At 53.9% G+C, this 127,052-nt stretch overlaps 2 protein-coding genes and 1 long non-coding RNA gene across 4 annotated transcripts in view; 1 reads left to right on the forward strand and 2 right to left on the reverse strand.

The window, feature by feature from the left end:
• The window catches only part of LOC130522476 (uncharacterized), a 205,570-nt gene extending 184,338 nt beyond the window's left edge, over positions 1-21,232 (reverse strand). The window contains exon 1 of the long non-coding RNA XR_008949633.1: positions 20,951-21,232. This is a non-coding gene — a long non-coding RNA (uncharacterized LOC130522476). The remainder of the gene's footprint in view (positions 1-20,950) is intronic.
• A 32,739-nt stretch (positions 21,233-53,971) lies between these two features.
• arap2 (ArfGAP with RhoGAP domain, ankyrin repeat and PH domain 2) lies at positions 53,972-113,037 on the reverse strand. The gene is given in 33 exon segments (XM_057027436.1): positions 53,972-54,442; positions 54,516-54,644; positions 55,918-55,981; positions 56,523-56,558; positions 57,781-57,863; positions 58,287-58,426; positions 58,649-58,765; positions 60,368-60,485; positions 60,705-60,779; positions 62,546-62,623; positions 63,284-63,431; positions 63,504-63,609; positions 63,691-63,903; positions 63,982-64,145; positions 64,471-64,534; positions 68,526-68,724; positions 69,202-69,304; positions 71,263-71,407; positions 76,674-76,799; positions 80,685-80,859; positions 83,768-83,950; positions 84,064-84,149; positions 86,500-86,699; positions 90,678-90,784; positions 94,664-94,848; positions 100,001-100,118; positions 106,610-106,679; positions 107,033-107,341; positions 108,082-108,143; positions 108,420-108,496; positions 110,200-110,282; positions 110,720-111,550; positions 112,846-113,037. Coding segments are annotated over 32 exon segments (4,884 nt in total). The 5' UTR covers positions 111,493-111,550; positions 112,846-113,037; the 3' UTR covers positions 53,972-54,094.
• A 93-nt stretch (positions 113,038-113,130) lies between these two features.
• Positions 113,131-119,758, forward strand: dthd1 (death domain containing 1). 2 transcript variants are annotated; one of them, XM_057027438.1, is made up of 9 exons: positions 113,131-114,965; positions 115,039-115,390; positions 115,460-115,772; positions 115,868-116,047; positions 116,146-116,381; positions 116,692-116,847; positions 118,477-118,969; positions 119,045-119,102; positions 119,173-119,758. In XM_057027438.1, the coding sequence occupies exons 1-9, from the start codon at positions 114,377-114,379 to the stop codon at positions 119,541-119,543; spliced, it is 2,748 nt and encodes a 915-aa protein (XP_056883418.1). In that variant the 5' UTR covers positions 113,131-114,376; the 3' UTR covers positions 119,544-119,758. The 2 variants fall into 2 exon arrangements, with proteins under 2 accessions (XP_056883418.1, XP_056883419.1); XM_057027439.1 differs by having other exon boundaries at positions 113,131-114,956.
• Positions 119,759-127,052: the final 7,294 nt, after the last annotated feature.

Below are 127,052 nucleotides of genomic sequence, written 5' to 3' on the forward strand. Positions count from 1 at the left end.
AAAACCGCGCTGATCCCGCCACAAAAGGATTCGAGCTTCCCAACTGTTACGCTTACACGGAATTATCGCTGCTTTACAGTTTCCAGATTCTGACAAGGATTCCCCCCCCCCAGAACAAACAGAGCTATCAGGAAGCGCGTTGGAAGCTGCTTTTGTTGGGAAGTTCAGATTGAACTACACGGTCCGAGTCAGAGCCGGAACCCAGAGGGAGCAACAGCGGGAAGGGAGAGGCAGGGCCGAGGGATGGATGCGCCCAGGTGTTCCATCCTCCGAGGCACCGCAATGCTAACACAATCAGTCCCGCCGTTACTCCTGAATTAGCCTGTTGTGCTGCTGCTAACTCACGCGGACGCTAGCGAAGCGGTTGCATCAGCGGCGCCGTCCCGGGCACAACAAGAAGCCGCGTCGCGTCTTGATTCACGTCGAAGACGCCGCCCGGCGTCGGGGGAGCGGCCCCCGCGGGCGCGTTGCCGTCGCGGCAGAGGGAACAAACAGAAGTCCTCGTTAAAATAAAGGAGAGCGGCGAGGAGCGGTGGAGGGGGGGGGGGGGGGGCAGCTGGTGCAGTCTGCTGGGAGCAGGTGGAGTATTTGGGTCAGCACATTGCATCATCAGCGTTTCTCCAAACCTGCCCGAGCAAACCTGCATTATTAAGAGCTTCTGCCTCCCCCGCTCCACGCCGCCGCCGCCGCTCAGGCGGCACGCGGGCCGGCGCCGAGGCGCGGGCGCTCATGCAGCCCCCCCTGATCAATAGGAACGCTCAATGCTTTTCATTAGACCTGATAATGAGTCCGGGCCACCAGCGCCGCCGCTGCCGGTGACTTTTAGATGGATGATGGACGACCGCGTGGCACCGTTAGCCTCGGCGCTAAAGCTTCCCTCAGCGCCTCGTGGAGGTTTAAATCTTTGGGTTTGGCTCCCATCAAACCGCCTCAATGACATGTGACACTGATCCGAGAGATCCAAACAAGCTCCTAGCTTAACGCACAAACGATCTGGAACGTGCCCATGCTAGCGCCACGCTCATTACCGGACTCAGAGTTGCTACGGGGGTCGATTTGAGCGGCCCCGTGTCTCCGACCATCTCTGGTTGGACCCGAGGACTCGGGAGGCCAGAACCACCTCGCTCCCGCGCGGCGCGGTGCTGATTTCGCTGGGCCGTGTGGAACCGGCGCGTTTTAATTGCGTATTTGTGGCAACGGGGAATAAACGCAATTAAGTCAATGTGGGTGGACTTCAATCAGGAAGAGGCGCCGCGGTGAGAAAAAGGTTGTTAGAAGGTAATTATGACTTTGTGATTATTCATTAAAGTGTGTGTGTGTGTGTGTGTATGTGTGTGTGTGTGTGTGTGATGTACAGTAAGCAGTTTTTTTTTTTTTTTTTATTATTATTGGGGAGGAATTCTGCTGAAACCAGCATCTTCGGCCGCTTAAAGTTGTTTAGCATTTGGTTATTTTCTAATTTTACTGATGAATGGACGGAACAACAACATGCTAGCTCCGCGAAACAGGAGTTCATTAGTGGGAATCTGATTCTGGCCTCGGAAATGGGCCGAAAATTAGCGGCTTCTTCCGCGGAGCATCCCTCGGTCGATCCGTTAGCGTCGTTACTCACCGCTACCAAATCTTCCTTCCTCCGAGGAGTCGAACCCGTGACCTCTTTGCTCAGCAGGGAGCTACGTCGGCTCTGCCCTCACCCACCTCTTCCCAAATGAGGGGGGCCTGTTCGGAGCCGATCCATCACCTTCCGGAATGAGGAGCGAGCCACGGCCCTCGGAACGAGCCCGGTTTCCCTCCTCCTCCAACCTTCCTGCCCCGGGCTAAGTGCTAAGTGCTAAGTGCTCGGGGACGCGATCCCCAGCCCCCGACAATCCAGGTCCGGGTTTTTCTTCTTGGACGCCATCCATCACGATCCACCAGGCCGGGTTAGCACATGGCTCATACCGACACTAGCGCTAGCAAGATAGCTGTAGCAGTGGCACTGTTGAGAGTGGCGGCGTCGGGTTGAGCTAACGGCTCCTCACAGCCAAACGTGTCGTCGGTAAAGCAACACGTTTCCTGACGGGAAACACGTTGGGATGATGAAACGGGAAAGGACAGCTCCGATTCATTATTCAGGAAGGAGGAGAAAAGAGGGCCTTTAATAATAAAGCGGCATTTCAGACGGCTTGTCATGCTAGCTCGGAAAATACGAGGATTCTCTCTCAAGTCAAAACACATAAGAGTCCGACTTTTGTTCGTGGGTGGCGGCTCCTGTTGTGCGATGATGTTTCCCGGATGTCAAACAACTTCAGGTATTTTCATTCCTCCCAAGGGAATCGCTGCTGCCGGCATGCTACGCTAATCACTAAATGCGACAGTGGGGGGGGGCAGATGCCGTCAGTCTGCCCACTGACCATGCGGAGGTAGGGACGCCATCTCCATGGCAACATTAGCCCCTCCCATTCTTTGTGGGAGGCGTAGTTACGACTGTCAGGAGGAGGAATAGCATCCACGTTAGCTTCCTTAGCGTCTTTACAGCTGCAGTAATGCTACTAATGAGACAAAGTTAGCAAAAAATAAAAAAAAAACCTGAAAAGATAAATTGTTAAAAATCAGGCAAATCGGAGAAAATTGCAGCGAAAGTTTTCCGGAGTCAGCGAGGTCGTCTGTTCCCTCCGGACAGAAACTATCTGCTGTGAACTCGCGCGGCGGCAGCGCCATCCAGGGAAATTAAAGCTCGCCCGGAAGATTAGATGTCGCTGCGCCGGAAACGTCATTTTTCATCTTAACCCGCCGCCAAAAGACGGGACCCTTCAGAGCCGGGACGACCCGGAGCGGAGGCGGAGCTCCGGTGGGCCGCGACAGCAACCGGAGTCTGACTCTGAAGCCTCGCCGGCGTTCCCGGCGGGAGATAAATCCCGATGATCGGGCCTTCCTGCATAATTGAATCCATCGTTTTTAATCCATCGCTGCCTCACCTGTTGTGGTGCAACGTGCTAACCGCTGCGTTCCGGGGCTATAAATAACTCCGACCTGGACTCCCGATGCATCCGGCGGCATTCCATCAGGATGCCTGATGAATGCCGCCGCACACCAACTTCGACTCCCGTTTAGATTCATTTGTATCCGTCCCGGGAATCACCTGAGGGCGACCTCGGTGTCCGAGCTGCCCGCTTCGATTATCCCATTACGCTAAAAACGCCAGAGCCCGAAAATGTGTTGCACCTGTTCAGGGAAGAGGACGAATGTCCAGACGGGTTTGAGGACTCCGACATGACATCCGTGTGTGTCCGGGGTGCGGCGTTCCCCGTCTGGGACACACCTGTTAACTTATCGATGCCAACATTCAATTTCCCAATATTTCCAAACTGTTTTTCCCGGAAAACGGAGACTCAACATCTGGAAGCAGGTCCTGACCCGCCTGGTGCTTCACCGTCATCGTAACGCGTTCACAGTTTTCCACGTTTCGGAAAAAACGGCGGCGTCGACATCCGCCCGCACGGCATCAGTCAAACAATCGCACCAATTAATTCTCCATTACCGCGTTTCCCCTCCAGGGGAATCCACTCCACGCTCCCGTTAAAGCCGGAATCCAGGAGAATATGAATAATTCCACTTTTCATTTGCAGCTTTGATCCCGGAGCGTGTAAACGCTCCATGACCGAGTGGCTGCGCGCGGCGGCGTGAAACGGCGAATCCCTCACGCCGATGAGGCGACCCCGATTAATGCCGCGTCCTCATACGTGTGGAAGCGGATTAGCCAACACGTGTCCTGTGGAGGGGGGGGGGGGGGGGGGTGTTTTCCGTGTGTTGCTTGAGGTCGTTTCCTCGCCAAGACTCTGGAATGTCGCACCCTTGTACTCTTTGGTGCTGTTTAATTAGGGGACGCTTATCATAGCGAAGGGGTGACGACGCCCCGGTGTTGGAAAATTAATTACATCACTAATGTGGCCCCCGTGTGCGGAATAGCTGAACTCTTCCCAAACAGCTCATTAATCTTCAAACAGACACTCCTGGGCTGGGTGTCGCCGTCTGGAATTCCAATACCCGCCCTCGCCGCCGTAACCTTTCCGAGCGCCGCGCGCTAATCCGGCAGCGTGCTCCGCTTTAACGGCGAGGGAAAGCTTGAAAATGAGGGAAGCTAGCCCGGCCGACAGCAGGTGTCGGAATTACCCACAAACCTTCCAAATTCCATTCGGAAATTCTGCTTCTGAAAACGACGGGACGCGTCGGAGGTGTCAGGGGTCACGAAAAGGTCAAATGAGGAACGCGAAGGCGGGTCTGATGGAGCGCGGCTGATCCAGCCGGTCCCCATCCCGGTTCCCATCCCTGTTCCCAGCAACTTCCCGACTGCTCCGCTCCTCCTCCAGTGATGAAAACTTTAGGTGAGGCTGCCGGAAAAGTGCGTTTTCCCTCATTACCGTCGATTAGGGACGCGTCTTTTTTGCCGAGGGAAATTGAACCGGAGCGATCCCAGAGATGCTCGGAGAGGAGCATTCCCTAATTGGTTCTAAGGGTCGGGAGGACCTGGATGAACCGCGTTTCCTCACCCCATTAGGGAACTCAGATGGCCGATCGGAGCGCTCTTTGAACTGGCCTCAATTACGGAAGTCGGGTGTGACATCATCCAGATGTGCGCATGAATCATTCATGGGTTTACGTCCGCTAACAAAGGGGACGTTAATCTGTTAGCCAGAAATGTGCTAAAAAGCTAAATGTATGTGTACGAGTCATTTTATGTCACATGATTGAAGCTTTCTGCATCAAACAGCATGTTTAGACTGCCCCCTAGTGGCGGAAAGGACCAGACAGCATGAGTGGAGCCAAAGCACTGGAAGCTAGCCTCAGCTAGCAGCTAGCGTCACCACATGACATTTCGAGCAAAATTCCTCTGCTTCGCTGGGATCGAGGGCCTCGTCGCTCCATCTGTTTCACCACATCCACCCTGATGTCTGGTGCCGCCGCGCCGCTATTTTTACCTCCTCGCCATCTTTGACGCCAGCGAGCGAGAAGCGTTGACTCGCCGCGCAGTAAAAACCAGTGCGTGTTGAAGAGCGACCAAGATAAACAGCTACTTCCTGTCGCTGTGGACCTACTTTGTTTTGATTCGATTAGCTGGTAGCTTGTTCACACTAGCTAGCAGCGTTCACGGAACACCGCCCGATGGCTAACAGACCTCGGGGCACCTGCGAGGGCGTCGGTGGGTGTTTTAGCTCAGCGGCGCAGCAGAACGCTCGCCGCCCCCCGACCAGAGTCAATGCTCAACCTTGTCCAAGGTCGATCCGTCGCCCCGCCGAGTGTTAGCATCCGTCCTCATCTGCACCTCGACGCTCGGCCGCCTGTCTGCCGCCGCTAACGCTTAATCGTCTTTGTTACATTATAGATGAGCCTTCAGCGGCGCTCCGGCTCCCGCGGATCAAAACCCCTTTTTCCGTTTTAGGAATCGCCGCGTTTTTACGCCGCCGACCTCACCCCGAGGACGCCAGATTTCCCAAACACGTGAGCGAGTTCGAACACTTCCTGGCGTTGTGCTCCTGCCCAGGCGGCAGCAGCCGCTAACACCCCGACGTGCTCCTCTCGTTAGCTCTCGACACGTCGAGCGCCGCTCCGTTAACAGTCTACCTAATTTGAGTTGACGTCCCTCGGGAATTCCTCCGTGCCGGCGAATCCTCGGAGAGAACTCACGTCGCGCACACAAACAAAGCGAAAAAGCGGCGTTGAAGTTTAACGTTTTACCTTTGGGCGTGTTTGCTTTGTGAACGCCTGTGATTCTGCAGCCGCCGAGGGAATAACAACAACAAACAACAACAACTAAACCAGCCGCGCTCAAGATCCGCGCGGACGGAGCCCCGCCCCCTCCCGCAGACCAGAGTTTGATCTGACGTCTGTGGGGACCCAGGGGTCAGAGGTCGAGGGGATGCCGACGGACTGACTGGTGGGATTCGCCGGGTGACTCCGGCCGCGGCGCCGCCTCCTCGCTTGATCGGACAGACGACATTGATGAGCGGGCGCCATCTCTCCCGCCTCCCTCTCGTCTGGCGATGGCGACACCTTGACAGGTTAAAACTCGCCGTGTTCGACCTCCCGGGCCCGGACAAACGCCCTCTCACTTCAGGGCGCCGCCACATACCGCCAACGCTCGCGGTGAATACAAAGGCATCGGTCCAACAGCGTTAGCTTAGCCGCGCTGCCGCCGACCAGGTCAGAGAGCAACGTGCACATCGTGCATCTTTTGATTGAGCGAGTTCTCAAGTCCCCGGTAGAACCGTGTCGACCACGTTGGCGTTTTTGTCTCTGCTGTAGCTTCGCGGCCTTTGATGATCTCATTGCGGGGCAGGCGCTAGGTTTCAGGAGCTATTTGTAGCTATTTAATGGTTTAAGCTAATGAAAAACAACCCGTTCTGAAGACACGTCGTGCTGGTCGCTTTAATCTCATCTTGAAAAGGCAACTAGCTAATGACGCGTGACGCAAACTCAAGAGCGCGACCTATAAACGCCCATTAGGCGCTGCCCTTGTGGTCGCTAACGGCGGCTGAAGGTTGCGGTTCCAGTTGGGCGCCGACGCCGCTGCGCTAAATTAAACTCTTCCAGGTTCCAGCGGGACACTTTGTCAAGAGATTCTTCGGAAATTTGGCAAATCAGAAAAGCTCAATCCCGTCCCGTTTGCGTCCGCTTCCGTCTCCTTAACGAGACCCGGGACAACAGACGGCTGCGTCTTTATTGATTCTGCGAGCGAGTCGGAATGTGATTAAAGGGAATTAAAGTCCAGCCGCTGATGCAGATCAGGGCCGGAGGCAACGAAACGTCCAGCTGATCCGCCCCAACGGTGGGCGGAGCTCTCCGACCCTGCGCGGGGGCGTCTGAACCCGCCCCCTTCCAGAACGCCATTGAGGATTCAAAGCGGGTAGTTTGAGAAGCTGCCAGGCCGCCGTCAGAGTCGATCCGGAAGACGGCTGGCCGCCCGCCAAGCGCAGAATTATGCTAATGTTTGTTCCAATAATAAAAAGCAGCCCAATCTATTAATATCTCAACAGAGGAAGGCCCCCCCGTCTCAGCCGGAATGCTAATCGCGCGCGTTTGCAAGGAGCGCCGGCATCCTTGACACGATTTCCAGTCGGAATTTCGGACGTAGCGGGCGTGCATTTGTTCGGCGTGTCCGGCTCATTAGCGGGCGCGCAGCTTTAAACGCCGGCGTTTGATGTGGAGAGCGAGCCGAGCGCGCGGAATCATGAATGTTTCATGCGGGTCGGGCCCAAACGATGCGCCAATTCCGATTACATCGTCCTCGCCGAGGCAGGAGGTTATTCCACGGACGTCGGGAGCGGACCGGACCGGACTCGAGCGCTTTCCGAGCGACTCCTGGAGAATGAAGAGGCGAAATCAGCAGCTCAATTTGTCGTTTTAAGCTAGCCGCTCTTTAGCCTGGCGTCGTTAGCGTTGGGCGGCTGTGGTGGAGGCTCCTCTGGAGGTTCTCGGGTCTCAAAGTTCAGGGGGGGGTCGGGTAGATAAACACGTACCCGCCACTTCGCTCTAACGCCCCCCCCACTGGTTCCATCTCGCCGGGTCAGCGCCTGAACGGCTGCAGATTAGCGTCACACCAGGATTCAGAGCACGTGGAGCCCGTGACGCTAATCTGATTCTCCAGGAGGAGACGGGACCTGCGGGGCAGCCTGGGTGGGATTCGCCCTCCTCCCGACATTCTTCCCTGGCTGCAGCTCCACCCTGATTAAGTGCTTTTTAATGAGTTTTAATTACTTTGGCATTAGCGAGCTCATAGAGCGTCGGAAACTGGGTGCACAAGGTTAGCGCAGCGGAATTTCTGGACTAAAAACTGCACGACGGGCAAATCCCAGATTAACACGCCTGAGGTGGGAGGGTTCTTTAGTCAGAGCTGACGACAAATGCTAACACAGCCGTCCTCATGCTAGCATCACGGGCCCCTAATTGAATATCATGTTACTCTTCCTAATTAGCGCTGCATTAGCGTGGATGTTAAGATGCAGCAGAAATAGTCATTAGCTAAAGGTTATTAGCAGCTAAACGCATGCGGAACATGGAGCATGCTGGGCAGCGAAACAACACACTCAGGTTTGTTTATTTTAGCTAACGGATTGTTTTCAGATAGCAGATTAATCCCGCCGTTGCTAACAGGATTAGCATCAGATGGAATCGGCCATTAGGAGCAAAGAGACACATTAGCGCTCAAAGCTATTAGAAAAAATTATGTTTGCATCAATTTGTAAAGCGATACTTTACTACGACGCACCTTTCAGAAAGAGAAGTATCGCGACGTTAAGACGCGGTTGCGTAGCCTCCGGTTAGCAATAGGCTAGCAGCGTTTACATCTGACTACTTTGGCTTGAGCTCTGGGGCTCGATCCACTTTAATCCACTGGTTCTGGCTCTGATCCCAGTCCGCGACGCTCGGCTGGTCGTTGATTTTGAGTCCGATCGTAAAAACTTTACGAGGTTTGGATAATGGCCGCCGAACGCTTTTACACGGAAGCAAACATTTAAATGCCCCGTGTGTGGGATTGAGAGTATCGGCGGGGCCGTCTGGGTCAACCAATCGGAGCCACCGGAACACCGCCGCTCTTGTGGAGAGTCCCCATAAACACTGATGATTCCGCCTGGCGGGCGACTGTAAATCCGAGGTTTTTACGACGTCACCGAGCTCGCGGGTCTGATTTTAACGTGCGTGTATTCGCCGCCGTCCTAATAAAACCGTATATCAAACTTCAGAGAGCCGAACTCGCACTCTCAGCTAATGTGCCCATTTCTGCTCGTCTATGCTAACAGAAACCAAGGAGGACCAATGAGAGGCCGCGAGACGGTTCTGTCGTTACCGCTCGATTTAGCACTAAGAAATAGCGGCACAGTTTCTGAAATATCGACGGGGTCGCGGGAAAAAACCTCTTTTCTCTTGTTTAAAGCCGGTAAATACGTTAGCTCCGAAATGCTAAACGCGGCCCGTTTGCAGCGACAACTTCAACGCGTGGAGTCCGAAATAAAAACGTCCCAGAGGACCTCGGTCCACGATACCCGATCCGGCTAACAGGCGCCGTTTTCCGCTAGAGCCCGATACAGAGCTGCTTCACGATCTTTTATCAGGCGTTAAAAATCCGATTCCGGTGCTAGCTTCCAACGACTTGGACCCCAACCTTTAATTTAGGAGGCTACTTTCTGTTCATACAATCCAGCTTTTTGGCAAATTTTAATCGGAACGCTGGATTTTTCACTGTGTTGCTCCTGTTTTTTTTATCCGGCCAAACAAAAAAACCTGCGTCCTCGCAGCTCTGGAACGATTGTTCAAAGAACAATTGTTTGTCCTTTATTGGAAACTCCAACGTTTCCTCATCAGCCCTGGATCAAAGCCTCATGAATAAAACATGAAAGGGAAAGAAAAACACCTGAAAGTACACGGTTAGCAAACAACCCGGCCCCTCCCCCCAGGGCCACCTCGCTCATCCCCTCTTAAGACTCGAGGACACTCGGTCACATGACCCGGCTACAGGATGAACCCGCAAATGTAGCAGAATTCCAGAATATTCCAGCGGACAGGGTCAGCCCCCCCCAGACACAAGCGTCCGTGGCCCCTGTTAGCGTTTAGCCAACGTCCGCGACATCGTTAGCACTGGCACGAGTGCGGACCGAAATGTCGGACGGCTTCCTGCTCTGAGACGCTCGGCTTGGCTAAGCTACGTAGCGACGTGGCAACACGTTCCGGTTTGCGGCGTTTCGGAATACCACCAGCTTCCGTTTAGCCCGATGCTATTCCTACCAGATTTCCCACAACACTAATGGATTAAAGAAAGTGGGATAGCGCGGCTGAACGGCGGCGTCTTACACTCTAAAAAATTGATGCACTTTCAGGTGCCTTTACCCCCAACACCACCACCCCCCCCAACACCCCCCCCCCCCCCCCCCACCACCACCACCACCAACAGCCCCCCCCCCCGGCAGCATTTCCAGCTCCCGCTCTGGAAAATAAAGCAAAACTTGGACTAAATGGCAGGTTGTTCAGTCACGAGCTATTAGCAGAGCCGCACATTAAAGTTGTTTTTGCAGTTGAGGAATAAATTTCCGGCTTTTTTCCGCGTTATTTTTCTCGCATAAAGTGCAAAGATATTAAAAAGAGACGGGAAGAGGAGGGAGCGCGGGGCCGACACAAAAAGGGTCCCAGGAATCATGCGAACGGGACAAACACTAAATCTCACTTGACGTTCGCCGCTCCGTGTTCTATATAAAGTACATCGGAGCGTCTGCGGGAGGAAAGATGCCGAGATATTCCTGAGAAACGAGTATTTGTGCGAGTTTGGGATCATTTTTAAAAGCGTTTTCCGGAACAACAACGTGGTCCCAGGAGGGTTTCAGGGGCCAGAACAGAAAAAGATCTGAGGGCGGACCGCCTGGAATAACAGACCCGACGCCCGGGTCCATCTCTCATCTGCTTCCACGCGGTCAGACTCCGGTTTTAGCTCGTTATAGCGTTTCCTGCTAAATTTGAAGCTACGGAAATATCACCAAAAACGACGTAAAAGAAGCTTTTCGATCAATTAGGACAAAACTTTTGCTAATTTAAGCATTTTTCTGTCTATTTTTACAGAACGAGGGAAAATCAAAGTGGCTCAACGGATTTAGCTTGTTAGCCGCGTGCTTTCTCAGCACGCTAGCGTCAGGAAATCTAGCATTTCTAGCAGGAAATCGGGATTTTTACCTCATCTGAATTCACCAGGAGAAATATGACGGAAAAAAGCCATAAGTCACCTTTGAAAGCAACCATGGCAACGGCTGGTTAGCATTCATAAATTAGCAGGTTATTAACCTGGACAACCTCGGCCGAGAAGGCAACGCTAACATTTATTATCATAGCTTCACATCTGAGGCGCGATGCACCGGGAAGGTTGCCGGTGAACTCCGGCGTCATTAAACATCTTTTGTTGTTCCCATTTTGTGTCTCGGAACTGGAGGGCAAATAGCGCGCTAGCGTGATTTAGCTCCGTCGGAGGGACGACGGCTGACTGAGGAAAGTGTTCCGACGGCGTTTGTGAGCGAGCGGCGGCGTGTTTTATATAAATCAGCTGCTCCCAACTCACAGCGCTGTAAAAACGGAGGAGTTTAGCATCCGTTTTTACAGCGCTAGCCTCCATTAGCGTCAGCTCTGTTAGCAGCGACCCGCGTTTCCAGATAAACATTATCACCTGTGATCGGAGACGCGTTTTTATTTTAAAGGAAACATCTTCGACCTTCCCGTCGCCACGTCCGATGCTGTAAACGTGTCCAACCGCTCTCGTATTCACGCGTTTATGTGCACTTTTATAACCTCGGAGGTTTTCAGCGCGCGTCGCTAACGCCTCGCACGTCGCTAACACCTCGCCGTGCGTGTCACTAACACCTCGCCGTGTGTGTCGCTAACACCTCGCCGTGCGCGTCTTTAAAGGCTGGAGCGAATTCTGATGACTTGTCATGATGGATGCAGCCAGATTCCTTATTTTCCGTTAGCAAAGAGGCGGTTTTGCTATTTAAGGGGACTGAATGCGTCCGTGACCTCAACTCGGCCTTTGAATCTTTCGCCCGAGCCGAAGTCGTTCCAAAAATTCAGGAAGCAGATTAATGCGGATCAGGAGGTTTTTCCTCCCACGTCGGAAAGACGAGCAGCCGCTTCCAGTAGGGAAATTTCAACCCCCTTTGAATACACGTCGTTAGCGTGTCGCGCCGGGTGATCCGGAGGTAACCTTCGGATGCTCGGGAAAACCAGGGGTCACGTGACTCAACCGCAACGTCGTGGATGCAGCCTTTGGAATACAGGCAAACTTCCTGTTTGTTGATCGGGAAGCGGCGGGAATTCTTAACGTTCAGATGGGGGGACGTCCGCCCACCCCTCCCACCATCTTCCTGGCAGTTTGCCGGGAAGAGACGTCATCAAAGCAAAGATCAAAGCCAGGAGCCATCGTGGCTGCGCGATCATCAGGGGACCAGCGAGGCGGAGACGACACAGGTGAAACACTCAGAGGCTAAAAGGGGGGCGAAGTTTGTTTTTCCTGGCCCACGAGCATCCACGGAGGGGTGAGAATTCCCGTATTTGTGCTGCGTTCAGGTTCAAACCCGTCATCTCCGACACCACGCCGCCGTGTCGTGATGCACCTGTGGGCGACAACGATCAAAGCACCGACTCGGGAAGCGAGAAGCGTCGGGAGCGAAAGCTGCCGCTTCGGAGAGGAGGGGGGTGAAACGCTAACACGCTAGGACTGCCGGCGCCTGGAAGCTAGCTACCCAGCTACAGGCGACGGCCCTCGAGCGCCCAGGCTACCTGTTGCATACGGGATTAAATCCAAGTCCTCCCTATCCGACAGCTTTGCCGGGTCAGGATCCCCATCAGCAGATTTAGTCGCCCTCGCGGTTCAAATATTCCCGATTCTTTATCCGCCCTCAAGCATCTGGATCCACCTGCTTCGTTAGACTTTAGAATGTGGTTAGCCACACTTAGCTAGTCTGGCTAGCGCTGGGACTTAGCCTGCAGCCTTTATACGGATGAATGCGGATTAAAACCACTTCTGCCGCTCGCCGGCGCGCTAGCTGTTTACTGGCGGGGGACGCGATCCGGCCGTTCCGGGGCGCCGGAGGAAAAGCCGTCCCGTTTCATCCGGTACGGATGCGAGACAACATTTTGATAAGGTCAGAACCTGTTGATCCGTCATCAGCCGAGGGTCAGTATATTAGCATCGTCGCCTCTAATTTATGCTCCACGGAGAGATTAGCACAAAATTAGCATCTTAATGCTCATCAACACATGCTGAAGAGCAGGGCCGCATACCTAAGTTAGCTTGCTAATGTATTAGCAGGAAATGAACTCTCAGAACTCCTTTGATACGACACCCAAGCCGACGGCGCGGCTCCCCCTGGTGGTCGGCTGTGGAACAGCTCAAAGGTTCAGACGGCGTCGGGTAAATTGAGGCACAGGCTAACATTAGCATAGCGACAGGGAGCTGGTGTGAAATTGACACCCCAGCTTTAATCCTCGGATGTCTGGAGGGCTGCTGAAGCGCGATACTTCCTCTTTTTTTCCATTTGAATAATTCCGGGAGAGATTGAAAGTACTTGGATTTCCAGACTCTCCGACCCCCTTGTATCATCGTTTGTCTTGGAAGTTTCCATTATTCCGCACTCTGCTATTATCGTAGGTGGGAAAAAGGGGGTTGGAGGACAACTGGAGTAGCGAGTGGCGCTACTGTTAGCATCGCTAGCGAGGAGGAGTTACAGGGCGCCACCACGACCTGCAGAGACAGACACTTAATCAGCGCTACATTACGGGAAGAAATCGGATAAATGGAGTGAAGGAGTGGTTTACATGTCGGATTACAGTAATCGGAATACTTGTGGTCACGTCCACACACACCTGGAATTTCAGGGTCAAAAGCCAAGCACAAACGCTTTTTGGCTTTTTCGTGGGATCGGAAACGCCGCGCCGACCAGAAGCCTCCTCGGAAAACTCTTCCGGGCGGCCGTTCCCGACAGCCCGCTCCGGGCGGGCGGCCCTTCGGAGCAGGTTCCTCTGTGCCTGGAACAGCTGCTCCTCCGGCGTCACGCTGGGCGGAATTTAAAGCGTCTGATTTTATACATGAGGAAACAACAATGCAAATGGTTTCCTGAGCGACGGCGTCCTCGTGTGTGTGTGTGTGTGTGTGTGTGTGTGGTGTGTGTGTGTGTGTGTGTGTGTGTGTGTGTTATTCCTGCTCTCTCCGGTCCCGTGGAGAACACCATGCATGAATACTCCCACCTCACCTTTCACACCCTCATCCATTATTCACAGACGGCGGACGGACCGCCGGATCCACTACAGCCTTTTTACAACCGACGCAGCGTCGCTATGCAGATACCTGACACACACACACACACACACACACACACACACACACACACACACACACACACGGGAAGGTTGAGACGCGTTTAGGGAACGTTAGCGAAACTGAAGGGAGGTTCTTCACGGGAGAGGAGGAAGTTCCGGGATCACGTTCCAGGTTCCAGACGGGCTCCGGGCCAACTCCGAGTTCTCCGCTCCGTCGCCCCTTGAATATTACAGAGTTCTTGTTAGCTAGCATCCTTCACACGGGCGCCGCCTCAGGGAAGGCTAACGCTAAGTGTTAAACACGAGCTTCCACTGCACATTCACACCCAAGAAAGGAACCGCGGGCTCCACGTAGCATCTTAATGTAGCGACAAAGGTGGGAAAAGTCAAGGAAAGCAACCGACGAACAGGAAGCCTGATGTCGCCCCAGAAACGCCGCCGACGCCAGCGTGCGCCAACCACGAGGGAGCGTCGCAGAGCCTTTTGTTTTCTCCGTAAATATGCGTGTCGCGGCTAATTTTCTCCGGGATGCGACATGAATTAATCAGCGCGTCTTTAAAGACCTTTCAAAAATGAGGCAGGAGGGTTTTTTTCTGCCAGGCTGCTGCGTCTGAAAGCTAAACTGTTAGCCGCGCGGGCTCGTCCTGCGCTCTGACGGGACCCAAAATACATCTTAGCAACATCTATTGGCTCGTTATCTTTGGAGTGTCGGCAGCGATTCACAAGCGGCTAAACGAGCCGAGCGGGTCGTCAAATTCCTGCCGGCCGACGCGTCAAACTCGGGATGTTTGTTTTCATTTAAATAGAATTCCTCCTTTCACAGGAAGCCGCTACGTTAGCCTGATGTTTACCGAGAGTTCGTCTCCAGCGTTGGAGCAGAAGCCATTAAGCTAATGTCCAGCGACCGCCGTTTTCCGGGGTCGCGCTCTGATCGCTCAGCGCCGACGGTCGTGAATGTGCGGACGCTTTCCATAATTTTCCCATGAAACAAAAAGGCCGAAGCGGTTGGAATTAGCGCTTCTGGAACGGCCGTTTCCTCCTAATCAGGTTTGTTTTTACAGCGCTAATGGTTCTGTGAAGGGACAGACAGGAAGTTCTGTTCATTCTTCCAGGTTCTTCAGGAAGACGGGTCGTTCGTAGATCCGTGTCGGCCGTTGTTGAGCGTCTGTTTGCATTTATCCCCCCTCGACAATTTCAGCTAATCTGCCGGCGGCCGCTTGCGTCAGGTAGCTTGACGACAACAATGGAGCTCATTATAGCAGCGGCGGCGGCGCTCGGAAGGCGGAAAAACACGAGTTTTCAATCTAAAAAGGGAGGAAACGCAGACGGAGGACAACAAAAGCCGAGATATTGAAAGGTTAGTATCTCCGCTCTGAGGTTAGCGTCGATAAGCCCGACGAGACGAGAGCTAGGCTAATCACAGTTATTTGTCGGGATGACTATGAGCGGGTGTGCACTACCAACGCTAAAACATGCTAAAATGGCTACCACCACCCACGATAGCCAAGATGACCTGGAACAGAAGAGACCTTAAATCCTGCTTCATGTGCTGCAAACACATTAACGCTAACGCCTTAGCGCTAGCTGGCGCTAGCTGAATATGTTTGATTGTGTCATCAAACCTCCTCCAGCCAATGAAACGAGGTCCGTTTCCGAAGACGGTTGTTGTGGAGCAACTCCGTCTGCGGCTTCTCATCGTCCATTTGCGGCGCTCCCGCCCGGTTAAGTGCCTAGCGTGTCACTGCCTGTTAGCGTCTCTCCCACGGGTCCGCGGTCCCGACGCTAACGGGAGCCACTCGCGACAAAACGGAACAACAAATCCACGCGGCAGCGAGATGTGAAGCATCACAACAAACCACTTATGTAAACATGAGGAAGAATCTGGGCGGGCGTTCGTCCCCGTGGTGGAGCCGAACCGCGCCGCGAGATTAGCATGGAAATGTTTGACGGCGCCGGTTCAACAGCTGCTCGCTAGCTGCTCAAGGTGGAAACTCTTGAACTCGTCAGAGGCTCTCGCTAAGATGCTAACGAAAGGCATCCCGACCGCGTCACGCAAAGCGAACCATGCTAACGAGGGCGTTCAGGTTGTCAAAACAACGATATTCAAGTTCGGCGGCGTAATTGTGTGTTTTTTGTAAATGTCCATTTTAGCGCGACGATTACAGCCTCGACGATCTCGCGGATCGCTTCCTGCCGGCGGAGCTTTTCCCCCCTTTGGTTCCATCGGCACGATTCGAAAAGTGGATGTTAATTGAATGTCGCAAACACATCGGAATTGCGGATCGGGAACGTTCGCTCCGGATGAACTAGCTACCGTCCCCGCTGTCTGTGGGACATTTAAGCTAACCGAATTTAGCCTTTACTGAAGGTCTGAGGCGGGAAAAGGGACTGCGGAGTTTTGAGCCTTGTTTTTGTTCCTGGCAGTGCAGGCCGGTGCACGTGCGTGTGCACGGTCTCATCAGCCGATTCTGCCTCCAGGACTGGGAAGGGGGGGGGGGCTCTTTATTATCCGATGTAAATGAGCTGAATGTTTTCTGCAGAGGCAATAATATTTGCAGAGTATCTCCAAAAACAACAATGGTTCCGTCTGTGAGAGGCGTTTAATTTAAGGAGAAAATACGATATTCCAGCTGCGGAGACGCCAATTATTCCCCCCCGGAGCAGCGCTCCCTCAGGTGGAACGAGACGGCGGCTCCCACTGGGAAGGGAAAGGTCAAAGGGCAGGAAGCAGCATTGTGGTCAACGCCATCGCCAGATTAGCCCCCCCGATGCTAATCGGCTCAGGCTCTAAATTTAGGGAGAAACGGGGAAAAGCTAAGATAACGCTATTAGCAAAACATCCAGAATATTCCAGAAACTTCCCAGTGTCCTCGGTGGCGAGGGACCACCCAGTCCACAACATCCTCAAGGATTCCAGGGGGGGGGGGTCATGCCGGTCCTCGCCCGTTCACCCCTGGACCCTCGCTGTCCTTCAAACTCCCGCCGATGAACCCAGCGGGCGTGGGAATGCCGAGCCCAAACGTGGGAGCTCGCTATGCTAATGTTAGCCTGTGCCTTCCCTGCCAACGCTGCTTTGAGACCAGGCGGAGCTACAGCGGCAGCGATTGTGCAGCTAATAATAACGAGGCTAAAAATACGCAGGTGAAACACGCGCGCGGCTACCACGGGGACGCGGCGCCGCCGTCCACCGGGGGAGCGCGCGGCTAATGAAGTTGCGAAGCTTAGAGCAATTAGACACATCAAAGCCGGAATCTGAAAATTAATTAGGCTCTCCTCTCTTTTCTGCTCAGCGCAGCCGCTCATGCAGGAGCTAATTAGCATAGCGCCGTCAAAACAACACAGGTGTTGGCAGTGGAGACGGTTTTGGGCAACACGTGCTGATCACGTATGTTCAGACGATCAAAGACAAAACGGTGAACGAGCCTCTCAGAACCGCGCCAGAGCGGCGGCTACATGTGTAGCGTGCCGCCAGCTTATTTACCCACCGATGTTGTCGCTCTCTGAAGCTAGCGACCGTTCGCCGGGGCGTTTGAGGACCATTTAGCGTGTCATCGTTCATCCTAGCAAAGATCTCTGGCGCTAATTATGAACACCTGATCTGGAATGCAGGCTACATCATGCTAATCACAACCGCGCGCACTTCCGGCACTCACAAAGGGGGCTATGCTAGTCGCGCAGACGCGCTATTGTCCACACCTGCAGCAAACAGTGCAGGAGGAGGTGACACGGTTGGAGGCGGAGCCAGAAGTCGCACACAGCCTATAATTAGCATTAGCTTTGAGCTAAGAAACACTTTAAAGAAGATCAAAGCGAGACGGGGAATGCTCGGACGAATCCTGGCACTGGATTTCGGCTTCCAAACAGGCTAATGACGTGGAATATTAGCTACCTGTTAGCATCAGCAGGCTTTTCTAGCGGCGCCAATCAAATCTTCTTTCCTGGAGGTTTTTTAGGAATCGTCTCCGTTCGGCCGCTCTGCCGTGAATATTAATGTAGCCCGTTAGCCTGCTGCGGTTGGATTAATCACCCCGGGGGTGGGAAGGTTGGGGGGTGTCCGCAAGGCTTCCGCATAAACTTCCCAAAGTTCACGGACCACGGAAGTCGATCAGCTCCCTGCAGGAGCCGGAGGCGGGAAAAGAGCCGTCTCTTTGAAGCGGCAACGCTGACACCCGGCAGGTGAGCGAGGACCTCTCCGAGTCGACACGGCGGGAAAACAAAGTTCCGGCTGGGGGTGGGAGATAAATCCCAACGGTAGACAAAGCCGATATTTCCGTGTCTCGGCAGTTTTGCTCTAATCTGTCTCTCTCAGCCCTGGAAGCTATTAGAGGCGGGAGAAGGCCGGAGAAGGCGTCCGGTGCTAAGCGCTAAGCGGGAGGTCTTATTTACCGGCTAACTGCCACTTTGGCCCAACACCTCCGTCTTCCTCCCCCTCCGCCATTTTCCTTCTCCCGGCGTTCCTTCACACTTCCATCTGCCGCTGTGGGCTTTTAATCTCAAGAAGCCCAGATTCCATCTTTGGTCCGAAAGGGCCGGCGTTCCGACTCCGTGTTTCTGACTCGGCGTTTAATGGAACCATTGTTCAGGTGGAGGCAGATCCCATTAGGCCGAGCCCGGAGTGGAGGGAAAACATAAGTAATGGGAGCCTGCTCCGGCAATTCCGGCTTTCAGTCTCGCCACTATTAAAAAGGTGGGTTTTTTTGTTGTTTTCCAGCCGCGGCTACACATGCTCACAATAGCGTAGCAACAAGTGCGGCGCCGCACGGCCGGATTGGAGTCGGTGGTCAGGACCGGTTTCAGTTCTCATCCGTTACGCCCTTAAAGCTGCACAACTCCTGTCTGGAATAAATTCCGGAGCGTCACTGCGTCGCGTTAGCGGAGTCGTTACCGATGCCGACGTTAGCCACAGCGCTAGCAGGAGGGAGCTAAAACAGCTGTATTTAAAGTCAGTCAAACAGCGTCAAGAAATAGACACGATTTATTGCTATTACAGCAAATGTCCATATTAAATTAGCCAATGCTAAAGCGTAGCTACTTTTCAAGGGTGAGATTTCTTCTCTATTTCTCATTTTTGACTTTCAAAAGATCAGATAATCTCATATCAGAGCTGCCCCGCGATACCGTCACGGGTCCACCAGTCCTCACCGGCGCTAGCGGTTCTACAAGTGAGAAAAAAATATATTTTTCCTGTGTGACCAGAAGCGAAATCCAGATCCAAGCTGTCAGCAAGTAAATAACCCCGGCGGAGCGGCATTATTTGCATCGCGGGGCACCTTAAAAGCGCCTGACACAAGTCATAAAAATGTATTAGCTTTAGCGGGACGTGGGCGGCGGGAGATGTGCTGAGTGTGTTGCCTCGCAGTGCTGAATAAGCTAACGCTAGGGAAGCTTCCTGGGAGGCCTGCGACGGGATACGGGCGGGAATTGATCTCATAATCATGAATCTGACACCTTGTTGTGCGGAGCCGCGGGGAGCTACGCGGTTGCTGCCCCTGGGCTGAACGCTAGCTAGTCGTGAGCATTTTGGTTCGATTTCTCAAAAAGCTCGATTGGCGCGGGGGAACTGTGTCGCCGGGGCAACGCTGAGGGAGTCGACGGACGCACAGCCGCGACGCAACCTTGTGCTCTGAAAATGCTAATGCTAGCAGAGAAAATCTCAAATTTAATCGCCAGTATCGACCAGTAGCAGCCTTCAAGGCCCTGGAATTTGGAAAACATCCTCCCATGAAGCGCTACACACACACACACACACACACACACACACACACACCACACACACACACACAAAAATTCATCCATTCACCTCTGCCCTGTTCTCCAGGCGTCCCTGGTGAGCCAAGTTCACCATCACTCAGAGACTTCCACTTCCCTCCATGACTGTAACTATGCTATGCTATGCTATGCTACACTACGCAGTAAAAGGCCTGCTTGCCACAGCACTTTTGGATTCTGTCACGTCTGATAACGTGTGGCACCGCTAACGTGTTAGCATTCACTGAAGCCTCGATATTCCCAGATTTACAACGAGCAGCAGGTTTACAGTCATGTGACAGCGGGGAAAAGCATTAGCTTAAAAGGTCAGTGCTAACATCGGTGCGGTCAGAGCGCAGCAGTAAAGGTCAAGAAGGTCAGAAGCTCTTACCTGCAGCAGGAAGGAAGCAAGCAAGCAAGGAAGGAAACAAGGAAGGAAGGAAGGAAGGAAGGAAGGAGCTTGTTTAACATTTTTCCATAATTTATCTTCAACCATGGATTAAAGCAGTAAAATGGCAAATTAAGGAAAAGATAGCATTAGCATTAGCATGTGACACACAGCTGTTCAGCTTTAACAGAACCACACCCTCAAATCTCTCTCACCCCCCCCCCCCCCACACACACACACACAAAAATTCATCCATTCACCTCTGCCCTGTTCTCCAGGCGTCCCTGGTGAGCCAAGTTCACCATCACTCAGAGACTTCCACTTCCCTCCATGACTGTAACTATGCTATGCTACGCTACGCAGAAAAAGGCCTGCTTGCCACAGCACTTTTGGATTCTGTCACGTCTGATAACGTGTGGCACCGTTAGCATTCACTGAAGCCTCGATATTCCCAGATTTCCAACGAGCAGCAGGTTTACAGTCTTGTGACAGCGGGGAAAAGCATTAGCTTAAAAGGTCAGTGCTAACATCGGTGCGGTCAGAGCGCAGCAGTAAAGGTCAAGAAGGTCAGAAGCGCTTACCTGCAGCAGGAAGGAAGCAAGCAAGCAAGGAAGGAAACAAGGAAGGAAGGAAGGAAGCAAGGAAGGAAGGAAGCAAGGAAGCAAGGAAGGAAGGAGCTTGTTTAACATTTTTCCATAATTTATCTTCAACCATGGATTAAAGCAGTAAAATGGCAAATTAAGGAAAAGATAGCATTAGCATTAGCATGTGACACACAGCTGTTCAGCTTTAACAGAACCACACCCTCAAATCTCTCTCACCCCCCCCCCCCCCCCCCCCACACACACACACACCACACACACACACACACACACACACCACACACACACACACACACACACACACACACACACACACACACACAGCAGCTCATTAAATCAGCTAGCAGCAGTAACAAACAGAAAAACCCAAACTGGTGAGACCGACCTTTAGTTCTGCGGGTTTCCTGGTTCTGGTTCTGGTTCTGGTTCTGGTTCTGAGCTGCTGAGGACTGAATCCACATGCAGGTGAATGTTGCTCCAAACATTTCTCCAGAGGAGACACACCTGTGGTCGGTACCCTTAACGACTTCCTGGGTGGGACCAGGAAGTTGGACCAACTAAGCCCCGCCCACCACAGGTCAGGGCTGACCTCCAGCAGGAGCAACTTAAATACAGACGTCTCACATAAAATACAGACGTTTCACATGAACGACAGACATTTCACATGAACTACAGACGTCTCACATGAACTACAGACGTTTCACATGAACGACAGACGTTTCACATGAACTACAGACGTCTCACATAAAATACAGACGTTTCACATGAACGACAGACATTTCACATGAACTACAGACGTTTGACATGAACGACAGACGTTTCACATGAACTTCAATGACACCACTTCAAAAACCTTTTTTATGAATAAATACTTTTATTCATTTCAGGGATTTAAAAGTAGTTTATTGTCATAAAAGAGCCCAAACTGAGAGAAATGAGCCACACTTGGCCTTTAAAGCAACACGAAAGGAAGCTGAATAACTGTAGCATTAAGCTAGCAATGCTAACCCAAACATGCGACATCTCTATCACAGCTCTGACGCCATCGAAGCGTGCGAGAGGTTAAACGTGCGGCCAGTCCTGATCCAGGCTCGGCGGCGTGCTCCTGCTCATCTCCACCGTCCGGGGGGGGGGGGGGGGGGCGGGGGGGTCAGACGGATGAGGCTGGAGCAGGGGTGGACTCGGGGGGGTCAGAGCTGTCAGGACGGCGGTCTGTGATGTCCTGTTTACGCTCCTGGCGTTGGCGCCGGCTGTTGTTTGGACGCCTTCGCTGTCAGAAGGCGTCAGCGGCGGGATTAGCCTCGACCCCCGGCCCGAGTTGGCCCCGAGAAGATAAAAAAACAAAACAATAAACAACAAGAGATCTTTCATCGGCGTTCAGCCTTGGACGCTAAATCAGGAATCAAAGAGAGCTAAAGACGTGTGGGGGGGGGGGGGGGGGGGGGCGTTAGCTGGTTGATAAGAGGCGTTGAGCACGTGTAGCGGTGCCGCGCATGCTAAGAAGCCTCGCAGGCCCAGCCGGGCCTGAAGAAGCTCTGGTACCGAACGGGCGGAGCGGCGCTGATGCGCGATCGTTAGCAGTCTGATAATTACCTCGGCGAGTGTGTGTGGTGTTTGTGTGTGTGTGTGTGTGTGTGTGTGTGTGTGTGTGTGTGTGTGTGTGTGCCGACGCAGATACCGCCGTTACCACGCGCGAGGCCTCCGAGAGCCGGAGATTAGCGCCGCGTTTGTGCCTCCTGCGCCTCAGCGTTGTTTACGTGTGGCCGAGCCGCGTCCCGCACCGGCTTTGCGTTAGCATCCGCGCTTACAGCCGAAAAATAGCAGTAAATCGGCGTCCAGGAGGCAAAGCCGGCTAACGCAGCGACCCTGGACGGATTAAGACAACGCGCTCGTCTCAGGAGCGACCCAGGTTTTCCCTCCGTTTTTAAATTCTACATTTGTTGATTTAAAATGTGCGTTTTTAGCTAAGCTAACGCAGCCAAATTCAAATAAATCTCATGAAAGCTAGCTCAGCTAACGTTGATTCAGAATGAGTCCTCCTCAGGCAGCAAAGCTAACCAAAAGCTAGATAGCACAGCAGCTAAGCCTCTCTGAATACAAGACGTCTTTGTAGCATCTTAGCTATCCCCGGGAACGGCCTGAATGGTGACGCGGAATGGGACCGCTGACATCACGCCAGGGCCAAAGTTAAACGCTGACATCAGGCTGCGAACGTGCGCGACGCCGGTGGATCCGGGCTAATCCTCCCGTCTGCCCTGCTCAGATATCGGGGATCCGGCTCCAGACCGACACTAAATTCCACCTTTACACCCCGGAGAAATGTGCTCCGAGTTTTTCCACTAGCGACAGCATCTTTCTGTCGGCGGGGATGTGAAACGCCGGCGACGTGACGGACCGCGGCGGCGCGCCGGCGAGTTTTATCTCCCAGCGCTCCGAGTCAACAATGGCGGCTTTGTTACGGCGCCGCCGACGTGTTTGGTGTCCGTCCAGACCCGCGTTTGGGCGAAGCAGAACCCGAACAATCGCGGCCCGTCTGCTTTAGCCCCGGCGGGTAATTGAATAGCATCAAGCTGGAGGAGCGCTGAGCCGTGGGGGGGGGGGGGGGGGGGGGGGGGTGGGCCAGCACAGCGCATTAAACAAAGAAATGATGCGTGAAATAGCAAAAGGAGGAGAGACGGGGGGACGGGGGGACGGGGGGGGGACGGTAAAGGGGACGTAATCGAAGACACAAACGCAGATGTGAGAGCAGATTAAAGTTGTGTGAAACAAACAAAAGACAAGAAGACGTTCGTGCTGCGTTCAAGGACGCGTCTATAGTGTCACCCCGTCCCCCCGTCCCCCCTTCCCCCGTCTTCTCCGTCCCCCCGCCGTCTCTCTCCGTCCCCCTTTTCCCCCTTCCCCCGTCCCCCCTTCCCCCCCCCGTCTCTCTCCGTCCCCCTTTTCCCCTGTCCCCCCGTCCCCCCTCCCCCGCTTCTCTTCTCCTTCCCCCCGTCTCTCCCTCCCTTTTTCCCCCCCTTCTCTTCCGTCCCTCTCTTCCTTCCCCCCCCCGTCCTCTCCTCCCCCTTCCTTTTCCCTCCCCCCGTCCCCTCCTCCTTCCATCCCCTCCTCCGTCTCTTCCGTCCCCCCGTCCCTCCGTCCTTCCGTCCCCCCGTCCCCTCCTCCCCCCTTCGTCTTCTCCCTCCCCCTTCCCGTCCTTCCCCCCGTCTCTCCATCCCCGTCCTTCCCTCGGTCCCCCCTTCCCAGTCCCTTCCTTCCTTCCCCCCGTCCCCCCTTCCCCTTCCGTCCTCCCTTTGCTCTTTCCCTCTCCCCCGTCCCTCCGTCCCCCCGTTCCCCGCCTCCTTCCTTCCCCCTCCCCCCCGTCCTCCCTCCCCCCTGTCCTCTATCTGTCTCCCTCCCCCCGCCTCCTCCGTCCCCGCCTTCTCTCCCTCCCCCCTTCCCCGTTCCTTCCCTCCCTTCCCTCCCTTCCCCCTCTCTCTCCTTCCCCCCTCCCTCCTTCCCTCCGTCCTTCCGTCCCTCCGTCCCCCTGTCTCTCCATCCCTCCGTCCCTCCGTCCCCCCGTCTCTCCGTCCCCCCGTCCCCCCGTCCCTCCTTTCATTGACATCCCGTTAAAAGGTGACCCCCCCCCCCTCCTCGGCCCAATAATGGACATTTTCTTTCTGCCGCAGCAACTTCGGGAAACCAAACTTTCCTCACTCCTGGTCCCCCCCCCCCCCCACCACCACATCCACCCCCCCGCCCAGTCGATGAGGGCCTGATCTAATGATCCTCGTTGAGGAGCAGGAAGTTTGACTCTTTCCAGCCGGGACGTTTTTGCCCCCAACGAGCGAAAGTGCCGGTTCACTTCCTCCCCGGTATCAACGGTGACCTTTGACCCTTCTGTCCCTGTTTTCCCCGGCCAGCATCACCAGAGTCCTGGAGAGAAATATCGTCTTTATTGGCGTCTTTAAGGTGAAAAGGGGGCGGAGACAGAGTAGGTCACCCAAACGGAGCCCTGGGAGATAGCCGAGACAGGAAGTTTTCGGACGGGAACGTCTCTGGTTGGGGGGGGGGCGGCGTGGTGGGACGGAGCGGTGCCGAATCACAGCGCATCCAGAACGCCGGTGAGCAGCGGCACCAGCTGCCCTCCGTCTAATCCCGCCAGCGGAGTTCCATTAACTGTCCGGACTCCCCTCACAATTCCGTTAAAAGTACATTTGCCGAGCGCGCTTCCATTTCACAGGCGGCTCCGGACACTAAATCCTATTTGCGGAGCGTCACACGCGGCCGCATTAACATGACAAAAGTGCCGCTCTGCTGGTCCTGCTCAGGGTATCAATCCCCCGCCTCCTCCCAGGACGGCGACCCGCATCCGTCAGGAACGCCGGCATCATCGGAAGAGGCTTCGCCTACGAATCAATAACCGCCGCTCTCCCTCCTAAAACCGTCGGCAGCTTAGAGGTGATTTCGGAAGTTCAGCCGGATCAAAGCGCAGCAGAAATGGAAGGCAGCACATTTATGAAGAGCTTTTGAAGTAAAAGGGAATCGCGGACCATTCCCTTCCAATTTCGATCGGCTTTAATCTCTAATTGTCGGCCTTGTTCAGACTGTCGGGCAGAGTCGGAGCGCTCCCACATCCGAATGTTATCCAAGGTGACGTTTGAGCTGCGAGCAGGAGGAATCGGAATGTCTCTTAGCATCATCACAGCCGCAGAAACGTTAGCGCGGATACGAGTATCGTCGGGGATCGAGGGCGATACGCCGCTCCGGATTAGCAAAACTCTGGTGGCTCCTCCCTTTTCTGGTCCCTCCAGCTCGCTTCCCTCCTCGGCTCCTCTTGTTTTCCCCTCTGGTTTCATTCCACATCTTTAGTCGTAAATTATCGCTGGAAAAGTTTGTTCCAGCAAGAAGAGAAAAAAGCCTCCTGAGGAGGAACCCGGCATCCATCCGGCCTCGTCCCTGAATGAACCAGAACTGGAACGTCTCGACATTCCCAACAACAGCTAATGGGTTTTCCTTCCGAAGCGGCAGGGGGGTTTGGGGAAAAGCAGCGTTGGGACAACTGATGACAACATCCGGATCTGCTTGGAATACCAGGAAAAGACTGTGGCTGTTTTAAGGATGTCAGGACGTCATGGAAGAGCCACGCAGGTTCTCATCGCTAGCTTCCAGATGGAGCGAACCAGAGGGGGCGGGATAAAAGTAAGAGCAGACCGGTCTTCCTTTAGCTTAGCGTCTTAGCTCATCCCAGGTGAGCATGCGCGGAGATCCTCCAAACCTTCGGACCAGTGGGGAAGTTTCCTCCCCGATCAGAAGTTGCGGAAATGCTGCCGCAGCGAGTTTAGCGCGCTAACCTTCCAACATGCGACAGTGTTTACATAAAAGGCTCCGGACTTTGTTGGAATATTAATTATTGATGTGAAGTGTGATGAAAGATTCATAACAAACCAATCAGGAGCCGTCTCTCGGCGCCACCTGAGGGGTATTAGATATTTATGAGTCAAGGACGTGCTGTCATTGTGGGGGCATTCGTTCTTCACACCTCGCAGCTTCTGCCCCCCCCCCCCCCCCGGGGGTCCGCCTTCAAAGGCCGACGCTATTGGCTGTTCAGCAGAAATCGCTCTCGGGGACGGACGCCGCCTTCCTTTAACGTCCGCAAGCATCAAGTGTTGCCGCTAAAGGTGAGACCGGAGTGCAGGGTCAAAGGTCGCCCACTGACCGACACCAACCGGCCGCTACCCCACCTAGCGTTCCCGATCCGGCGGACTGAGATGTCGTTTTCTTCGCGTTTTCTGACGAGCGGTTTGTTGGAAACGACCTGCCAAAAACTGCGGCCTCCCTGTAAAGATCCAAGTTTTTAAAAACTAAACGCACTCGGGGAAAATGCTAAAAAACAAGGCTAAATCGATTCAGGGCACCATTAGCGCTGCATGCAGAGCAATATGCTAAGTGCTTTGATTAATGCCTTCTGTTAGCGAAGGCGGTTAAACAAGGTAGCGCGTTGCCATGGTCACCAGAGACACGTTGGTTGGCTCCACAGTGAGTGGGTCACCTGGGGGAGCGGAGCCACATGAGTGGGGCAGATTGATGGTCCCTCGGAATTACCCCCCCCTCCTGATTGGTGCGACTGTAAATGGAGGTCAGGCAGGTTGCTGTTGTACACGTTGCATAACTGATAATTAGGAGCCTTCCGATATCCAGAGCAGATTAATTCATAGGAACGAGATCCCGCCAACGCCGGATCGGACCGGATCACGGCGGTAATCAGACGAACCTTGGCGAGGGGAACGGCCGAAGGAGGATTTTCACGGACAATTAGCGCTAAATACCGACAAAAGTGAGCGGGTAAAAAATAATAATAACGTTGGCAATGATTGAACCAGTTTCCTGGGTAAATATCGTCATTATTAGTCGCATCGCTGTCGGAATTATACTTCGACTCGTTCACAAACCATCACGGAATCAGGTCTCAATCCCTTGATTTAGGCGACTGCTAGCTATAACATTAACAGCTATAATGCTACAGCTGCTATAGTTGCTTCTTGAAGGGGCAATAAGATCTGAAGATACGGCCTCTTTGAGTTTATTGGATGCAAAATAAGCCTTTTTTTCCCGTTTTCAAGAGGATTTAAAGGCCGACTGAGTGCCTGACAAAGGAATACCGCATTGTATGGAGCGATATCGGCTAAGCTAAGTTATGTTGCGCTGTAAAGAGGCCCACTTCCCTGTGTGGAGTGCACCAAGGCCTGTTTATTATCCTCCTACTCCTGCCCACCCGCCTTTTGATAGCCACATTTTCACTTTTTCGAGGGGCCGTCGCTAAGGAAAGTTCAAGAACGGAACGCGACGAGAGTCTCTCCTCTGTCCTTGATGCTTTTTTTAGTGAAGGTTCGGACAACGTTAATGTATCGGATTCTTCGCCACGGAAGCCGGTCCCGGCTGCCTGCACGAGGGAAGCGAAGGCGGTGCGTCGACAGGCCAGGGGCTCAAATTCTGGCTCCATTTATAAATCAATAAGTCTTCATAATCCAAAGACAGCAAACGGTGCGCTTCTCGGAATACGGTGGCGTTCCGAGGCTTTGCATATTTGTGGGATTTACGCAGGCTAGTTCCTCCCGCGGCTAAGCCTCGGCCCCGTGACGGTGCTCAAACCTGTTGTGAAGGATCCTGACGTGGTGACGTTTGGAGCGGTGTCGGCGCCGGCCAGGGGTGCGAGCACCCAGGACCGTGTCGCGTGGCACGTTGTCCTCCCATTGCCCCGCAGGGCTTGTTTCCCTGGCAACGCAGAAAACAAAACAGCAGTTACGGCACAGTGCAGTCCGGCACGCCACCGCTTTAACCACGATGAATGAAAACACCATTTCAGGCTTGGTTTAAAGAGCTAGGCCACACTCACACCATGCTATTAAGCTAGCAGACGCTAGTTTTGGGAACCAGCAGTCTTTTTCCCGCCCTTTTTGCGAAAAGTCAAATTAGCATTGACGCAATGCTAAACGTCTCCAGCAGAGATGACCAGAAGTCAAGCGTCTGATCGTTCTGGTTACGTTTAAATGAAATATCGAGAGAAAGCAGTGTTTGGATTATCGTGTTCCACATGGTTTGCCCCCCCCCCCCCCACCACCCCCCCACCCTTCCCTGGCATATGTTATCTGCGGCTGCAGCTGCATGGCAGCAACTCCAGAATATCCCCCCTCTGCTCGTCCAGACGCACTCCTTTATTTTCATCGCTTTCGCTCTATCGGACCCAGAGGAGCCACTAACCTGCTAGCGCCGTGTAGCAGCCGCGGCGCTGGCAGGATTCGAACCCTCCCCGTGGCCGGCGTGCCGTCCAATCTGCTCGGACTGGCCGACAGTGGCGCTTTAGTTCCACTTCCCCCTCCTGGAGCCCCTTCAGAGCGCGCGCCAGTGTTAGCGCCATCCCTCGAATGTGCCCCGGTTCCGTGCCAACGGGCGCCGCTGCCAATTATTTGTTCTATTGTTGCCCTCGACCGCCAGCACGACGCGTTTCTGCAACGTTCCTGCGGCGGCTGTGTTGCTCCCGAAGACGCCCGGACTGGAATCGTGATTGAAGACAAATCGGCGCGGAAATTCGCTCTTTTTCCTGACGAGGCCCTTATGACGCAAGGCCCCCCCCCAAAGGTGACAAGAGGTTCCCGAGGATCAGGAGGCAGGAGGGCAGCACGAGGGGCCACGAGGGACCTCCAGGGGCCGAGTGTGTACTTATGCTGGATGAAACAACGCCCCCCCCCTCGGAGGTAATTTTCCGGTAGTTTGCTCCGTCCCAGAACCACATACATCTTCCCTCCACAACCAGGATCTAATTAATGAGCCCGTCTTTATCAACACGCACTAGCGCCCCTCTTTGGCTCCCACCTGCTTTGTCACCGACATGGAACTTTGTTCCTGGTGAAGGTGTGTGTGTGTGTAGGGGGGGGGGGGGGGGGGGGTCAGTGCTGCCTTCACAGGGATTATTGGTTCTGGACAGCAGCTATTTTAGCGCTTTTTTCATTTGCTGCTGTGGGTGGATTTGGAACCAATTTCCGAACACAAACATGCTTCAGACCGGTGTCAAGGAAACACCTTCAAGACCCCGATAGCACTCGAGCTAGCGGCCATTTCTGCTTGGCTCCGCGGCAGCTTAGGGAGGCGCCGTATCTCCCGTCCGCCTCTCCCCGCCTGTCGCTCACACACTCCGACTACAAAGGTGCCCAGACGCCTCAAATCTCCAACGCTGATCTCCTCCGGCAGACGGTCGACCCACGCGGGATCCGTCTTGCTAATCACCGCCTGGAACCGCTCGGGGCTCACGGGCCGACAGATAAAGTCGGCGGGAAATCGCTGCCGGCCTTCCTCCTGCACGCCGCGCTTCCATCTTGCCGTTGGAAGAAAGTTCCAGCACAGGGGGGGCGGAGCAATGTCACCTCTGAGCTGGCGGAATGCACGCTCCACAGCAGGTTAGCGTCGGCTGGGGTCGCATGCATAATCATCGCAGTTTCATTGTTTTTTAATGTTTAGCATTAGGACTGCCCCCCCCCCACACGGCCGACTCCCTCTCAGGAGAGGGAGCGTGTGATAAACGATGAACGGCGAGGCCCGGAGAGCGAGCGCCGCATGACTGCACCGAATCCGCAATTAGCCATTTCATTAGCATCCATTAACATTTCATTTTATTGTGTGTGTGGGAGCAGCGGCGGAGGGGGGGGCATCTCCTCACTGACCCGTGAATACGAAGGCACTCCGGTGCTACGCTAATAGCAGCTCCTGTTCCCGCATTTGATCGTTGAATGTAGCCAAAAGGGGCTTGTTAGCTACAATAAAAAGGAAGTTTTGGAGGGGATAGCGGGGCTGCTAAACGTGCGCTAACCGGGGTTATCAGAAAGTTGCTCAATGTTAAATGGGAGGAATTAATGCGCTCACCGGCTCAGTCGTGCACTCTTGGAACTGACATTGCTGCTAAAAGGCAAAGATTAAAAATCAACACAATTAGCATAATCGAGGAGGGGAGCTGTGTTTACGCTAACGTTGTTGGAGGCATTTACGTTCTATATCACGACGGCAGGATCGACAGCTTGCAACGAATAAAATTTAAAAAAACACGCATGCAACATTCATGCTAAAGGGCTAACGATAGCTTTTTGGTAGGAACAGAACACCGACAGCGACAAAGATTTGTTGCCACGGTAACTTAGGCCAAACATTACGTTAGGTATGACTTAGGTCTTAAAATTCTACCTCTTAAAAGTCTTAAAAGTCTTAAAATCTGACTAATTTGTGCTTTTATTGCTATTTGGATTTTTTTTTATAATAAATGTTAAATAAAACACCAGTTTTTTTGTTTCCTCTGTGTTTGTTGATGTTTGTGACTGTTTACCTGTGAATTCCTGGCCGGTGGGTGGGGTCAACAAAAGCTATTTGCTTTGATCTTTCAAACACCTGGGAATCACATTAGCTTAGCATCTATTGTCCCGTTTAAATGCACATTTCAGCTTTCGAAGAGAGAAATAAACACTGGGTGAAGTTCTTAACATCCCAAAAGGTTGGACGAGGACTTTTTCCTCTTTTGACCTTCGTCACTTCGGATTTGTTTAGTTTTAAAACCAATATTTTTCTCCTCCTTTTTCGGAAAATCTCATGTTTTCTTTCCGTTGTTGTTCAAAGAACTGGAGGTTCAGCCAGTTCGGCTCGTCAAGGGCGTCCGGTGCCTCCTCTCTGCGACGTTGTACCTCGTTTGCACTCTGTGCTACAAGGGCACTGTTGTCATAGCGACCTGGCGGGGAGCTTTTGTCACGGCACCAAAACAAAAACACACGGCGACATTAATGGACGGCGAGGGAATCGCTGTTCCTGGGACCCGATTGGAAACCCACCAATCAGGGCTCTGCAGCAGCCGTAGCCTCTTAGCTATGCTAAAGTCGCGACATTTTCCCTGTGGAAATCCAGGAAGTACCCAGTAACACCCCCCCCCCCCAAAAAAAGACAGATTACCTTTTTTCTGTGGGACTAATTGGAATTTGGCAGAGTCACAGCGGCCACGTGAGCCGCCAGCAGGGATGAGCCCCAAAAGCCCAGCCGGAAAACTGTGGAGCAAACTGGGATACTGGGACTGTCAGAGTGGTGTGGCTGAACTGGGAGGGGGGGTTGTTCCCTCGTCCTTCACAGACCAGCAGCCACATTAGAGGAGACAGGAGAGGGAACGGTGGAAGGCACCCGGCTGGATCCATCTGGACTTTCATCTGGAATATTTCTCTCCCATCGGAGCGACGTTCCGGGATCCTAAAAGCCTTCTGAGAGATTCGTCCATTTCAGCCTCATGACAGGAAAGTGGACATAAGTCAAAGGAAGACGGGCTGGAGGGGCAGTTTTCCCCCAAACTCCCCGATGGGAGCTGGCGCTCGTTACGGTGCTTCCGTATGGACGGATCCGGGGATGCTTGAGGAAGAGTCCAGGGAGTCGGAGGGTCCACGGCGAGCGAGTCCTCGCATGTCCCGCACCGCCGTTACCTGACGGCACAGGTCCAGAAGTAGCTCCTGGGGGAACATCTGCCCCCTCCGAGGGTCCGACTGAGTAAAGGCCAGAAAACCGGAACTGGAATTCCACTGAGCTGTTCGGTTGTTGAGGTTTTCCCAGACTTTAAACAACGTAACCCGTCAGGTGACCAGAGGTCGTCAGCGCGACCCCCCCCTCATTAAAATGCTAACATAAACACCCCAACTCCAGAACGAGATCCTCCCCGGCGCCGAGTGCCTGGCCCAGGTCCAAACCGGCTTTATGTCCAGGTGGAATTATTCCGGCTGCTGCCAACTCCCGATTCACTCCGATGCCATAATCATTTCACGGCGTCTCCAGCGGCTTCAGGAGGCCGAACTTTCCCTCCCAGCCGGCGCGGTACGAAGTTCCCAGCAGATACGATCTTTATAATCCAGTTTGAGTTTGAGAGCAGGCTTATTGAATATCCCGCCGTGTCCCGTCTGTATCCGTGCCGCTCCTGATTTGTTTTCTGGCTGCTCATGATAAAGTCAGCAAGATGGCCGGTGTTAGCGGCCAGGCTGCTGCCCAGGAGCTACAAACAGTCCATTAAGAGGGCGGCCTGCTTTCCATCTCTGCTCTTTCCACCGTTATTCCGGAACGGCTCCCGGGAACGGCAAATCCCGATGCCGTGCCATCAATCAGAACTCCGTTTCTCCAGGAAATGTCCGGAGAAAGCGAAGCTTCTGGTGTCGATGAGGTCATTTTCCTGCTCGTTACAGCAGGCAGGCTAACAAAAACAACAAGCTAACTTTTTCTTTATTCCACGCGTATGTTGGGGAAAAAAACAGGAATTTAGTATTTTCATTCAAACAAAAATGTGAATTAATTACCGATTCATAATGAATTTCTTTTGTGGGGCTAATTGCGCACATGTGCATTAGCTTGATCTGCACAGTTTTCAATTATCCTGGAAAGCGCGTCCGATCAAATTAACGCTACAGAGAAGCGTAATCGGGAATTATAAGGGAATTAATCAAGTGTCTCGTTTCATTCAGGCTGAATCCGATTTTGATGTGTTTATTTGCGAAGATCGCGTTTTGTTAAAAAAATCCTCAGATAAGAATTATCTAAAGGTTTTAACACGGAAACATGCTAATGTCCTCGTTAAAAGTTCTTAATGTAATTTTATTGAATTAATACCTCGATTTCACCCGTTCAGACAAACCCCATTTAGCTGCTGTGTAAAGTCGTAATTGCCTTTTTTTTTTTAAGTTAATTAATCTGTGCTCTGGGGAAACGCAGATGAGTCAAATTAATTTCAAGTCATTGTTTCATTTTTTTTTTAAAAAAGCTCATCACACTTTCAAGAATGTTTCCCTCCGTCTGTAGATGGAAAGTTTCTCAGCACAATTACGAGGATTTCGCTTATTTCGATTGTCTTGAGATAAGCAATCAGCTCCACGTGGAAAATGGCTTTTGCTAACAGCTAGCGGGACAATTAGCCCGCCTTTCAGCCCTCAGTGATTTCACTATTGTGAAATTATTGTGTTTAGCGTGAGTCTACATAACGCTACCAGGTTTCAGTTACCAAATAAAAGCCTGAAGAAGCTAGCAAACAAAGATAGCAGATTAGCATCCAGCTATTTTCTACTTTAAAGTTAAAAGCTTTATAAGAGTCATTTCCAGACTCTTATCCGACCCTCAACAGTTGGTCATCACCCAAGAATTCCCAACTCCACCATAACAACCTGACCAAAACTGGAAAAATTCAGCCAGCTAGCTTAGCAGCAGCGCTACATCACACCCTGCGGGAGGATTTAGAAGGGTGAGCATTCCCCAACATTCGGGGCCGGTCGGGGCCGGGCTGGCGGCACACAGTGGGAATATCCTGGGTGATCCGACAGGATTACCTCTAGCAGCAACAGACACGGAAGCTGGAAGATCCTCAGAAGCAACACACAGCTACCACCACAGATCCCCGGAGGGCGGAAAACTGGTGAAGGCCTCGTTTAGGACAGGTATTCCTCATGTCATCGGAATTCTTTGCACTGCCAAATCTCCCACACCAGAGATTCAGACCATCTGCAAATTCCACATCTGCCTGCAGAGGAAGCAGGAAAAAGGCATCCGGTGTTTTCCTTCAGGAGCTAGCTTGGCAGCTGGTGATGAGCCCCCCCCCAGGAGAGGCTCTGGGAGGGGGTCAGAGGTCAGAAGCGTGACTCAGTGGGAAGGTTTGAGAGCCCAAAAGAGCCCAAAGGAGCCCAGAACCACCAGAACCAAGGCTACGGGGTTCTACTGGTTCGGGGGCCAGCCGCAGCGCTGCCACACTGGTCCAAAAAAGTCCAAAGATAAAGCTAACTCATCATTTAAAGGCGCTAGTACTGCTAATGAGCGCGTTACTGCCGCCTGTGCGAGCTACACCTAGCATACCTGAACCAGAACCAGAACCAGAACCTTTGACCTGTTGGTACATTAGCATGATTCCGCTGCCGCACTTGACGCTAGCGTAGCTGCAGCTAGCGTCGCTCCAGCTAGCGTAGCTGCAGCTAGCGTAGCTCCAGCTAGCGTAGCTGCAGCTAGCGTCGCTAAATGTCTTCTCTCTCCGCTAACGAGGGGCATTTCTCAGCAGGTCTCTTAATCACCTGGACGATTCATCTCTGCGCTCCGACCCGCTGGCGTCCCGGTGTTTGCTGCCTCGCTTCCCCTCCAGGGTTAAAACAAACGTGCACTTTCACCGACCCAGCAGCGCCTCCTGGGGACGCCGCGGGTCCGTGGCGGCGGCACCTGGCAGGTGGCGGACTGAGCGTCTTGATTAAAGGGGGAAAAAAAATGGTGGCAATTAATTCTGAAGAGGGGAATGAATCTCCTCTGTCTTATAGCGGGGGGGGGGGGGGGGGGGGGGAGGAGATGGGCGCCATAGCGACGATCGAACCAACGAGGAAACAGGAAGTGCAGGATGTTTCTGAGCCTCCTTCAGCTCTGGGCCGGTGCTCGATAGGATGGTTCCGAGTCCAGAGGAACGCCATCCAATCCAGAGTTACGCCATCCAGTCCAGAGGAACGCCATCCAGTCCAGAGGAACGCCATCCAATCCAGAGGAACGCCATCCAGTCCGGAGGAATGCCATCCAGTCCAGAGGAACGCCATCCTGTCTGGAGGAACACCATCCAGTCCAGAGGAACGCCATCCAGTCCAGAGGAACGCCATCCAATCCAGAGGAACGCCATCCTGTCCAGAGGAACGCCATCCAGTCCAGAGGAACGCCATCCAGTCCAGAGGAACGCCATCCAATCCAGAGGAACGCCATCCAGTCCAGAGGAACGCCATCCAGTCCGGAGGAACGCCATCCTGTCGCTGCCATTAGCAGCGACGCCTGTGACTTTGCTTTGACACATCAGAACCAGTGTGGATCCCTGTAGGGAATCAGGCGTTCCTCGGGCCTCGAACCCTCCAGTCGGGAATCCTCAGATGTGCCGTCGGCGTATGCCTACGCCCACCGGAGCAAAGTCAAGAGGAGCGCCGGCGCACGCTTGATGTTCCAAATGACTGGAGAGAACAAGAGCAGCCCAGTCGGCTGTTCCGATACATTCCTCCCCCCCCCGCCGCCCTCGGAGCCCCGCCCCCACCTCCCCGTGGACCCAGCCGACTGTTCCCGACGCCCACGACGGTTTGTGAGGTTGATGCTGCAGCGCGGGAAGCAATTTAGCAGGAACGATGTTGCTATACGGAGCAGACCAATGTTTAATTAATCTGTAACGTTGTGCCGCCCTGCCCGCGTCCTCCCGCTACGTCCATGCTAACGTCGCTACGCCGCCTTAACGAGCGCCTATTTTAGTCAGACGCACTTATTTCGTCCTCGTTACGGCAGCACGACATCAAACTGCTCCAGTTGCCGATGTGGGCCGATGGAACGCAGCCGCCTCAGGAACACGTCTGTGTTGAATCAGTTAATTACCCCGCACCCTACAGCGAGAGCCCCCCCGCCCCCCGCCCAGGGGTAGTAAATGATCCAGATGCAATATGCTACATGCTAATCAACAATTGGGCTTTATTTCTCGACGAATTGTGGGATCCTTTCACGAGGGCAGCACTCGCTAAAGGCGGCTAGCTAAAACCCACTGGGGTCGCGCACGGGCGGCTGTTGAGATCGTGCGTTTGTCGGCGCAGCGCGGCGGAGCTACGAGAGCGGAGCTACGAGTGCGGAGCTACGAGCGCGGAGCGGAACAATCCGCCGTGATTGCGCCCGTAATTGTCATTGTGGAAGCCAAGCGGCGTTCGCTGCAGCTGCCGGAGAATTAGCCGCCGTTTGTCATGATAGCGCCACGTGCTAAATGAGAACATTAATTCTGCATTCAAAAATCCCCCAAAAGGTTCGTTAGGTGCTTAAAAACATCAAAGACATCAAAGCGACACCCTCTGAGCTCCATCCAACGAATCCTGACTGGCATCCCGTCACGTCAGAGGGTGTTACGCATGACATCCTCGGTCAGGTGACCGGGAGCGAGGGTGTGTCCGTGAGGAATTTACCTGGAAAACCCCTGGTTGTCATGGAAACGCGCGGATTTTCCGGCACCGATGGTAAACAACCTGATTGATTAGTCAAGACAGGAGGTTCGTTTGCAAACGTCCACGCATGGTGCTAAACGTGTTCCCGCCCCCGCACATGCACATACGTGCACCACCAGGCCGCGGCCCGTGTTTACACCCCCCTGCGTCGTAACGGCCGCTCCATCCCCTAATATCTCGCCTGCCGGATGACTAATCACCCCCCACCAACCTCCCCAAGGCTCCAAGTCAAAAGAGCAGCTAACAGCAGCTAAAGGAGCCCATAATCATCAGCAACGTAGCGCCGCGGCTACATCATCAGGAAAGGCCAAATGAGCATTTTTTCCCGCTTAATTCTCCAAAAATAGGTCCAGCTGGGGCGGTGGAGCGCTCCGGCCTCTCCAGTGCACCATTACCCCCCTCTGCTGGTGAACGAGGGGAACCCCCCCCCAGCCTTCCCCCCCCAGCCACCACCTCATTGTCATGAGCCGGCACATTCCGCCGCCGCGGTGTTAAACAAGAGCTCGCTGTAGATTTTATTAGCAGAGCCGCACGCCGCCGTTCGTTCCGAGGCAGCCAAGTGAAGTGCCCCCCCCCCAACCCAACCCGACCCCCACCCCCTCTCATTTACTGCTGAATTCATTAGCTGTGCCGCTACGCTACCGACGTGGTGAGGAATGCTAAGCAAAGTGGCGGCGCTGATATCCGCGGACATCTGCCGGCGACTGGGACCGATGTCGGCATCAGAAAAATCCTCCTGTCCTCCGTCCACGCCGTTTCCCTCCATCACCCCTCCCCCGCGGCGCCCCCCCCCCGCCCGTCACACATGGCCTCCCCTGGACCAGTATGCTTTGTTTTGTGTCATGCTAGTGGGCGCCGCGGCGAGCCGCGTACGGATGGTTTCAATCTTTGAGACCCCGGCAACACTTTTATTCTTCTTTCTGTCAGACAGATATATTTGCTGCCTTGTTCCCTTGAGCAATTCATCCTCCACCTGAGCACCGCCGCTGATGTATGTCACCATGCTAATCGATTTAGCCGCGCCCAGTGCTTGTACAACAACTTAACTGAAGCCTCAGCTGGGAAGCACACGGTGTCGGCATGTAAAACTGTTTCTTTATTTCGCAATTTAGCATAACACATCAGTCAAGCTAATGCTACTGACCGGCAGCCATCATGCTAATGCTGTCACACATATGCAGGACATTAGCCACCTTAAACCTGGTAATCATTCAACAATTGCTTTGATCGCTCAAAACAAACCACAGAACACAAATCTGAATGCCATCTCATTTGTTAGCAGGGTTAGCTAATCTGAATGCCATCTCATTTGTTAGCAGGGTTAGCTAATCTGAATGCTATCTCATTTGTTAGCAGGGTTAGCTAATGTGATGCTACTGCAGGGCATTATTTGACCCTTCTGTTCAGGGATGTGGAATGAAAATACAGGCAAAAAACATGTTTCACATAATTGTAGCTTTCCAGAGTGTGCTAGAGCATTGAGGAGATGTTACGAATGCTAACTGCTAATTTCATGAGTTTCAGTTTAGTCGACCACTGTGCTGTTACCGTAACACAATCGCATTGTACCGACTTTCTTTCCGATGTCGCTCAAAAATCCACAATAAGCTACAACAACATGTGCGTTAACGCAGCGAAAGCTAAGAAACATGCTAACAACTTGGTTCTCTGGGGTCAAAAACAGGTCACAATGTCGCGGTGTCACGCCTGAGCCTCATCTCAGCTAGGTTCTAAGCTAACGGGCACAGAACAGCTAGCGTCGGAGCGGCGCAGCCCCCCCCCCCCGGCATTCCAACCCACTTTCTCCGTGCGCGTCTGCGGGTTTGTCATCGCAACACCGGTTGCTTTCAGCCGCCGCGTTCGCCATTTCTCAGGGGCTTTGACTTACTTACCGCGCCTCTATCTGCCCCCCCCCCCCCCCCCACACACACACACACACACACACACACACACCCCAACTCCGGTCTCAGGAATCACAGGCAGGTTTGCCGCTGCTGAGGAAGCAGCCGCGATAATCCTCAGGCTCAACTTCAAAAAGAGCCTCTAAAGACTCGCACTCGCTACAGTTCTGGCAAGTCAGCCAGCGCTGGGGGGGGTGGGGGTGGGGGGGTGATGGAGTCCCCTCCCCCTCACCTGCCTCGCACTCCTCTTCCCCAATACCCCCCCCCCCTTCTCAGCTGGAAACGCTCGGTTCCTTCGCTGTGATGGAGAAGCAGAAGGGTGACGATGGGGGGGGGGGGGGGGGGGGGGTCTCTGAGGGTCACCTGGGGCCAAGGAGGCTCCAAGTCCCCTGAGGTGGACTTGGAGGCCTCAGACTTGTGTGGGTATCCCACAATGCATTTCAGCTGAGCTAGCGCAGCGGCGGCGCTGGACGGAACGACGAGTCCTTTGTGCGATTGAGAAACGGCTGATGATTAAAAGCTTTATGGAAATAAGCGTCGCAATTAGCGCATTAATGTTTTTACACACTAAAGAAAACAAACCTTATGGCTCCCACTGATCCCAGACATCAAAGCGCAGCATCTGGATGCTTTCATCTGATTCCATCTCGACTTCTTTGATTTCCGCATTCACAGGCGAGCCGCCGCGGGCTAAAGGCATCGAACGAACAATCCCGAAACTCGGAACGCGCGTCAACCCGACGTCGTTTGCGTCGCGTCCGTCTGCGCGTCGGTTCCTGCAGCCGTTCCCAGGATCGATCGGCCTTCCCTCACCCCCAATCAGTCGTAGCAGCGTTAGTGTATTGATTTCATTACGCCGTCGCTTTGATCTTTTTTAATAGGAATTAAATTTCAGTCCGTACTTGAGCCCTCTGAGGGCAGCTAGCTGGTCGTCTCCACTCTCGTTGAGGACTCTTGGTGGTGGGGGAAGGGAAGGGGGGGGGGCACTCTGACAGGCGTGCCTTAAACATTTAAAAAGGAGGAGGCCCACTTCAAAGGGATGGCCTCACAATCAGTGTAGCCTTTCCCTTTCAATTAGCCCACAGTCTGCGGGCTCACCTCGGAGCCGGAGCCCTGAAATATTGATGACCTCTTCTCGGAGCGAGCGGAACGCTTTGTGCTCCGCTCCCCTGGGTGACTTTATGTGTTTAAGACTTTCTTTCTCCCCCCCCCTTTTTTTTTTGACAGCGCGGAGCTGAACGTGCGATTTGTTTGTTTGATCAAAGTGGGTGTGCCAGCGCTGCACCCCTAGCGCACGGCGCTAAACTCAATCAAAACACGTCTGGGCGAACGCTCCTCCGTTCCGGCCCGGCAGCACATGAATCTCGTACGAGCGGAACACAACAAATCGCTCTTTGTTAGCTTTGATGAATCTGGCGTCTCCCGACGTTCCTCCCTCAGCCTCAGAGTGACGCTAACTTATTATCCGCGATGTTTTACAAATCCATCCGCGGCGCTTCACCTCTGGCTGCTGCGTGCCAACTTGGAGGACAACTTTTCCTTTTTTTTTTTTCGCAGGAATCAAAGTCTTTTGCCTGGAACCACGAGTAAACAAGGCCTCATTATTTTCAGCCGCGTTCCCGCAATCATCGGGGATGCCGAACAGGCATCTGCATCGCTAATTGCATCAGCTCATCTATCCGACAAATGAACGGCGCTCAAACGCCTCATCGCGGTGAACCTCCGCAACCTTCTCCCCGGAAAAAACGGCGCATCTGTGCCGGTGGAGGGAGGACGGCGTTCTTTTGATTCCGCCGCTACGTTTTCGAGGTCAAGTTGCTCGGGAGTCGTTTTCGCGCATGCTAACGAACGGGAGTAGCCGAGCGTTTAGCCGCTTGGAGTCCGGCCAGCATGTTTTCGGTGTTTTCTCCCACGTCCAGACGGTTCCGTGGAAGTTCAGGAATGGAGCACAGGGTGTCCTCACGAGGCAGAGGTGCGGATCGGACGGGATATTAGTCTGGGGTCAGTCGGGGGGGGGGGGGGGTTCCTGCTTCGCCGTGAGGTGTCGCAGCCCTTAATGGGGCAGAGAAGTGATGCGCTGATGTCCATAATTGATGGATTAGAAGCAGATAATTCCCAGCACAGAAGACAGAGGAGCTGGAACACGACCTGAACGGAGCAGCGAGTAGAGGAATTCCCGGGGCGTTTTATTTAAATGAGGCCGGAGGAGGAAATTAGGATGAGGAAAATGGGAGCGGCGAAGCAGGCGGAGGAGCCGGACAGGGATCAGAAGGCAAAACGAGGAAATAATGAGAAGGCTCGAGCTCCGAGAGGAGGATCCCCGTCAGAGTCGGGGGGAGGAGCGGAGGATCCGGATCCATCCCGGCGCCGCCCATCCCGAGCCATCAAAGAGCAGTGGGCGGAGAAATCCTGCCCGCACGCCACTAATCCTCCTTTAAACGAGCCTTCTCCAGGAACAAAGCCGCCATTACATCCAAGGGGCGTTTGAGGACCATCGCCGCTCCTCTCCCGCCGCCGTCATCAAAGCAGGAAGACTTTGAACTCCAGAAATGATTCGTTTGCCGGCTGTTGTTTACTTCCTGTCCCGCTCCGAAAAATGGACGTCGGCGAGTAGAAGCAACAATGAGGAACACGAAGCTGAAGCCCAGACGAGGGAGCGTCCCCAAACACCCCCGACTTCCTGTCCGGGGGTAAATATGGCGAGAAATTAGCCGCCTGATTTGAAATTTAGATTTTATTCTGCCGACATGATGGATGAAAGGTGATGACAAACTTCCTGGGCCACCGTAGATTGAACCACCGTAGAGTGAACCAAACACAGCGATTAGCATGTTATTAGCATAGCATTAATCATAAAAGAATCCTTTTTCTGACAGCGGATGACAAATCGAAGAGTTTAATGAACAGCTTGCCCGCACACGCCGCCGCCGCCGCCGCATTTGTACGTCTCCATTTTTGGCCACGAGCTGGCGGCCCACGTTGATAAATGTTCCGACGGGGGCTAAGGGGACATGTAAAACAAAAAGGTCAGCTGCTGCGTTCGGCGGCGAGTGAAATCATTTCCACGGCGTGACATGACAAATGGAGTCTGCTCCTCGCTCTATTGTCAAGAGGGTCTCTCGCTCCCGCCGCCCGATACCCGTCCTCGCGCTGCTCCTCGCAGAAATCCATGAATAAATAATTCAAGCCACAGACTTTTCATTTCATGACTGCAGATGATGTTGATGCCCCCCCCAAACCCCAACCACCCCCCCCCCCCCCCCCCCCCCCCCCCCACCCCCAATATGTTTGTTCACCTGAGACTCCAATAAGAACTTTTCTGGCCGCTCCAGGTTGAGGGGCTGCAAAGATGTTCCCTTTGTTTTCTTAGGCTCATCCCTTACCCCCCCCCCCTTTACTCCATCACCCCCCCACCACCACCCACCCCGGATCACGCTGGGAATCTCAGACAGTGACAAACTCCAACCAGCAAGTCGGCGTTTCGGCGTTCCCGATACCTCGCCGCGTCCCAATAATGGAGCAACCTGATCCGAGAGCCTTGTTACGGAGGCCCTGGAGGAACGTGTGGAGCGTCCCATCCGTCAGTGGGGGGGGGGGAGTGGGAAGACAGGAGGGGGGGCGAGGGGGCCACGGTTGGCTTATCGCAGCGGTGGGATTAATGGATGTGTGGGCTTTAAATTGGCTCCAGATGACAGCGGAGGCCGTGTTTCAATCACTTATCCACAGGTTCCTCGCCCTCCTCTCATCCCTCGCTCCCCCCCCCCCACCGCCGCCGATCGTCCCTAAACTTTTAAAGATTTCTATTTGAGTCCGCCGCACATCAATCTTTTCTCGGCTCTGCGAATCCAATCCTGGAGACAGCGTGGTGTCCAAATTAAAAAATGTGACGGGAGCCGATGAAATTACGCCGCCTGGCGCCGCCGCGTAAACGGGCCGATGAGCGTGTTCAATATTTGATAGGTGAGCGAGCGAGCGGCGAGGGCACGCCCAGTGTAAACAACTGTCCGGGGCACCGGCGACCCAAACCCACATCGGACTGAGCAAATCACCCCGGTCACCGATTACTAGCTTAGCCCTTTAAAATCATGCTTTTATGCTGGAATTAGCTAAAATCTACTCTGAGGATTGCGAAGCTAAGACGCGAAGATGTTGCCCAATGCTAAATGCTAGCTCCGGGGAGCGCTACGCTCCCAGAGGTTCCGACCGAGCCGCCATCACGTCGCCAGGACTCCAACCACGTCCGTTTGAATGCGTTGGAGACCACCGCGCTAGCTCCAAAAGCTCTGAAAGAAACCCCCATTTGTGGCGGCAGATGTGCTCGGAAGGAAGAAGCAGCCGATCCGCCGTCGTGCCTCAATGGCGTAATTAGGTCTGACTTTGTGCCGAGAAGAAACGGAGGAAGACGAGTTTGCGGCAGCACCAAGAAGCAGGAAAAGTCCCCGTTTGTGCGCCCCCTTCTTTGTGTTCCACATCCTCGGCGCCACAAAGGTCCCCCGTGGGGGGGCGAACAAACCCCGTCAGCTCCGAAACGCACACGGGATTCATCCATTCACACTCACCGCTAACATCTGCGGCTAACGGAAGAGACGCCCGCTAGCTGCAGCGAGAATTCCCCGCGGCGAGTCTCAATTAAAGTCCTGTTGGTTGGAATGAAAAGGGATTATCCCGGGCAAAGGAAGCGCGTTTTAAAGACCCCGTTCAGCGTTTAACGGAAACTTTTGCATCGGGATGATGTGCTAAATTATTAAAGTCGTGCTGGAGCTTCTCTGAAGGAGCGTTTGACAGATCTTGGACGGGTTTGACATCCAGAGGAGTCGAGTGTGTTTAAGCAGAAGAAGCATCTTTACAAATGGCCCCTCAGCCGGGGCTAAACCAAGAGGGGCCCCGGGGGTAAACGAAGACTGGAAGACCCGGAGACTCTGGGACCCGGAGACTCTGGGACCTGGAGACTCTGGGGACCACGAAGGGAAAAGGTGACCCAGTCTCAGAGTCGGCCCACTCCTTCGTCACGACCTTTTCCCCGTACAGCTCCGTTTCCTTTCCTGCTAGCGACTGCGGAATAAACACGGGCCAAAGATCAAAGACGGGCGCTTCAACATCAAAGCAAGCAACAGTGAGACTAAAGCCACCTTGGCCTCGTTTGGCAGAACAAGTCTGGGTTTAAGGGGGGGGGGCAATTTGCTGCCATTTCAAGAGTGAAAACACTCAAATGAAAGAGATTAATCAGAAATCCTTCATCTGCTGGGAAGCGCGTTGCTCAGCACGCAGGACCGGTTGGCCCCCGCGGACCCCCCCCCCCTCTCCGTTATTGGATTTATTTGGAGGAAAAGGCTTTATTGTCTCAGCCACCACGAGGTGCGCCCGCCAACCTCCGCGAATTGCTAAATGGGAAATTTTATAGCCGTCCCCTCCTTGAATGGCAATTAAGTGTGGCAGGCATGGGGGGGGGGGGAGTTTGTATGCAGAGTGCTCAACAAAGTTAATGGACTTTTAAATCGACGGCGCGCACCAAATTCCCTTATTAACGCCACCTCTGGTCCCTGCCCACACGAGCGCCGGATCTCAAAGGTCAGCTCTCAAATGTCAACGTCGCGCCAGTAAATACGTTTTTATGATGCGTTCATCGGCGTGGCGACGTGAGGAGTGGGCCGGCCAAGCGCTGCGATTCGTTTACCCTTTATTTATCTTGCCAAGTATGCGGCGTGCACGACTGTCCGGGACCCTGCACGCGCTGCCTCTTACGGATGAGCTATTAGCTTTTAGCGTCTTGCTAAACCAAGAATGTTACCTTGCTCATTCATACTGGCGCCTGGTGCGTCGTGCGGGGGAGGGGGGGGGTTACCTCGATACCCTCTGGAACACGTACATGTTTTAATTGTTTATCTTGGGCGCCGGTCTTTGTTGCTACTTCTGTTAGCTTCATCTTTCTCTCGGAAAGGTTCACGACCCTGCCGACAAACAATATGGTTTTCAGCTCACATCTCAAATATGAATCTGAACAGGCTGTTCACAACCAGAATAAAGACTTTGTAATCGCTTCCTACACTCCAAACAGCATGAGGGCGCGTCAGCAGATAAGAGGAGACGTTCTCCTGTCCGTTAAAAAATGCTAACAGGCAAGTAAAGGAGAAGGTGGGAGGAGGAGACCCAAAAAAAACAGGTCCCGGCTGAAAACATCCATCCGGTTTTGGTCAAACGTACGCTAGCGTTGAAAGTCGGTGGCGAAGAGCGACAACCAGGATATCAAAAAGAAGGTGCGGGGGGGAAGGAAAAACGGCGAATTCTTCAATGGCCTGAAGCAAACAGACTGTAGCTGTCGCTTTTAATTTGTTTCCCTAATTATCTGATCATCGCCTGCGCCCGTGGATTCATTCCTTCTGCTAAATTTAGGACCGATTGTTCCAGAGCGCAGCCACCGAATCCTGCGTTCGCCGCTGGAAAAGTTAGCCTCCTCCCCTCGCTGAATAAAACAGTGTTTTGCTAATATGCCCAGAAGGCAGCGTCTGATCAGAGCCTCCAGATGTGCCCCCCCCCCCCCACCTGCTTTGTTGTTCGTCTTGTTGTTCCGGCTCTCATGGCCCGGAAACATGCCGCCACTGTTGGGACGCTAATGCGAAGGGAGAGTTTTAAAAAAAGAAAGGGAATTTATTAAAGAGAAGGTGGAAGGAGAAGTTTCGGGGTGTCGAGAGGCAAATGCAGAGAGACGGATGAAGGCGAAAACAGGAGGATTTGGAGAATTCAGATTAGCGCCGACGCTGGCGCGGAAGCTACGCACGTGTCCGATTCCCCTAAATGCTCATCGATTTCCCGTCGGGCCTCCTTGAGTGATACGCCGGGCGCATTCCTCCGTTCGTCGCGGTTGAGGAAGGAGGCGGAATACGACGAGTCGGGCCTCGTCTAGACGGAATCATGTGGATGCATACTGAGGTGGCACCGCCAAATTATCCGGGTGACATTTGCGGTTAGCTAGGGAAGAGCCACACAAAAGGAAGTTAGCATCTTAAGGGAATCGAGGGGATTTCGATACAAAGTGCTGAATACGGGACAGAAACGACGTTTTGGAGCGGAAGCCGGTTTTTTTTGGTCCCACAGACACGCGACAACATCGAGCCGACGTCTTCGTCCGTGTGCGTAACAATGACCGCCGTCATGAATTAAGCACGTCTCCCATCTTATTACCACTGATTAAAGGAATAACCGAGCAACAGTAGTTAGGCTCCGCCCACAATACTCATTTTACCAGAAAAAAGTTTGAGAGTCTAAGAAGCGAAACCCAGTTGAAAGGATTCCGCTGTTTCTGCGTGAGGAGTCTGGAATTCTTTCTCCATCTCTTCTCCATCGCTAATGGAATCGGCGCACACCCCATTTCCAATCAGCCCCCATAATGCCTTGCTCTGCGCCAGCCCCCGGCGATGGCTGTGACACGCTATAATGGTCTCCGCTCCTTATCTCACACACAGTTATGCAAATATTAGGTTCCATCCGAATATCTGGTGGCAGGAGCTTCTCCGGCTTGGACCCGCAGATGACGCCGCGATAGAGCCGCCGCTGTGGAAGCGACGCCGCGTCGAATCACCATTGGACACGTGTGGCGGTGGGTTCCACTCAAAAACTCGATGCTTTGGCCGACGAGTGCGTTTGTTTGTTGGAGACGCCAACGGCCGTCCTCAGAGAGGTGGGAAATCCTTTTCACGCACCCGAGTGTTGCGCCTAATATGCTACATTCTGTGTTTGCTAATGACGCCACAAGCCCGAGGGCCTTGATGCTCCCGCTGATCCACCACAAATACGCAGTCGTCATCAGCAAAAGAAGTGATTAATTAGCCTCAAAAGTCGACACCTGAACGCATCATCGGGCGGTCGAGACTCTGGTTTAGCTAATCCGGCTCCACTTTGTTGACCCGATTCACAAACTGAGCAAGACTCGAACACACACGTGGTTCTAATTAACGATCGCAATTATTCGCCGTTGCATTTTAATCAAAACGACGTGATTATTGGAAAAGTCTGCAAACGAAAAACAAACGAGGTTCTGGGTTTAATTAAAACTCATCACAGCGTTCGCGCCCCTGCAACTGAAGCTAATCTGCGGCTCGTTTTTGTGTTTCCTTGTTAGCATCGAGGCACTTTTAAGGACACACCTGAACCGCGATGCAAAGCTGCTAATCCTGTGGGTTTTCGCCGCTTTTATTTTACGTTAGCATTTAGAAGATGTGCCGCGTTTAGCATCGCCGCTACAGTGCTGCGGGCTTGTGTCATTTCAGCTGTCCGCGGTCGCTCAGGTGACGGCGCCCGCCGAGTCCGTTGACAGCAAGTGTGAAGGAGGTAGCTGAGAAGTGCGTGAGCAAAATAACCAGTTCCTCGCTGTCACACACTCACACACGGGGGCACGCTCTGAAACACCCCCGCCCCCTCCCCCCACCTCCCCCGGGGGTAGTGATCTGTGACTCCTCAATGTTGTGTGCACATCCGAGATGACAGCGCACACAACATGGCCAGCGCTCCGGTCTGGGTTCCGCATGATCACCCACAGCAGAACTGTACAGCAAACAAGACACAAGTGCTTTGTGTGCAGACGGGGGAGCCGATCAGGCCGCCCGCCGCCACCCGCCGGCCGGCGCCGCGCTCGCGCTCGGCCGCGGGAAACTGTTCAAATACTCCCAAACGTCGGCCTGATTTGGAGTCGCGGTTATTGACTCCGAGCACACAATAAAACACCCGCTCCTGTTGCCGTGTTTGCAGACCGTATCGAGCTATCGAGATCTCTGAGATCAAAGCGAAAATTTGCACATCCTGCTCCGAGACGACTTCCTGTCGGATAACCTGTGGGTGCACCCAGGTGTCGCGGTAGCGTAGCGATGCTAATGCTCGCGGCCGCTTTGATGCTTTGATGATGAAACGAAAGCAACTGAAGTGACTCCGAAAGGCTCCGTGCGGTCCCGATCCGTCCTCATCCGATGGTGTTGTGAGGTCGTGACCTCCGCGTAGGAGCCCCGTCGCTTCATCGGTGAGGAAACAGGTCTTCATCTCTCGTTAATCAAAAATTGGGATTTTGACAGTCAGCATAAATCTGTGTCAGATGCTTATAAATGAGCTCCCACAACGCTCACGTGGAAGGGAACCCGGAATACCGGATGAGACTCGCGCTCGCCTTCCAGTCGTTTGATTAGGGCGGGGGGGTCGTGGGGGAGGATGGGGGGGTCTTGAGGGGGGGGGGGTCGTGGGGGGGGGGGTCTTGAGGGGGGGGGGTACTCTGCAGATATAATCAAGTGTTTCATCAAACATGTGTATCGTCTGTGCGTCCGAATGTAAATCCGTGTCTGTAGTTTCAAACCCCAGACGCGTCCGTCCACCTCCGACGAAGGATTCCGTCCGAGGGGGGCGGATCACCAAAGAGTTTCGCCATTTGGGAAACAAATCTGAGATCCGTCTGGAGGTCGGGACCCAGAACGGGCGTGTTGTCGACGCCGCCTCCAACTTCGATTTGATCTTATCGCTCTTCCCACTTTCTCGTCTGTATTTTCAAGCCTCACAAATTAAATTCAACTCCTGAAAAGAATCCCAGTTACCAGTTAAAAAACTCCTTTTTCCAAGAGTCAGCGTTTGTCCGGTAACACGACGGCGCTCTCCGGTTGGGACGCCATTAAGTTTTTAATATCCACACGGCTCCGTTTTGTCTCCGTCATCAATAAGGAAATTGTGTTATTTGATGTCCGGCATGCGAGGTGGCAATATTGGCTGCATATCCTGGAAGCAATAAAGGCGGTATTGAAGTTTTATTTATATTTTTCCCAAATTGATTTTCCTCCGCGGTCGGGAGAACATAACGCGGTTGAGTTTGATCTTTTCTGGCTTTAGCGACTTTAGTTCCCTTCTTGTCTTTTACTTTGTGGTTCCTTTAACGACAAAAACAAACCAAAAAAACAGCAATTACTGAATTCAAATGAAAACATTCCCGCTAACTTGTGGAATCGCCTCTAATTTCCCTGTTTTCCATGGACACAGGTGACACACACCAGACCCAACTGGGAGGTTTTTCTCTCGTTGCTCGTGCTCAACTTTTATCGTCTTTGATCTCCGACAAATTTGTCCTTTTCCCGTACCCTTCTGCCTCGGAATCTGCCCGTCAAAGATTTGCGAGAGCCGTGGACGGGGAGCCGGGAGGTTGGCACGGCGCCCGGGAAAACGGCGAGAAGAAAGAGATGGAGCGAGAACAGAGGAGGACCAGAAACGCGATTGGCGAGGAAGAGCCGAGGGAGTCGGCCGGTGCCAGATGAAAGCAGAACACGAGGACAGAGGGAAGAACGAGTGAGTAGGAGGTGTTTAACGGAGGGAGCCTGTGTAGGAGTGACAGGAGACCCCGCGGGGCCCCGAGGTGATCTGGAGGTCTGGGCTAAAGCACAGACATGAGCATAGAGGCCCCTCGAGTGACCCTACACCTCCAACTCCACCAAACCCACAGCCGAAAGGGTCCACATGGGGATCAACGGTCCTTTAGCAAACATGGAAACAGCCACAAGCTAACATCATGTGGTACCATTTCCACCACAGGAACAGGACGGAATCTTCTCCAGGGTCAGTGATTCCCAAGGGAAGGGGTCAGTGCACTTCAGGTAGGCCTTGAAATTCCGATTTTCTTCCCTTGGTAATGAGGAAGTGGCACAGAAACCATCAACGGGGCCGTCCTGCCCTCTTCCCGCCCACTGACATTTGTCTGGAGCTTCGTAGGGAAGTGTTATTAATGGAATATCTTGTGGACAGGCGGGGGCCCGTAAACACCATCTCTCATCAGGGGAAGGAGGCTCAGGCGGCCAAACGTCCTCGGCCGTCCGTCTTCATGCAGTCTGGGGTATTTCATCAGAGACCGGCTCTGGTTCCATTCACCCCCGTAGTCCCACACAAGACGAACATTCCTGGATACAATTCCTGGGTCCGCTCCTCCGCGTCCACCTCGATCGCTGTGAGAGAGATGAAAAACACGGATTTAATCATCTCGTGCTCCCTTTCCAAACACTTAGATTATGGCTTTGTTTTCTTTCAATTTGAGGGGGGAATCTGACGCCAACCCTGCTTCATACATTATGGAGATGGCGGCGCGTGCTTCTTTTAATAAGGCCTGACTGGAACCACAGCAGGAATAACGAGACGGGCTCTGAGGCCCCGCCCACCACCAGCAACGCACCACAGCAGCGGGACGTCCACAAGACATCCTCATCAATTATGAAGGAGCCTCGAGTGCCATCCATTACACCCAATCAGCCGGAGAAATCACTGCTTTACCACCATTAGCTTCCCGCTACTCATTTGGAGAGCACGGGTGCGTCTGCTAGCACACAATGGGCCCAGCGAGACGGGGAAAATGTGGGCGAACTCAAGAGTTCTCAGAAACTACTTCCAGGTCCTGGTTTATTCATGACCCGAATGGAGTTCCAACGCAAACAGACCCTGAACTCGTGTTAATCAAGCGGACAAGAGCGAACACGGATCGATGGGAGGTAAAAAAAAGGAATGGAAGGGTAAAAATAGTGGACTGAAGCGGATCCATAAAGACAGGACAGGACAAATGGTCTCGGATGAGACCACGGGGACCCCTCTGACCAGGAAATCATCAAAGATCAAAGGTCTTGACCGAGGAACAATTCCCGACGTTCCAAAATGCAGGAAAACAAGGCCGTGCACTTAAAAACTCAATTATTTAGTTCTACGGAGGCGTTCCCACCCTGGCCGAGGCCCAGGTCAGACGCCGGGCCGGCCTTGAACCATTTCCCACCGTCCGATCCGATTTCCTCAAAGACATTCCCAGCAGTTCACTGCTTTTTACCGAGTGGAGGAAACAAGATCAATGGAGAAGGTGGAACTGGGCGGAGAGTTGCTGGGAGGGGAGAGAAGAAGACGTCAGAGGAGCCGTCGTCCAGGAGACGACCCGGCCCGGCAGGGACACTTTTCCAGGAGCCGCTAAGCTTAGAGGAATGTTGAATGTGGATCAGGGGGGTATTATTAGGCTAAGCTACTATTAGGCTAAGCTGGAATGCTAGTTCCTGTCCATATTCCACTGCAGCCGCTATCGTGTTTTCCATCAGCGAGGTTGATAAGCGGAGTTTCTTCCTGCTAAACGAGCCTGCGAGGGTGGAAAGAGACAAACAGCCTCCGAGTCGGAAGAAGTCGTTAATCAGCGCCTTTCTCTCCGTCCAACCCTTGACCCTTGACCTTTGACCCATCCCCGGGGAGAACCGCACAGCTCCCAGATTAAGGTGCGGAGCGGAAAAGAGGGTGAATTCCGTCAACACAGATCAGCCTTTCAGACGTAATTAGCCGCCATTGTTCCTCATCAAAAAAAAAGAAATCTGCCAAACGAACGAGCGTCGTTATCTCACCATCAGGAAAAACGAAATCCCAGCCTGCGGACGACGTCTGACGCGATGTTTGTTCCGATAGAATTCAACCTTATCGCGAGAAAACGCAAGACAGGGTCATTTTCAATCCCCCCCATAGAAGGAGGATTTATATCAATTACGATAAACCTGTGCAATTGTTTTTCCGCTAATTGCTACTTCAAAGGAAGATGCGAAACATTAGCCTTTTTCTGCCACTTTCAAAATGAGATAATTGTAAATGATTCGGCTGTGACGACTTTAAGTGGATTCATTAACTGTTAGCGTTCGAGTTAACGTCATTTTTAGCTGGCGTTCACCCGGATGAACCAACCGAAGGCTAACACGATACGTTCTTCAATAACAATAAAATAGACACATTAACTGGATTTCCACGAAAATTATATTAAAGTGAATGTGCCATCTGGCTAATGCTGTAAAAGAGATTTTGTTAGCTACCTCAGGACGCTAAATAGCCTAGCCCTGTTCAAATTTACTCTGCAATGCCACAAAATTAGCTTCATGCAACAATAATGAGGCCGAACTCTTTGTTTGCCTGAAGCGTGTGTCAAATATTAAAGTCGCACCAAGGACACCTGAACCCGAGGACCGCTGCTACGCCGCAGCCGCAGAAATGCTAGCCATTTGCCGTTGATGAGTTCGTTAAAGCCGCGCTAAATTGATCTGAAGGTTACCCCGAATGGTTTGGTGCTTTAGATCAGAGGGGGATAAATAAGTAATGGACGGAGAATCAGGCGACAAATAACGCTGCCAAACTCCAATCGACGGCGTCCGATCTATACCCGCGTCCTTGGGCTAGCGCGCGCCGCAGTGGAGCGCGACAAACCGGCGGCCGTCTCCTGAGCTGTGCTGCTCCTCACTCTGGGGAACTGTATTAAAAGGCCGACGCGTGCACAGGCGCACGGCGGATAAAAGGGGCAAGAGGTCGGCGAGCATTAGCCGCCTCCCACCGCTGCACCTTCACACCCGTCACGACAAAACTCTCCAGTCCTCAGGCCCATTAGGCGCATTTTCTAACTCATTTCCTTCCACCTTGTTTTGTCCCCGTTCCTGAGGAAGGCAGCCGATTGGCCGGGGCCGGCGGGGCCATTCTGCTCGCTTCACCCTGGGGGAGGGGTCACTAAATGGAAAAGGCCGCCGGGTCGGCGGGTCTGACCCGACCGGCTCACGGCTGCTTCCTGCCTGCTCGTTGAGCATGCCTGCATCTCTGAAGGTGTTTGAACCCTCACCTGAGCTCCAGCCTCGCTAATGTGCAGCTAACCGCTCCGTGGGCGCATCAACTCACCTGGATTCTTTCGAGCGCGTTCACCATGGCGACGGCGGGAACAAGAGAGAAAAACAAGACGGGGAAAGAGAGACGTGATCATGAGATGAGCCTTTTCCAGGACGCCTCCATAAAAAGCTGCTCAACAGCGACACCTGGCGGCCATTTCTCTTGAGTTAAATTGTGCCAACTAGCTTCTTTTAAAGACTTTCCTAAATGCTAACGTGGTCCACAAAAAATTTTTTTGAAACCCTTCAAATGTGTAGCCCAGCTCAGCCAAAGTCCGACATTTAAAGGCTACGCTAGCCTTAAGCATAGCGCCACAATTCCTGGGTGGCGCTATGCATAGGCAACCAGGTTGCCGTGGAGATAAAAAGGCAACATATATGCTGGTGACCTCCTCCACCTGGAAACAGTCTCCCGATAATAATAAGCTACAAATATGAAAATGATCTACGGCCCGCGTCTCCGGCAGCATTAGCTCGGAATGTTCGACATCCTCTTCGTTATTAGCTCTGCGGCGGCTCGTCCCCTCCCTGGACGGAGGAGGGGAGGGCGGAAAAAATATGATTGAGCTTTTAAAGACTCAATCCCAGTTGAACTGCAATTCCAGAGGCTTTTAATTAGATAAAGCTTGGCTGGTTTGGAGGTATACTTTACAGCCGTGTCAGGGTAAAAGGCTGCGAGCGTCGTAAATATCGCCCCAGACGTTAATAGAATCCAGATTAGGGCCCGAATGTGCAGATCAGCGTAAAACTGCAGCCGGCGACTTCAGCGGGAAGGAGGGGGGGGGCTATTTATAGCGGCTAAAATGGACGACTCCATTAAAACCAGGCTAACCTTTTTCTGGAAATGTAAATCCGGCGAGCTGAGTCTGTGACGGGTGGCAGGAAGTCGGACTCTGGGTGGTTCTGGATCTGGTGCCAAGGGACACGTCCTGGTGTCCACCTGGTGTCCCTCGTCTCGTCAGATGAAGGCCGGACCGGATGTTAGCCGACTGATCGATGACCGCCTCCTTTTCAAACCAGATTCCCGTTTTTGGTTCTGAAAACAGCGCCGGCGCTTTTCTGGGCCCCGTTGAGAGGCCTCTCATGCGCCCGTCTCTGTCCTTAGCAAAGAAAAGGACAGAACAGGCTAACGGACGCTCTTGGGTTGCCTTTATTGTTTTACACGATGTGGAGGAGTTAGCGGCTAGAAGTGGCCAAGTTAGCTAACAAAGAATTGGGGTGCAAATCTATTCCAGCAAAGCCCCACAAGGATAGCGTTCGCACATGGAGTAGCCAGGATTTGCAAGGCTAAATCCACATGCTAGCTCTGCACAGCTGCTGCGTTAGCTCAAAGGACCATTAAACCATTAAACAAGGTTAGCTTTAGTCGAACCAAACGCATCGTACACACTGGCTCTTTCCCACCACGACGAAACGACGAGCACAAGCTGCTTGAACCTGAATCATCCCGCTGTGCTTTGTATGCTAACGTAGGTCCGTCTCTAGATCTGGACTCTGGATTAAAACTGGATCAGTAAACGTGGCGTCTCAGTAAACGTGATAATATCGGCAACGCTAGCGAGGAGCTTCACCGAGAGACGCCAGGACCACAGAGGCGGCGGCCTTCCGAGCACGAGTGCGAGCACGTGAAACAAAGGCCAGGCAGCTAGCGCCGCGGCGGTAATGAAAATAAAATGTTAATATGAATTTTTCATGGAGGAACCTGCGCGACAGTTGCCGACGTGTGCGTTTTTCCCTCCGCGATGCATTATTCAGCAGGAGCGCCCGGCTCGAGAGGGTTTATTCTTACATTTCACTTGAGACGGCGCGAAACTTGATGGAAGCTCTGAATAAGGCGATCATTTAATTACACTGGAATTGGGTAGAATAGGGAGACTCTTCCACTCTTCTTTTACCGGGCGAAATCCGTCTGATGGGATATAAAAATATGGCCGTCTAGTAAAAGTGCACAGACGCACATCATAAAGGGGAAATGACGAGCAGGAAAAGAGAAATTCGGCTACGGAATGGCGGTAATTAGCATCAAATCCACCTCCGCGGTATGCTTACCGCGTCATGCTAATGCGCTAATGGTTCAGAATGATCAACGCGAGACGACTAAACGAGCAAAACGGTCAAATAAACAAGTCAAAAGTGATAAATGTTTGCTAGGTCACTTACCCAAAGCTAGCCAGCATTCGCGGCGTCACCAGCGTCCCGGGGTCGGGCGGGTCCTCCGAAGAACGTGGAGCAGGAAGATCTAAAAGAATCCTGATCCAGGACTTCCCATAAACGGGCTGGTGGTCAGACGCTCCCCCATAAACAGACGACTCAATAAAACCCTGAAATCATGTGACGTTCCCAGCAAAAGCAGCTTTAATTCAAATATTTACACTGTACAATCACATCATGAGCAGTAGAATATGGGGTTTGTAGTGGGGGGGGGGGTCCGGCGGAGGTCATCGTGGTCCTCTTCTTAGTTCTCCTCTCTCCCCCCGAACCTGCCGCCGGAGCTGCGGTCGCTCCTGGTCAGCACAGAGTTGAGTTCGTTCATCAGACTGGGGGGCAGGGTCCCCCCCTGGCCCAGGGCCGGCCTCCTCTGGGGGAACCTGGAGCCGCCCCCCAGGGAGAGAGGCGAGGGGTGGGAGTGTGGGGACGGGGAGGAGAAACGAGGCTGGTGAAGGTCCGCAGAGTTGGGTCGGAGCGGGGCTTCCCGAGCCATCGTGTGGCCCCGCCTCTCGGCCGCGCCGGCGTCCCGCTGGGGGGCGGAGTCCTTGGCCAGCCTGGTGCTCAGCTCGTCCATGTACGCGCGCCCGCCGCTCGGCTGCCCGCCAAAAGTTCACGCACGTTACAAAATGTACAAGCGTCTCCCGGAAGTTGTTCACCTGGACGCTCACCTGCGCGCTCGAGTCCTGCTCCGACGTCCCGAAGGTCACCTGACCTCTGCTGGCACCGCCCCCTCTGGAGGGCTTGGCCCCTGCGGCTTTTCTCCGGGTCGCGGCCTTGGGGCAGAGGTCGGAGCCGAACTGGACACAAAGAGCGGAGATCGTGACTGGCCGGACCGGAATCTCTCCACTCGGACATTTGTCCTAATGGGAGAACGTCTGGAAGCAGAGCGGCGCGTTCCCGTCTGGCCGCCGTTTGCTCTCCAGACAAACTTTGCTAATAATGTCTCCCTTTATGTGGGCGCGACCCGCGGACCTTCAGAACCGGCTCGTCTTTAACAAATCCTTGTTTCATTACTGCCGTGACCCGTCCTTCACCTTTATGCCGTTAGCCGCACCCGCCGCCGCCATCCATCCCGCCTAGCTTCAAAATGAGGCCCTCCATCAGCGGTTGCCATGGAAACTGTCAGCGCGCAGGCCTAGCTAACAGGTGAGAATGGCGCAGCCCTCTTTGTCTTCTTCCTCACATCGCTTCTCTCTCTCTGCCCCTACAAAAAAAAAACCTCCGTCCTTCTCACCAGCTCAGGCGAGTGGCGCCGACAGTCCCGATATTTAGCGGATTTGGGATCAATGCTAATATTTTCAGCCGCATGGAAGCCGCGACGGGTTTAGCCGAGCTTCCGCTAAAGAACAGAGGAAAGTCACCGAAATAAGCACCCGGAAACAGGAGACAAAAGTTGCCCCCCCCCTTCAGATCAATTGTCTGCTGACAGCGTTGGCCTTTATGTCGGCTAGCCCGGAGCGTGGCGCTAAAAGGCTTTTACGGTAAGCACCTGTGATAAACAGTGACGCCGCGCAGACGAGTTCCCATAACGGACGTGAGATGTGCTGAGAGAACAATAACGCCGACACCAAATCTCAATCTGCGACTCGATATCTGGGAATCGGCTCGCTAATGTGACCAGGAGGCGCCGCGGCTACGTTTAAGCGCCGGAAGAAGGGTGAACAATAAAGGCGGGGGTCTTACACAGCCACGGTCTGCTAGCTTTAGCGTGCATTATTTATGTGGCGCGTGCTGCGTCAGCGACAACACTTAGCCGTATCTGGGCGCTAAGCGCCACAATGTGATTGTTATGGTCGCCTTGGCCTCGTTCTCGCAGCTTTTCCACCAAATATGATTTATGCCGGCGCCGAGTGACCTGGAAAACTTTACGTTCCTCTGCGTGTGCGCGCTCCCTCGGCGTAGCGGCGCCATGGGGGAGGAAACGCGGCGCGTCTTCCGGCGGAACGAGACGAGGGCGGATTGTGAGGTTTTCGGAGCGAGGGGAACTTCCTCCCGCAGCGCTCCGGTCACCGCAGGTTGGCCTCGTTAAAACGGCGAGCTAGCGCACGGGCGCGCTAATGCCGATCTTACCTTCATCCTGATGATGTCCGTCACCCAGCCGACCTGCGCCTCCCTCGTCTCGCAGCAGAAATGCCTGAGGAGGGAGAGTCCGGTCACACACACGGTTCCGCCTCGTTACGGAGTCAGCTGATTGGACGCGGCGGCTCACGCCGTTAGCTGAGTCTATTTTCAGCTAACGGTGGGCCGGCTGTCGCACTCCCGATGATAAAGGCAACGCAGACCGACGGTGTCAATTAAACCCGTCAGCGTCGACGCTTCTACGACGTTTATTTCCGTTTTTAAAAGCGCGTGAGGAGAATAAACGTAAAAATGTGACGACAATCAATGAGCGGAAGAAGCTAAATATGTATTATTTTACTCAGGAGATCTGATCCGCTGATGTTCCTGAGCTACATTTAAAGTAACTGAGCCAGGTTCCTACATAAATTGCGTCCAGTGCCGACTCGTGCTAGCGTTAGCTTTGTTTTTAATGAGCAAAAGAGCATTTCTGAGACTCTAAACGCGCCCGCAGCCCCACTGCTGCCGCGGAGCTCCTTCACTTTTCAAACTTTGCGATTGTTTCCGGTCTTCGGTCGCTCCGATCAATTATTGACGAGCCGAATCGCGACACTCACCACTGTTGTTTGTCCGTGCAGACGGTGAAGCCCCAGCTGTCAAGCGAGAAGGACACAGGTCAGAGATCTGCAGCCTGGAAACCTTCAGCGAGCTAGAGATGGCGGTCGTTAACTTGTTTTTAAGAGCTTTCGCCTTTCACAATGATTTAGCTTAGCGGCAGCGACTCAGACGCCCACAAAGAGCAGAGTTTTACAGTCTGTTTGTGTAGGTTCAGCTTGGCAATTACACAAAAACTTGAGTCGAAAACATCCTAAATGCATCTGATCGCTAGCTTTGCTAGATCAACCAATTTTAGCAACAATCTGTTAATTAGCAACAAGAAAGAATGTGCTGAAATGATTTTCTGATTAGCATTTGCTCTGATGTTGAAACAAAGGACTTTGCTGTTCTTTAGAAAACTTTATTATACAAACCTTTTGGTAAAGACATTAAAGCAACTATGCTAGTTCAACACATTATGTGTCTGGAATTAGCCTCTTAGCGCGCCGTCTCATTTGAAACTCTGGATTCCGTCCGTCTTTATTGAGAAGACACCAGAAAGCTTCCTCCTTAAGGTGGAGGCAGCCTGCTTCAAATCCAAGGCGCTAACATTAGCATTGTCAGGATTAATGACTGCACTTCCACTGCTCACATGTTTGGAAACGACCTTATTAAGCTCTTACCAAAGTGTACAAAACAGAAGCTATGAGCAGCTAACCTATTAGCCTGTGAGGAGTCTGGAGAGGTGGATACCAGCAGTAATGAAGTTAAAGCCAAGCAGGAAGTGGCTGACAGGAGGCGGAGAGGCCACCCGGCTGCCTGGGCTCCGATCCCGAGGACCCTCCAGCCGCTCCGATCCCGAGGACCCCCCTCCTAATGAGCTGCCTCCACCCTCTCCGTCTTCCCGTCTCCGGTCCGTCACTTCCCCCCTCGACCGTGTCGCAATAAAGCGCCGGCGAGCGCCGTTCGTCACGCTTCCCCGGTCCCCAAAATTCCGACACGGGGAAAATTACGAGGAATTATTCTTGGCTAATTACGACGGTCGTCCGACCCGGAGGACCCGCTGAAGGTTCAGCAGACGGTTAAATCAAACTGCCGGCGGCCAAATTTTATCATTTGTTTGGGTTAAAATCTCATTAAAATCGGGAAAATATACGACGGGGTCGCGACTGCTTCCTGGTGAAATGGAACTGGGCATAAAGAGAGGAAAAACACACTTTCCAGTCAAGAGGAAGAGAAAGGAATGACAGGAACGCTGATCCCAAGGAAGCGTTTTACCTGGTCGGAGGTTTGAGCTTCCTCTTCAGGCCCAGGTAACATCTGGCAGAATCCAGCTGCATCGTTTTCTCGGCTTTAGCGCCCTGCAATTAAAGAGCGACCCAGCTTCAAAGCATCGCCGCGGGGCAGATCAAAGGCAGGACAAAGCTTCACGCCTCCGCCGAGCGACCTCGCCGCTTCCCGGCGACATTAGCAGAGAACGATAATAGCGTAGCAGCCGGAGACGGCGGATTATAATGACACAACCTGATATTTGGAAGACGCGTCGCAGCCGCGTATCGACCGCCGGCGTCGCTCCGCCTCCGTTATTTATTCAAATAAATCTCTTGTTTCAGGCGGCAGAGATGAGCACAGAACCGGGCCCCCCAGGGAGGGCCCCCTGGGAGGCCCCCCTGGGAGGGCCCCCTGGGAGGGCCCCCCTGGCTCTGGCCGCCGTCGCTCCTCGTTTCGATTCCTGCTTTCCCCACATTAGCATGCTAACGCTGGTTTGGCAGGATCGGCCTTACTTTGATGTCCCTGTAGAGCCGCAGCGTCTCCGCGCTCAGGACCGCGTACTTGTCCTGGAACTTGTGTCCCGACAGCAGTTTGGAGGAGCCGTCGCTGAACTTCAGACCGCCGCCTTTGGTGTAGCGCTTCAGGTCGCAGGCTAAACACAAGAGAAGACCTTTGTGACGAGGAGCGACACCCGCAGGTTTCAGTGAATCGCGCGAGTTTAAAAGGTCCGCGCTGGCTCCCGAAACAAAGGACTCGGAATTTTAGCGAGCTAGCTTCCTGCCGCGACAAGAGTCGCAATAGCACAGCATCATCTGCATAGACGGGTAGTTAAAGTGAGCAGCTCCAAATAAAGCGTTCAAATCCGCTCCTCTACCTTTCTTCTCAGCCACCGGGAACTTCTTCAGGACAAGACAAGCCGAGCGGGGGCTCTCCAGGCCGCTCCAGTCCAGCACCTGCTCCAGGATCTTCTCGCTGTGGTGCAGCGGTCGCTCTGTGGGGGACCAAAGAAGGTCGTGAACCCGCCCCAGCAGCAGGAGACCTGCGGCTAATTCACCAACCCCGCTAACGACACGCAGTTTTTCTGTCGGCTTCGTTGACTTTACACATTCGAAACTGATTATAAAAACACACCCAAGTGTAAAATACCGTTATTATTGGTGCTAATTGGCGGAGGGCGTGTCCCCTCGACCAGAGGAAGGAAGTAGACCCTCCGGCCCTGCGGTGGAGGTGGAAGGAGACGCGGTGGCATAAGTTATTCATGACCGAGGGCTTATCTCCTCCCTGGAATCTCTGCAGACCCGGACCGTGGAATTAGCTCCTCATTCCCCAACAAATATTAGCTCCCTCTTCCCTGCCTATTGTCCTCGATAACAGTGTTTATCTGTAGCTAGCCGCTAAAATGGCTAATTAATGCACCTTCCCCTCCCGCCTTTATGGCTTTATGAGCGAAACCTGTCACGCCGCCGCCTCCACGGTACCTGTTTACTCTCCCTCGCACATATCGCCGTGGAAAATAGCGGCGGCGAAGGCGCTCAGTATTCAGCAGGACTCCGGCTTTAGAGGAGGACGTGGCGTCCTCTGGAACTTTATGTGAGGAAAAACAAACACGAGAGCTCGCGTAAACTCTCGATGAACCGATGGAAGGGGCGGGGGAGGGGAGGGGGCGCCAGCTCAGCAACTTTGGCGACACGGCTCAACTTTGACTTCCCCTCCCTCAAGCGTGCGATCAAACGCGGCCCGCGAGAGACGGCGGGCGGCGCCGGCGCATATTAATGCCCGATGAGGCGGGTCGGCTCCCCGGGTTGGTGGCGCGAGGAAGACGGCTGTAATTCCTGACATGTGACGGGGAGGATGATTAATTAATGCGCCGCTCACCGGGCTGACGCGGCCCCGCTAACGTCTCGGCGTGCGGCGGAGTTCACGGTCAACGGTCGCCGGGGCGACGGCGTCCGCCGTCTGGCTTCAGAGGCGCCGCTTACGTGAAACGAAACAGCCGAAATATTTCCAATTAGCGCGTTAGCTCGTTCGGCCGTGGTTCAGGGGACAGAGGAGAAGCAGTGATTTACGTCTTGTCGCGGTGCCTAAAAGCGCTAATCACTTTGCCTCCGAGGATCCTTGTGCACAGACAGACGTGTAATAGATACAGAAAAAGTAGTAAATCATCTTAATTAAGGATTTTCTTCCCCTCTAACGAGAAGAAAGCATATTCTCCTCATTTTGATTGAAAGAAAATGTTTAATGTATTCAAATAGATGCTCAGAAACATTAATTAGGGTTTTTTTTGTGCTTGTTAGCTAACAAATCCCAGTACAGAGCCACTGGTTTGGTTGGTTTGAGCTTCAGATCAACAATTTAGACTCTTTCAGATTGAACATGGAACACGTTCATTTTAGCATCTCTGTGATCAAAGCACTAGCGCTAGTCGTTAGCCTTCCACGGCGTTGGCGGTGTCCACCTAGTGGTGGTTTGGGGTACTGCTGCGTTAATGCGCATCCGTAGCAGGACACCGAGGCCGAGAAGATGGTGAAGCTGGTGGAGACAGTGTTGAGCCGGAGGTCGGAACCGTCCGCACCGAGAACCCGGTTCCCAGTACCTAGCTCTCCGTTCTCGATGACCTCAAAGGTGGTCCAGGAGTCCTCCTCCGCGAAGGTCACGTTCTTCATGCCGAGCGCCGTCTCTGCCAGCTCCGCAGACGTCATGCTGGGGGACACCTGCAGCCAACAGGACACGAGAGGGTCAAAGGTCACGCAAGCCGGGTCGCAGCGTTCCGCCGGGTTCCAGGCGCAGTTCAGACTTCCTGGAATTCCAGAGAAGGCTGGTTTAACGTCTGATTCCACCTGACCCTCTTCCCCCAAGGGATGAATGCGAGCTCGACTGCCTCACACACACACACACACACACACACACACACACACACACACACACGGTACCTTGATTAAACAGCAATTCTCGGGCTCTCTCTTTTCCAGGTAAACCTCAAAGATCAAGTCCCCAGCCGGAGCGAACTGGGGAGGCAAGAAAGCAGGAAAAAAACCAGCAAATGGAGTCAGACAGAGATCAGCCGAATTACCAAAACAATGCAGCCGCCTTAATTGGCTTTCCGTGGAACGTCGGAGCTCGGCGCCGGATGAATCTCAATCGGGGGAAGTGAGGGAAACTGTTCCGTGGCTGCAGACAAAAGGTTGTTTTCTGAGGTGGAGGCCGGCGAACTCAATCCCGCCGCTGCTAAATCCCGACTCAATAAAGTCGGCAGGGCTGGAGGAACCTCAACGTTCTTTCACAGTGGTTCTGATCCGGTTTCGTGCACAAGCGCTCCCACTTTTTAGAGGCTCCTTCTTATTTAGCTCCACACCAGGAAAACAACTTTAATTCACCCTGGAAGGGAGTCGTTAGCAAAAATAGCCACCGTCTTAGATTAGCTCAGCATTCGGGGTGCATTAGCCTTACAGGATATTAGCCAGAAGTGCTAATATCCTGCACAAAAACACGATCTCTGACCACGTATGAATGTCTTCTCTCCATATTAAAACATTCAACAGTTTACGGAGCTAAAAAAGGATAAATCGTTCACCAGAGGAGTAGATTAGCTAAACATTAGGGACGCATTAGCCCAACAGGAAATTAGCTAATTTTATTGACAAAAACAAGATCCCAGAACATGCGTGAGTGTCTCCTGTCCACAGAAACAGCAGTGATTCGGACCACAGCACCAAATAACAAAGGAAAACCTGGCGGGAATTCGGCTGCAAAACCTGGAGGCTACAAAAAAACAAACCCTTTATTTCCTCCGAAAATTACGGCTACTTTTGGCGTTTAACGGCTCAGGTGAACTCGGGTCCATTACTGGCTTGAACTGGAAGAACTATCTGGTGATTAGAGGGAAGGGCCCACTTCTGACTCCACCGGCCCCCGAATGACAGAGAAATTACAGTCATCCGCGACGGCCGAGCACAAGCTGTAATTGTGAAAATGTCTCGCGCAGCTACGGCGGCGCCGAGGACGCTCGACCGCCTCCTTCTGAGGTCTGATGTTAGCGAAGGAGCCGGCTTCAGAAAACCGGGGAGGGGGTTGTTCACGGCTGTCGGAGGAAGAAAGAGGAGAAAAGCTTTGATTTCTCTTCTTCAAAGCAACTCAAAAAGATCCTATTTTATCGGAAAGTGGCCAGATTCCGTTGAATTTAACGTTTGTTTTTAATTGCATCGGACCGTCAGTCGGTCTCACTTTGATCAGTCCTGAAGTGTGAAAAAGTGGTTGGTATTTAGCGGGATGCTAACATTTTAGCATGGCTCGCATGCAGAGGGGAGAGAAGAGAGCGAGATCGGATCATGGGAACGTTTAATTAAACACTCCGATGAATTTAAGTCGTGTTGGAATGTTAAATCGTGCCTAAAATAAGCAGCCTTATTAGCTCGCTCGTTCCCTGGTTCCCTTTAATGAAGGAACCAGGAACTGAGCCCTCAGAACCAGACGCCGCCGTGCCGCGCTTCACCTCAGACGACCGTGTTCTGACCCGGCTGACCCCCAGAGCCGAGCCAAACCGCCATCAACGAATTATTTCAGATCCCAACAGAAGCGGCTGCTTTAATTAGCCCCCTCCCCCGCTTAGCTGAACGTTTTTCCCGGTTGAGGGATCCGGCTGTACGTGACCTGACGGAAACCTAACGTGAACCACAGCGGACGTTCCCCTCACACCGCCGAGAGACCCCCCGAAACGAGCCGATGCATGCGGCGCCAAAGCTAACGCCCGGCTGCGGCTCCCGTTCGGGCCTACCGTGGCGTCCTTCTTGTCGTTCCAGCGTGTGATGAAACCGTTTTCTTTCTCCATCTGCTGCGCCCGCTCCTCGTCCACCTGCGGGGAAAAACGGGACAGACGCGGCTGCGGGTCATCGGGGGGGTCAAAGGTCGTGTTTGCTCGCAGCTACCCTATTACGTTAAACGAAGAGATCGTTAATGGGACCAGAAATCCAACGTAAACTGTTTTAGTGGATCCATGATGGCTGAGTTGCAAACCTGCTTACGGTAGCGTCACGATAGCCGGCGTTGGGAATTTCCCCGCGCGTAATGCTAACACAGCTAGCAAAGTGGCGACGGCGGCGGCGGCGTTGTGACAAAAACACCTCCTCGGTTAGCCGCCTGCCTCGTCGCTTCACTGCTAACGTTACCAGCAGCAGTTTCCTGTTGTTAACGGCGCCACCGGCCGGTTCGGGGGAGGAAACTCTTCCAAACATCGGAACGAGAGGGATGCGCGACGCTCCGCTGAGCGCTAGCATCGGGCAGCCTTCCAAGTGTAACGCTGATCCCGCCCCCGTCAGAACAAAACGATCTGCTCCCCAGATGGCTGCGGCGAGACGGCGTAAATAAAGTCTCGCCTGCCCAAATATTCGATAAAAAAATTACGTTTTCCAGACTGTGATGATGGAACGAACGCTAGGTCGGACGAACGCCACATTTCCGGAGATAAACGGGCCCAATTAGGGGCGACGCTAGCAGGCGGCGGTTTTTAACCCACGCTGAAGAGCAGGATGTAGTTCCTGATGAGGTCGTTGACCACGGCGGCCTCCTGCGGCGTCCGGCCCTGAGTCTGGAACAGGCACGGCGAGAAGACGGCGGCCAGCTTCTCACTCGGCATGTGGTTCAGGTGGGAGCACTGGTGGATCCTGGGAGACGGGGGCGGGGTTAGAGGCGGAGCCGAGCATTTCCGCGTGTGTGCGTGTGTGTGTGTGACGCACCTGTACAGGTGTTGCAGCAGAGCCTCCAGCGTCGACCTGTTGACCTTCGGTAAACTCTGGATAAAAGTCGAGTATTTCTTCACTCTCCGGCTCTCGTCCTTCTCGTCTACAGCCACCACAGAAATATTTACGGCGACCAAACTTCAAACGTTGGCAAATAAAACCTCAGATTCGGGCGTTTTTGTACCCAGAGCCGACACCCAGTAGGGGTAGAGCTCCTTGGCCAGGAGGGCGTCCTCCACCTGGGACAGGAAGTTCTTCAGGGTGTCCGTCACGTCCTCCAGGCGCTGCTCGTTCTCCCTCAGCTTCACGTTGCGAGCGTCTCTGGTGAACTCCTCCAGGAGCTGGGCCGCCCGCTCGGGGTCCCCCTGCCTCTGGTAGACCCCCTCCTGACACAAACCTGGGAGAACCGGAGAACTGACGTTTGGTGGTCGAACCCCCCCCCCCCAGGTCCCCATTAGGCCTGGTTCTTTCTCACCGTACTGGGTGACAAAAGCAACGCAGCTGTCCACCACAATGGGGACGCCGTTCTTGGTCAGCTGCTGGTCGCCCAGGTCCCTGCTGTCCGTGCCGGCGGCCAGGGCGATGGCGGCGTGCCACACGGAGAAGTCGGTGGCGTTGAAGCCGTGGATGTAGAGGGTTCTGAGCCAGACAGGTCAAAAGGAGAAAAGCCTTTGGGGTTGTTTTTGTCTCTTTCATGCAGGACAATCTTCACGCCAAGAACAAAGGTTGATTTATTACAAAAAGGAAAAGCGGCGCGGAGTCATTAAGCAACCGCCAAGATTAAAGCGAGCGCCGCTTCCCCAGGAGGTTTGATCCAAAACAAGCTAACAAAAAGCCATTAATGGTGTAAACAAGTGTCGCGCTTTAATAAAAAGGCTTTTTCGGCAGCTTTAAGCCAGATCTCCTCCAACGAGAGCAAGGCTAAATTAACGCCAACCCAATTAGCTGCGAAGGACCCACGTACCTTCTGCCCTCCACCATCAGCAGGACCTGGATCTTCTCCTCACCCTCGGTGTGAGTGGAGACAGCTGGGGGGGCATGAAGACACTTATAAGCGTGAAGAACTGGATTAAAAACGTGGGCTGTTTCAGAGGAGGCCCATCAACATAGTTAACATTTAGGATAAAGCTATTAGCGTTAGCCTTTTATCTCGGGCGTACAGTCCAGCCCCAATAAAAAGGAGACATTAGCGACTCAAAAGCCGAAGGATAATATCTTAAAATCGGTGGATTCAAACGATCTCTGATGAAAGTAACGAGCGCACAGAGGAGTGCTAAAAATATGCACGAGGCTCTGTTGCCGAGTCTCCTAGCAACGACCGCGAGCGGCGTTATCGCACCGTCTCTGCTCAAATAATGCATAAAACCTAAGAAAACAAATCCGTAAACAATGTTTGAGAGCCGCGGCGCGCTAATGGAAAAAACCCGTCGAGAAGGTTACAGCATTTATCGGGGAGTTACGGGAACAGTCTGACAGCCTGAAAGACGGAAAAAAACATTTGCTTTTTTCCAGCAGTTAGATAAAAAGTTCTGGATCGACTTCCTGACTGATGTCGTTTTCATTCCACTGTTAGCGGAGTCGTTGCGCCGCTGATTTAGCGATAATTTGCCAGAGCCAGAGGTCCCGGTAAAAGGATTACTGTTCTTTAACTTGACAAGAGAGACAATCTTTTCACCTCCGTTTCACAAGTCTTTGCGCTAAACTGCTAAAGAGGAAATAAATTTAAAAAACAACAACAACAACAACAACCAACAAACCGACGACGACAGTCAGACTCGAATCCAACAGATTTCCATCCAATGTCTAAAATTCGGGATGAAAGAGAGTCACTAAATGATGCTGATGCTCGTTTTTAAACGCAAATCAAGGGCCTGGCGCGGGTTTATCCTGATGCTAGTTTTTAAACGCAAATCAAGGGCCTGGCGCGGGTTTATCCTGATGCTAGCAAAAGAATGTGCTTGGATCAAAGTTCCTCAACGGTTTAAACACGTTAACGATTTTAATCGTGACTTTTACGGAATCATCCCAGACCTGTGAAGGAGGAATACGCTCACTGTCCCGTAGCTGAGGGATCCTTTTCCCTCCTGGACGCAACATCAGCTCAAAGAAAAGAATCTTCTCCAGAGGAGAAACAAAAAAAAAACGCAGAATCGCTGCGAAACGCCTGCGAAACGTCGCCCGGGCGTCTGTAATCACTGAGGTGAACGGATGCTAAACGACAACTCCCACATGCTTCCCTGCTGCCATCTGGCACCATCCGCCGCACCGCCAGACTGCGGAGAGGATTCCAGCCACGGAAAACCGAGACCTCCGCTCCTCGCCGGCAACCACGACCAGATGCCGTCAGACAAGCGAGGAGGAACCGCAGCCGCCGGCACTCCGACACTAAAGACGCGTCTCCGGGATGCTAAAGCTATTCCTGATGAACTCGGATGCTGTCAGAATAATCGCTGTGGTCGCGGAGGCCGTTTCCCAACGTCGGCGAACCTCAGTAAGTTGCCGCTGTCGCCCCCCTTGGGGAAATGCATTGTGGGACACCGAGCTGTCCGACTGGATAAAGTGGCCACAGCAGGATCGCGTCTGGGAAACCCGTGCGCGGGATTTTGCGAATTTCGGGTCGCAACTGCAGAGCGGAGAAGACGAGAGCGGCGTATTCTGTTGTAGCGGTAGCGTTAGCATTAGCAGTCACAGTAGAAGAGATTATCTTCAGCAACCGGGAGCCAACTGGTGATAAAACAAATTTAATTAGTGCAAAAGTACATCAGTTGGACTCTTTTTTGGCTAGCGCTCTGTTCTTTGTCGCCTTTGTTCGCTGGGCCGAACAACAAAAAAAAACAATTAATCCGCGCGTCTCTCTGAAGGAGCCGTTTTCTCTCGACTTTCGTTGGCAGGTTTTCATCGGCGCCGCGTTTCATTTGTTTCCAAACAAACAGACAAAAGCGCAGAACTTCGCAGATTGATGTCGACTTAAGAGAGGTTTATTAGCGCCGTTATCAGGTAGGAACGCGTCTGAACAAAGCGCGGAAGTGCTCTTTAATCCGCTCGCGGCTCAGCGGGAAACTTTTCACTAGCGTGTTTGTGTGACAGGAAACCAAATTTGCGGCCTCGTTTCCTGTTTAATTGTTCACTTTCATGTCGCTTCTGGGCAGTTCGCGGCGCTTCCGCGGCTACGTTTGCCCACAGACGCAACTTCGGCATCGGCGGATCAAGCTAAGCGTGTTCCTGGAAACGGTTCAGAGGTTTGGCGGGAAAACGTCAAACCACAGGTGGAACCGGAACAGCAGAGAGTGGATTAAAGCAAAAATGTCTGCTCTGAGATTAGCGCCCCCTGCTGAGAGACGTCAGGACCGGGGCATTCCCAGCCGCCGCAGGCGTGAGCCCTTTAACACCCGGAATAGCAGTTTTCTTTTAAGCTAGTGTGCAGCTAGGGGCTATCACAGGGCCTATTAGCACTGGAGAATGACTCGGTATCCAGTTAACTTCAAAGCAAACAGGAATCGCCAACTGTTCCCTCTTTGAGCGGAATCGTGCGTGGACGGAGAAGATTCCACTCGTAAATACGCTCGGCCGCTGTCCTGATTTTAAAACAAGCGGAGCGGGAAGGTTTTCTTTTCCCCCCAGTTAGCCGAGACGCGCGCCGAGAACGTTCCTGCAAATGAGTTGAAATGTTTTGATTTGGGGGAATTCGGACTCATTTGTGTAGCGTGACAGGCTAATGATCCGCCGGCAGAGGCCGTCACCTCCGCCCGCCGCCCTCTGATGCCGCTTATTTGTGTTGGAGACACTTTTGACACCAGAGAAAATGATTCATTGTCCCTCAAAAAGAAAGCCGAGTTATTTTAGAACAGGCTTTTTTCCCATTCGTGGCTTCGTGGAAGTTTTTTCTCCACTTTTATGGAAGAATATTCCACCATCAAAGAGCAGAGATCAAAGGATAAAAGAGCCGATCAGACACGTCGAGCCATAGATTAACCGCTAATTCCCCGCCACCCTGCCAATCACACACCTGTAGGCGTGGAGGTGAATCACCTCTGGTCTTTATCCCGCCCTCTGCTTGCAGAGGCTCCGCCCCCTCCGACAGTGTTGCAATTCATCGCGTTTTCAAAAACTTCTTGCCCACTAATCTTCGGTCCCGGCCTTGTTGCACCAATGACTTTAGCGCCACAGTGGAAGCTAGCCACTCGTGTTAGCGACCTGCGCGATGACACCAGTTGTCCCGTGTCCCCAACAGACGCGTCCACTCCGGACCCAGAAAAGCCCCAAACTGATTTACGGCCCCGCTAAAGGTCGTCTTTCAGCGCCGCCTGTTTGCCCAAACTGGAGTCATCCCGAAGATAAATGTAATTTTTTTTAAAAAAGGAAAAAACGAGTGTCTCGTTATCTATATAAAAACTGCGAGACTCGAATTAACTCGGCGCCGTCTCCGGCGGTGACATTTATGATCAGAATAAATTCAGTTTAATTCCTTTAATTTCTCGCCCAGCGTCACAAGATGTAGATATTTTTACACAAAGGCTTAACGCCGCGCATGCTAGCGCTAGCGACAGAGAGTAGGGCGCGGCCAAGGTTGGCTAGACGCGCCGCGCCGTAGCAGCCGGCGTGAACGTATGAGGAATAAATCCTCCCGGTGTACTTTACTATCAGGAATTATCGTAAACTCGTGAGAACACATCATAATAATGCCGTTAGCCTCACAATGGTCTGTTAATTAAACGCAGCGCAGCAGCAAAAAAGCTAACGGGGTCGTGTATAGAGACTGTACAGTGTTTTTTCCAGTGTAATTAGATTCTTTCTCCGCTTTTAAAGGCTGAATTATACTAAAATAATGCAATGTATGAATATAGAACGCTCCGTTCTCAGACCCACCCACAGGCTGCTAATTACGCTAAGAGCAATTTGCCTACTGTGAAATTAATAAGTTTGCTACAACGACCAAAACAGATTCTCTAATTGCCGTCATTTATCGAACAAACAGATTCCAAACGTGGGTTTTTCCCACGGAGCCGCTGCGGTTCTTACTGAGCTCCTGCAGCCGTTTGAGCTGAAGGACCGCCTCCTCGCCGTCCCGCTGCCCCGCGCTGAAGTGCAGGGCCGAGCCCGCCAGGACGAACCAGCCGGGCCTCCAGTGGTACAGGTCGTGGCCCTCTTTGTAGTGCAGCCGGCCAATCAGCTCGCTGTCCCTCCGCACCAGCGCCTCCACCGTGGGGGGGACGAAGCACTGCCGGTCACACACACCAGAAAAGGGAGTTTTTTTAACCTCCACAGCTGCATCTCGCCTCCGAAGGTGCTCAACAGCCGGCAGGTATCCCCCCCCTCCCCACCACCAACCCCCCCCCCCCACCACCCCAGCACTGCTCTGCCATTCAAAGTGGGACAGGTGGGGACGGACAGCTGCAGCGGCGCTAGCTGTGGTTGCGATTAAAGGGATGAAACAGGAAGCGGGGGGGACTTTTCTCAGCTGTGTATGTGTGTGTGTGGTGTGTGTGTGTGTGTGTGTGTTGGGGGGGTGCAGACACTCGTCGGTCTAGCGAGAGGCAGTGCGGGGGCTCGAGAGAAAGATGAAAGTGGCGGAGGGATGTGCTCGCTACTGCTAACCTGAAGTGGCAAACAAACTTTGTGTGTGTGTGTGTGTGTGTGTGTGTGTGTGTGTGTGTGTGTGTGTGTGTGTGTGTGTGTGTGTGAGCACTCTATGCACCTTTGTCAGTGCCTGGATCCAGTCCTGCTGCGTCTCCTGCGTCTCCGCTCCGACGTTCAGCACCCGCTCCGTCTGCAGGTAGAGCTCGGCGGTGAACGCGGCGCTGCCGGGAGGAAAACACGGGAAGAGGCGGGAATTAACCTTAAAAATGATCCGAAAAAACCTCCCCAGAACGAGCGCGTGTTCGCGGGCGTCTGAAGCAGATGCTCTTTCCAAAAGTGAGAAATATTTATTTCTCACACACAACAGAAGTGGAAGCATGGCACCTATTTAAAAAGGACCTATATCGCCATGGCAACCAGTCCATTTTACCCATTCTGCAGAGATATAAAGCTAACGGATCGTTAATATTTACATCAAAGCAACTAGCGTGTTTCTACAACAGGATGGTAGCATTCAACAATAATGTTGTTGTTTTTGTCTGGACCACGTTAGCAAGCTAGCTAAAGCTAGAGAATTAGCTCTTGAGAGATGACAACTGGTCCTTGGACGACATGTCGAGCTTTGAGAGCAACGAAGATGCTCAGGTTGTTCGTAAGGTGGCAGCTATCATCACTAGCGTCGTTGGCGTTCCTTCCCGGGTTGCTTTTCCAGCTCCCAGCTTCCGAACCCCTGACTGCTCCGGCTCGCCGACACGTGTAGGTGAGAATGTTGCTGTCAGAGGCAAAAAGGCGGCTATTAATCTTTGTTGCTCTTTCTCCTCCTCCACTTTCTGCGAAGGCGCAGGGGTTAGCGTATCGCTATCTTAATGGTTTGAACTGGAACCTCGGAAAGCTGCAGCGAGCGGCCGGCCGGGTGGGGGGGGGGTCACCACGCGTCTTCCCCGCACTTCTCCGGGGAACCGGCGAAAGGCGGGTGTTTGTGTGGCCTGGTGCGACCTTTCCGCTCTTCCTCCTCGTAGCGGTGGAGGTGCCAGGGGGCTTGTTAGCGGGGGGGGGGGGGCGTCCCAGAGGGACAGCGCGGCAACTCGCCGGGCCAACGGCGTCGTAAAGGAGGGACGGGAGATGAGCGCTGGCATTACGAGCGCGCCGGAGGGTCGAGCTCTTCATCGATCTTTAAACGCTTTGGGTCTTCTTCGGCGTCACATTTAGCTCCGGCGTAGCCTAGCTAACCAATGTCGGAGCGGGGGAGGGGCTGAAGCAAATGTCGTGGAGCTACCCAACGCCAGATAACAGAACGAGTAATTGGGAATTGAAGCAAAAGTTTTTCCAAGGTCAACGTCGAGGTCGGAGGCACTTTTGTTAAAAAAAAAAAAAAAAACACGGAAAGTCCGGGAGAAAATATCGTAACTGGTCGCCAGCCCACACGCTCCCTCTGCTTTACTTCCTCCGGAGCCGGTTTGGAATATTCATGCGACTCCGGCGGACGGGTGTCGGGGTCCGCTCCCAAATTACCTCGCCGCTGTGTTTAATGGAGGCGACACCTACGGCGTCCTGTCGCGCCGCGATAGGCTAGCTGACGGGAGCGTGTCATCTGCATACGTTAATATTCATGAGCTCCGGAGAGTGGAGAGGTGACGGCGTCCCTGCGCCGGCGTGCTGGGAAAGCGTGCAAGTAAGTGGGAGTTTGGCAGAATTTAATCTGCTAGAAAAATGTCTTCTCTTGAGCCGAAGCTAAGCTAAACACGGCGCCTGGACTCCTGGCTTTAACCTGTTCATCAGAAAGGAGGTGGGATGAGCTAGCCAGATGTGCCACTAACAGCCACATAAATATTTTGCTCACAGATGAGTGCAACGTCCTGTCTTCAGAACAGCTGCTGCCATTATTAAGAGCCGAGCCTGTGCTGGAATCAGGAGATGCTAACAGAGGAACCCAGACATCTGTTTCTTCGAAACTTCAGAGGAAACGTTTGTGGGACGGCAGTTGGAGCCAAACCACGGAGTAAAATATAGAGCTCGTGAAGCCCCGACGGGTTTCTGCTGAACCGAATAACGCTCAAGTTAAGATTATGCTAATGAGCCATATGACGAGGCGGGGAGATTAGCGAGGAAGTCTGCTAGCGCACGTGTCCAAGCAGACTGGAGCGCCAGACAAAGGCAGAAACGTCGATGTGTGTCCTACCCAGCTCCTGTCATGGTCTCCGTGTTGTGGACGGCTAGGCTAACCACCTCGCCGACGTCCACCCTGCCGAGCGCCGCCGCGCTCCGCTCGCTCTCGTAGTAACTCAGGAACCCCCCCTCCAGGGTGCACCAGCGACGGGTCATGTCTGGGGAAAAAACGAGAAAAAAAAATCCACAATGTTTATGCTGCTAACGATGAACGAGGCTAACGCGGCTAAAGCTCGGTCGCTTCTTCGCGGTGTCGACTTCCTGTCAATTCAAATCAATATTCAGGGGTATTAAAAGGTTGTTGCCCCAGCAAAGAAGGGAAACCCCCTAAAAAGACCTATGACTGCTTAAATGTTGTGCGCTGATGTGACGCTAATTAAAACTCGCACTGCTTTTGTTTACGCACATACAACCCTCACTTGTTTACGATGCATGTGTTGGATTAATACCGCCGAGTTGTGCACTCGCATACTGATAAAACCGAACAAATTGTCTCTTGTTGCTGCAGTGAGAGGAGGAAATTAGAGCCTCCGACGTCAGTGAGTGGTTCCTGAGCAATTAGCACCACTCCAGCGCTCGAGAGCCGCTAATAGCTCCGCACGCTAAGGCGGCATTTACAGATGAATCATTTGGAAGTTTGAATAAAAACCAAAGGCAGTTAGCATCCGCAATCAAGTGGTAAAACATGCTAACGACATCCCAGTCACGGAGAGCAGAAGGTTCCGTTAGCATGATGAAAGCGGCGAAGGAGCTTCTGCCGTGTTCATCCGCCTCCGTCGGAACAGACGATTCCGACAGGACTCGAGCTGCGATTGGAAAACTGGGATAAGCACGAGAGAGGCCCGGTTTCTTAGCGCCTTTAAGAAAATGCTGCTAATCTGACCCCCACTTTGCTTCAGAATCATCGTCTCCATCTGACCGTGTGTGTGTGTGTGTGTGTGTGTGTGTGTGTGTGCGTGTGTGTGCGTGTGTGTGTGTGTGCGTGTGTGTGAGCGGGAGACCGTGACCGACTCTGGTATTTAAAGTAATTACCGATCCAATTTTTTCCCTGACAGGCCGCGCTGATCTGGAGCTCCTCACTTCTGTTGCAAATGTGCGGCCAGATTGCCGAGTTCTGCAGAAAATGTCACGTCCGTCATTTTCCCGTCGCGTTTGCGGCGGGAATTTTCCCGCGTCTCCACTTCTTCTGTCCTTCGAACAAAGGGAATGAAAGTAGAGACGTTCCCGTCGCACCGTGGGGAATTCTCGCGTCATCGTCTTCTGAAGCGGCGCACTTGACCTCGGAACAAACGGGAATTATCGTTTCGTTTTATGTTGTTAGCTTAGATGTCACACATCAAAGATGATGACTTTTTTATAAGTTGATTAATAAAAATCACATTTGCCTGATTCGGCTAATTAGAAGCAACAATTATTCAAAAGTTCGAGACATTGTTACTATTTTTTTGTCCGACATCTGGTTAGTTGGCAACTAAATTAGCCGCAGATGCTACAAGTGGGTTTAAATGTTGCGAAAGCTACTCAGGACTGTGGAACAGTCAAAAAAAAGCAACGATTCAGAGTCAACCTGGCTGCAAAGATCTCCTTTACTTTCCCGCCAAAAAGCCTCTTTTAGCCGTTAGCGTAGCTTGACGCAGCCGTGGCCCGTTAACAAGCTCACAGGAAACGGTCGTAGCTTGAATCAGTTGATCTGTTTCACTCGGTCGTGAGAGAATCATTTTTCAGGGGTTCGTCCGTCCAACAATGTGGAAACTCCGGTCAAGGACGCCGAAAATCCCGAAGGTGCCGAACTGGAAACGCATAAATGAGGTGAGACGGAAGTCCAACGGAGTATTAATAGATCTCATTTTGATGTCGGCACATGTCGGATCGCCTCTCATTGGACGGACAAATATATCTATCGTGAAAATGTCTTTAATATCTCCCTCGGTTCCGAAGAGACCGACCCTAAAATTCCCGCTGCGGCTTTGGAAAGCAAATTGCTGCGGGATCCTGGGGGCAGCCCGACCGCGCCCATCGCCCGGAGGATCACTTCCCGAATCGGTCTGAGGAGTGACTGTTGGAACAGCTGGAAGGAGACGACGGGACGCAGGGACGTTAATAACATCGGGAATCAGACCTGAGTGGAGAAAATTCCACCAGGAATCTGGATCTATCCGAAAAAGTGGCGCCTGTTTGTGGTTTCTCCTCGGCGGGTGGGGGGCGGAGCCAGCGCCGACAAAAGGAGCCGCGAAATGGGGCAACAATAGCGCTTGATTGACAATCAGGCAGCTGCGTCCGTTCCCAGCTGGTCCCCGCGCACGCCGTCGGCGCCGCCGCCGGAGACGACTCACGCGACACGTGCCTCCGGGAGCTAAATTGGGCCAATTAGCTTGCGCGTTCACGGCATCTAGCGGCGAAGAATGTTTGTCTTTATTTGTGGGACGCGCATGTTGTCTAGCGGGCCGTCTCTCCAGTTCTATTTTTACCCATAAACCTCCCTCCCGTTTAGCTTGCACTTTATCGGCACGCCCGTCCGCACCTCTTCCCTCCGGAGCGCCGCCCCCCCCCCGTCTCCTCCGCTCACGCCGCCTCCTCCGCCAATCTTCTGCCCATCTCGGCATCAGACTAAAATATCTCCGATGGAGACATCTGCCCGACAGCTTGTCAGGGGGCTGGAAATGGAAATGGAGAAACTGAAGGGATCTGAACGATCCGTCTGTGCCGGAATTACAGCCCGCTTCATTACGGCGAGGGACGGACAGATTCGCCATAAGACGGGGAAAAACCTCACTATCCGAGCGGAGGTTGTTTAAAAACGCGGCGTTCAGGTCGGAACAGGGAAGGTTCCGTTTAGCGTCACGGGACACCAGCCTGGTTTTCATTGGTCGAGAGCTTGGCTAGCCGCGCCAATGCTACCCCTCCACCCCAATAGACTTGTTATTTACGCAGTAGCTAAAGCGCAACGCTTTACTGGATCTAACTTAATGCTAACGTGAAGGTGCGGCCGAAGAGTGCTTTTATTCCTCCTCAAGCTCAACCCATCAATTATTAACTTAACAAAGTCAAAGCGTTAGCTTCAGAGCAGAGCTGCGTCAAAAAATACCTCCTGCCAATAAAGTTCTGACAGGGCCTCCTGGCCGGGCTTTAAGCTTCTGTAGTTAATGTAGCATTAAGGCACAAAAGGTCCGGCTCCACATTACAGGCGCAATAACAACTTATTTATTGGTGGAAATTGTCGGTGCACTTATCTGAAATGGAGCTGTTAGCCGAGCCCACGGAACAAAAGGAGGTGCAAATGGACCTGGATAAACGGAACACCTGTAGCTAACCCCACGGAGCAGCGGCTCATTGTGCTGAGGGCGCTATTCCAGAACCAAAGCTTTTCTTTCTTAGTTTTTACTAAGAATAGCTTCCTTAATCGTGCTGAGAAGACAAAAGAGCTGTGATCAAGAGGATTATGCCCACGCTCGATACAATAAACGCTAGCAGTCAGGCGTTTCAGCAGGTCTATTAGCAGCTTTTAGCCGCTAATTTAACCGCTGAATTTAGGCTTGAACGTGACGCTATTATCCGAAATCTCGCTAGTTTAGCCAAAAAAGTTATGCTGAAATCCTAAATGTCTCTTTTAGATGTGAAAAATCTGTTAGAACGGGAAAGATGCAAGTTTGCTGCCTGAGAGCTCCTCATACTTCCCGCAGACGTGTCTCCATGGAGACGGAGAGGCGTGATGCTTCTCAAACCTGCAGCAAGAGCCCGCAGGTGGAAGCTGGAGCCGAACCACAAAAATAACCTCATATGGCGGCGGCGGCGAAGGAGTGCGAGGCACAGGTGGGACTGGGCTACATAAACCGCCGACCTGGGAATTGGTGTTCGGGAAGAAGGACGGGGCGACGTCCTGAGCTAACTAGCTACTAACTCCTGGTTGAAGCATTTCAACCCTGAAACCACGTTAGCAGGTGCACGTGGATGTGGTGAACGTGGTATAACGGGGGAAACAAAGAGCATCTTCAGGGACTGTTATGATAAAACTCTTCATTCGGACATAAATTCCAAATTAACTTGGATGTTTGTTGTGATTGTAGGTGGTTGGAGTAGATGTGTAGTGGACAGTATCAGTGGACGGGACAAGAGCCACCACGGTGTCCTGGAACCCTGGAACAAACTCAGTTCAGTTAAAGAGAGTCCCACCACTGACATGTGGCCCCTCCCCCACTGTCCCCATCCCCACCCCTCCCCATGTCCACGCCCTCTCTGTCCCCGTCCCCGCCCCCCATGTCCCCGCACCCTCCCCCTCTCGGTCCCTGTCCACGCCCCCTCCTTGTCCCCTCTCTAATCCCCACCCCTCTCCATGTCCCCGCCCCTCCCTGTCCCCGTCCCCTCCCCTGCCCCATCCCCGCCCCTCCCTGCCCCCTCCCCCTCTCGGTCCCCGTCTCCACCACTCCCTGTCCCCATCCACGCCCCCTCCTTGTCCCCTCTCTAATCCCCGCCCCTCTCCATGTCCCCGCCCCGCCCCTCCCTGTCCCCGTCCCCTCCCCGCCCCTCCCTGTCCCCGTCCCCTCCCCTGCCCCCTCTCCATGTCCGAGCCCCCTCCCTGTCCCCTCTCTAATCCCCGCAACTCCCCATGTCCCCGTCCCCTCCCCTGCCCCCTCTCCCTGTCCCTCCCTGTCCCCGTCCACGCCCCCTCCCTGTCCCCTCTCCAAGACCCCGCCCCTCCCTGTCCCCTCTCTAATCCCCGCCCCTCCCTGTCCCCCCCCCCCCCCTGCCCCGCCCCGTCCCCGTCCCAGTCCCACTAAGGGACCGTTTCCCAGCCCTCTCCCGCGTTCATTGAGCCAACAGCCACCAATGGGATCCGAGCAGGAGGTGACGGAGGGGGAGACGGTCGTCTCACCCGGGAGGCAGCAGATCCAGCTCAGTGAAGTGGCAGGTAGCTGTCGCCCCCCTCCCCCCACCTCCCCACTAAAGCCCCCGTCCCCAGGGGTGACGTCCATAGCTGGCTCCCTCTCCTAATTACCCACAGGCCCCAGGAAGCCTCCAGCTGTTGGGCCGCTGCGGCGGGAGGCTCAGCGGCGGTGGAGGAGCATGAAAACCAGCCTGATTAAAAGTTTCCAACTGGCTCCGACACAAAGGAAGCAGAAAGTTCCGGAGCGTCGCACCAAAATTCCTCTGTTGCCTTTTTTTTTTTTTCCCAACCTGACCCAACTTTACCTTCGGCGCCAAGTCAACCGAGCGCATATTTCTGTCTGACAAGCGTTCCCGGGGGGGTCCGCGCAGAATCCCGTCTGAAGGACGGATCCATTGATCGCGTTGGTGCTCGGATTAAACGATCGGCGGTTCGACAGCTGACGAGCCGACAGTGATTGATCGACCGGCGCTTAACTGGATCGGACCTCTGACAAACGCCCAGTTTAAACAACTCACACGCGCGCTGATGGATCGACTCACCGTCTCTGGCGCGGCGCTCCGCCGAGGTCTTGGCCTGGCTCCAGGAGAGGTAGAGGAAGCCGTCCATGAAGGGGCGGAAGTCGGACTGGGAGGCGTTCTCCGACCAGTGGTCCATCCTGGGAAAATCTGAAGGAAAAGTGGACCCATCGGACACCAGCAGCACGCTGGATTAGCGCTACAATATACGACATTTATGGGGATTTTATTCGAAAAAATAGAAAAAAACACAATCACGAGTTGCGTTCATGGATCTCGACGCCAGTTTCTATCAAATTCTTGGTGTTTGACCATATATGGACGTATTCTGTCAGCTTACGTTTCCTAATTAATTGGATGATGGTTTAGCCAACAAATGCTATCCTCAGTCAAGCTAACATTGGTTAAATTGTGTTGCCTGGTTCCACCATTACTGGCGCCACCAGTCTGTGGGACGGGGCGGAGCCTAATGGTCGGCCCGGAGCTAGAACGCCGCGCCAGGCTGCGGTCCCCCGGGACTGTCAGCTAGTCCTGGCTAAGACAGCGTTGTATTGTCCACGGAGGCGTCCCGGTCCCCGGTGAGGGACGTTGACGTGACAGAGTGCTCAATTAGTCACCCGGTTGCCCGCGGCGATGGTCAGGAACACGGTCACCGGCGAGAGCGGACGGACACACACGAGCAACTATAAACAAACGCCTAGACGAGGTCGCCACATAAGCTAGCGTGACTTCGCGACACCGTTTCGACGTCAACACAACGACGGATAAACTTTTCCTTCTCTGCCCAGAACTAAACTTTAGAGCGACTTTTGGCTTCCCGACCTTTTCCGGGGTGGAAGCTACGCTAACGGTGTATCGGTTATAAGATAAACAACATAAACAAGCTCAGAATAGAGACCCCGGACCAAACGGGGCCCCTGATTTAGCGTCTGTGTGCTGGAGCGGCTTTTATTGTCCCCTCAGAAAGCCGGCTGGATAAATTTTTAATGCGCGGGGGGATTCGGAGATTCGAGGGTTGCCGGGGTGACGGCAATAAAACTTTCTTTGCCTCTTTATCCGCGGTGTGTCATTTAAAGAGGGAGCAGAGTGATGTCAACAGTAAGCTGCGCCGCGGCCTCCTGGGCGGACCGGAGAGGCGGCGCCGAGCATAACTCAGGCGCTCGCATCGCCGCTCACACTTCGGGGACAGCCGGCGCTTTTATGCGGCGTTTTATGGCGACGGCGGCCGGCCGGAGCTCCGCGATACAAACAAGCCGCTGCGGGCCGGAATCAAAATTGCGACGTTAAATCTAGCGTTCCCGCTGGCGTCGCGGGCTCGCTGTCGGCGTGACTGTTGTTTCCACGGTGATGGAATGGCGCCGCGTTGAAGCCGCTTCGCATCGGCGCCTTATGGACGACGTCGTAGCGCGTCGCTGATCAGGCGACGCCACCGCTGACGCCGTTAGCAACAGAACATTCCAAGGTGACTGTTTACAGTTGTGGTTCGGGTCCTTCTGGAAAAAAGGTAACTTGCTGGTTAGCTTAGCAGCATTGCGTACGTTAGCATCGGACCGTTAGCGTCCTTCATTAGCCAGCGCGCCGCAGACACGTCGGATGCCAATCGTTCAACTTCGAGTCGTCGTGATCCTCAAAGCAAAAGTTCGGATCCAGTTCTGTCGACCTCGCGGCGAGCAGATTAGCATTGAGGTAGCTGAGAAGATCAAAGCAGAGACTCATCAGTATTGGACGTCTGACGCCACATCCATCACGCTGTTCAGAACCGGCGTCGGACCTTGGAATTCTGCCATCATTCCTCAAATTCGGCTCCTTCTTTTGACGGAAACAAAGCGCTGGCTGGAGGAGCGGCTTCATATATCCTTTATGCTTTCGATTTTACTCACATCCAACATTTGGGACTACTTTGGACAGAGCGAATGATAAAAGAGCCTAAAAATATCCGCGGAACCACCGCCGCCGACGCCTTTGACTACGAGGGACAGATCCATCATCGCAGCTGCCCTCCCGGGTGCCCGAACGGCGAGGAGGCTCCGCCCCAGGGAGGCGCCATCGGAGCGTCTTTAATGGAAACAGGGATGGGGTATGGAAATTAATACGCTCCGACAGTATCCCAGGGTGCTTTGGGGGCAGGCGGGTTGGGCGGGAGAATGAGGTCCGCCGAGGCTCAAGGATGCACCGGTACCGGGGAGGAAAGGCGCTAATGAAGTGGCAACGCACTGCCGTGAGTGGAGCCACAAATGAGCGGCGGCGGAGGCAGCGGCCGGCGGAGGCGCCCGGATGACAGCTTTGTTTTCCAACGCCCCGCCGGGGACGACCGGAGGTCCTCTATTTAGATTCCTACAAATTGGAAGCACAATTCCGCTCGTGAAGAGATGCAAAGGCGCCCCCCCCCCCCCCCCCCCCCCCCCCACCGCCAGAGTTGAGACAGTTTTGTTGCTGCCACACTTTAGCTAGCTTTCATATAAACAAGCTGGGTTTTATTTCAGAGCGCCAGAAAAGTTCTCTGACCCAAAACCCACAAAAATGGAAGGAACGGAGGACGGATCAGCATCGGTCTCCGAGGTCTCGGTGGCTAAAGCGAAGAATTCTGGTTTTTCTTCTCAATGTCTTGGCCTCTTTTTCTTCCCCGTCAGCCAACGGCGTGAACGGGCGTCACGGCAACCGAGAAAGTTCCACTTCTGTTGAGCGAAAAGTCTTCCGAGGGCCGTGATAGCGACTACGTCGGTGCGACCTGGCAACAAGGCTGCAACGAGAACCTACGCTAACGTTAGCGACGCAGATCGCTGGCTAGGAACAAACTCAAATGCGATTCAAACGACATCCACTTTGCAGTTTTCTGTCGTTTTCGCCGAAGAACGCGGCAACTTTCTCAATCGCCGACTCCCCCTGACACCGCTCGGCCCGGCAGAAGTTCGCCGCTTCGGCTGGAGCCGCGTCTCATTAGCGCCACGAGTGTCTGACAGTTACGACGTGTAACGAGCTTAAGGAACCCGCTAGCTCGACGGCGGAGCCAGGAAGTGAACCTGCGTGTCGACGCCCGTCTCTGAGCAGGCCTCCGAGTAATGACCATCGCCACGGTGACCAGGTGACCTCGGCTCGCAATTAGCAGTCGCTAACAGGCTCGGCGCTCAGAGGTTTACAGGGACGCGGTGGAGTAGTTTATGTAAAACGGAATCTTCCCGGCAGCCTCCGCCCGTGGCGCCCCGCGCTCCTTTAATCTAACACCGGTCCTGCGTCGAGGCGCCAAAACCAAACACACCCCGTCGCGGGGGAACGCCGCGCATCTGCCGCCGCGCCTCTGTCGCTGCCAACGTGAGCAGGGAAAAGAAAGAAACAAAGAGAGTCACGACTGTGGGTTATTTCTCCTCCGTCTCACTGCTGGTGGCACCGCGGCGAGCGGCTCTAAATGTGATTGGCAGCTCCATAAAAGTCCGTATTCCCACTAGCGCACTGCGCTAAGAGTGTGACTGTGCCCCACCCAGCGGAGGGCCGTCGTGAGCTAAACCTGCAGGGGGGCGGGGCCTCTGCAGCAGGAGGCGAGCCACGGCCGCGTGACAGCCCAGCACGGTCCCTCTGCAGAACTGATCCTGGAGGAGTTCTAGCTAGCTGGGTGTCAGCGCGGAGGTGAGAAAGCTGCGAGTCGTCTAATGAGACCCGGAACAGCACGCTAACAGCTGCTAGCTAAAGAGAAGAGGAAATGAATCATCATATAGATGCCGCGCTCATCTGTTCATATTTAGTAGAATAATAAACACACCGCAGTTATTAGCATCTTTATGAGCATCTTTAGCTGATCTGTGTGTGTAGGATGTTTATTTTCAAGCAACGATCCCTGAAAATTGTCACATTTTCCTCCCTCCTCGTTGTTCCTTTCCCCGATTCACAGCGGTTAGCCGTTAGCAACCACCTAGCTGGCCAGGAATGCATAAATAAGTTAAGCGTTGCGTTTTGGCAGCCATTGCTGCAAACTTCCCGGCCCTTCTGCTCTCCCGGTATAAACCTCGCCGTCTTCCCGACGTTCCCAAGTGCTTGGCTCACCTGTGAGTTTGTTGTGGTGCAGGAACTCCATCTGCAGCCTCTGTCCCGCCCGCTGGGCCAGCAGATACGGCGTGGAGACCAGCGGGTCGCCCGTGGCGCACATGGCGTCCGCCCCGCTGAACACCAGCTCCATGGTCTGCAGCACGCTGGGGGACGCCACGGCTGCACATAGTGCCTGCGCGCACACACACACACAACACACACACACACACACACACACACACACACACACACACACACAGACAGAATGATTCCATGGGGGTGACGTCTCGACGCCGCCGCTTCCCCACGCAGGAGGTTGATGGAGGACAAAGAACCAATAAAGTGGCATAAAAAAACACATCTGGAGTTCCGAATCGAGTTTGATCTCGAAAGGGGAGTGAAAATAAGATCGGGCTTTAATCCCCCCGCAGGGGGTCGTTCGATTAAACATCTAATCCCTGCGAAAAGAGGAGCAATTAAGAGAACAAATGGGCCACGTTAAATATCAGGAAAATAACTATTTCCTGGAAGAAGAAGCTACAGGATACAGAAGGAGCTAATGAAGCTAATGTCCTGCCGCTGCCACAGTTGTGCTAGCGGCTAGTGCTAGGTGCTACACCTGCTACAAACGACCCCCCCCGTCAGGCTCTGCTAAAGTCGCCTGTATCGCCCGCTGAAGCTTTGGGAAGAGCCGGATAAAAGGAGTGAAGGAAAACATGGCCGATTCTGGCCGTCGCCTTCCATCAGCCCGGTCGATCGCTGGGACGCGGCGCCGTGACCCGCGACAAAGGGAATCAGCGGAGGCGCCGAGTGGCAAAACGGCAGGATTTGAACCAGCGACCCCTCCTTTCATCGGATCGGAGCCGAGTCGCTGAGCCGCATCGATCCGCTCCGCTCCCACCTGCGATGGAGCGTCTTCCCGCCTACGCAAATGTGGACGTTGGAAGGAACCAGTCGGACCCGTCGCGTCCTTCACAGCCCGGCATTATTTCCAGCTCCGACATCGACCTTCGGTGTCACAGTAATTACTGACGGGAAAGTGTGTAACGACCTAAGAAGCCCCCCCCGGGCCTGTGGAGACTTGGTGGAGGTCACCGCGATATGAGTTAATGACGGGCGAACAGAACCCTCCAGAACCCTCCAGAACCCCCGTCTGAAGACGCTGAGCTCGTTTCGTGACAGGAAAAGTTGCCGATGCCGATGAGGAAATGTTATTCCGGAGGAAAGTCCCAGAGGAGCGGGTTTAATATAGCTTTTGTTGTTTTTTAACGTATTGACGCTAGCGCTACTGTAAGCAAGTGTGACACCGAAGTGGAGCAACGCGCCCGATGAGATTAGACTCAAGCGTCCTTGTTTATGGAACGCGTTCCTCCGGTTCGGGTTCGGCACGCTAGCGTAGCCACTTCAGCACGCTAGCTAAAATGTTGCAGCCTCTCCGGAAACCTAGCGAGGACGCTCAGAACTCGGCCGTCCAGGCTGATCTGACTGCGACTTTTTTTCCCCAATGAAACTGAAAAAACAGCTTCACACACACACACACACACACACACCCGTGTGGTGCTTCACACACTTGTTCACACGTGTGTCGCACTCCCGCACAGACAGAAAAGTCTGCAAAGCTGAAAGAAAAAACCCACCCTAGCATTTCTGCCGCGGCTCCTAATCCACTTTTCCACTCGGCTAGCCAGTAAATATCTTCCTTACTTTAGCCCGACCCCCCCCCCCCCCCCCCCCCCACGTCCGCCTGCCTCTGGATCTGCGGGAAAAGGCAGCGAATATCTGGATAAACGCTGACACAGGTGGAATTTCAGCCCGTTAGGGCCTCGGTTTATGAAGGAGCAAAACAAAGACGCTTCCCGGCACGAGCAATAAAACACTAAACCCCAAATTTGGAATGATGGCCGCACCAACCTGCTGGAAATCAATAAGACCCGCCCCCAGCGGTTCTCAGTGCCTCGGACAGGCGGGATTCTGGGAAATATTTTTTTAAATTTAATTGTATTTGTTGTATTTAGATAGAAAAAGCTAGTGTTGGCTAGTTTAGCCCCACCGACTGCGCGTTTCGGAAATGGTTCGTAGTGTGTACGTAGCATTCTAGCACTTTACTGCTAACGTGATACGGAACATTTCTACATACTTATGTACTTATGATAGGACGTCGGCAGCTACCTGATAACTGTCCGATGGCGTCATTGCTAGCAAGGAGGGCTGGCTATTTTTGGCGGCCATTTTTTTTTAAAAGTACGTTTCCAAAACAACCTGATTGGACATCACGATGATAAGATCTAACCTTAGTGTGCTGTGTGGGGATTTAGCGTAGGTTAGCCACATGCTAATGTTGCATTATCGAGTTTCATCGCGAGGAGCTTTCACGCTACTAAAGTTAGCTAATGCTATTTAAACAGGCTTCTTCAGGTTTCAGGACTGTAGTTCACTGACGCAAAAAAAAAGTGGCGTTTAGCATTCACGAGCTTTACGCTTGTCAGCATTGCTAGCAACTGTAGCAAAGAAGGAAAATGCAAACACACCAACTAAAGTTTTCAGACAACAGACGAACGCGGGAGACTTCTGAGGTATTCAACACGGGGAAGAAGCACAAAGCAGCGCTCGGCACGCGTCGCCGACATCGTTTAAAGACGCGCACAGCGAAAGGCGTAGCTTTAATGTTGAGGGTAGCCTGACAGGAAGTCGGCGAGCGGATCCGCTGGAACTGAAGCACATCTGCTCTGCTTGTTTGCCGAGGAACGCCGAGAAGATCGCACTCATTAAAATATTCAAATTAAAAAAATAACTTCAGCATATGGCTGGAAAAGTGTTTAACTAGAATCAAAGGGAAGCTAGTCTCAGCTAAACAAGCGGCGCGTGAGAAGCCGGTCGGCCCGCGAAATAATTAATGCAGAGATTAAACCTGAAGGGGGGGAAAAAACGTAGAATTTACTGAATTAAATATTATATAAATTTGAAATCGCTCTGAACTGTAAGCCCTGAGGCGTGTACATTCATTAAAGGAAAGTTTCACCTCACCCTGTTAGCCCGATTCTGGCTGAAACTAGCTTCCGTAAAAATTGCGGTTTTTAAAGTTTTGTTGGGAAAAGTTGCACCTTGTTGAGCTGCTCCGGGTCGGTCAACCCCTCCAGAACCCTCCGGTACTTCCTCTCTCGGTACTTCCTGCGGATGAAGGTGGCGCGCTGTTCCGCCGAGGCCCCGCTGTGGATTTCCTCCTCCAAGGGAAGATTAGCAGCCCAGAAGCTGTTAGCATGCATGTTTCCCACCTCCAGGAAGAGCTGGAACGATGAGGAACAAGAAGAAAATTGAAAAATCGGCTCTTAAGAACAGCAACCGGCTAATCCGGGTTTTAAATTGCTGATACTTTGCAAAACCGCTGCGGCTAACTGACCTCAACTAGCTCGTTGCTCCAGATGCTGCTGTCCAATTTCAAGCTCCGCACTTTAGAGATGCTCGGGCCCAGGGAGCGATGCTGCCCTGGAAAACACCACCGCAGGAACAAAAACGGCTTAAGAACCAGACAAACGGCGGCGTTTAGAGCGCAGGTTGTCGCTAGTCGGTTAGCAGACAAAGAAACGAAACACAACTGGAAGCCGGTTCGCTCGCTCAGGCACATTCGGCCCCGTCAGCCCCCCTCCCTAATTGGAAGTAAAAGCAGCGAACGAGGGTCATTAATCGCTAATGAATCATGAGTAATTCATTCTGTTTGTGGGTCGGCCGGTTTATTCGGCTTCGGGGGTTGATTACGGCCAAAGATTGACTGCAGACGCATAATGCATCTGACAGGAGCGCACGCCGCGTGTGTGGATGGGAATTGCCGTCCTGCGGCGTGGAAAAGAGGATCCGTTTAGCACCGGCGTGATCTCGCTACCTCGGCGGAGGAAAGAGACGGCAAACGAGGGCGTGGGTCCGACAAACGGAGCACAAATGACGTCCGGGATTGAGGTTTTCATCCGGAATGCCCGCTAACAGGGAAGTCCAAGGAGGGAATTCTCGAGTGCCTGACAAAAGTAAAGAGGCAGAGGATTGGACCTTGAGGAACCCCGAGGTGGCGTTTTAGAAGGAACAAACTCGGACGAAGGAAAGTGGGAAAAGTCGGGGAAATACGCTTAAACGACCCAACGACGGTCGCAACACTCCACCCCTGTTGCGACGTGCTAACTTTTGGGACAATGCTGTTGTTAGCATTGGCTCCAGACACCGTGGAAACACCAGAACCTTCCGGATCGGACGTCAGTTCGCTTAATAAACTGGAAAAATGTGAACGTTATCAAAGCGTTGGCACAAAAGAACGATTTCCGCCGCACTCGCCTACAAAGGAGCGTTGGCGTTTCACTCCGGCGGCGCCGCTACACCCGCGCGCCGTTCGCCGAGCCGCTCGGCCACTTTTGCCCGCCTGAAAGTAATGAAGCTGAAAACCCGGCGCGTCCCTCGCCTCGCCGGGTGCTTGGCGAATCCTCGCCGCATAAATAGCCCGTCGTGGACGTCTTCATCTTCCCAAACAGGAAAAAAACCGGCACACAAAAGGGCAGCCCCATTAGAGCGCACGCCGAAAAAATAAAATAAAATTGTCAAACCCCCCCCCAAAAAAGATTTCAGCCCCAATTAAAAACTTTCCCCGCAGCACTTTCTCAGCCTCGCCGTCCTCGCGTGACATTTTCCCTCCGCTCGCCAACGAGTCGGAGGGAAACAAAAGCCCGCCGCTCCGTGTGTTTCCAGGTTGCCGTGGTAACTGTTGCCAGCGGACACGGGTGGCAGAAGTTGCATCCAGCTTTATAGGAGTGCCACGCGAGGACATGGACCTCCTGATCCCACAGTGGGCGGGGCCAAAACAACGGCGGGAGGTTTGCAGCGCTAACGGTGAACGTTAGCTTCCCGCCGGGTCGGGATGAGGACTCGGGTCTGGGTCAACGACACCGTCGGGGCGCTGGGTTCTGCCTCGGGCTCCCATCACGACATAAACAAGTCTGTAATCCCCCTCCGAGCACGGGCACAGATGAGGCCTCGGTAATTAAACGCTGCCTTGCTTCAGGGACGAAGCTAAACGCACTCGCGGGTCTCAGCCGTCGATCCCGTTTCCATGGGCAGAAATCAACGGCGAATAAAGACTCGAGATTTGGGGAACGTTGGTTTCAATAGAAACAACTCGGCGTTCTTTCGGCGTCTGCGAGCGCGGCAAATCCCGCGTTAGCGCCGTTCCGCCTCACAGAGCGCGTTCTCCGGGTAGAGAACGGGATCATCAGCCTTCTCGTTACGCCGCTCCTCTTCCTCCACCACTCGTTGTCCCCGACACCAGCGCCGCTAATTAAAAGTGGGAAACATTGTTGGTATTCAAAGCGGCCCCCGGACCCCCCCGCGAGCGAGGACGCCGCCTACCTCCACTTAGTAAGAGGATGTCGGGTATTACAGGCGCTCCTCATAGGTGAGGCGGTTTCAGGCCTGAGGGGATGGCGAGGGGGGGGGACCAATCAGATACGGCTCCGGATCAGCCGTCTCCCTCTAATCACGTTTAGCGGGTCAAGAAGCAGAATGCGATCTCTCCGAGTTCTCACCCGCGGCTTAATCTTTGTTGTCATTTCATCTGCAGCGTCCAGCGTTGCCAAGTAGATTAGAGAGTCAGGGGCCAGACAACAACCCCCCCCCTAAGTGGCTTATCACCTGGGAACGCACTCGGAAAGAGCCTCCGGGTCACAGCGCTCGCACAAACAAGCTGCCGACCACACAGAACAAAAAAAATCGGATTTCAGCCCCTATCGACTCGTCGGGAAGTTGTGGAAAAGTTGCCCCAACACTTAAAACGGGCCTGAACTCGGAGCGCTGGACTCACCGGCGCACTTCTTGCAGATGACCACGCCCAGGTTGATGGAGGCCCACTCCGGCTGGGGGGCCCGGCAGTCGGCACAGCTCCGGTTGGCCTCGTTGAACCAGATCTTCTCAGCCACTTCGTAGTCGGACAGCGTCTCCGCGATCGATTCCTGAACCGCTTCAATCCACTCCTCCTTCTCCCGCTCTGACTCGGCAGTGAAGCTGAAACAATTGATTAGTTTGGGGGGGGGTTTCCTCAACATACCCCTCACTGTTATGGAATCAACTGGAGAGGGCAATTAAGGGGTGCAGGAGGTGGAGGAGGAGGTACAGGAGGAGGAGGAGGTACAGGAGGTGGAGGAGGAGGAGGAGGTGGAGAAGGAGGTGCAGGAGGTGGAGAAGGAGGAAGTACAGGAGGTGGAGGAGGAGGTACAGGAGGTGGAGGAGGAGGAGGTACAGGAGGTGGAGGAGATACAGGAGGTGGAGGAGGAGGAGTTACAGGAGGTGGAGGAGGAGGAGGTACAGGAGGTGGAGGAGGTACAGGAGGTGGAGGAGATACAGGAGGTGGAGGAGGAGGAGGTACAGGAGGAGGTGCAGGAGGAGGTACAGGAGGTGGAGGAGGAGGAGGTACAGGAGGTGGAGGAGGTACAGGAGGTGGAGGAGATACAGGAGGTGGAGGAGGAGGAGTTACAGGAAGTGGAGGAGGAGGAGGAGGTACAGGAAGTACAGGAGGAGGTCAAGGAGGAGGTGGAGGAGGTGGAGGTACAGGAGGTGGAGGAGGTCGGTTCAAACTTTCCAACCGTTGTGCTGATGTGACGAGAGCAGAAGGGAAGACATGAGACACCAGAGGAGCAGGAGAGGGATCACAGCCGGGATGATTCCATGAGGGGGGGTGGGGGGGGGGTCATTGCAGAGACAATTACCGGAGCCTCAAAGGCTCCAAAACACAGTTAAATCCACAATTTAAGACCATTTTGAATCTCAGGCTGTTAAATTGTGTGAGTGCTCACTTTATTCCAGACAATAACCTTCCCCTCTGCTACATGCTAAACTCATCCAGCGTTCCTAAATCATGGAAGAAACAGCCCGCTCCTTCATTTACGCTCCAGCCTTGAAAGGAACCGTTAACTTTCCTTTAAAATTGGGCCATTTTTCCGCGGCGGGACCGTGGAGGTGGGAAAAAACAGACATTCGGATGCAACCGGAAACTCCCAGAGTTGCTCCGTGTCCAAGTCTCGTCATTCCAGCGGAGAACATTTCGTTGAAAAGGGAAAAAAAAAAGGCACCGGAGCAGCAAATGACACGTCCGGTTGATGAGCATTTCATCAGCCTGTCAGCCCGTCAAAACGGGCGGAAAACCGCCAGCAGGAAACGTGTCGACTGTTTAAACGAAGCGTCTGACTGAAGGATGCGAAGAGTCTCGCTGACGGGACGTCTGGAACGTTGAAATAGATCCGATTCTGACTCCAGATTATTATAGAAACGATCACAGAGGGATCTGACGCCTCGGAACACCTGGAACACCTGCCGACCGGCCCGGGTGGACTCGTGTCGGCCCAGAAGGAGAAACGCTTCCCTTTCTGCACAGTTGGAGATTTTTGTCAAAACTAAACGCTAAAACTGGCACAAGAGTTCGGAAAAGTTGTTTTCCGACGGCTAAATCCTTGAAAAGTTGCCGATTGAAGAAGGAAAGACCAACCTGGGCTGTTTTGTTGTTCGTCAGCGCCGCGCTTAGCGCGACATCAAAGCAACCGGACAAAGATCAAAGCAAACACCGGAGAGCGGCGCGTTCCGACGTTCGCTGGAATCGTTCGTGAAAGCGTGGGCGGCCGCAGCGCCGAACCCTCGCCGCACGGAACCGAAAAGTGGCCTCGAAACTAAACCGCAACTTAATGGAGCTGTGAAAACAGGAATAAAGGAGGAAGCGCAGCCGAGAGGGGGGCAACAACTTCCCCATCGAAAGTTGGGCGACTTTGCTGGCTCGTATCTGCCTGGTCGTGGTTCCGTCTCCTCGTAAAAAACGCGAGCGGGGGGACGGCGTCCTCGACAGGGACGGCGTCCACGGTGGGGACGGCGTCCACGTCCGTCTGTCCACGTCCGTCTAACAGCAGCTAAACAATAGAAAAGCCAGAGCGAGTCTCCACAGCTCAAAGTGATTAGACGAGTTTCTCGCTAATCCCAACCTTCAGCAGGTAGGAAGACGTTCCCAGGGCTACCGATCGATCACACACACACACACACACACACACACACACACACACACACACACAACACCACACGCACGCACACACACACAACAATATCACAATTCAGCCGAACTCGAACTCATTTTAATTCCAGCTCTACTTTTTGTCTCACACAAAATGGCAATTACGCCCGGCGCGCTAACGAAGGCGCCCAACGACGGGACCATTAAGGGAGCCGACGCAAACAGATCGATGGGACACGCGGGAGGCAGGTAGAGGAATCAGGAGGGGGGTAGGTGGGGGGGGGGGTGGGTGGGGGGGGGGGGGGGCAACAAGGGGGGGAGAAGAAGAGTCAAAAGACAAACAAGTGAGCATAAACAAACAAGGCGCGCTCTGCCCGACCAGCTGTGACGGTGTCTCCTAAATGGGCCATTACGGCGCCAAAAAGGAGCCCAGCCATCGATCGCGGGCCCCCGGGAGGGAAGACACCTGAGGTAGGACCACCAGGCAGGAGAGACACACCTGCCCCAGGACACACCAGGCCCCAGACACGTCAGCACAGGACGCACCTGCCCCAGGACACACCTGCACCAGGACACCACCTGCCCTAGGACACGTCAGCACCAGGACACACCTGCCCCAGGACACACCTGCCCCAGGAAACGTCAGCCCCAGGACACACCTGCCCCAGGACACACCTGCCCCAGGACACACAGCACCAGGACACACCTGCCCCAGGACACACCTGCCCCAGGACACACCTGCACCAGGACACGTCAGCACCAGGACACACCTGCCCCAGGACACACCTGCCCCAGGACACACCAGCACCAGGACACACCTGCCCCAGGACACGTCAGCACCAGGACACACCTGCCCCAGGACACGTCCAGCACCAGGACACACCTGCCCCAGGACACACCAGCACCAGGACACACCTGCACCAGGACACACCTGCCCCAGGACACACCTGCCCCAGGCCACACCAGCACCAGGACACACCTGCCCCAGGACACACCTGCCAGGACACACCTGCCCCAGGACACACCAGGAACTCCAACGTAGAACGTTTGTGTCCACTCAGATATTCCCACTAATCTGGAGACGCCTCCACCTCCAACACAGACGAAATATGAACCTTTTTCTCTCACCTCGTTTTTTTTTTTTTTTTGCTTCTGGAAATAATCACTTTAATTACTGCGGATAAACAAATCGACTCCACCGCTAACGAGCGGACGGGAGAATCGCCCGAGTGATCCAGAACCTGCCGAACACGTCGTTGATGCTACGAAACGGACAAGAAACGGGGACCACAGGCGTCCAGACCACAGACGTCCAGCTACAGACGTCCAGACCACAGACATCCAGACCAGACGTCCAGACCACAGACGTCCAGACCACAGACGTCCAGACCAGACGTCCAGACCACAGACGTCCAGACCACAGACGTCCAGACCAGACGTCCAGACCACAGACGTCCAGACCACAGACGTCCAGCCTACAGACGTCCAGACCACAGACGTCCAGACCACAGAGGTTCCCGGGACCTCCCTGGTCCAGTCGGTCCTCTGGTTGGACCCAGTGATTCTGAAAATCCTCAAACGAGATCCAGAGAGCTCGATGGTCGGTGTGTGAAGGACATTTACTGCACCAGCGATGCAGGGAAACTGGCCTGTTACTGGTTACTGGTTACGGTGCCCCCCCCCACCGGTGCCCCGCCCCATCCTGCCTCCCCCACGGTGCCCCGCCCCATCCTGCCCCCCCGCACCCCCCCACCAGTGCCCCGCCCCATCCTGCCCCCACCACCGGTGCCCCGCCCCCACTGGTGCCCCGCCCCATCCTGCCCCCACCACCGGTGCCCCGCCCCCACTGGTGCCCTGCCCCATCCTGCCCCCACCACCGGTGCCCCGCCCCCACTGGTGCCCTGCCCCATCCTGCCCCCCCCCACCGGTGCAGCCGGCCTGTTGAATCGTTTCAGGCGAGACGACAGGAAGTGACCAAATGCAAAACCTACCAGAAGCTTCTGAAGGGCGTGTTGAGGTCAAAGCTGCGGCGGTCCACGTTGGAAATATTGGCGGCCGTCAGCTCCACTTCCGAGATGGCCAGACCTGCTCGGTGATCCTGGGGGGCACAGAAAGGGACACGGATCCACAGATTCAGGAACGCCGAACACGGCGAGAAGAGACGGCGCCCGATACATCAGCCTGCGATGCCAAGATTTGATGCTAATGAGTCCAAACAAATACTGGAAAATTAACCAACACCAGCTTTGTTGATTAGTCACTTTCGGAGGGGGGGGGGCAGTTTACGTATGTCGCACTTCCACGGAACCTTCCGACTTATCTGTCAACGGGCTCGTGAACGCCGCCTGACCCCCCCCCCCCCGTCATTCAGGGCCGGTTTTATCCTCCGAGAGAGAACTCAGATTCAAAGTGGAGTTGCTTTGAAAGTTGCTGATGTCATCACACGATGGCTGGGGGGGGTTGAGGGGGTCATTCTGGGTAAATGACACCCATCAGGACTCGGGGAGCGGGTGTTTCCGCGCCGTAAAACCGCGGTCAATGTTCTTCAATTCAACCGCGGCCGCGGTTTAAATATTGGGAGACGGAAAAAGCTTTTCCAAAAAATGAGTTTCTGCGAAAGGAACCGCGGGGAAAATGTTCTGTTCCTCCATCACAGCCCATCTGAGGGCGCCGAGCCACCTCGTCATCGGCCATCTACGCGCACACGCCCGGGCCCAGACCCCGGAACGCCGAACCACCTCCCGTTGGGATTAGCCTGTTGGGATTAGCCTGCTGTCGCGCGTTTGCTTTGCGCTGAACGGCGTCGACGGGAAGACGGAGGAGCCGCCGCCGCACGCTAGGACGGTCAGGAGACGCAGCAGCAACGGCGGAGGGGAGGGGTCACCTCCCACCCCGGGTGGACGGCAACAACCACGTGGGGGCCGGCGGCGGCATCTCTGTCCAGGCTAATTAGCATAGTTGGTGAACGCGTCGGAATTAGACAAGAGGCAACGTGACCGGCTAACATCGCTATCCGCTGCAGCAAAGTTGCTCAGGCGCCGTAAGACACAAGCTAGCGTGTGAGCTAATGGGTCGCTGCCGGGCTGGGAGTCACCCAGAGCAATCTACGCAGCTACCGCGAGCGCTAACGTTGAGCTACCTATAGATGCGGGACGAATGGAAGGGGGGAGAGGCTGCAGATACCCGCCTGCCTCAGCGTACGTGCACGCTAGCCAGCGCGGAGGGGGCGAAGCAGTCACCTAAACCTAATGACCCTCATCCCTCTCAGGCAGCCAATTAGAGCTCTGGCTGCTAGCGTCCGCCCGGCCCTCTCCACTTGTTACCCAACCAATATGTGCCGTGGTCTCCTGCCCTCGCCAATTAATGCGGCGAGGACGAAGGGGAAGGGAAGGGGGGAGGGAGGGGTGGGATTAGAGGTAAAAATAACTCCACCAATTACCACAGGCAAGGGGCAGGTGGCAATAATGGCATTTATGATGAGAGGCAGAGGCAAACGCTGCTTCCTGCCCCTCCCTCCGCCAGAAGCACAGATACGGGAACACATGAGCACAAACGAGCTGCGGATCAATACCCCCGTCTGTGGGAGACATCCCGGATGAAAGGTCCGATGGGGGGGGGGGGCAATTCCCAGAGCGGCTCACAGCCACCGACAAACTTTAGCGCGGCCTGTTTACTCGAGGATTAGCATCACTTTAGCGCATCGATTTTGGCGCCGCAGCACAGAAGTCTCTGTGAGGCCGGGTCACACCACTTCAGCTCCACCTCCTGGGGCAGAAATATTGCCCCGTGGTTAAACCTTCCCCTGGGAAGCTCCCCAGGTGGCTAATTCCAATACCGACTACCTCCCGACTCTCTGAAGTTCTTCGTGCTTCTATCTGCAAGTCAAATGCGAACTTCCCCCAGGCGAGCTAGTTTTCTTGTTGGCATTAACTCCCCGGGGACGGGTTAGCTAACGAGCCTAAGCTAGCAGCAACAAATGGTAATAACAGCCTCAGACGTCACCTTCAAGGACTTAAAACAAACACTTCAATTGAAATACCATTTTTGCCTCAAATTAAATTGATTTAAAGAGCGAATGACTAATGATTGCAGCGGCGCATTAGCAGCTAAAATGTTGCGAGGTGAACCAAACATAACCGTTAATGAGTAAATATCAGCACGCGTTGAGATGATGCTAATCATTACGAAGAACTCAAACACAGCAGTTGAGAAAAAGCCGAATTAAACCCTCAGCCTTGCTGTTACAGCCCCCCCCCCCCCCCCCCCCAGGTAGCGTTAGCTTTATTAATTAGCGTGAATCAGAGGAAAAGGTTCTGGGTGTGAATTTTGTGTTTTTAATGGCAGCTTCTCACAAGCCAGAACATCCGCCCACCACCCTGGAGCAGAGGAGCCGATCTTCCCATTTTCCCTCCCTCCAAAGGCGATGCGGGCGGTCCAGCTCCTCTAGGGGGAGCCAGAGTTGCTCCGGGGCCAGCGAGCACATAATCCCCCCCAGCGTGCTCTGGATCCACCAAAAGGCCTCATCCCTGCTGGCTGCGGTTGGAAGCCCAACAAAGGGAGACTTCCTGGCTCCATCCTGATGCGGAGGAACAGCGCTTGTTCTACAGAGACCTTTCAGATACCAGATACCCCCCCCCCCACCCACCACCACCACCACCACCCCCTCGTTGGGGGGGGCGAGATGATTTATCCAGTTTGATTTGAGCCAAAACTTTCAGCCGCGGCGTCGATAAAACCGGAGCGGCTCACAAGACGCTCAGGCTGATCCTGAAGAGGCCGCTAACGACACGTGTTCACGCCTCGCCGGCGCCTCTTCGCCGCGGCGTTTAAACGACCTCAGCTCGCTCGCCCGGGCTCACGGCCCGCGAGGAGGGGGGACGATGATGTTTCCAACAGCTCATTCATCACGTCGGATTAAATACCGCACACCAGTGAACTTGAACCCCCCCTCCCCCGCTCCCACCCTCCGTTAACTCCCTCCTTTATCTCAGAAACCGCCAACAATCATCTTTAACGCGACCCCTGCGCCGCCGCGCTCCTCCGGCTTTTGTGTCGCTCCTCCGGCTCCCGGGGATTCAGCCTGGAAGCCGAAATAACACAATTAATTTGTTCCCGGCGTGGTTCTCCGTTCCCCCTCTCGCTTCTCCCGCCGCCTCAGATCAAGGAAGTGGAAATGTGCTGATACCCAAAAGGGAATTTCCAACATCATGTTTGTTCACGCTAATGAAGAAAATAATGAAACGCAAACAGCGAAACTGAAAGAGTGAGCGAGACAAAATGAGAGCCAAGGAGGCGTGGATGTCAGCCGGCTACGACGCACGCTATCACAACACGGACGAGGTGTTGAAGGAATTCATATCAGCGCGTAACGTCTATCTTTAGATTAGCTTGGATAAACAGATTAGCTTGGATAAAGACACACAGATGTGTGTGTGCTTGTGGCTAATCAGATCTGTGCGTCCACGATGCTTCAGCATCTTCGCTCCTCGTATTGACAATAAGCACTTAAGATTGGAAGGAATACAAACAAGCCAATGCTAGCTGCGCTAGCTAACAGCAGCAACAGGGAGGGTTTTTGCCAAAGCCGATCTTTCGGAGGGCGGTTTCAGCCGATCATGTGACCGCGTGTGTCACCGGCGACCGAATGAGGCAGATTCAGACGCTTTGAACCTAAATAACGTGGATTCCTCTCCGCCTGAAATGAAGCTAGCTAGCGCTGCGCTCGCGTCAGAGAGCCGCTTCAGCGCGCGGACCCAAAAGAGCAGCTAGCAGCAACGCCGCGACGTGCAATTTGTGACATCCGTCTGGGGTTTTAAGGTAATTGCCTCCTTCCGTTTGACCAAAGTTGCGCCCAAGTTCTCACAAGCGTGTTAGCTTTTTGCGCTTCACCTTCACCCCCCCCACGCGCTATTCTCTCGCCTTTTCAAACGGGAAGCTGTCATCCTGTGGCGAGGAGGTCCCGGCGGCGGTGAAGTACCTGTTCTGTTTTGCAGAGCCTGACTTTGCTCCCCGCCAGGGACACCAGCACTCTGCCTTTGTAGCCGCGGAGCTCCTACAAGCCCAGCTTGTTTGCAGAGGGGAGGCTGTCGGAGGGCTTCCGGGAGCCGCAGACGGGGGCTTGCGTGGCCGTCTGAAGCGCTTCTACCCACTCCTGCCGCTCCCCTGTGGACACACACGGAGACGGGAAGAGAGGAAAGCAGGTATGTGGTGGGTACGGATCCAAGAGGGGAAGAGAGAATCAAGAGGAGAGAAGGAAGCGGGATGTCACCCCATCGTAGCGTCTTTGATTCCTCCTGTTAATTTATCAGTTAGCCGCCTTCCTGCTAGTAGCTTGGGTTCTCCGAGCTAAAAGAAGAGCTAAAATTCATTTCGCCCCTGAACGAAAGAAGTGAAGAAGAGCAAACGCCTGCGAACAAGTGCAAACTGCAACACTCAAGGACAAAGACAGCTGCTTCTCGCTGCCAGATGTGCAAGTTTCCAGCAAACTGACTAATTATAAAATAGCGAGGGTCTTTTTTTTATAGCGCTACTCAGGAGATGCTAACAGATCCGTGAAGCCACGCGTGTCCCGACCTTCAAACCTCCGCATTTTCCAAGTGTGATGAGCAGCGGCGTATTTTTATACGCACGCGACTTTTTACAAAAAAAAGTTGGCGCTTATTGCAGCTACACAGTTGCTAGCTTATTAATGCGCGTCAACGGCGATAAGACGATACCTCTGAATCCAAACACATCTGAGCTTTTCACACTTTAGTTGGAGACCCTGAGAATTACCCACAATGCACCGCGTCTGTTGTTGTTGCTCCCGAATCCTTCTGATATAAAGCCTGAGTGGAGCTGCTCTTCGTTGACCGGTATCTACATTGCTAATTTAAGCTAATTTCTTCAAATATGTGCTAACTATTACCAACTATTGCGATGTTCCAGGCGGGAATCGCATCCTGGTGGCGTTCCAGAGTGCCCGAGTGCCATCAAAGGCCGTCCGCCCTTGATCGGGATACTGAAATCGCGACTTGTCGAAAATCACCCTGGATTACGATGACTCGACGTCTCAAGTTTGCATTCAAAGGACGCATGTTCAAAAGGCAACTCACGCGTCTCATAGCGCAACTTCTCAAATGCACATAAAAAGGAACATGAAACCGGCGCCGTGAAGCCGGTTCCCCCACCGCCCAAGACATGGAGTTATCAAAGCCGCTGAAGCGGGAACACGAGCTAACAGAGGAGCGTAAACACGCATCACAGGTACGGAGCGGCAGCCGCTATCCAACAGGAGACATGAGAAGAGCAACGAAAAATACGATTAGCGGCTAATACGAAGCGTCACCGGGACAGTTCACAAACTTGAGGGTGGATTCTTTCCAACTCCACGTGGGGGTGATGGGGGTAGTTCTCATGTTTGGTCCAGAAAGGCCACGCTAAGCTAAATCAAGCAGAATTAGCACCTAGCGCTAGCTGGATGACGTGTTGTAGCAGAGCTTTGTCTGCAACCAGACCACATGAAACCTGTCCAACCGTCTTTGTGGTAGAAGACGATGATGTCCTCCCCATCAGGTTCGTCCTCTCGTGCCTCTTTGCATCCTCCTATTTTTAGAAAGCCCCCCCCACCCCGCGGTGGCTCGGGTCACCCTCTGTGCGACGCCTGGCGTCCTCCAGAACGCTCCGTGTACCGTGACAAAGGCAGAAAGACGCTCACAATGACGTGTCAATCACTCCGCGGCCGCCTGACATTGATCGTAATTGACCTCAATTAGCTTCCTGATTGTTAGCCTCCGCGGCACTGCGCCCGCGGGGGCCCCCCCACCGCTGACCTTGCGCCCAGGCGCACTCAAACGAATCTACCTCAGCGGAAAACTTTCACTTGGACTCCCGACTGTATCCACAGCCCGGTCCCAATCCTCGGTCCAGTGTGCCCCCCCCCCCCCCCCCCCCCCCCACCCCCCACCCCCCCAGAGATTGTGAATTTACAAAAAGCTGGTATCAATAATGAAAGGTCTCCTTCATTATTGAGCGCTCTTTACATCGCCGGGCCCAACGCTTCCGTCCCCAGGTCCATTACCTGTCCCGCACTCACTTATTTGCCTGTTCATTTATTCAGGATCTTCCTCGTGCCCGTTTCCACTCTCTTATTCAACCGAGCTGTCAATCGGAGCGCCGACGGGAGGAGGGAGGGTTGAGAGAAACTTCTGAGCCAACACGCCGCCGCCGCGTTAGCATACGCGGCCGACTCTTATGCCGGAATGTTTCCCCTCGCAGATGAAGTGTCGGCAGTCTTGCCAATGTAATATTCACACGGATTCACCTCTGCAGGATCGTGCGAAGGGGGGAAAAAAAAGGAAAACCGGCAGCGATATTCCTCTCTGCTGAAAAAAAGAGCCCCCGACGGGATGAGCCAGCCTCGCCACTTTGAGGGGTATGGAGCTCGTAGAGCCACGCTAATGCGCGCTGAAAGAGGAAGAGATGAGAGGCAGGTCCACTCAGAGCTCCACGGGGATCCGAACAGACGCCCACGCGGCTCCTTTAGCGGAACGGGGAAAAAAAAACCAGGCTGATCAGAGGGTTCGTGGTCATGTGTGTAGCTCTCGCTCGCCGCTTTAAATCCCTTAAACTAACTGTCAGATATTTTGGTGCTCATAGGAACAAAGACAGTATGTTAGCTTAGTCAGTAGAGGAGGCGCCCCCTAGTGGCAGCACGCAGCATATCCATGAGCTATCCACTAGCTAGGTCGTGTTGCTTGTCTTGTCAAACGATAAACGATACATTTATAGATGTAGCGACGGATGCTAGCAGGGATGAAACACGCTGCAACTGAAAACAACCTATTGTGATTGCAACAGCAGCCCATTTTCTCCTTCTGTTCCTGCTCCCCCCCCCCCCCCCCCCCCATCCCCTTGACCGTCTTTCCTGTCATCCTGAAGGGAACCACGCAGCGTTCCGGGACGAAACTTGTGGAAAGGCAATTGCCGACGCATCAGAACACGAATCGTCAGCGCTTCTCTACGCCGTCAGTCCCATCTCCTCTCTCGTACCACGTTTGTCTGCACCCCCCCCCCCAACCTTGTTGTCCTGAACATTTCCCATCACCCTCTACCCCCCCACAGCTCCCCCTCTTCCTCCCTCGTTCCATCTCCTCCTGCTGAGGCTGACAGTACCTGAGGGGAGAGGCCACCTGCGGACCAAGTGGAGAATCAGCTGACAGCTGTGTGCACACACTCTCCGGTGGCCCTCAATTATTCACTCACCCCCCCCTTCCCACCCCCATCACCACCTTCTCCATCTCCACTCCGGCCTCTTCATCCGTCCCCGCTGTCGCCAGCGTTCCCTCCCTGTTGCAGCGTGTCAGGTTCACTCCATCCTCCCCTCGTTCTAACGCACCCCTCATCCCCTCACCACCCCTCGACCTGATTTATATCAGCGAAAGGAATCAGACTCCTCCCACTTTCCTTGCTAACCCGACGATGACTAGCTAATTGGCGACGTAGGCAACATAAGGAATCTGGCCAGAGTTCCTCTCACAACCATAAATTTCTTTATTGGACAGACACGATAGTTAAAATTTGTGAACGACGCGTCAGGATACGGTTTATACGACCTACGGCTGTGTTGGACTAGAAGCTAACTGTCGCCAGCAAAGACGACTTCCTTCCATCTTCAGCGGAGGAGACATCAAACAAAGATGGACGACATCGTTTTCTCCAGAACATGGAGACCTTGCGTCCGCCGCCGCTGGATTCCCGCGACACAGAAGCTAGCATGAGCGCAAGAACCACCAGCAGAGATGTGATCGGAGCCCCGACCACTGCACAGCAGGTCATCAATGGGGAGGGATCGATATCGCCCAGCGGAGCCTCACTGTCCCTCTCTGACTGATCTCACATCTCCATCTTTCTCCTGTGGTTCCCCCAAGATTGATGACTCCTCACCACCAGCCGCATGGGCCTGTTTAAAGATGCATGAGGTGATGAGGGCCAACTTTTCCGCTCCTCCTCCTCCTCCTCCTCTCAATCTCCCCCCTCCGAACCATTTTCTCCACCGGTGGCAGGAGCCGCCTGCGCTCGGAGGCGTCCGCCACCTCCAAGTCCCCCAGGTTGTGTCAGGACGGCTGAGCGTGATGTATGAAGATCGGCGAGAGGACAGCATGATGAATGACGCCGGCGAGGAGCCGCGACTCCAACGCGCGAAAAACAGAGTTAGTCATCGATATCGTGATGCGCGGGATCGACGGCGCGGCAAACATGGAGGATTTTTATCAACCAGAAGTCAAAACAAAGTCTGACGGCTAATGCAAATGCTGAAAATGAGCGGGAAGGAGTCGCTGTTCTACCCCTAAAATGGACACCCGCTTCTATTTCTGCCTTTCTCCCAAATGACTGTGATCATTGTTCAAATCCCGGCTAATGCCGACGTCTGCTAATGCTAATGCCTCCGTCTGAGGCTAAAACTGAGGCGACACTCATCAAAATGAACCCCAAGAATCGACCCTCCGTCGGTAGACGAGCGGTTTGACCCGAGCTGCCTCGCAGGCTGCCATCCGGCAGGCGGGAGGCGAGGAGCAGAAGCCGTCCCCTTCCCCTCTCATTAACGCCGGCACAGACGGAGCCTGCAGCCGAAAGACCATAATAGAAGAGCCTCCTTTCGCCTGGTCTGACAGGGCGATGAGAGAAGTGAGGAATACCACCATTAAGGAGTGATTCAGAGGAAACTTGAGAAATTGTTCCTCTTTTTTCCCAGTTTCTGAACCTTTAAATGTGCTTTGTAGCAAACGTTAGCATCCTGACATCGACTCTTTACCAAGGCTACGAGCAGCCTAAACAACAGTGCGAAGATCCATGTGCCAACTAGCCTGACAAATTCTTTCGGCTCTTCATATCTGCACGAGGCTAATGCTAAGGGACGGAATATGGCAGCTAACTTGAAAACACTGAGCAGCTTTTCGATCAAAAATTCGTATACTTCATCTCCTTGTTGGAAAACAGGCTAAATGATGCACAATGCTAATCGTTAGAGATTTGCTGATATGAACTGTGAGCAAGAAAGACAGAAAAAAAATAGTTTTACCAGTTGTTCAACGCAAATTTAGAGCCAAGATTTACTGAAGAGCTCAGCGTTTAAAAGGAATTGAGTCAAAACAAACACCAGAGACGAGACAAATGATCACCGCGGCGCTAGCGAGGTAAGAATGGAAGAGGTAGAGACAAACACCAAGGACAGGGGGGGATCGCCGGAGATCAAACGATTAAATACAAGGCCAGGATTCAGAAGATCAGAGGGACGGGAGAAAAACACTGACTGATGATGGCGGAATTCACTTACCTTCTCTTTCTGCCCGGAAAATAAAAGTCCGGAGAGTGGTGGCGACCTCAAACTTGTCCCCGTGTCCTCGCACATGCCTGATCGCGCTGGCGAGGATCATACCTTTGGAGTACATCTCCTAAACGAGAGAAGCACCAACAATGCTCTGAAATAGCTTCAACACGCAGCGCTAGCATGCTAATAACACCGCCGTACACCATTAGCTTCGCTTCATTATCTTTAAGACTTTATTGCACCAATAATCTTGCGAGTTAGCCTGGATTAGCATCCCGTTTAGTCCCACACAACCCCGTCAGACAGTCCCGCATCTCTCCGAAGAGTTCTCACTTTTATTTGTAGAATTAGCTTCTTCGTTCCGAAAAAGCATTTCAGTGACAAATTGAACCGAACATTCGTTTAAAAGTTTGCATTAGGATGAATGAATGGAAATAACCCAAATTAGACCCAAATGTGGGCTCATGTTTCTCTTTTCATTGCTTTTTAAATTGAAATGTCAAATTGCCTCTGAAATGGGCAATTGCGTCCATTTTAATAAAGTTTGGAGTTAGAAATCCAGGAAATTGGTGCACTGAATGAACCACCTGTGTCTAGGGTACACGGGGGAGGGGGGGTCCAGTAACTGGTCGATCAATATCATTGACACCATGAAGGAGACTAGACGGACCCTAGAAGGTTCCTGGAGACCACGGTGACTACCCAGGAGTCAGAAGTGAAGCTCAGCTGGACTTTGAGGACAACAGCTGTTGCCCAGGTTCCTAAAGGGTGAAAGTAATTGTCCACTAAAGCTCCTGGGGAGGGGGGGCAACTGGAAGAGAGTGGACACCAAGCTTCACCTCTGTCCTGGATCATGGCGGGACCGTCGTGCTACCGTTGTGCAACACCATGGAAATAAAGAGGGGCCAGGTTTAACAGCCGCCACACAACTACAGAAGAAAAGAACCTCTGTGGGCCAGGAAGAAAGTGCCGGTTGGGGACACGCGGGTGCCGATTCATTACTCCCCTCGGCAGACACGGGAGGAGAGAGGAACGCTGCACTGGAAGCAATTAAAGCTCCGGGGCCGCTGTGGGTTTGAAAGAAGACACGGGCGGTGGAAAAAGAAGGAGAAGAAATCTGATATCAATATTATCACTTCTGAGGGAGCAAGGACAGGCTGACACCGGCGCCGGATCAGTATTCGAGCTGTGATCCGACGAGCCGAGCGAAGAAATGCCCTCGACATCGTCGGTGGAAGCCGACGGCAGCTCGGTTTTTAATGGTCGGGCAACGAGGGGGAGCGAGAGGAGAGGACGGTGCCGTTCTCTGGTGGCCGCCGCCGGAATCATTGGGAGTGAAACAAAAGGGTCGGCGGTGGGGAGGGGGGGGGGGCAGACCTGCATTATTCATCTCGATAATGTCATTATCATTGCAAAGTACGGTGAGGAAAAAAGCCGACATCTCCTCTGTTCCTCCTCCTGCCGCACATCCGAAGGCTTAACCTGAATTTTCTTTCTTGGCAGCAGATGAGGAAGAACTGCTGCCCAAACGGCTACTGGACCGGCTCTACTGGACCAGCTCTACTGGACCGGCTCTACTGAACCAGCTCTACTGGACCGGCTCTACTGGACCGGCTCTACTGGACCGCTCTACTGTACCCACTCTACTGTACCGACCCTCTACTGTACCGACCCTCTACTGGACCGGCTCTCTACTGGACTGGCTCTACTGTACCGGCCCTCTACTGTACCACCGCTGTACTGTACCAGCTCTACTGTATCAGCGCTCTATTGGACCGACTCTACTGGACCGGCCCTCTACTGTGCCGGCTCTACTGTACCGGCGCTGTACTGGACCGACTCCACTGGACCAGCACTACTGTACAGGCGCTCTACTGGACGGGCTCTACTGGACCAGCGCTCTATTGGACCGACTCTACTGGACCGGCCCTCTACTGTACCGACCCTCTACTGTGCCAGCTCTACTGTACCGGCGCTGTACTGGACCGACTCCACTGGACCAGCACTACTGTACAGGCGCTCTACTGGACGGGCTCTACTGGACCACTCTACTGGACCAGCTCTACTGTACCACCACTCTACTGTACCGGCCCTCTACTGTGCCGCTCTACTGTACCGGCGCTCTACTGGACCGACTCCACTGGACCAGCACTACTGTACAGGCGCTCTACTGGACCGACTCCACTGGACCAGCACTACTGGACCAGCTCTACTGTACCGGCTCTACTGTACCACCGCTCTACTGTACCACCGCTCTACTGTACCGGCCCTCTACTGTACCACCACTCTACTGTACAGGTCCTCTACTGTACCACCGCTCTACTGTACCGGCCCTCTACTATACCGGCCCTCTACTGTACCACCGCTCTACTGTACCACCGCTCTACTGTACCGCCCTCTACTGTACCACCACCGCTCTACTGTACCGGTCCTCTACTGTACCACCGCTCTACTGTACCGGCTCTACTGTACCGGCCCTCTACTGTACCACCGCTCTACTGTACCACCACTCTACTGTACCACTGCTCTACTGTACCACCGCTCTACTGTACCACCGCTCTACTGTACCGGCCCTCTACTGTACCACCGCTCTACTGTACACCACTCTACTGTACCGGCCCTCTACTGTACCAGCTCTACTGTACCGGCCCTCTACTGTACCACTGCTCTACTGTACCACCACCGCTCTACTGTACCGGCCCTCTACTGTACCACCGCTCTACTGTACCGGCCCTCTACTGTACCACCACTCTACTGTACCGGCCCTCTACTGTACCACTGCTCTACTGTACAGGTCCTCTACTGTACCACTGCTCTACTGTACCGGCCCTCTACTGTACCGGCCCTCTACCTTACCACCGCTCTACTGTACCGGCTCTACTGTACCGGCCCTCTACTGTACCGGCTCTACTCTACCGGCCCTCTACTGTACCAGCCCTCTACTGTACCAGCTCTACTGTATGAAGGGAGGCATAAAAGAATGAACTCCTGACTCACTCTTGCAAGGCTTAATTAAGCCGAGTGACCTCGCCATCCACGGGAAAAGAAAGTCTATTTCCAGAGACCAGCAGGGCCAAAAATATCCCGGCCGGCACAGTCAGTCAGCCGGGGAGAGCGGGGGCAGTGGAAGGGATGAACGGCGAGAGGACGGGAAAAAGACAGAGGGAGAAATTAGGGGTGCGAAAGGTCAAGGACTGGGAAAGGAGAGCGAACGGTCCCTTCAGGATACCCGCGACGCGGTCGGGTTCGCTACAAAGAGGCAGAGCGCGGCCGAGCTCCCGACGAGAGCGGAGGGACACGAGGGAATGCTGGGAGGGAAAAATCCTGGCCAAGCGAAGCCACCTAAGAGGGTCAGGGAGGCATCCCATCTGATATTAAAGAACAGTGTTAACAGGGCCAAAGAGTGGCTCAGCCTAATTACCGAGCGAGCAGCCTCGTGTATTCTCACCCCAGCAGTTTCACACCGCTGAGCCCCCCCAAAAAGAATTCAGACAAGTTTACAGGAAGTTGGGCAGAGGAGCTCGCTGGCCTCCAGGCGGCAAGACGGGGCTTTAATTGTAACTCACTGGGGGGAGGGGCGGAGGTCGGAGCGTCTGCAGGTGCGAGGATGGCAAAGTCAAACGGAGGAGGAGGAGGAGGAGGAGGAGGAGGAGGAGGAGGAAGAGGAAGAGGAGAAAGAGGAGGAGAAGAGGAGGAAGAGGAGGAGGAGGAGGAAGAGGAGAGGAAGAGGAGGAGGAAGAGGAGGAGGAGGAGGAAGAGGAAGAGGAGGAGGAGAGGAGGAGGAAGAGGAGGAGGAAGAGAAAGAGGAGGAGGAGGAGAAGAGGAGGAGGAGGAAGAGGAGAAAGAGGAAGATAAGGAAGAGGAGGAGGAAGAGGGGGAGAGGAGGAGGAGGAGGAAGAGGAGGAAGAGGAGGAAGAGGAGGAGGAGAGGAGGAGGAAGAGGAGGAGGAGGAGGAGGAGTAGGAGGAGGTCTGGGTGGAGGTCAGCCCACACAAACATTGAATCTTTATGATCTCAGGAGGACGGGCTGCCAAGGATGCAATGAGGCCGAACCGTCTCTCACACACCAGCCTCTGTCCTCCAAACCTGCCCCCCCACCACCACCACCCCCCCCTCATTTCTGCCCCCCCCCTATCAACCTGCGCTCTTTATTCCTTTATCCATCCATCTCGTCCACACTGAGCCGCCTCTCTTCACACACACAAACCCAAAAACAAGCTGGTAAACTTCACTAAACAATTAAGGAGCTAAAGCGGCAGTGATGGAGGCCCCATGTGGAGCAGGAAGAGCGCGAGGTGGAGAGGGCGGGAAGAGCGCGAGGTGGAGAGGGCGGGAAGAGCGCCGCCGTCCACGCCGACTCCTGAATGCTGCAGCGTCTCCGTAGCGACGGGGGATGAGTGGAGGGACGAGGACACCAGCTGGCTGCAGCGGACAACTGCACCTGCGGAGGTTGTTTCTCAAATATCCCTCAAACGTTGCAGCTGAAATTAACGTCCCATTTTCTCCATTGATCTTTCAAAGGAAGCAAACAAGTTTTTCAGAATAATGATCCTCCCCCCCGGAACGCTCCAACACGCCACATCAGAGCAGCCGCCCACTCGGGCTAGCTTAGGTGTCTGCAGGCTCCGCGTCCAAAATTCACCCACTCCTGAACGGCGTTCAGCGCTGGTTCACACTCTCTTTGGTGCTTTTGGCTAACGGCTACCTGTGAGGGTGTCAGTGGGAAGCTAGCGCAAGTGTGACGACCAGAATCTGTCAGAAATGTCTGAACTACCGAAGCGCTGCGCTAACGATCAGGCCTGGGAAACTCAGAAGGGAGTGAGTACAGCTTCCCTCTGCTCCCTGATTCAGCCTTGCCCCTCTTCCAACTCTTCTGAACCCTTTATCTCTCCCAGCCCCCCCCCCCCCCCACCGGTGCCCTGGAGCCAGGCTTTGGCCCGCTCGCGCACACAAAGACACCGAATCAGGACCTGAATCAATCCCGCTCTTGATGAAATCGGGCGAAAAGGGATGATGGATACGGCAGATGGGGGCGCAGAAAATGAGACCAGCGATTCCCCTCCGCTCCCACGCCACCGCCGCCACCCCCCGCCGATGGCGTCACCGCGGCCAAAGACCCTCAGACGGCGGCTGTGATTAAGTGCGATTACTTCTGTCTGGAGCTGGCAGGTCCCAGGGGTGGAAAACAAAAGAACGCCTTTGAAGTTGGAGAACAGAGGAGGATCTTTCGGTAGCGCGCGGAACGGTTCGGAACGTAACCCCGGACTCAGGAGGACGGGACCGGCGCCCAGGTAGCCGAGCAGAGCGGCGCGAGGGTGCAGGTCTCTACGAACGTGCGTTGCTAGGCAGAGAACCAGACGCTTAGCTAACCCCCCCCCCACGACAAGTTCAATCTGTGACATGCAGCGTTTCTGAGAGGCATCGTGTCTGCCCATAAATTCTTCTTGTACCCCCTATCGGGGCGACACGCGGGGGCCTCGGCGCACACGTGCGCTCGCCCAAATGGACCGTGCCAGGAGCGCTGACCCACCCCCTCTCCCCATCGATCCCCGCGCCGCCACGTCCTGATAAATAAAGCAATAAAATGTGCCGGAAAGACAAAACAAGGGGGGAAAAGACGAGGGAGAGGAGGCGCAGAGGGCTATAATTAGTAAGTGATTAACGAGCCGGCGTCAGACGGGTCCAACATCATTGATTGGGATGTTGTGCAACGCCGCTGCAGCGAAAATGAGCTAGCCTTGGGAAGCAGCGGCGGGGTCAGGAGCGCACGTGCTGTTGTTTCCAGCCGATGGTCATTAGTGAGAACACAAAGGTAGAGCCTGTGATGTCGGGCAGATCAAAGCCCCCCGAGACCCCCGTGAGAACACTTCAAAGTAATAAAAACACAGGTTGTGCTAATTCTTTTACGCGTAGAACCTTCTAATTCTGGCACCATCAGCATTTACACAGGATGCTAACATCTGAGCACGTTTTCTCAATGTTAATGATTGCCATGGTAACGGCAGCTACGTTTTGAGGCTTTTATTGTGCTTTATATACATTAAGCTAAGTCTGCCCAAAATGCTACCAACAAAAGCTAGCCTTTTAGCATCAAATGTTTTTGATCAGATGATATTGTGCTGACGCCCATGTGTAATGTCTTGATTTTTCAAATGTCAGCGAATTCTCGCCACACAGAGACGCAAATGTAGCGTGAAATGGGGGTGGGGGAAGTACATCAAAGCTAAAGTGCTGAACATCAAAGCAACAGTGTTCCGTTTTGCTTCAAGCGACCATCCGTCTTATTTTTTCAGCTAACATTTCACTGATGAGGTGACGAGAGAGCTGAATTTCAGATCCACCTCTCGCACAGCGGGAGAACGAAGCGCGGTCGGAGGAGGATGGAATGCTGAGGACGGCAGAACAGTGGTCTCAGCTTCCTTCCCGTCTAACGTGCCAACATCAATACTCTTTAGCGTACAGCTGGGCTGGAACGTCACATGTGGAGTAACAACACTCCGTCCTTGCTGTGACTTTTGTTGTTTCCGTTTATGCTACGCCAGCGAGCTAAAAATGACTGCAACCACAATGAGGAAGTGGAAAAAGGAACGGCGGAGTTCAAAGTTGCCGCTCTCACCTTCTCATTGTTGTAGTACGCCAGGCTCTCGCCGTCGAGTCGCACCCACCTCCTCTGGAACACGCACTTCCTGCAACGAAGGGGGAAAGACGATGATGAATGCAAATGTAATCCGTCTGGCTCGCTCGGCGTGGCAGACACCAGTCAAGTAAGCCGCATTAAAGCCTAAAAATAAAGACGCATGGAGATGGAGAGCAATTTAGCTAAGATCGCCCAGAATGGGGACTCGTATTTCATCAAGTGCGGCATTGATTCGTTTTGTCACCAGCTGTCATTAAGCGTAATCAAAGCAAACGAGCGCTTTCCAGCCGGGATATTGAGGAGAGCGAGGATGGCACGATAGCGGCTGATGGCGCCCGATGGCGCCCGACATCAACCAGATAAACTCCGTTTGGAGGTGGGCGGGTGTTGTGGGTCACCTACCCTTGAGGGGACAGCTTGTCCAGCCAGCCCGCCTTCAGCACCGGCGATTTCCCGGCGCCGTAGAAGCAGGCATACGGCGAGATATCGGGCATGGCCGCGGCGGTGGTGTCCTCCAGGGCGTCGGTAGGCAGCGAGTACAGCTCACACTCCACCATATCTAAAGACCCCAGCGGGGGGCCAGACGAGGCCGGCTCACCGGGGGCACCGTCAGAGGTCAGAATCCTGGCACACTCGGTCACGGTCGAGTACTCGTCTTCGGGAGTTCGGGTGGGATCTTCCTTGGACTCTTTCGGCTTAGCGGCCTTTTCCCTGTTGAAATGCGGATCGGACGTGAAATTTGATACTTTTATGGGAGCATGACGCGACACCCGTGTGGCTCGGGCTGTAAGTGCGCACGTAGCTTAGCTTATAAGAAGGAACTGCGATAGGATAAAAATTCAAAGCTAATTCCTCCAAGCTAAGCCATTCTGTACGATGTTTCTGCTAATTCTTCCCATCCCAATGCTAATCTAAGGTGACTTAATTAGCTGGTTAAAGAGACTAAACTGTTGTATCTGCTAAGGTGACAAGAAATGCTAAGGCGCCATTTACAAGGATAATGCAGAGCAGAATTCCACCCAGTAGTTGCGCTCATCAAAGATCCAAAAGCTAATCATCAAAACAAAAACAGAGAGTTTCATTGCATATTTATGACTGGCGGCCCAGTGGCTCCGCCCCTCCTCCCGCGCTCGCCTCATGTTTGTATTTGCTTCCGCACCGTTTAATCAAACAAGCTACTGTTTGTTCATTAACAAGCTACAAAAACAAACTGGCTCGAGCGGAACGGCGTCATCCCAGCTCCAGCTTTTATGCTGGGATGAGCTAGCGGTCGTCATTAGCATACAGACATGAAGGTGGAATCGATCGTATCCAGCGTTCACTGGGAAAAGCTAATCAGCGGGATTCCCAAAGTGTCACAGATCTGAGAGAGCAAATGTTGAGCTACCGTCCTAAACTCACCCTCAAACATTTCTGATTTACAGCATAGCCTTGGGACGTAGCTAGCATACCTGTTTTTCTTCTTTAACTTGTCCCTAAAACCTTTGTGGAACACTTCTTTAGCGCCTCGATCCTGCAGAACACATGAACACACGTCAGAGGTGAAAGAAGTCGGAAGACGTTCGCTCCATTCATGTTTGCTTTAGCTGCTAGCTGCTAGCTGACATTTCCATTCCCCTGAAGCAAATCCAGCATTTCTTTATTTTTTTTATCCTGTTAGTTGCTTTTATATTGTAACTGTAACGTTTAAAGATGTAAACAGGCTGACTGTTAGCATTAGCTACACAACGGATTGGCTTCTGGTGGGGAACTTTTCACGAGCGCTAGCGGTGCCAGAGGGCCACCTTACCAGAGCGCCGTCGGGGTTGTTGTACAGGCACAACTCGCCGTAGGGAACAATCGGCGCCGAGGTTCTTTGAAGAGGAGCTGAAAAGAACAAAGACAACAAAAGTGTTCTTTGATGACATTCAGGCTTTGGTCAGTACAAAGGGGAGGGTCTGAACACGGCAGAACGAGGGAAAGTAAAATCCCTCTCTGAAGTGCCAGCTGGGACCTTGATCCTCATTCTGCCTTGAACAGGCTGAATCAGCGCCAAGGTCCAGTCGGTGGTCGTTGGCAGCAAAAGACAAAGAAGAAGAGCGACATCGGCCGGACGCCATTAGTCCGGAGACCCGCGGTGACCCTGCGTGGGCCGCCGCCCGTCACCGTGACAAATGGAACCGCCTCCTCGCGAGGGCTCGGTCCGAAAATCGAAGTGCCAAACGGACTCGCGGGGATCCAGATGTGAAGCTCTACGCACAGTAAACAATAGAGCCATTACTGAAGGACACGGAGGGCGCACGCCGGGCTTCATGAAGAGGTCAGAGCGGTCCACGCCACTGCAGCAGCGCTCTCGGAGGACTGATCGCAACCATCAATCATCATCCATCAGCTGACCTTCGGGCCACTGCCGGGTTTCTCCAAGGAGCCGCGGGACGCTACTGTACTCAGTTCCTGTCAGATTCTCTCCCTCCCGCGGCCACAGAGGCAGAGGCCGCCGCTTCTTTATCTGCTCCTGACCCGCCGCCGCGCCGTCATTACAGAGGGAATTGATTTTTGCGCATCCGGCTTTTCGTTGGCGTCGGGTTTGGCGTCCTCGGCGGCGGTCCCGCACACCCCCGTCGGAATATCAATGACATGTGGAACGCTGAATATCTGTTGTGGCCGTTGCTCTTCCTTAAAAGGAGTGGAAAACTAGCATGCTAACAGGCTAAACTAACATTTGAGGGGCTAGATTCTCGTACTGGAGGATTTTATTAGCATGCTAGCCTCACGTAGCCTCGTGATTTAACTATTAAAAATCACAAAGTGCGTCAGATTGTAGCAATACTTCCACCGACAGTGTTTAGACGCTGTTTAGCTCATTTTAGCATCCGGCGTTTTACAAACTAACACCGCGAGGCCAGAAACTGTCGCGCGACTTTTCTGTCGCGCGTTACACCTCGTTTCACACGAATCCCGCCAAAAATTAAAATAAATAAATAAATAAACGTCGACTTGTGGGATGCTAAGGGTGTTAGCCGCGAAGCTTCTAAAAATAAGGTGTTGAAATTCCGGAAGCTTTGAGTGGGAAAATAAGAAAGAAGTTTGTCCCGACTGTCTTGGGGAAAACTCTTCAAATATTGTTGGGGAAATATCGGCGGGTTGTGGAGGGACGTCTCGCTCGCTCCCCGTCTCCCCGCCTCCCCGTTCGGGGACCGTCTCGGCGCTCCTTCGCATCCTTCTACCCTTCCTTCCTCTCAAGTCGCTCGCCTGCCTCTCTGGTCTCGCCGCCTCGTGTGAAAGTCGGGAAAAACAAGGCCTACCCAGAGACCGCGGCGGAGCAGGTACGCGGAGCGAGGCGGGAAGAAGGCGAGGCTGCGGGGGAAACGTGTCGCAACGTGGCGCGTCGACGCGGACGCCATCGCCGAGGAACCGGCGGAATCCTCGGAGGACGCATCTGGAGCGGGGAACCCGCCTGTCGCTAGCAAACTTAAACAACTAAAAGATGTGAGGGAGCGTCCCCCCCTCCTCCGATCCGCCTCCGATCCTCCGCAGAGCTCTTCTAATCCAACGCCGGATGAAATATTCATGGCGGAGAGACTTCGTACCTTTCTGAGCGCCATTTGCACCAGCGGGAGCTTCAGAACCGGCGAGGTGCTCGGCGGTGGCTGTTTGCACTGGCAGCGCGCTCCTGAGGAGGAAGAGGAATCACAGACAGGAAGTCAGGGGAAATGAGGCGGAATCTGGAGTAGAACCCTGCGTGGAAGCGGGGCCGCCGACCCGGTCTCGTACGTTCTCGTATTTACGCGTTTCTGGTTCTCGTGACGCGAGAATAGAAACTGCGTTTTGGTTTTTTTTAATCTCGATAACCTTTCTGAAGAAACTTAAAGCTTCGGTTGTTGTTCCTGTTCTGCTTTTAAATCAGAAGAACAACCGTTTTAGCATTATTAGTTTCCATCACAGACTCTGGAGCGCGACTTCTTCTTGCTATGGCTAATGCTAGCCGATACCGTTCCCACGCCGTTAAACGCTGGGAAGCGTCGGCGACGTTGCCCTGGCACTGATATGGTTAGCAAAGCTAATTAGCTGCTGTGGAGTCATGTGACTGACACAGGATAGTGGGCCTACCGGTCCTGGAGCAGCGGCGTGGTCGCACTGGGGATACTGGGGACGGGTCGGTGCCTCAGGCGATACGAGCGCGTCGGCCGCGGACCTGCGGCAGCCGCCGACCGGGGCCGCGCCTCGTAAATGGCGTTTTCCACCATCTCGCCGGCGAAGCCGCCCGTGTCGTTAGCGGCAGCTGATGAGTCCGAGCTGGACTTGGGGGGGTCTCCTGGGGAAAGGTCCCAGTCCGAGGAGGTGGGGGACCCGCTGCTGGAGGAGGACACCGACGGCGGGATGCTGGGAGGTTCATACCAGATCTGGATATTTTCTGGTTTGCGTGGAGCTGGTTGTGGGGGGCGGACACATCCGGCCTGGGGGGCGACTTCAGCCCTCACGAGTCCCGACCCAGGAGGCAACGAGTGGCTCTTCTCCTGATCTTTGCTCTCCTTCAGCGGAGGGTGTTGATACGACAGCCCCCTCTTCTTGTCCTTCAGGAAGATGTTCCTCGGGTAGGGAACGGGCCTCCTGTCCCCCGCCTCTTCGTCCTCCTCCTCCTCCTCCCCCTCCCCCTCCCCTCCGCTCAGCTGCTTCACCCCGAGCGCTTCCAAGCTGCGGAGGAGTCGCCGCCGATGGCCCGTGGGCAGGATCTTCAGCTCCAGGAGGCGTTCCTCTGTGAGCTCCCTGCAGTCTTCCAGGGTTCTGTACCCCGCCCCCAGGAAGGCCGAGGTGTACTGGGACAGGCGGAGGGTGAGCAGCCACTCCACAACCTCCTGGATGGACTCGCCAGGCTCCAACATGAGTCTCACCTCTGGAACATCAGGAAGAACGCTGGAAACACAGAGTTGTCCGGCTCAACTGTAAACAAACACAACAGAGTAGCATCGAGACGACTTTAGCAGCATTTTTTAGCAACTGGAAGCGCTAAGTCAGGTGGTTTTTCATAGGAACATCGCGGTTTTTATAGTTCTACAAAATGACGAGGTCTGTTAGCGGGCGTGCTAACATTTCCAACGTAAATCCACTGCAAAAATACAAACGAACTACGTGCCTCATCTGAAATTAACCGCAACCTGAAAGCATTAGCTTAGCTTAAGAGAAGCTTCTGCCCACAAGTGACAGAACAGACGTGAGTTTTTTGGGGGGGGCGGTTTCAGGTCCGTTTGGTTGCCCTCGACAACTGCCAACTTTAAATTTGCAACACCTCCAGGCTAAGACAGCAGGAAGCGCAGCAGCTGTGGGGCAACAGGACGCTAGCGCGACCCAGGGGTCAGCTTCCGCGGCGAGATCTCAATCCAAAATCCAAACTAAAGTCGTCTTTCAACACTTACCGGCGTGGAGCCCAAGATCACGCAGGTTGCCGGGCAACACGCCGAGCCTCCGCAGCGACGGCTATATATAAACGCCCAGCTTCCTGACGCGTTCGCATCATGTCAGAGGAAGAGCCGCCTGCCACAGGCGCTGACCTCACCGCTCAACCTGTGCAACTCCGGGGGTGTTTAGAGTTACTTCTGCTTTTCACCAGCGCTGCGGCTCGCACAGGTCTGCTTGCACCACCACCTCCCTCGTGCGCTCTCCTCAGGGACCTGGGGGGGGGGGGGGGGGAGTGCCCGGTAGCACCAGCACCAGCGTGCAGGGACCTGCAGTCAGGCGCGCACGGGTTTGACACCCACCAGGGAAGGTGTGACCTCATACCAACAATGAACAAAGGTGACTGTTGTGGCAGGGGAGCGCGCGCTTTCACAACACCACAGGTTCAAACCACGAAGGGGGGGGGGGGGGGGTGCTGCTTCCTAAACAGAAGTGAATGAGAAATGCGCCTCCTCAAACATGACAGGTACGGCTTTGGGAGTGCGCGCGCCCGCACGCGCGTGCGTTTTTATGCCTCGTTCGAAGTCCATCGGACGTCATCTTCCTGTTCGCTGCTGAGTTCAACACAACGTTGCTGTTAAATTCGGCTTTTGCTCGCGCGACGCGCTTCTTTCGGTCGTGGCCGTGCTTTCGCTGCACGTGCGACATGTTTACATCGGCGTGAGGTCAGCGGGCGCGTGAGGGTCTAGAAACGGGCGTCGCCCTCCTCCTGTCCCACCCACCCGCGCCGCGTGCAGCTCTGACGCATTTTTAAATCAATTAAAAAGGACAAAGCGCCTTACTTGAGTCTCGTGTCTCTACCGGCGAAGTTCTGCTGCGCTGACGTCAGCGCGCGCGCGTCGTTGTGGTTCTTCTTCTGCTCCTTCAGGACCCCATCCGGAACACCGGGTCCACGCTGTCATCACGCAGTCCCTTCACATCCTGCCGTCGCCCGCGCGCCTCTTTCCGTCACCCTTTTCGTTTTCACTCTCCGCGAGGCGCTCGGCCACGCCCACCTGGGCGGGGGTCACGCTCGCGCCTGTCGCACCTTTCATCTTGCATGCCCTCATTTAAAACCCTTTCTGACCGTTGTCGTGATATGTTTAGCATGTTTAGGAGACACTTTAGCTTCAGTATAGCTCCCAAAAAAGTTTGATTTTGATCAATATTCAAGGTTTGACCGAGCTTGTCCATCCCAGGCTACTGAGAGCAACAGTCCAGCTGCCTCTGGGGGGACCCGGGTCATCTTTTACTTAAATATCCTCCCGCTGAGTGAGCAAAATCACATTCATGTCCACATCTGTGGACATTTGGAGACTTTTCTTTCAATGATAACTAGAACTTTGAAGGTTTGAGGTTCGCTAAAATCCCGTTAGCGTGACAGCAGTGGAATTCCAGCTGAGTAATTATGCAACACTCCTAAACCACAGTTTTGCTCACTTTCTGTTAGCTAGCTTGTTTATTTTCTTAACTTATCCTGTCGTGGTCTTAACAAGGCCGAAATTCACTTTGAACTCCTGTGGCCTTCGCTGAAACTGATTCAACCACGACGTGGCCTCGGACGTGATATAACAAACGTGGAGGTGTTTGCAAGGTTTTCCGGGAGGGCATGCGTGTCCCAGCTTGATCCCGAGGCCTCGGGCTGCACATTCAGCACTGGCAGGAATGTAGGCAGAGTCCATCAGACACGTAATGAGGCAAGTGTCCAACTTTCAGGATCGGATTTTTGAGTAGTTTTGAGGAACAGTAAATTATAGCAATAAAATGAAATCAAAGGAAATAGTTTCAGCTCTTTTGGGTCAATCAGCAGGGGTAACTTTACCAGACACCGGCACTTATTCGACTTTGTTTCGAATAAAATGTTTTTTTAAGGAGTTTCACGAGCGTGTAATGACCCAAACTGGCCACGCGATGGCGACAGAGCGCTGCGCTCTTTTTTTGCCTCGAGGCAACAGCGATGAGACTGTTTGAAAGACATGAAACTTTCAGGCGCAGCACAGATTTAAAAAGCCTTTTTTTATACGTCATATCTTAGTTTGCACAACCGCCTTTGCGAGGAGAAAACGTGTAACCGGACCCTCCGCCACGTCCCCGCTGTGGTTAAAGGTTTTTGCTTTTCCTGCACCTTTTTGAAAAAGCCGACATCTTTCAGGTTTAAAGGGAACGACAGAACAACGGTGGCAACAACAGTGGCCTCCCGGAGGCTTTTCTTTTGTCCAATTCCCATCGTGTCTCCTGGGTTCACCTTGGCAACGCGTTTTACTGCTGGCAACCGTTTAAATACAGAATTGGCTCTTAAACTGAAAGAAGCGCTCCACTACCCAGCAGCAGTCGATGCCAAGGACATGGGGAACTAGAGGGAGGGGGGGGGGGGCTTCAAATATAAAAGGAGGCACGCCAGGGAGGGCTGCGGATTTGAGAGGACCTAAAGGGACAGAAGGTTCATTATTAACATGTCGTAGGGTCTGCAGCCATATGGAGGAAGAGGAATTTCCCAAGGACGCCCGTCAGGAGGAAGCTCTCCTCGGGAGGTTGGTGGAGGCGGTTCGAGGGCTGAAAGCTCTCCGAAGCCTCAGAGATCGTCGCCAGGAAGTGGCGGCAGAGGGAGGATGCCCGGCCGGAGAGGAGGGAGGAGGAGGAGGAGCAGGGGACGGCGGCGGTGGTTTTTTTGGAGATGCTAATGTCCCTGATGGACGCCCCCTAAAGGGGTCAATAAAGTACTCTGATTCTGACTCTGATTCTGGAGGGAAGGGTGATGAAGAGGAGCGCATCAGGAACCTGCTGCATTCACTGAGGGGGGTCGGCATCTCCCATTCAGCCCGAGCTACGTCCTGGAGAGAAGCCCTCCGGGAATGTGTCTGCGTCCTGGCCACGCCTCCACCAGGGGGCAGCGGTCATCAGCCCGTCCTCACAGGTGATTCCGGTCCGTTCCGGGCAATAAAAAGTGACGTCGCGTCACAAGTTGTTAAAGTTTAGTCCCATATCGCGTTTTTCAGGTAGAGAACGTCACGACACCTTGGTCCAAATTCTTCTCAGCGTGGAGGACAACGTCCAGAACCTTACGGACACGCTGGCCAGGATCGTGGCAAAGCTCAACGAGGAAATCCTTCAGTTCCACAAGGAGGAGCCCAGAGACGCCGCGTCACCAGAGCAGCACCAGGACCACCTGAGTGAACACGTCCACCTTGGACCGGACTCTAATGGGATGTCAGGTCCACTGGACGCTCAACCAGCAGCAGATTCCAGCAGCAGACTGGAAGAGAAAGGGGCGGAGCCAGTGGAGGACAACACCCACACAGATGTTGTTCTTCAGGACAACCAGGGAGAAGATGGAGACCTGATAGTGGGGTGAGTGCTCCACAACCAGACCAGGTTCCCTAAAAGGTTCAGCTCTGTAAACCTGCTTCTGAATTCCAGGCTGGGTTGTTCAGGTGTTCCAGATGTGTGCTTCGTCAGAGGGCCCCCCGGGCTGGCCGGCGCCCTGCGGTGCGAGGTGGCCGACGCCCTCAGCTGCCTGATGGTGCACGGTTCTGAAGAGCTGGTGAGCAGAGTGGTTCGAATCCAGGTCCGGGACGGTGCGCGCCTCCCTTTCCCTGTGACCGTGGTGGTGCCCTTCTGCGGGAGCTACCGGGGCAGCTACCGGGACGTGTCGGTGAAGATAGTGGACGAGGTGGGGGGGAGGAGCTACGTGACGCCGCTAGCAACCGAGGGAACATACGGGGGACAGTGGGTAAGGTTCTGCCATGGGTTTGGATTTGTGGGCTAAAACCAGCGGGTTGTTTTAACGGGTCGGGAGCGTCCGGCCATGTGATTTGTCCTCACCAGGGCTCGTTTGCCGAGGTGCGAGTGTACCGCCTGGGCCTGTTCGCCGTTGTTTCCTGTCTGAAAAGGGAAAACTATACAGTTCCTACGAAGGGCCTGTCACTCAAGCTGAACATGGACCCGCGGATCTGTCTGAACTACCTCCCAGGATGCTTTGCGACTCCAGTGATCGCTCAAACCATGGTAGGAATACAGCTTAGCTCACCTCATTTGGAGGTTGGCTGGTCCAGGAAGGTCAATAAAGGTGAGTGCCGCTCACAATCTCCTCTCCAACGCCTCAGATCCAGCCGTTGGACACGACCCTGCTGTCTGCTGCCAAGTCCAGGACGGACGCCTACCATTCGGTGGTCTCCACCAGTCCGGTTCTCTACCTCACCCACCCGTCCACTCAGCCCCTGAGAAGACCCCTAACCCTGACCCTTCCCTGCCCCCCAAATCCTCAGAAGAACCACGGAGGGAGACACGAGGAATCAAGAAAAGACCAAACTCAGGAGGACAAATCCGCATCCCAGGGGAGGCGAGTCAAAAGTAGCCGAGGGTGCTAATTATGTTTGTTGTTATTAGCAGCGTAATTTAGCAGGTTAACACGGTAACTAACGATCACTGCTGCTAGCGGCTTTTGTCGGCTCGTCTCTTTTGAGATTTTTTTCTTATAAACCACAGTTTTGTGAAGAGACCGCACTTTTATTTATACACAAACACAAAAGAGTCACAATTTGGACTCTGACCACAAGATGTCACCAACTTTACTTTTGAAATAAAACGAACCTTTTCGCCAACTTTTCCTGCTCTAACTTTGCACGACTTTTGCTTTATGTGACCGTCAGGACCTTGGCTTCCTCCGTGAAGTCTCAGGGGATTTCCGAGGAGTTGCTGGTCGTTATGGGTTGGAGGGACAAACAGTGGAGCCTCCTGGACCAGGTGGCCGTCAGGAACCTGCAAAAAGGCTTGGTGACCTTTGACCTGATGGAAATCTTTGACAGGTTTTAAACATAACTTCTGTTAACATACGAATGGTTTTAACTGTGACGCTAACGTGGAGGAGGCCTCTGCAGGACTCTGTGGGTCGGTTTTCCGACCATCCAGCCAAAGCAGAGCGCAGCACAGAGAGCCAGGAAAGGCCGGAATGTCCACAAAAAGACCAGGATCAACGTAGAGACAAACAGGGTCGCGCTCCCTCCCTCCTGCGGGGCAGTTTTGGCTCCAAGAGGTCTGGTCCGTCCAGCCAGCAACAGGAACACCTGAAAAAAACCGAAGGCTCAAAGGAGCTGTGCCAGGATCCGGCTCTTGGAACAAACCCCCCTCTCACCACGTCTCCCCGAGCCTGAGCCTTGCGGCCGAACTCCCTCAGCCACCGCAGCTGATCAGCAGGACTGTACCATCTCAACACGCCGCCACGGTCTCCCGCGTACAGCGTCAAAATGGGTCGATCCCTCCTGACGGACAGGAGGACATAGCGGACCCCTCGCCTGAGTCCGGCGGAGAAAACCGTCAGCGGCCACAGATGACCGAAAAATATATATTTAATAAAATAACGAACCTTCTTGCAGCGACGCTGTTGGTGGAACCTGATTTTAGCCTTGTTAGCACCTCGGTGGATGACGAAAAACCCCAGACGCCGTCGACCCCGGCGGTCTGAGTCATCCACAGCAGGCTAGCAAAGCTAACACAAAAGATCAGCGGTGCGGAAGAAGCCGAACAGGAAGTGACGCCTGCCGCTAAACTACCTGTGGGTGAAGTAAAGTCGCCTCCGTCGTCTTTCCACAGCGGAGTTAGCCTCCGAGACACAGACGACCTGAGTCGATGCAGAAACAGCTTCCGAACCTTCAGGGAATAGAAACAGGCGCCTCACGTCCGGGTGCAGCAGCCGCGACCGGAGGCCCACGAGCCCGGCCGCCGCCTTCAGCAGCCGCTCGACACCAGCGCGGCGCCGGGCCGACATGATGACCACGTCCAGGGTCGTGGCCGCGATCAAGAGTTCTCCTGCCGCACACAGGAGGGGGAGGACTGAGCCCCCAACCACAGAACGAAGCCACATTAGCCGAGGCTGAAACGAGCTCTGCTAGCAGGCAGGAGTGGGCGTGGCTCTGAGGACGACAGACGGGGGCTTATTTACGCAAAATATCACAGCTTTAGTTGCTGCAACGCTAGCTGAAGTCCAAACGACACAGAATGTAGCACAAATCATAACAATAAGTCCCTTTGTTTCATAGAACCAGAGAGATTTTCAGCATTATCGGATATCGGAATTGGCCACTAGGTGGCCGTTTATTTAAGATCGTCATAAAAAGCACTCACCGACGCATCGACATGAGCAGCAGAGCGCTACAGCTAGCTGGTCTATAGCGAGCCTCCCTTCATGTGAGGGATTTGGGAATGGCCGTATGGATAAGGGGGGTTTAAATGCTTTAAATTCCGAGCTTTAGCTTTTCCTGCGGCCTGAATAGAGAAGCACGCGTTAGGATCCAAAGCTCTCCTCCTTATTTTAGTTGAATTCCCTTATCTAACAGCCTTTTCCTGGGCTGATAACGGTGTAATAACAGCATTTTTAATGGGTGTTCAGGGCGATAACGGGCTCCTTCTTCCTTCGGTTGCACTAAATCTCGTTGCAGGCTGCTGGTGCTGCGCCTCCGCTCGCCCCTGCAGCCCAGCGACCTCTCCTCCCTGGCAGAGGAGCTGGAGGAGTCCGTCCGCAGCCACGCCGTCACCCTCGTCCTGCAGCGGCGGCCGGAGGAGCCCGACGCCGTCCTGGTGGCGGCGCTGCCCAGCAGGGACCTGAGCTGGGAGCTGAGCAAACTGCGAGCCCAAGGCTACGCCGGCCTCCCGGAGGCCTCGTCCCAGCTCTCCATGTGCGAAGGAGACCAGCTCGTCCTGCGATTCGGCGGCAACGTCGCCGCCGCGGGCGACCAGTCGCACCAGCGGCTCACCTTCCACGCCCAGCTGCACAGCCGGGTCCTGCTGCGCCTCACCCACGTGGATCCATACGGGAACTACAGCTCGCCTCACTACAAGGGCACCGCCAGCTTCTATAAGGTGACCCGGGAGCGGGCGGACCGGGAGCAGCTGGACCGTCCCGTCTGCAAACTGTCCCTGACTTTACCGAAGGTGCGGACAAAGTCGGGCTTTCGCGTCAAAGCTGTGACTTTCAAAGATGATTCTGACACCTTCCTGTTCTGTTAGAGGCCGCGAGCGGTCCGCCGCCAGAACGCCGCCCGGGTGAAGTCCTGCGACGAGCCAGGTAGGCAGAGAACCCGACATCATTCCGATCACGCTGAACCCGCCTCCCTCACCTCCTCCTCTGCCACCAGACTCCCTCCCCGACTCTCTTCTTCTTCGTCTCTCTGCGGAGCTCTCGGAAGAAGAGGTGGCCCGGCTGGTCCCGTCCTTACGCCTCTGCCGCAGCGCCGCCCAGCTGGTGAAGCTCCGGGCCGGGGAGAGTCCGTCCGCCCAGGCCTTCCACGTCCTGGCCATGTGGCGGAGGGGCCTTACAGCTGCGTCCCGGCGACCCAAAACCTCCCAGCTGGCCCGTTGTCTGGCCAGGATGGGCAGGCCGGACCTGGCCGGGGAGCTGCTGCTGCGTCAGCCAGAAGCCTCCAGACAGGAGGCAGAACCACCAGCAGGCCCGGGATCCAGGAATCTGCCGGTTGGGAAGCCCGACGGCTGCGGTGCCTTGTTTTAGCCACAAGGTGGCAGAATTAGGCTGAAGAATCCGATCAATCAGCTTTAGAGGCACAAAGATGTTAATTTTAGCGGACAAAAACAGAAACTTTTCTCCATGAGCGCTACGTGGCTAATGTTTGCTATCGGTAATGGTGTGAAATGACCGGACAATCAAGGTCAAAGTCTACATTTAGCCATTTGTGATCAACAAACGACCTCATGTTCCATCAGGTATCAAGTGTTTTCTTAACGTGAATGATTCTTCATGTGTCGTACGAGGCTGTTGCAGATGTTACCTTTAAAACTGACTAGCGCCACGTTGCTAATGGCGTCAGAAGCGGGTCCTTTTTAAAGATGTCCTTTAAACCCTCACGCTCCTGCTGTTTGACATTCGACGGCTCCCCGAGCCCCCGAGGGGCACTGACAGATGTGTCCGGGGGGGCGTTGGGGTGCGGGGGCCACCAACTGCAGCCCCGCGGGAGGTGCGGTCGTGGGCCCGCGGGATTAGCCAAGCACAAAGCGGTCGGCGTCGGAACCGAAGGATGGCCGGGACCTTTTCCCTCCAGGCTCCTGCCGCCGCGGCGTTCCCGGCTGTTCTCCGTCTCACCACCAGGGCTGCAGCGCGCGAGGGGGGGGGGCATCATTAGTGTGGCAGAGGGCCAACAAAGCAGCGCACACACATCAAAGGGGCCCTGCTCGGGGTAAATGTCACAGAGGGGGCTCCAGCGGTGCCAGGAAATGGTTTCCGCTCTTGTTTTGTCTCCCCAACTACATTATTGAAAAGGCCACGCAGCAAGGCACTCTGGGAGGCTGCCCGCCGTCCTGTGGCGGAGGTAGCCGAGGGCTAATGAAGTGAATCCCCAAAGAGGGCCAGAAGATAGAGGCCCTGATTAAACCCCCCCCCCCCCCCCTCCTCACAGGAAGCTGCTCGGCTGCAAGGTAAATGTGGCCGAGCTGCCGAAACAGTCAACGGAAAAAAGGACGACAGACGGGCTCAGTGGTAAATTAGCCGCTAGCGTGGCGGTAAAGACACCTGAAGGTTGCATTAGCATGCGAGTCGAAGCATTAAAGGCTGATTACTTTGGATGGGAGGGTGGTTTAATTGGCTCTTGTTTACTCATTTAGCCAATCATGCCCACGTACTGCCGGGGAGTCATTTATGAACACGGAAGGATCTTCGTAAAGATTCCGTTCGGAGGAATGAATAACAGATCGAGTGTTTTTCGCTGTCTCTAAGCAACCGACTCTGCTCTCAAGGACTCCGTGTGATACAAACACTCTTTGAAGACCGTCGCTGGGAAAAAATACGTCCCAGCCGCAGCGAAGGATGACTAGCGTTAGCGTACCCGGGGGTCCGGGGGATGACCGACGCTGATGAGAGACAGACGGAAACGGCCGCTCGTTCGTACAAAAAGAGGAGGGAGGAACTCTCAGGGGCCATTCCATGACTCACACCCTGACCCCAACTCTGTGTGTGTGTGTGTGTGTGTGTGTGGTGTGTGTGTGTGTATGTGTGTGTGTGTGTGTGTGTGTGTGTGTGTGTGTGTGTGTGTGTGTGTGGTGCTGTCCAGTGGTGCATGATGAACACGGTTAGCTGGACATGTTCTGGGCTCCATTTGCCATCACTTCTTTGCTAACAAGGCTTTGCTACATGACCCCATGGACAGTATTGGACAGCAGCGTCAGCTAGCATGTCAAACAGTGGTAGCTGCTCCCAAATATTCCTCGGAAATGTTTATTCGCCATTAGCTTAGCTTACCAAAGAGGTACTCCTAAGATTTAGGAGAGATTTAGGAGGACCGGGTATGATAAATCTTTGTTCGTTTTAGCACTAGCTACCTCCGGATCGCCCCAGGTTCAGATCCGATGTTTTCCTCGTAGAATTAGCGTTGTTTACCCTGGAATCGTGCGTGAGATGGAGCCAGGAAGAGAATGAGGTGAAAGGGTGAGGATGGTGGGGGGGTGATAGCAGATAGCAGAGTAAACAGAGGGGGGGAAATGGGAAACGGAGCAGAGCGCTCGAGAACGTGTGGCACGACGGGGAGAATCTGCGGTATTCCGGTCGCTGGAGTGTGAAACCAGTCCGACATCTGGGGCGGGGGGGGGGGGGGGGTCCTGTAGCTGTGAGGACTTTGGGGGGAATGAAGAAACTCGGAGAAGAAACTGCCGATATTCTTCCGAAACAACGCACGAACGGTCCATCTGGCTGGCCGACCTCCCCCCTGACCTCTGATCTTTAGCCTTTGGCGAGCGCCCTGGACAGTGGCCGCAGCATGCTAATATGTAGCATTGATAATAAGCACCTCAAAGACTCGCCCATGTTATTCTGCACCTCAGTCGACCCGCGAACACGAGGCTAACAGCTAACAGGACCCAACAGCTCCATGTCACACAAGAGATTTCAGGATTTTTCTGGCGTGGCGCCCCCTGGTGGCCGAACCTGACACCAGAAAATGCTAATTTCTGTTAATCCAATTGAAACTCGTTAACTGTTTTTCCCTCTGGATCGGCTGCTTGTTTTCCTGTCAAACAGGTCCTGTTTTAATAGGAACGTCCCGTTTAGCATGTTAACAGCTGCAGGCTACCGTAGGCTAGCAGCGCACGTCACGATCAGTTTTAATGAGCGGCTGTCACGTCTCTCTGCTCCCATCTTGGATTCACAATTGTCTGTTGTTTGGTTAGCCGTTAGCTTGTTGGCAAAGAATTCCGACTTTCTTCTGGACTCATCTTGCTGGGGATCCTTTAGCGGGTGAAGCGTCTGAGGCTAACGATGAGCATAGCATCGCATGATAGCATGAAAACGCAGCAGAGTTAGTGACGTTTGAGGGGTTTGGAGTCCGAAACGGTCCAAACCTGAAGAGCCAGGAAACGGTTAGTAATAAACAACAAAATGCTCGTCAGGGTGTGTGTGTGTGTGTGTGTGTGTGTGTGAGCTTGGGCTGGATGCTAGAAGTATGAGGGCGCTACACCCCCCCCCCCCCCCCCCCCAAGGACGGACAGACCATTACAGTAATTAAGCAGAGAAAGAGAGAAACATAAAAATGGAATCGGTTTAGCTTTTGGAGGGTTTTCTGCCGAGGCAGCAGGGGTGGGGGGGGGGGGGGTGTGGAGGGGTGGGGCGAGGAGGGGGGTTGGTGGGGGGGCTGTTAATCCCTGAGTGACTTTCACTGCGTACAGTAAGCGGTCCAGAGTCCCGGCAAATTAATCTAGCAAAGAGCCCCCACTGAATGCCCCCCCCCCCCAACCCCCCCAGCTCTGATGGCCACCGTACGATTCTCCCCCAGTGCAGTGTGGGGGGGTGGGGGTGGGGGGGGTGGGGGGGGTGGGGGGGGTGTGGAGGGGTGGGGCGAGGAGGGGGGTTGGTGGGGGGGCTGTTAATCCCTGAGTGACTTTCACTGCGTACAGTAAGCGGTCCAGAGTCCCGGCAAATTAATCTAGCAAAGAGCCCCCACTGAATGCCCCCCCCCCCCAACCCCCCAACCCCCCCAGCTCTGATGGCCACCGTACGATTCTCCCCCAGTGCAGTGTGGGGGGGTGGGGGGTGGGGGGGTAGAGGACAGAGAGGACGTGATGTGAGGAAGAGCTCACTCCGATGACATCATCCGGGAGGGCGATGATGTCACGCTTCCGCTGCACCACCACGATGCTGCAGCCTGGGGGGGGGGGGGGGGTAACTTTAGCCGCTAACTGCCTTGTCGGGTGCCAAAGTCTCTGGCACCAGGCCCACATGGGGGTGTCCTTGATGAACGCCGGTGCCGCGCCCTCTCCCCCCTCTTCACGTTCACCGTCGTTAGCCAGCACGTAGCTTTATTCATGACGGCCGTTCCTGCCAAACAAGCTCCGCCTCTTCATCCCTCTTTCATCTCCCCGGAGCCCCGCCCACTTATTGAGTCAGGTGTCCTCAGGCCCTCGTTCCACCGGCGACCTCTCGGGGGGGCGGGGAGGGGGTCTCCATAAAAGGGTTTGGCGTCTCCACAAGGAGACGTTCAAGTGCCCCCGTCAAGGGATTAGCTTAGCGAATTAGCTGGAGCCTGTAGAACCGTCCGGAGGACTTGATCAGGAACCAGAGAGGCCGGATGGCTAATTACCCCCCAGCGGGGCAACATTAGCCGCCGCTCGGTGCTCTCGAAGGTTGAACTGTGTAGAATTCAGGGACGAGATGGAAAAACGCCAAAGAAAGGAGCTGATTTCAGCACCGTGGAGGAGCCGAATGTTGGGTTTTTTTCCTGCGCTCTAATTGGCTCCTCTGGCGTTCACCTTCACAGGTCAGCGCCTCCGAGCGTAGCGGCGAGGACGGAGGCCAAGAGGTGAGGCGCCGCTCCGTGACGGCCTGTCTCCCCGCGAGGTTCCCTTTCCGAGTGTAGAAAGAAAACAAAGCTAAATCAGAGGCCGGCGGCGGCGGCGGTTAGCTGCCTAATTTGCTGGCTGGTTTTCTAATCGAGCCACCGTAGCTTCTCCAGAGGCTCCGTGACTGCTCGCGTCGATCCGGACGCACGTCTGCGGACCCACGCGGGATCGGCGACGCTCCGGTCGGTTGTTTTCTCCGACAAACTTGATTAAGCTGAGCGCCGGCGAGACGGAGGCGAAGATGGCGGGCTCCTAAACGCCACCGCGGCGAGCCTCGTTATTAATCCGGGACTCCGGTCGCCTTTAGAGACAATTTCACTTCACGTCACTGATGTTTCGGGACCGTTTTACATAAAAGAGCAACATCAAAGCCGCTCCGAGGCTGAACCGCGGCGCGCTATCGTCTCCCTCCGCCGGAATTAGCCAAACGTTAAAACCAGTGACGAGCGCGACCTCCGGCAACTAAATCTCTGCATTGTTGCCATTAATCTGGTGTCAAGCAGCAACGCGTCAACGTCGTCCTGAGCGCCGCGGCGGCCGCTTCCCATCGCGGCTTTGCATCTCAATGGCGCCGCTCCCAGCACGCCGCCCCGCAGATTAGCGCGTCGTTTGGGATTTTTCACCCCTTTCAGGGGCGCCGGCCTGCTCGAATTTCTTTAAATAACGACATTTTTATTTCTGCGCGTGCACAGAAGCTACACAAAGCGAAGCCTTCGGGAGGTACAGATGCTAGCTCGATAGCTCGTTAGCTCGATAGCTCGATAGCTTGATAGCCTCGACGTTGCGACTGAATCGTTACGTTAAAACACGTCGCGCCTCAGTTTTGGATGTCCAACGAAAAGCACATTAGCATCAGATCACTGTTTTAGAGTTTTGCGCCGCTTTAGCTTTTGGCCGCTAGCACGAATAGCCCTGGATGCTAATGAACGTGGGTGAGCTCCCACACACTCGCAGAGCTTCACCTCCGACTTGATTCCTCCAATTGAACAAATTGCTCGTCCAACAATTCTTCACAAAAGCAGATTAGCAAACGGTCAATGAGGCGCCGCGCTATTAGCCTCGACAGTGTGCTACGTGCTGCAGGAGCGCGGAGCATTAAGTAGCCTCGAAAACACTTCAAGAAGCAATTAGCCAAACGGCTGCGTTGCATTTCACGTGGGAATTAGCTGAATTCGACATCGAGCGCGTCAGCAACAGTCGGTGGCAGGAAACTCCATCAGCTCTCAGCTAGCGGTTAGCCGACATCACAGACAGGCTAAAGAGCATCTTTGTGGCTTCTTGTTCGTGGAGATTGTGGACGCGTGCGCAAAAACAAATCTGACCTTTTTATGAATCACTTCAACGATTTTAGCCGCAACACCAGCGCTGTTAGCGGGGGGGGGGGTCGTTTAAGAAAACGATGCGGGTTTAACTGGACCCACAGGACTTCTGGGGGTGCATAAACACAGCGTCCAATCATATGGAAGCTTTAAAACTCGGGTCCACACTCCCGTTTTCCCCATTTTTGTCCCCCGCTCCTACTTTTCCCTTCCGATTGCGACCCGCTAGTCGGGCCGGACCGCACAATAGAACCAATCATTGCTATTCAATTTAGCCCCATTTTTCCACACAACACAGGCGGCTGCGTGCTTCCGCCCCGTGATCCGGCTCCCATTTTCCGCGCGTGATTACACCTGAATTAGCATAAAAATGTCAAACAAAGAAGGCAGCAGCGAGCAGCACTAGCGCCGCGCTAGCGGACGCAGGAGACAGCTCGTCAGCCGTAGAATCCCCCGCCACCTCTTTCATTGCTCATTACTTTTGAGTTGTTGGCAGAGGAAACGACGCTAATTAAGAAGTAGCTGTCTCGCTGACACGTTGTTTCCCTCTTGCGATGATGTGAAAGCGTTTATTTCTCTATAGAAGCCGAATTAGATGAACACGTTAGCTGTCAAAAGCTGCCGCTCGCAGGGAAAAGCAGCGCGTAATAGAGCGACATGGCGTAGCCGTGTTTACCCGCCACCGTATGAAAGCAAATTCCAACAACTGCTTAGCACGTTAGCACGCGGCGCACGCACGCAGAGGGGCCTCGGAAGCAGCCGCGGCTAAATTGGCGGCCGCTGAAGGCGGTGACGCAACCGACGCCGGGACGGCGGTGACGAGGAAACTCAAGGCGCCGGCTGGGAAAATAAGACGTCGCCGTGCCAAACAAATCAATTAGGCTAATGCGCAGCGCACATCAAAGACCGCTTAAGATGATAAGAGGGTTTCTGCTGATGTGCACGATTTACATCCGAACCTCTGAGGTGTGGAAGCAGAGTGGCGGCTAATTTAGCCTCGTTAAAGTGCAGGCCAGAGGAAAACAACAGCATTTATATTGTAGCCGGCGCTGCTAGCGTGCGAGCAAAATAACACATTGATAGATGCTAGCTCACGTTCGCCATTACTCACATGGAACTGTTAGCATGAGAACTGCGTGCGTTTATGCTAGCTGCCCATAAAATAGCCCGAACAACCTGTGGCAGGATAACGAACACGAGTTTGATTGATTTGGATGATCGAATAAAACTGCGATGTGGTTTCTACGGTAACAAATTCCCCGTCTGTTATCTTCGCGGGCCAGTCCCCCCCCCCCCCATTCTCTCCTCACCCTGAGATTAAATGTGTCCTCTGCCTTCGCCCCCCCCACTATCACCTCGCCGTCTTCCCCGTCACCCGCTCAGTCGATCAATAACGCCAACGATAATTTGTCTCCATTTCCGAAGGTTTTTCATGCGTCGGGTCTTAAACCTCCACCCGTTTTAACAACTAGCCGCGCTATGAGCTTCATTATAAACGTCGCTGCAGTGGGCGTGCGCTAGCTTGTTAGCTAATTTGCCTCTCCACTACCACAGACCTCATGCTTCTGTTGAATGTATTTGTTATTCGTTCAAGGCGTGGAGCTAATAAGCATGTTAGCGGCTAATTACACTCACACAGTAGTAGTTTTCCTCCCTTTGCTCTTTGTTCTACGCGTGTTGATTAAGCGGCGCGGCGAGCAGCTGCGGCGCAGCGGCGCTGGCCGGCACTTAAACCCCTTCAGGTGGAACTCCGTCAACGGCATCTCCGAAAGGGCGACACCGGGAAAGGCCTCGGCGGTGGGAGACAGGAAGAGGAAGCACAACGGAGCACCGGTTAGCAGAGGGCCAAAGCCGGGGCGAGA

This window comes from Takifugu flavidus, chromosome 3 (assembly GCF_003711565.1).
Source record: "Takifugu flavidus isolate HTHZ2018 chromosome 3, ASM371156v2, whole genome shotgun sequence".
Classification (NCBI taxonomy): domain Eukaryota; kingdom Metazoa; phylum Chordata; class Actinopteri; order Tetraodontiformes; family Tetraodontidae; genus Takifugu; species Takifugu flavidus.

What these genes read in the sequence shown, in the direction of transcription:
- dthd1 (XM_057027438.1), top strand. Translation starts at nt 114,377, where the DNA reads ATGCCAAGGACATGGGGAACTAGAGGGAGGGGGGGGGGGGCTTCAAAT. An exon ending in TGTCCCTGACTTTACCGAAG is followed by an intron (nt 118,970 to 119,044) that starts GTGCGGACAAAG and finishes CTGTTCTGTTAG; the next exon opens with AGGCCGCGAGCGGTCCGCCG. An exon ending in GAAGTCCTGCGACGAGCCAG is followed by an intron (nt 119,103 to 119,172) that starts GTAGGCAGAGAA and finishes CTCTGCCACCAG; the next exon opens with ACTCCCTCCCCGACTCTCTT.